This window comes from Jaculus jaculus, chromosome 7 (genome assembly GCF_020740685.1).
Source record: "Jaculus jaculus isolate mJacJac1 chromosome 7, mJacJac1.mat.Y.cur, whole genome shotgun sequence".
NCBI classification, from domain to species: Eukaryota; Metazoa; Chordata; class Mammalia; order Rodentia; family Dipodidae; genus Jaculus; species Jaculus jaculus.
Genome location: NC_059108.1, coordinates 36,716,365 through 36,860,543, shown reverse-complemented (window position 1 = coordinate 36,860,543; position 144,179 = coordinate 36,716,365). Strand labels below are relative to the sequence as shown.

The 144,179-nt window shown below is 40.8% G+C and overlaps 3 protein-coding genes and 1 non-coding gene across 9 annotated transcripts; 2 read left to right on the top strand and 2 right to left on the bottom strand.

The window, feature by feature from the left end:
- Nucleotides 1-30,568: 30,568 nt before the first annotated feature.
- On the bottom strand, nt 30,569-97,896 carry Wasf1 (WASP family member 1). 4 transcript variants are annotated; one of them, XM_045155258.1, is made up of 9 exons: nt 97,771-97,896; nt 50,181-50,341; nt 43,180-43,314; nt 39,442-39,595; nt 37,986-38,103; nt 36,256-36,428; nt 34,792-34,971; nt 32,746-33,374; nt 30,569-31,406 (listed from the first exon to the last, which is right to left on the bottom strand). In XM_045155258.1, exons 2-9 carry the CDS (start codon nt 50,311-50,313, stop codon nt 31,249-31,251), a joined length of 1,680 nt encoding a protein of 559 aa, XP_045011193.1. In that variant the 5' UTR covers nt 50,314-50,341; nt 97,771-97,896; the 3' UTR covers nt 30,569-31,248. The 4 variants fall into 4 exon arrangements, with proteins under 4 accessions (XP_045011193.1, XP_004660685.1, XP_045011196.1 ...); XM_004660628.2 differs by lacking the exon at nt 97,771-97,896 and adding an exon at nt 97,324-97,509; XM_045155261.1 differs by lacking the exon at nt 97,771-97,896 and adding an exon at nt 97,324-97,509 and having other exon boundaries at nt 36,256-36,425.
- LOC123462627 lies at nt 62,222-62,358 on the bottom strand. Its single transcript, XR_006638413.1, has one exon. It is a non-coding gene; the product is annotated as a small nucleolar RNA SNORA2/SNORA34 family (small nucleolar RNA).
- On the top strand, nt 84,204-84,581 carry LOC123462239 (translation machinery-associated protein 7-like). The gene has a single exon (XM_045155262.1). It carries the CDS (start codon nt 84,229-84,231, stop codon nt 84,421-84,423), a length of 195 nt encoding a protein of 64 aa, XP_045011197.1. The 5' UTR covers nt 84,204-84,228; the 3' UTR covers nt 84,424-84,581.
- Nucleotides 97,897-98,272: 376 nt separating the features above from the next.
- On the top strand, nt 98,273-143,653 carry Cdc40 (cell division cycle 40). Of its 3 annotated transcripts, none has more exons than XM_004660630.2 (15): nt 98,273-98,515; nt 110,086-110,172; nt 120,477-120,606; nt 123,594-123,677; nt 124,530-124,669; nt 125,935-126,031; nt 127,920-128,059; nt 128,539-128,613; nt 130,898-130,943; nt 133,362-133,463; nt 135,179-135,294; nt 135,545-135,678; nt 139,201-139,277; nt 140,838-140,982; nt 141,861-143,653. In XM_004660630.2, the coding sequence occupies exons 1-15, from the start codon at nt 98,327-98,329 to the stop codon at nt 142,036-142,038; spliced, it is 1,740 nt and encodes a 579-aa protein (XP_004660687.1). In that variant the 5' UTR covers nt 98,273-98,326; the 3' UTR covers nt 142,039-143,653. The 3 variants fall into 3 exon arrangements, with proteins under 3 accessions (XP_004660687.1, XP_045011119.1, XP_045011120.1); XM_045155184.1 differs by lacking the exon at nt 98,273-98,515 and adding an exon at nt 117,090-117,181; XM_045155185.1 differs by lacking the exon at nt 98,273-98,515 and adding an exon at nt 117,065-117,181.
- The last annotated feature ends 526 nt before the right edge of the window (nt 143,654-144,179 follow it).

Sequence of the window (144,179 nt, the reverse complement as noted above, 5' to 3'; positions counted from 1 at the left end):
TCATTAGCTACCTTTAGGTAGTCTAGGAAGTCTGTGGTCTCATGCATCCTTCCCCCATTGATGGTGGAACATTGACAAGCTCCATCTTGTGCAGGAAACAGCAGCTGCTGAGAGTTCATGAGTATAATGGCCATATCTTATCCAGCAAAGAGCATTTTGCAGCCCTCTGACCAATCTTGCAGCTCTTACATTCTTTCTCCACCCTATTCCACATATTCTCAGCGATTTTACCAGCTCTGCATCTCTGTATTAACCACTGCTTGTTGTAGTAAGAAACTTCTATGCAAAAGGCATCAAGCAGTACTAAGTTATGAGAACACATGTAGATATTCAGATGGGAGTTTGGTATGCTGTTCATTTAGCATAACCATAGTAGTATGTTCCCCACATAGGATCTATATCCCTAGCCATGGGCTTTTGGCACGAAATCTCCCTTGCTGAGGGGGCTCAAATCCAGTCAACCAGAAAGAAGTTGGTTACATCCATAACATTCATGCCACTATTGCACCAGTGGGCACACATATCTTTCCTGACAGGTGTGGAATAGGTGTAGGACTGTTGGTAGTTTTTTTCCCCCAGCATCTAGCAGAGTACCTTCTCATACAAAGAAAGCTAGCTGGCAGGGAGGAAGTTTCCAGCTCAATTCAAGCTCAGTTTCCCTATGTTCTGCAGCCAAAACATGTGGTGTCTTCAGTAACAGGGATTTGCCATCTAGTTTTAGTAGGTGTGGTGGTTTCAATGTGAATGTCTCCCATGTGTTTTTAAAAATATTTTTATTTCCAAATATATAGAGAGATAGACAGAAGAGAGAGAGGAGGGCTGGGGAGATGGCTTAGCATTTAAGGTGCATGCCTGTGAAGCCTAAAGACCCAGGTTCAATTCTCCAGGTCCCATGTAAGCCAGATGCACAAGGTGGCACATGCATCTGGAGTTCATTTTCAGTGGCTACATGCCCTGGAGTGACCATTCTCTCTCTCTTTCTCTCTCTCTTTCCTTCTCTCCTTCTCTCTCTGACTGTAATAAATAAATAAAAATAAAATTGTTTTTAAAAAAGAGAGTAAGAGAGGGCTGGAGAGATGGTTTAGCGGTTAAGCGCTTGCCTGTGAAGCCTAAGGACCCCGGTTCGAGGCTCGGTTCCCCAGGTCCCACGTTAGCCAGATGCACAAGGGGGCGCACGCGTCTGGAGTTCGTTTGCAGAGGCTGGAAGCCCTGGCACGCCCATTCCCTCTCTCTCCCTCTATCTGTCTCTCTCTGTGTCTGTCACTCTCAAATAAATAAATTAAAAAAAAAAAAAAGAGAGTAAGAGAGAGAATTGTGTGCACCAGGGCCCCCAACCACTGCAAATGAACTCCATATGTATGTGCCACTGTGCATCTGGCTTTACATGGATACTGGGCAATCGAACTTGAGTCATTTAGGCTTTGCAGGCAAACACCTTAGACACTGAGCTATCACTCCATTCATGTCTTTGATTAAGCCTCATACTCAATCCCTGCTGGTAGAGCCTATGGGAGGAACAGCCTTCTGGAAGAGGTGTGTCACTAGGGATCAATGTTGAGGTAGTTCAGCCCTGCCTACCATGTGTTAGTTAAGAACTCACTCATGCTGCTACTTCCCAGGTGATGTGGCAAGATGTGATGCCTTGTCTCTGCTCTGTCATGTTTTCCCATTCATGCTGAAAATTCCTGTTGAGACTGTAAGCCAAAATAAAAGCTTGCCTCCATCAGCTGCTTTGGATCAGGTGTTTTGTCCCAGTAAGGAGAAGATAAGGTAATTGCAACAGCAATGACAATCGCCTCTATTGTCTCAGGGCTTCTGTAGCCTCCCTGACCAACTTATTGGGAGGATCTCATTCCTGGCACTGTAATTTATGAATAATAGCCCATGACATCTGGGAGTGGACTTATCTACCCACATAGGGGACCTGCATTCATACTCTTTTTGGTTATTGACTTATTTACTTATTTGTTTGCAACAGGGTCTCATGTAGCCAGAGTGGCATCACTGTGTGTGGCCTCGAATTTCTGATCCTCCTGTCTTTACTTCCCCAGTGCTGGGATTACAGGCACATGCCACTATGCCTGGTTTTATGTGGTGCTGGGCATCAAGCCCAGGGCCTCATGCATACTAGGCAGGCACTCCACTGACTGAGCTGTATCCCAGCCCCAGGTGAACTCAGACAACATCTTCTCTCCTCTGCTTCATGCAAGCACCCACCAATGGAGAGTGGCAGCTAGGAGATACTGTGTGGGAATGCATTCATGTCACCATCTTTTAAAAAATAATGTGGCACTGGAGAGGTGGCTTAGCAGTTATGGTACTTGCCTGTGAAGCCTAAGGACCCAGGTTCGATTCCCCAGTATCTATGTGAGATAGATGCACAAGGTAGCACATGTTTCTGGAGTTTGCTTGCAGTGGCTGGAGGCCCTGGCACACCCATTCTCTCTATCTGCCTCTTCCCCTCTCTCTCTCAAATAAATAAATGAAATATTTTTAAAATAATGTATATGCCAAAGTAAGATTTTGGAGAAGTCACATGTAAATATTACCTCCATCAGCTAATGGAGATACAAAGCCCATTTGAACATATTTCCTGTGATCTCTCAGAGTTTGGTGAAAACTGGTAACTTGAGAGGCAGGTAGCATCTGAATAGAGACTGAATGAATGGGTCATTTGAAAATCATTAAAGCCACCTTGTTTGGGCTGGAGAAATGGCTGAACAGTTAGGGCTCTTGCCTGCAAAGCCTAATGACCTGGGTTGAGTTCCCCAGTATCCACATAAAGCCAGATGCACAAAGTAGTGCACGCATCTGGAGTTCATTTGCAGTAGCTGGAGGCGCTGGTGTACCCATTTTCATTCTCTCTCTGTCTCACTCCTCTCCCTGTTTGCAAATAAATCAATAAAATTGTTTTATAAAAAAACCAACCTTGTTTTATTGCACTGTGTAGCTACACAAATATTTGCTGAATATTTATGCTAGGTACTCTCTCTTGATATGAAATGCCTGCCACATAAATGTTAATTAATGTTTGTTGATATGTTGAAGAGAGTGATGTTAATCTTCAGCGTTTAAATCAGGAGGCTGAAAATGTTTAATAGGATCAGCATTTAGATAGTATAGCTGTGTTTTGGCATTTAACTAGAGTGGTTTTTTCTACAGTGCCATATCAAGAGAAATTTCTACTTAAACTTGTTTTGAACAATTACTATTATATGGAAGTCAGCAGGATTCCAGTGAAGAATCAGTGAGCTTAGTACTTTTACCTTCTACCACTTTGATAGCATTGTTTTTAGGTATTGAAAATAGAGCATTCTGAAAGAACTCCAGAGATAGCACATTTTTTTTTTCTTTTTTTGGGAGGGGGGAAAAGACAAATTATTTTCTGCTGGAAAAGAAGTGGATGTGTGGGTGAGGAGAGGAGCTGAATTGAAAACTGATGTTAGAGTTCTAATAAACCATGTTGATGAATTATACAAGCACCTAAAATATGTCCAAAACATAGCTCATGCTAGAGTAATAAACTCACACACTTAACATGTATTTTTAGTAAATGAGCTTTCCAAGAAACACCATGAAATGTTTTAGCTTTAAGCCAGCCTGTGGACAGTTCTGTTTCATATAACATTCAATGTTATCTGACTTTTTACTCTTTTACTCTATTTCTAGTAGCTAGATCTTGTATTGGACAATGGACTACATGGCATGATTTAACCAAAGATCTCACTAGTATATGTTTTACCACAGAAGGCTGAAAGGTTTTCCATGGACACAGAACATGCTCAGCTGGCCACCACAGCCTGATGCTCTCAGGACTATTTAAAAGCATAAAATAGGCTGGGTGTGGTGGCGCATGCCTTTAATCCCAGCATGTGGGAGGCAGAGGTATGTGGATCCCCATGAGTTTGAGACCAGCCTGAGACTACATAGTTAATTCCAGGTCAACATGGACTAGAGTGAGACCCTACCACAAAAAAAAAAAAAAAAAACACAAAAAAGATGTCCCACATCATAAAATCTGTCCATCACCTCCGTTCTTGCATGTGAGTCAAAAGATACGCAGGAAATGGCCCCTAATGCCAAAAATCATCTATTAGCATTGTCTTCATGTAAGTCTTCCCAATCTCTAGTGTCCTTGTTAAAGGTCCTACAGTGAAAAACTTGTCAATAGTGGTAAGCCCCAGTTCCGAGCTTGTTAGCTTGCAATGGCTAACCTCATGTGTTTTGAATACTTGGTTGGGACAATTGTGGAGCTTTGCTGGGAGAGGTGTGTCATTGGGGGCGGACCTCGAGGTTTATTAGTGCAGCCCACTGGGTGTTCACAATGAACTCAGGCTACTTCCTTGAGACATGGAAGTGCTCAGATCTGCTATGCTTTTCCCGCTGTGATAAAACTTCCTCTAGCAACTTTCCTCCCATAAGCTGCTTCTGGTCAGGTGTTTCTTCCCAGCAGTAAGAAGGCAGCTGCTATGGCATACAGAAAAATCCACTTGGAAATATGGAAGACAGGTGAGTTTTTGAAAATATTTTACTTTTATTTATTTGGAAGATAAAGAGGGAGAGAGAGAGAGAGCCACTGCAAATGACCTACAGACGTGTGAGCCCCCTTATGCAGCTGGCTAATGTGGGTCCTGGAGAATCAAACCTGGGTCCTTTGGCTTTTCAGGCAAACACCTTAACTGCTAAGTCAATCCCTCCAGCCCGGCAGGTGAGTTTTGTTGAGGAGATGGAGCAAAGCATAAGTCTCTGTTCAGAGAAGCCAGAGGTGAGTGAGAAGCAATGATGTGATTAGAATGCCAAACAGCCCAGCACAGCCCACTGAGGTAGTTGGGAAAGAGACGAGTGAGTAGCGTGAGAGGGAGAAGGCTTTGGGGCTGAGATAAGAAACGTATTCCAGAGAGAACGGGTGCTGTCAAAGATAAAATCAGGGCTGGGTAGATGGCTCAGTGGTTAAAGGTGCTTGCTTGCAAAACCTGCTGGCCTGGGTTCAATTTTCCAGTACCCACATAAAGCCAAATGCACAAAATGGCACATGTGTCTAGAGTTCATTTGCAGCGTCAAGAGGCCCCGGAATGCCTATATTCTCTGTTGGCAAATGAATAAATAAAAATATTTAAAATCAACAGTGTCTCTCTTGCTCTCCCACCTTCCCTCACCTTCTCTTTGCATATGAATCTACGCACATATACACTTGTGGTTTTTCCAACTTTCCTACCCTAGGCTGGACCTAGCTGATGATTCTAACCCAGTGTGGTCTTTTATGCTTTTAAAATTCACTCTGGGGCTGGAGAGATGGCTGAGCGGTTAAGGTGCTTGCCGGCCAAACCCAAAGACCAACGTTTGATTCCCCACGACCCACGCAAGCTGGGTGCACAAGGTGGAACATGCATCTGGAGTTTGTTTGCAATGGCTAGAGGCCCTGGTCTGCCCATTCTCTCTCTCTTTCTTTCTACATATATACGTATGTTTGTATACCTGCCTGTTTCTCTCTCCCTCTGAAATAAATTAATAGTTTTTTAAAATAATCGAACTGTCATACTGACTCTACCTTTAAATCTTGGGCCTAAAAATGAAGAGTTTAAATGTCTGAAGAATTAAAATTTCATTGTGAGTTGGGCGTGGTGGCATATGCCTTTAATCCCAACACTTGGGAGGCAGAGGTAGGAGGATTGCCATGTGTTCGAGGCCACCCTGAGACTACATAGTGAATTTCAGGTCAGCCTGGGCTAGAGCAAGACCCTACCTTGAAAAAAAATTCACTGTGAAACTGGAAGCATCAGTGGAGTCGAGAGACCTTGGAGGAGCTACACTTCTGAAGCCTTCTGGCAGCTCTGTCACTGTCTTTTTAAAAATTTTTTTTGTTTATTTTTATTTATTTATTTGAGAGCGATGGAGAGAGAAAGAGGCAGATACAGAGAAAAAATGGGCACGCCAGGGCCTCCAGCCACTGCAAATGAACTCCAGACGCATGCGTCCCCTTGTGCATCTGGCTGACGTGGGTGCTGGGGAATTGAGCCTCGAACCGGGGTCCTCAGGCTTCACAGGCAAGTGCTTAACCCCTAAGCCCCTCTGTCACTGTTTTCCTGCACACTGCGCCCACACTAGCTCCATGCACTCTGTACCACGCTGCTCACTAGCCATCCATTAGAGAGGGACTGTCTTGGGGGAGACCATGAATCTTACACGCAAGACCTTGATCACCCTTTATCTGGAAAATTTCGCAGGGTTTATGCAGTAGGTAACGTTTAGTCTGTAAACCCAGACCACAAAGGGACACTCTCTACTCTGTAAACCTAGCCATATAATTGTATAATTGTAATTAATGAAAGACGACAACCAGTATCCAAACTGAAATTCATTATCGAGTCTAAGCCTCAAGGGACTCCTGGGTACTTGGCTGGAAACTTAACATCTGCCCCTTTTCCACTCTACCTTCTGCCCTTTATTTCTCCATTAGTTCCAAATATTGGACCATTAACTTTGTTCCTTAATGTTTTATTTGAGAAGAATTTAAAACTCACTAAAAAGTTACAAGAATAATACCAAGACCACCATTTACCTCTAACCTGGATATTTCTGTTATTAACTTTTTGTCTTACACTCCATGTTATTTACTTTAGCGTGTGTGTGTGTGCGTGTGTGTGTGACTTTTAAACAAGTCATTTGAGAGTAAATGATAGACTTTCAGATCATTCATTTGTATACATAAGTTTACAATTGAGGTCCACCTTTCCCCAAATTCCATTCTGGCATGAATAATATTGTCTTGAACTTGTGTGTGCTTACAGCGCTCTTGAGGTCTTAAGAACCAGGTAGTTGAAAGAGTTTGGCAAATGACTATTTGAATCTCATGGGAGTATCATGACATTTTATATCATGGTTCCACATGAATGTAAGCCTTGAAATTATTGTCTCGAAAGCATAGATATTAGGACTACAATTAGAATGTTTATTTCATCTCTTCCCTACTGTAGAGTATAATTTAAAGTTTCATGATTTCTACTGTTATTTTGGAATAAGTTGTTTCAACCATGCTAATTGTCTCACAGACTTCGTATTTGTTGCTAGTGTATGATTTTTAGTAGAAAACTGATACAAATTACATTAGAAATTCTTTCAACTGCTAATACTCAGATATTCATTATGGTTTGCAGTAACTTGGGATAATACCAGTTAAATAAACAGAAAAACTAGTCACTTTATAACTATATAATACAGGGCTGGAGAGATGGCTTAGCAGTTAAGCGCTTGCCTGTGAGTCCTAAGGACTCCGGTTCAAGGCTCTATTCCCCAGGACCCATGTTAGCCAGATGCACGAGGGGGCACATGCATCTGGAGTTTGTTTGCAGTGGCTGGAGGCCCTGGCACACCCATTCTCTCTCTCTCTGCCTCTTTCTCTCTCTGTCTGTTGCTCTCAAATAAATAAAAATAAACAAGAAAAAATTTTAAAAATATTTAAAACAATAGTTGAAAAAAGATTTACTTTTTAACCATCTGAGATTCTATATACATGGTCTTGGTACCCCTGTGGTACCAGAAAATCAAGTCGGAAGCTATCCTCTGAATATTTTTTACAAAAAAAGTATAGAAATTCAAATACTGGTGGCAGTTTCAACTTCACCAGAGTGTGACTTTATTTTTGGCCATGGTGATTTATAATACCAAAACCTAAAGAGCTGAAATCATTGCCATTTTGCTTATGGTCAATGAGACATTAATTCCACAGTTAGTCTTAAGAAAAAGAAGAACTGGGCTGGGTGTTGTGGCACATGCCTTTAATCCCAGCATTCAGGAGGCAGAGGTAGGAGGATTGCCATGAGTTCAAGGCTACCCTGAGACAAAAAAGAAAAAGAAGAGCTGATTTGCTGATTTACTTAGAACTGAAGTTCCCTACTGTGGTTTTTGCTTAAACCAGAGAGTATCAAGTTAATTAACGTGGCATACAGATTATCTTCCTAAAAAAAAATAGAAGTAGCAACTTTTTATCATACATTTCCATTGTGGGGTGGTAATTGATAAATGATTCCACCACAACTTACCAATTTTAAGAGAATATATGAGCTACATTGTTGCAGAAAAAGCTAGAAAGCTTTTTCTTTTTTATTTGTTACGTAGGTCATAAAATTTATAAACAATATAATGAACTCCCTACATATTCTCTACTGACTTTAAGAAATAAACACTAATCAACCTACCAATCTCCTCTCCAGTTATAACTACATAAAGAATATCTCACATACCCTCTATATGCCTTAAAAGATCAATACTAACACAGTTGAAGGTATCTATCTCCTTGCCAGTAGTAAGTACTAACTTAAATTTTGTGGTTATCATTTACACACACACACACACACACACACACACACACACACACAGAAACACACATACACATTCATCTTGTATTCATTTTGTTTTAGGATTTTTGAGGTAGGTTTTCACTATGGAATTCACTATGTAGTCTCAGGCTGGCCTTGAACTCACAGCAATCCTCCTATCTCTGCCTCCCAAGTGCTTGGATTAAAGGCACACATCACCATGCCTGGCAGAGAGAGAGAATGGGCACACCAGGGCCTCCTGCCATTGTAAACGAACTCCAGATACATGTGCCACCTTGCATCTGGCTTTACGTTGGCACTGGGGAATGGAAGTAGGGTTTTTAGGCTTTGCAAGCAAGCACCTTAACTGCTGAGACATCCCTCCAGCCCTTCACTTATGTTTTTATTACATACATGTGAATATATATATATATATACACACACATATAGTTATATTTTATATTATACTTTATGTGTGTACATACATATTAAGGAAATGTGATTTGTGTGTCCCTAAGAAATTGCTTTGCATAGCTTTCAAACGTTGAACTCTTGCTATGCCATTTTTATGCAGCATGCATTTTTTTTCCACCATATGCTTGTGAATTCCCTCCTCGATGATATATGTGACTTCAGTTGCTCTGTCATCACTGCCAGAGCAGTCTCCCAGCATGGGAATAGACTGTAACTGTCTCATTTATTCTCCAGTTGGTGACATTCACTAGGTCAAACCATATGATATTTCTGCTTTCCCAGAAGGTGATTAACTCAACACATCAATGTACATTTAAACAATGTGCATCTCAGAAGGATAACCCTCCCTCCATCTTGGGAGAGTGGCCCTCCCCTGGTAAGACTTGGATGGTCAGGGACAGGAGCGAGTGTATAACACCAAGGGTGCTCTGCAGAGAGGACATGAGCCCAGAAATGTAGAGTGAGGTAATTCCACTGGGGAGGCTCAGATGCTCAGCTCAGCCTCCTAAGAACCTAAGTACCAGAGCTGCGGGGGGCAAAAGTAAATGCTTGTGTCTGCTCTGGAGAGATGGGGTGTTCTAAGTAGCAGACTGTGGGTCTCAGGCTGGGAGAGAAAGCCCTATCTGCTGGTTGATTTCCTAGCAGAGTCCAGAAGACAGCAGGCAGGTTGGTCTAAAAAGCTAGGAGAACAGTTTTGATGCCAAGGGACATGGGCTTGGGTACCAGACAGGAAAATAGCCACTTTCTCCAGAGACAAAGATACCTGTCTGAAAGGGAGAGCTGAACCTAGCTCAGTAGTTGTTGTTCTTTTTTTTTTTTGAATTAAGAATTTTTCATCTTGATCACACCCTCCAAGGTTCAGATACTATTATGGAAGATGTGGCAGAAAGAATGTAAGAGCCAACAGAAGGGGAAGAGAGCTTACAATATTTTCTTCCAGACACAATGTGACCATGGTATTCATGACCTCACAGTGGCTAATGCTACCTACAGAAGATACGCATAATAGAAGAGGAAGGGCTGGAGAGATGGCTTAGCGGTTAAGCGCTTGCCTGTGAAGCCAAAGGACCCCAGTTTGAGGCTCGGTTCCCCAGGCCCCACCTTAGCCAGATGCACAAGGGGGCGCACATGTCTGGAGTTCGTTTGCAGAGGCTGGAAGCCATGGCGCTCCCATTCTCTCTCTCCCTCTATCTGTCTTTATCTCTGTGTCTGTCACTCTCAAATTAAAAAAAAAAAAAAAATTAAAAAAAATAGAAGAGGAAAAATAACATCAAAATAGAAGGAAGAAGCCAGTGTGGTGGCACACGCCTTTAGTTGCAGCACTTGGGAGGCAGAGGTAGGAGGATCAATGTCAGTTTGAGGCTGGCCTAGGCACTACAGAGTGAGTTCCAGGTCAGCTTGTACTAGATTGAGATCCTACCTCAATAAAATAAAATAAAATAAAATAAAATAAAATAAAATAAAATAAAATAAATAAAGAAGGGCTGGAGAGATTGCCTAGCTGTTAAGGTGTTTGCCTGTGAAGCCTAAGGATCCAGGTTTGATTCCCCAGTACCCATGTAATCCAGATGCACATGATGACACATGTGTCTGGAGTTCATCTGTGGTGGTTAGAGGCCCTGGCAAGCCCATTCTCTCTCTCCCTATCTGCCTCTTTCTCACTCTCAAATAAATAAATAAAAATTTAAAACTATAAAAAAAAATTGAAGAAAGACTACCGGAGGGCCAGGCACAGTGGCATATGCCTTTAATGCAAGCACATGGGAGGCAGAGTTAGGAGGATGGCTGTGAGTTCAAGGCCAGCTTGGTGCTACAGAGTGAGTTCCAGGTCAGCCTGGGCTAGAGTGAGAACCTAACTTGAAACAACAAAGACAAAAGACTGGTTGAGGGGAAGGGGAACTTGGGGGTCCAGGGAAAGGAGGAGTGGTGGGAGGGGATTATAATCATGATATATTGTCTATATACTGACAATATGCCTATATTGTCAATAAAAAGTTTTAGGACTGGAGAGATGGTACAGCGGTTAAGGCACTTGCCTGCAAAGCCTAATGACCCAGGTTCAATTCCCCAGTACCCATGTAAAGGCAAATGCAGAAAGTGGCACATGCATCTGGAGTTTGTGTACAGCAGCTAGAGGCTCTGGTGAACCCATTCTCTCTCTCTCTCTCCTTGTGAATAAATAAAATAAAAAAGTATTTTTAAAAAAGTTTTAAAATGGAAAATTTTACTTTTTAATCATATGTAGATTTCATCTATTCCCCACGTATTTATTAACTACTTTCTTTATTTTGGTACTATGGTAACACTACGGACACCAAGCTTAACACAATATCATGCTTGTGCCCCAGATTTTACAATCTCTGCCTAGAAAATCCCAGAGAATTCATAACCTAGATTTGGATTAGATTATTAGGCAATTTCAGCTAAGTTGCTAGAAGTGTATTAATAGTTTAAACAATATTATATATTAGCATTTAGAAAATAAAAACATACTTTTATCAGTAAAAAGACTTTAAGGTATATAATAACAGCCTGAGTATAAACTGGAGATTGAGCTGGTGGTTGTTGGCTAAACGGTTATCACAAAACCATTAAAGAGATACATGCATGAGCTATCCAGAACACCAGGTCCAGTGACCAGCCACATGCTGGATCCAGCACTTAGAGTTCTAAGTAGAGAGGACCGAGGGGAACAGACGGAGGGGATGGCAGTGCGGAATGTGCTCATTCATGGATGGTAGAGTCGAGGGTACAAATCTGGTAGACATTGCAGATCTTCATAATAAGCTCTTTAGGTGGGTGCTGGCTGAGCAGCAAAATATGTAGACTGAGTCTAATACTGTTCTCTAACGGGAGTCCTTACAAACATATTCCCTAAAAAGTAGAGCTATGTATGCCCTGTGTGTATAAACTATGCACAGATAGGAATACGTGCAATTACACTTAATATCCTCACAAAGGTATTCATGAGCCTCCACCGCAAATGTAAGCAGACTTGAAGTTATAAATCTAATAAATATGTATGAAGGCCATTAATTATGAGAGAAAAGCCTCTTTCCTCACACTTGACTTCTGTGACAATTATAAAGTCCATTTGCTGAGAACATCAAAGGAGCTCAGTGGTTGTCTGATGGAGTCGAGCAGGTGCTGCATGCATCCCAGCTGACAGGACGCTTCCGAATCTCCTCAGGGTGAGGCTTGTCTGCACGGAGCCCTGGAGTGCGCTGGAGCCACACAGCAAGCCAGGGGCTCTAAAGCTGCAAAGTGTTTCCATGAGCGGCTGAGACTGTTGATGGATATATCCAGTCCTGTCAGGAGTGTGGAGGAGAGGGGCTCCATTAACAAGACAGGGGTAGATCTAGGTCTATCAGGAGTGTGGAAGAGAATCGCTCCATTAAGAAATTCCTGGTGCCAAAGTTGGTTGCATATAGCATATGGGTACTACTGAGAAAATCCAGTGATTTACCTGTTCCCGATCCTGGACACAACATCTGTAACTGACAGGAAATGATTTGTGAAATAAGACCATTTAATAAATGCTTAAAATGTCTAGAGCATCAGTATTTCAAAAATGGGATTGATGGCATATTATAAACCTAACCTAAAATTCATTTGGAAAAAATAAAGGACTACTAGCCAAGATTACTTTAAGAAGAATCAAAACCAATATGGTTTATCAGAAATCAAGATGAAAATTTATTGTTTTTAGGAAATATCCTGTTGTAGATGTAGGTTAGAATGCCACCTCCATATTTATGCAATCGAATGAGACAAAGTAGAGAGGTGGATTCCAATTCAGTGGATATAAGAAGTCAATGTAGGGGATGGAGAGATGACTTAGTGTTTAAGGTGCTGCCTGTGAAAGGACCAAAGTTTGGCTCCCCAGAACCCATGTAAGCCAGTCACACAAGGTGACACATTTGCACAAGGTCATGCATACAACTAAGGTGGTACACACATCTTTAGTTTGATTGCAGTGGCTAGAGGTTCTGGCATGCCAATTCTCTCTCTCACACACATAAAAAGAAGACAGTAAAATAGTTTTTTTATTCATAAAGAAACTTATTGGGTTTATTATTTCATACCCTAAAAGATAGTAAATTCTAGATGTTTAAAGATTCAATGCACAAAGCTAACTTCTAAAGCTTGCAGAAGAAATCAGATGAAGGCATCTCTATGACCTCAGGGTAAAAGAAAGATGTTTTTAACTAGAGATACAAAGCACAAGCCATTTAGGAAAATAACAGTAAATCTGGCTGCCTATTAAGGCTTAATGATAAGGCTTGTTCTCCTTAGACGGAGATGGCAAGCTACGGATCAGGAGGGGATATTTACAACTCATTTTATTGTGCAATATAAATCAGTAAGAAAAAGAAATATTCCTTTCAAAAATGGGCAAAAGATGTTCATAGGAAACTCTAAGTAGCCAGTACACATATAGAAAAAAATAAGAAAGATGATTTCATACACATCAGAATTGTAAGGATTATCACACAGTACCTATTATTTCTTGGAGCAATCAGGAAGGAAATTTTAAACCATCACTATTTATGTTAAAGGATCTAGTGTAAAAGACAGAGAACATGTATGAATAGAGAGGGAGTTCCATTAGAGATGAAATCTGCAAGGATGAAACAGAAATGCTAGGTCTAGCTACAAAGCTGTGGGATGCTTTTTTAAAAAGTATATATATTTTTAATTTTTAAAAATTTGTTTATTTGAGAGAAAGAGAAATAGGCAGGGTGAGGAGAAAGAGAGAGAGAGAGAGAATGGGAACACCTAGGCCTCCAGCCACTGGGAATGAACTCCAGTTGCGTGCGCCCTGGGTCCTTTGGCTTTGCAGGCAAGTTCCTTAACCACTGAGCAATCTCTCCAGACCTGTAGGATGCTTTTGACACAAGCAGATGCTACAGCCAAAGAGACAGTGAACCTCAGAGGCAAAGCGGCAGAGATTATCCCAAACTGCAACAAAGGACAAAAGGGAGTGTGTGAAGGTGACGAGGAAGGGACGAGAGCAGAGCATTTAGCAACATTAACATTGTCCAGCATACATGCAAAGAAGTCAGAGAACAGGAAGGAAGAAATATTTGATGAGATAAGAATGGTTGATAGTTTCTACAGATGGCCTTGAAGACCAGCCAGATTTGATAAGCCCTGGGCAAACAATAGGTGATTTCTCCTCACTCTAGCACAAGTGTGGGAGTTTGTTTGGATGTCCCCTATTTTCCAGGTGTTAAAATTAAACTAGTAATTGGGATCTCCAGTTGCCTGGCTGGAGGAGAGGTCATGATGGGGTGGGCGCGGGGGGGGGGGGGGGGCGGTGGTGCAAAGGGTGAATCTGGAGTCCAGCCCAAAAGTACGTGCAGAGAAATACAGAGAAGTCTGAGCTCAGGGCTCTCTGCCACTTGATGCTTTTTGGTATTTACTGGCTGCTGGTGGTTTTTCTCTGTGTCTGGATCTGTGAAAGGGAGCCAGCTTCTTCTGCCATTGATGGAACTTCCCCTGGACTTGTAAACTAAGATAAATCCTGTTTCTCCTCTAAACTGTGCCGGGTTGGATGTTCATCCCAGCAATGTAGGCAGGACTGTCTACGACAGCAAGTAAACTAAAGAGCAAGTAAAAACTCTTCCTTGTCCTAATGAGGCATAAATCATACAGACACCTCAGTATAAATAGAGCAGAACAAAGAATTCTGGCCCAGAGCCAGAAATTTTCCTACAGTAACCTTGCAAGAAAAGGCCTTTCCTATAGAAACCCTCCAAGGAAAGGCCTTACTAGGCAAGCTTCATGGAAGAGGCCTGTGAGCTGCTTCCAATCTGTTTCTCTTATTTGTAAGCACCATCTTTTGCCCGATATGTGATGAGTATCAGTCAATATAAATTGGATAATGAAAGAAATGAGCTAAAAAGGAAAATGCTGCCAGGCTTGGGCACAGGAGTGGAAACACCGTCACACACTAAAATAATCCACATATGCTTTTGCCTCTGTATTTTTAGCACCTCACAGTACTTAGCTCTGTGATTATACAACTAGCTCATGCATTATTTCACCATTTTAACAGCTCTTTACTGAAGCTTTCCTGTGAACTCTGATAGTTACTGAAGGCTGAGGTTGTAAGACTAAACAAGATACAGTTCTTAAGGTCATCACAGTCCAAAAGAAGTCAAGTGATATATTAGTATGGTTTTTACAGTGGAAATGATGTGCAGGCTATTCTTTCTAAAGAGGGAGAGACACTCAGTGTAGCTTTCTGTAATAGCAATGATTCTAGACATAAGTTGTGGAGTTAGATGGAGCTGGTCTTTTTTTTTTTGCTTTTTCGAGGTAGGGTCTCACTCTAGCTCAGGCTGACCTGGAATTCACTCTGTACTCTCAGGGTGGCCTTGAACTCTTGGCGATCCTCCTACCTCTGCCTCCCGAGTGCTGGGATTAAAGGTGCACCACCACGCCCGGCTTAGAGCTGGTCTTAAATATAGCCCTTACATGGTATAAGCTGAGACATGGACCCAGTCACAACTCTGCACTCCACTCCTTCTCTGAACAGGAGAGCATAGTTTCCTCACGTATTCTAATATCAGAAGGCTTATCTGACAGAAAGCATGTCAACTGCTCAGGAGAATGCCTGTCACAAAAATAATGGCCAGTGGTAATACTGGTAGTTGACATTTCTTTTATAGCATGTAAAATTTGAACCCTTACTTATCTAAAAAGATTTAACCATAATAATTTATTTCTCAAGGATTCTAGATAGCTTGTACTTTAAAACTTTTTTTGTTTATTTTTATTCATTTATTTGAAAGTGAAAGAGAGAGAAAGGCAGAGAGAGAGAGAGAAAGAGAGAGAGAGAGAATGGGTGTGCCAAGGCCTCTAGCAACTGCAACTAAGTCCAGATGCATGCGCCCCCTTGTGCATCTGGCTAAAGTGGCTCCTGGGGAATAGAGCCTCGAACCAGGGTTCTTAGGCTTCATATGCAAGCACTCAACCACTAAGCCATCTCTCTGATAGCTGATATTTTAATAAACAGCGCTGAGCTAAGAACCAGGGGTAGAAAGATGAGAAGACCTAGAAGACTTTTAGCAGAAATACCATTGGATATACCTGTTAAGAGAACATTTGTAATCAACATAGTGCATAGTTACTAAAAAGTTAAAGTAGCAATGAACTACATTAAAAAATGTTCCAAACACCCTCCCTTAAGCAAGTATGCTTCAAAGTGGAGGGCCACCAGGGGATTTTGGTTTATACTGGCATTCCTGCAAGTTGTACAACTCCAAATAGCATCCCATAAGCCCTGAGCACTAAACCGGGAGCATTTGACAGGTCTGTCACTTTTCTCATCCCTTAAAATAACCCAGGGATGCACTATCACCACATACGTAAAGCCTCTGTGTCTATGATTTTGAAAACTTTCCTTTGTTAGCTAAAAATACCTTGGATTGAGCCAGGTGTGGTGGTGCATGCCTTTAATCCCAGCACTTGGGAGGCAGAGGTAGGAGGATTGCCATGAGTTTGAGGCCACCCTGAGACTCCATAGTGAATTTCAGCCAGCCTGAGCTAGAGTAAGACCCTACCTCAACCCCCCCAAAGAAATACACACACACACACACACACACACACCTTGGCTTGTTCGCAGCCTTTCTGGTTGCTATTGTTTTGACTTGTCTAAATGTAGCTGCAGGGCTGGAGAGATGGCTTAGCGGTTAAGCACTTGCCTGTGAAGCCTAAGCACCCCGGTTCGGTTCCCCAGGTCCCACGTTAGCCAGATGCACAAGGGGTCGCACGCGTCTGGAGTTTGTTTGCAGAGGCTGGAAGCCCTGGTGCGCCCATTCTCTCTCTCTCTCCCTCTATCTGTCTTTCTCTCTATGTTTGTTGCTCTCAAATAAATAACTAAAAAATTTTAAAAAATGTAGCTGCAGCCAAGTTTAATCGTACACTTATAAGCTGCACTTAAAATTTGAAACTGCATCTTCGATAATTCATAGTCACGATGGAAAAAATAAGTATTAATTTTTACTTTCTATAAATAATAAAACCTGGGTCCCATTATTTTTCAAAACTAATTCATCTTTTGACAACTTTCCACATATATACAATGCATCTTGATCATATTCACTCCCCCATCAGCTCTTTCCCCTTCAACTCCTTCTTCTCAAGTAATCTCCCTTTCGACTTTCGTGTGTGTGTGTGTGTGTGTGTGTGTGTGTGTGTGTGTGTGTGTGTGTCCCACTGAGTTTAGTTAAGCTATTTGCATCGTTGATGAAGATAACTGAGCTAGCCAATCACAGTGTCTGACAATGGGGACATTGGGAGTTCAACTCTAACCTCTTGCTGAGGGCAATTAGAAAAGTTAGGAAGTACTGGAGATGCCTGCTTGAAAATAAGTTAACAAAGACTAGCAGGCCAGGAGTTGGATGTGTTGGATGACTCTGTTTCTCCTAGAGGAACTTGATTTCTGAGCAAGCTGCAGAGAAAATCCATAGCACTGTTCCCCATAGTGGAGAGGGCAGGCTCTGGAGAGGAACTGGTCTTGGGAGGGGCCAGGACAGCTTCCTTCCTTCAGGTGAGACCCTCACCACATCAGTAAGTTGGGTCAGAAGCACACGTAGGCTTTTACACAGGTGGCCATTCAGCCTTGCTGGATCCAGACTCCAGATGCTGGAATGATCAAACACAGGCTATAAATAGCTATCCTCACTGTTCAAAGTGATAAAAAAGTCTGACAGAGAACTGGAATCTTTTTAAAATTTAAATTCCCACGATGAGAAGTGCGTAACAAAACTAGGCACTCAGCGAATGTGTACAACAGCAGACTCTGCAGAGGCTCAGTGAATTATAAAAGAAGTCAGAAGAAAATATTCAACTGAAACACAGGTGGAAGGCTGGAAAATAGAAAACAATGCTTAAGAGACAAAGAGGAGACTGTGAGAAAGCCTAACATGTAGGCAACTGGAATTCCAGGAAGAAAAAAAAAATAGGGCTGAGAAATATTCTGAAATAATTACTGAGAATATTCCAAGACTAAGAGAGACATCAAGACACAGACTCAACACGCAATCAGTATTAACACATGATGTTAACACAAATTCAATAGAGTCTAAAGAGATATGAGCACAACGTTATGCCAATAAATCCAGCAGTTGAGATGACATGGACATAACCCAATAGCTACTAATAAACTTAAAACCTTTTATTATTTAAAAATCTCTCAAAGAAAACTGTTAAGCCAGATAGATTCACTAGTGAATTTTATCAAATTCTTTAAAAGGAAATAATATTAACCTTACACAAACTCAGAAAAGAGGGAAGGACATGGTTAAAAGGACAGCATGAAAATAATAGGAAAACTTGACAGATGTTAAACAAACAAAAAAAAAAAAAAAGAAAGAAAGAAAGAAAGAAATTATTTCTGCTGAAAGGCAACAAAAAAATCTTTAACAAAATATTAACAAGTCAAATGCAACATTTTATAAAAATGTTTTGTAAAAAAGGGTGATGATTGAGCTGGAGAAATGGCTTAGTGGTTAAGGCATTTGCCTGCGAAGCCTAAGGATCCAGGTTTGATTCTCCAGTACCCACATAAGCCAGATGCACAAGGTGGAACATACGTCTGGAGTATGTTTGCAGTGGCTAGAGGCCCTGACATGCCCATTCTCTCTCTTTCCTGTCACTCTCAAATAATTAAATTTTTTTTTAAAAAGGTGATGATCAGGGCTGGAGAGATGGCTTAGCGGTTAAGCGCTTGCCTGTGAAGCCTAAGGACCCCGGTTCGAGGCTCGGTTCCCCAGGTCCCACGTTAGCCAGATGCACAAGGGGGCGCACGCGTCTGGAGTTCGTTTGCAGAGGCTGGAAGCCCTGGCGTGCCCATTCTCTCTCTCTCTCTCTCTCTCTCTCTCTCTCTATCTATCTATCTATCTATCTATCTATCTTTCTCTCTGTGTCTGTTGCTCTCAAATAAATAAATAAATAATTTTTTTAAAAAGGTGATGATCAAGCAAGGGCTACCTCAAAATAAATATTTGACCTGAAATTTGAACATTAATGTAACCCATCATATTAATAAAGAGAGAAATCCTTTTATCTGGTTAACCAATATAGAAAAGGCATCTGTTAAAATTCAACTCTAAAGTCAAGATAAAAACTGTGGGCCAGGAGAGAACTTCCTCAGTGTAGTAAAGGACATCTTTGAAAACCCTACAGTTTACAGACTTACTGGCGCACTCCAGGTTCTTTCCCAGTAACGATGGGCCCAAAGCAGGGAAGTCTGTCCTTACTCACTCCTCAACACGGCACTGAAATTCTCATGTAGTGTAACACGACACTACAAAGAAAGAAAAGCTCACAGAGCAGAAAGGAATGCATATGTCAGCTCACAGATGACATGACTGAGTACATTAAAATTCCCAAGAAATTTAAAAACAATTACCAGAAGTAATTTGTGAGCTTAGAAAGCTTGCAGGACACAGTCAATTTATGAAAATCAGTTGTGATCCTGAACCCTACCAGCAAGCAGCTGGAAAGAAAATGTTAAAAAGTTTATATGCTTACTGAGTCATATAATAAGAGAAAGAATGCATACAGCATGGCCTCTGTGATGAAAACAAAATGCTACTGAGAAGTCAAGAAAACTTAAATAAGTAGAAATAAACCATGCTCGTGGAAGCCTCAAATTATTAAGCTTACAACCCTCCTCTAAGTTGAATGATAGGTTCAGTACAATTCCAGTCAAAACCATTTGATATATACATATGGCTGGAGAGATTCCTCAGCAGTGAAAGATATTGCTTGTAAAGCCTGATGACCTGGGTTTAATTCCCCAGTTCCTGTGTAAAACCAGGTGCACACAGTGACGCAAGGGTTGGGAGGCCCTGGTACTTCTCTCTCCTCTCTCAAATAAATAAATGAAACTATTTTTGTTTAAATTATACAACAGTCTCTCTTTTTCTCCCTAAGAATTGTCAAGCTTACTCTAAAATTCAGGGGGGAATACTAAAGACCTTGAAATATCTACAGCAATTTTGAAAAATTACAAATGACAGCCTGAGCCCAAGACTAACAAAAGGTATAAATAATGCACTATATGGTGATAAGATGATGCCAGAGAGCCCCAAATAGAACCACAATCATAGTCATTATACTTTTGACAAAGATCAACCTATTCTGTGGTAGGCCATGAAAATGTACCAATCCTGTCTTCTGTGGAGGAAAGCAAAGTTGACTGGTGGCTATGAGATGACAGTGGTTAGAAGTTTCTAAGATGGTCTTGATGACCTGATGATCTGAGGACCCCTGGATAGACCAGACTCATCACATGGCTGCTGCCCGTTGGGTCTATCTGGCACCTTTATGCCAAGCCCAAGCCTGACTGAGCAGAGCAGAGTTCAAGCACTAGGCAACTTTGGCTTCAGAAATCCCTGCATAGGGCTAAGAGATGGCTCAGTGGATAAATCATTTGCTATGAAAATGTGAATTCCTGAGTTTGGCTCTACTAAAAGCTGGACTCCGTGGCAGGCACCTCTAATCCAGGTGCACCTATGGTGATGAGAAGAGAAGTGGAGAGAGGCCCAAGGAGCCTGGTGAATACAGCCACGACCAGTGAGAGACCAGTGAGAGACCTGCCCCAAACAAGGTGGAAGGCCAACACCTGAAACTGTCCTCTGACCTCGACATGTGTACTGTGGCACATGCACTTACTCTCATGCGTGCATACATACATACATACATGAAGAAGAGGGAGGAGGCTTGATTGGATAATCATATGAAAATAAAACAACAAAATAAAATTTAACTCCTCACTGCACACATACAAATCAATTCCAGATGGATTACATAAATATACAAAGTAAAATGAACACTATAGAACACAGAATTGTTCTAAATTTTTAGCATAACAAAATCTTAATTAAATGGGACACAAAAAGCACTAGCTTAAAAAAAAGACTAATCAAGTGAGCTTCACTGAAATGAATAACTTCTTTTCAAAGGACACTTGATTAAAGGGAGAAGACTGTCCAAAAAAAAAAAAAAAAAACAACATACAAAGGGGGCTGGAAAGATGGTTAAAGGTGCTTGCTTGCAAAGCTTGATGGCCCGGGGTTCGATTCCCAATTACCCATGAAAAGCCAGAGGCATAAAGTGGTGAATGCATTTGGAGTTTACAATGGGAAGAGGCCCTGGTATGCTCATTCTCTTTGCTTGCAAATAAGTAAATAAATAAAAATACTCAAAAAGACATAAAAGATGCTTAAAATGTAAGCTATAATGAAGTGTAGCCACACATCCACAAGGATGCCTAAAATTTAATAACATACTTCTCAAGGGGGGGCAAGGATGTGAAGTGACAGGAATTATGACTATTGGGGGAGCATAAACTGGTACTTTTTTTGGAAAACAGTTTAACATTATCTTTTAGGACTGAAGATATGCATACCCTATGAATTAGTTCCACTTTCAGGTATACACTTAAAAGAAATGCCTATAGCACATGAACCAAAAATAACACATGAACTATTCACAGCAGTGGCAATTGTAAAAAGCCCCTGTGACGGTTTGATTCAGGTGTCCCCCATAAACTTAGGTGTTCTGAATGCTAGGTTCCCAGCTGATAGATATTTGGGAATTAATGCCTCCTGGAGGGAGTGTATTGTTGGGGGCAGGCTTAAGGGCTTTATAGCCAGTTTCCCCATGCCAGTGTTTGGCACACTCTCCTGTTCCTGTTGTTGACCTTATGTTGGCCAGGGGGTGATGTCCACCCTCTGCTCATGCCATCGTTTTCCCCTGCCATCGTGGAGCTTCCCCTCGAGCCTGTAAGCCAAATAAACCTCTTTTTCCCAGAAGCTGCTCTTGGTTGGGTGATTTCTACCAGCAATGCGACCCAGACTGCAACAGCCCCCAAATGCAAAATAATTTCCAGGAATAGAAAGAATCAATTATGACATAATTACATATGAGTTACTGTAAAACAATGAAAATTAATGAAACAGTTATAGGTAAGAACATAGTTCACAAAATTATAATAGAGATCAGAAACAAAAAGTACGTTTATATCATGAAACATAGGCTAAGTTGCATAAAGTCCTTATTTTAGGAAAATTACACAATAGTGTTCAGTGATTACTGCTTTGCCACTTTGAGTTGGAGTGAGGGAAAAAGTGGGGATTAAGAGGTGGTGTGACAGGGACTTCTGGAGCAATGGAATCTTCTACCAACCAGGGTGACTATGCTGACATGAGCTGAAAGCGTCAAGTATTTTCTTGTGCTTTTTTTTTTTTTTTTTTTTTTACAATAGAACACATTCAACAACCAAACAAAAAGGATAGGCCACTCTGATATCACCATGAACAGCTTGGTAGTGGTTGTGGACTTTTCTGATTTTGAGTTATTTTTAATAATGGCAAGCAGTTTACCTAATCACACTCTCCTACAGAGACTGTACATCTAATGTTTAGGAAAAGGCTTGCCATGGGTAAAAATTTTTACCAGTAAAGACCCATGAAAAAGAAACCAATCCAATTATTACAACTAAAAATTTGGGGCTGGAGAGATGGCTTAGTGGTTATGTGCTTACCTGTGAAGCCTAAGCGTGACCCTGGCTCGAGGCTCTATTCCCCAGGACCCACATTAGCCAGATGCACAAGGGGGCGCATGCGTCTGGAGTTCGTTTGTAGTGGCTGGAGGCCCCGGCACACCCACATCCATTCTCTCTCTGTCTGTAGTTCTCAAATAAATAAATGAAAATAGACAAAAAAAAAAAAAAATTGAGGGCTGGAGAGATGGCTTAGCGGTTAAGCGCTTGCCTGTGAAGCCTAAGGACCCCCGTTCGAGGCTTGGTTCCCCAGGTCCCACGTTAGCCAGATGCACAAGGGGGCGCACGCGTCTGCAGTTCGTTTGCAGAGGCTGGATGCCCTGGCGCGCCCATTCTCTCTCTCTCTCCCTCTATCTGTCTTCCTCTCTGTCTCTGTCACTCTCAAATAAATAAATAAAATATTAAAAAAAATAATTATTTAAAAAAAATTTGAAAAAACTAAAAAATTGGTTCAAAAAATCAAATTAATAGGACCAAGTATAAGTACTTATTAACTGAGATGAGGAATATGTCTTTGAAAGAATATGGATTCCTGCTGACAGCAAATTAGGCAGATAACTCAGATACGAAAGAAAAGACAAAAAAAAAAAAAAGAGTCAAATTCCAAATGGCCTCCCTCTACTGTGTCTTTGTTCTGCATTATGTAACCATCATGGTAGGATTCTTTTTGACAGAACATTTGTATGTGTAGACAGGAAAGATAACCACATAAAGAGTAGTTAACACATGTTAACATGGGAGCAAGACAGAAATGCTGCGGTTCCTTGGGGCGGGGGTCTGCCTCAGAAGAAAAGAAATCACAATGACAGAGAAGCTAAAGAGGTGGCATGAAGCCTTACAAAGCAAGCAGGATTTATTTGCATGAACTGATCATCCAGGAGAGACTACATATGTCCTTAATAGGAGCAGGGGACCAAAGCAATACCACAGCCAAACAGGGGAGCTTAATCATGGAATTCAGCTACCAAGGAGAATGCTCAGGTTGTTGAAAAGAAAAATCCACATTGCATTTGGAGCCACTGTAAATTCATGGTGACCTACATCTACAACTGCTTACTGTTTCTCTAGATCAACCCTACAACCTGCAAAGGTCTCACCCCGGAAATCACTATGTAACCCAGGCTGGCCTTGAACTCATGATCAGCCTGCTGGGATTATCGGCAAGTGTCACCATGCTCAAGCTCTTGACTATGCCTACGCGTGGTGACATTCCTGCAGCTTCCTAAGCCTCCCGAGCACTGCATGTCATTATCTAGAGTCTTTCCACATGACTGCTGGCATCCACATTTCCCTCCTTCCTGCAGCTGTTTCCTTCTACAAATGAAAGACGCATCTCTCCCTCCAAGCATGCTCACGATCTTCACCTTCCACCCCAAATGACACCACTCCTTCTTCCAGACCTGCTCTTCTAGTCTCCTGTATATTGAGAAGCAAGGAACCTAGATCTCATCCTAGACTCCTTCCTCTTCAGTGACCAAGTCTAGTGTATTCCCCAAATACCTTGCTATCTCCTCAGCCACCCCTGTCATGTCTCCATGCTTAGCTTACTCACCTGTCAGTAGACTTCTAATTCACTTACGTTTCTAATGCTGTTTAATGTAACTTCTCCAATTCTCTTGCCAATGGAATAAAATACAAACTCCTTTGGAACATCTTTTTTTTTAAAAAAATATATTTTATTTCTTTATTTGAGAGAGAGAGAGAGAGAGAGGGAGAGAGAGGTGTGCCAGGGCCTCCAGCCACTGCAAACGAACACCAGATGCATGCATTCCTTTGTGCATCTGGCTTACATGGGTCCTGGAGAATCAAACTGGGATCCTTTGGCTTTACAGGCAAACGGCTTACCCACTAAGCAATCTCTCCAGCTCCTGAAACATCTTTCTGAAGACCCTCCTCATGATTGATGCACTCCTGCCTACACCATGCATGTTGGGTACTAAGCACTTCTAGACTTCTTACAACCTGGGTTTCCTTTGCCTGGGAAACTCCTTGCCTCGCTTGAGTCTGTCTGGGTACAACGTAGAACTTCAACGTTCCTTCCACTGGAGGCCTTTCCTGACTGCTCCGATAAGGCTCGGTCCCTGTACTGTAAGCCTCCTCAACAAAACATCCATTGTGCTTTGTTAATTTATCTGGACCCTCAGAAAGCAGAGCTCTGTGTTTATTCACTGCCATGGTCCCATTACACAGCAATCTCAAAACTTTGCAGGCATTAAAAAAAAAAAAACAAAACTGTTGTAGAAAAAAAATGGAACTACAATGATAATATGATAGAGGCATAAAAATGAAAACCATCAATAATAGATGTGTTTCTTTACTTGGAATGGTCTAGACAAATCATGGCTCTTGGGGATGAAAATAGTCACCTTAAATAGCACTGGAAGCTGTTAAAATAGAAGACATACTGTGATTTAATAGCTTTTGTGTCTTCTACCTCGTTTCCAGGTCAGAGAAGTAGGTGGGGAAGTTTATTCCTCCTGGAGACATCTGTGTTCTGGATCAAAAGAACAGTATTAAAAAAGCTAGCCTAAAGGCAAGATAAGTAAGTAAGTAAAAAACTTATTAAAAAAAAAGTCTTTGAGTTTAACACACATGCTATCTGTAGGGTATGTATACTATCAAGCAGTCAAAATTTTAACCAAATTTTACAGAAAGGAGAGAGTGTTTACTCTAGGGGAAAAAGACTTTAATACATGCTCAGCTGTGATTTCTTTTTTTCTAAAAGGAGGGGAAAAGTCAGAGCAGCTGGCCTTACAATAATGAGAAATAGGTATTGATAACTAGCCTTAAAAAATGCTTATTCAAGACCGGTATTCATTCTTTAATCAGAGCCTGGTTGTCAGGCTTGGAAAGCGAGATTTCTGCTGCATTCTACAGCTGGGTCCTGGGAACATAAAGCAATCTGTTCTTCATACAGCAATGAATAAATGGGGGGATTTGCATCACAAAGGCCTATGCATTCCATTTGGCTTTGGTAAGACGATTTTAATTAATTACAATTATATAACCCAATTTAGAAATCCCATAATTTGATATTCTATTAGATTAGCTCAGCACAGAAAAACTATCATTGTCTTAATTTTTGCATAATGAGTATCTTTCATTAGTTTATGCGCAGTTCTTACTAATTGAATGTAACAGAAATAATGGCTTCTAAAGGTATTTCTTTTTCAAAAATTATTTATTTGCAATGACAGAGAGAAAGAGAATTGGCACATCAGGGACTCTAGCCACTGCAAATGAAATCCTGGTGTATGCACCACTTTGTGCACCTGGCTTTACGTGGGTACTGGGGAATTGAAACTGGGTCCTTAGGGTTTGCAGGCAAGTACCTTAACCACCAAGCCATCTCTCCAGCCCTCCTCCCTCACTTTTTTTTTTTTTTTTAAGTTTTTCAAGGTAGGGTCTCTCTGTAGCCAAGGCTGACCTGGAATTCACTATGTAGTCTTAGGCTGGCCTCGAACTCACAGCGATCCTCCTCCTGTGTGTGTTGGTATTAAAGGTGTGCACCACCATGCCTGGCTGAAAATTTTTTTAGAGCTGTTGTCAAGAAAACTGCAGTGGACTGAAAATGAAACAATAAATGACAATGTTATTTTACTAATGGAAAAGTTGGAGTTCTCATGAGAATTTCTCTTAAAACACAATTAACTTTGCTCATGATCTTAAAAAAAATGACTTCAGAAATATTAACAATTGGGCTGGAGAGATGGCTTAGCGGTTAAGCGCTTGCCTGTGAAGCCTAAGACCCCGGTTCGAGGCTCGGTTCCCCAGGTCCCACATTAGCCAGATGCACAAGGGGGCGCACGCGTCTGGAGTTCGTTTGCAGAGGCTGGAAGCCCTGGCGCGCCCATTCTCTCTCTCTCCCTCTATCTGTCTTTCTCTCTGTGTCTGTCGCTCTCAAACAAATAATTAATTTAAAAAAAAAAAAGAAATATTAACGATCATCATCTCTTGGCCAGAAGATTCATTCCTATGCTCGAAGTTTTTGAAAATGGGCCACTTCTGAAGCAGCTTATGGGAAGAGTTCCTGTGAGCTTCCCAGCAACTACAACACCAGAGTTGTCTTGTAAGTACTCCATTTGCTAGGCTCAGATCGGTAATAGCTGCAAAGTGAAACAGTATGGTATTCATCTGGGGGAAGCGTGTAATAGAACAATCTGAGAAATTCAAAAAGAATATAAATCCAGTGGTCAGAAAGGAGGCCATGAAATTATGAATATGAGATGATTACTTGGGTAGGGTTTAACCTAAAGGGAGACATTTCGTAATCTATACAACACAACCCAAATGAACATTATTCCTTTTACCTTTGAAGTTATTTCATCTGCCCAAATTGTTGTCAGTTATGGAAAGTCATGGTGACAACTCAAGATGCCTTACCAACCTGAAGCTTATGACTAACCCCACACTTGGGAAAAGATACAGAGAAATACCCTCCGCCACCACCCTGGCTGCAGTTCATGCCAAACGCCACTGGTGGGAGGCGTCACTTCCCTCTCCCTTGGTCTCATCATTAGTGGGAAGAAGAGGAAGGGCACGTCACCAATTCCAAAGAGGAGCTGAAGTTTCAAGCAGGTAAACACAGAAAAAAAGACTAAGACACTAAATTAAAAAAATGTTCACTGGACTCAGTAGAAATAAGACAAAAGGGTTACTTCCACACAAAGCCCATGGCCACATTCAGTCTTTGATGGCGAGTGTGCAGTCTGATGGGTAAAACAATTCAGTGCCAAGAGTCATCACCCATAGCTTTTATTCATCTTAGGGTAGTAAAATTGACTTAAAAATCTTTTTTGTTTATTTATTTGAGAGAGACAGACAGAGAGAGAGGCAGAGAGAGAGAATGGGCATGCCAGAGCCTCCAGCCACTGCAAACGACCTCCAGACGCATGCGCCCCCTTGTGCATCTGGCTAACGTGGGTCCTGAGGAATCGAGCCTTGAACCGGGTTCCTTAGGCTTCATAGGCAAGCGCTTAACCGCTAAACCATCTCTCCAGCCCTTGTTTTGTTTCTTGAGGTAGTGTCTCACTCTAGCCCAGGCTGACCTGGAATTCCCTATGTAGTCTCAGGGTGGCCTTGAACTCACAACAGCGATCCTCCTACCTCTGCCTCTCGAGTGCTGGGATTAAAGGTGTGTGCCACCATGCTTAGTTAAAATTGATTCTCAAATGATTTTTTAAAAAATGTTCTCAGCAAGCAGGGCATGTGGACCAAAAGGACATTTTGATTTTAAAGTGGATACTGCACCTGCCTCTTCAGTCTGCAGGCTTTTCTTACCTTCTAGGATGTACTGAAGATCAACTGAATTCCACCAACTATTAGGATATACACTACTGATAAACTTTCCTACTTTCATTACTATTAAGACATCTTCACCAATTTCCCTTCATATTATAATAAGGGTTCCAACACCACACAGTTATGTTTTGGTTATCTGGACAGAGATGAGTTTTATAAAAAATACTATGAGCTGGAGAGATAGCTTAGTGGTTAAGGTGCTTGCCTCCAAAGCCAGTTTCCAGGTTCCATTCCCCAGGACCCATGTAAGCCAGATGCACAAGGGGTTGCATGCATCTGGAGTTCATTTGCAGTGACTAGAGGCCCTGGTATGCCCATTCTCTCTCTCTCTACCTATCTACCTATTTCTCTCTCAAATAAATAAATAAAAATGAAATATTAAGAAAAATACATACTATGGGGCTGGAGAGATGGCTCAGCGGTTAAGGGACTTGCTTACAAAGCCTATTATGGTTTGATTTCCCAGTACCCACTAAGAGCCAGATGCACAATGTGGTAGTTGAATGTGGAGTTCATTTGCAGTGGCTTGAGGCCCTGGTGTGCTCATTTTCTCTCTACCTGCACATAAACAAAATATTAAACTACCATGTGCCAGGCATGGTGGTGCACGCCTTTAATCCTAGACTTGGGAGGCAGAGGTAGGAGGATTGCCATGAATTTGAGGCCAGCCTCAGACTACATAGTAAATTCCAGGTCAGCCTGGGCTAGAATGAGACCCTACCTTGAAAAACAAAAACAAACAAATAAACAAAGCCCATACTAACTGCAACATTTTAACCACAAGTATACTTAGGAAGATGGACTGACTTTAAACTGTGTCTTATTTTCTTGAGTTAAATTTGATACTACACTTTCATAAGGCTCTTCATAAGCACCTTGAAGAGCAATTAAGGGCTAAGGATAAATTAAGGGCTTAGTAAACAGAATCCTTACTGCACAAGAATAAGGACATGAGTTCAGATCCCCAGCACCCATGCAACATGCTGGGTATGGTGGTGCATATTATAATTTCACTGAAGAGGAGGAGGCAGAGATGAGAAATCCCTGAGGTTCACTGGTTAGCTAGTATAACTGAATTGGTAAGTGCTAGGCTCAGTAAGAGACCTTGTCTCAAAGAACAAGGTAGAGAATGATTAAGAAAGACATCTGACATCCCTCTGACCCCCACATACAGACATGTGCACCTCGGTGCACGCAAGTGTGTAAATCACACACATACCAAAAAAAAGCAAATTAAATCTTCTATTTAGTTAAGCAACTAGGCAACGTTTTTCTTACATCTGACTTGAATTGCTACAGTTGAACTTGGTCCATTATTTTTATCTTAAAAAGATGATTTGCTTAAATAACTCACAGATTATCAGGTTCTGTTTGAGCTACGAGCACTTTATCCACTGAGTCCTCTCCTCGGCCTTTATTCTCTCTCAGGTACCGGGCTCAGCTCAGTCACGTAGTAATTACCACCTCAACAGTGCTTCGTGAAATAATTGACCTCAAAACTCCTATGTCAGACAATAAGTATTTGTTATTTTTTTCTAAATTATTTGCGGGGGCGGGGGGGGTGAAAGAGTGGGCATGTGAGGGTCTCTAGCTGCTGTAAACGTTCATTTACACAAAGCACTATGAGGCAGTGATTCCTATGTGACTGAGCTGAGCCACCTGAGAGAATGAAGGCCGAGGAGAGGGCGCAGTGGATAAAGTGCTAGTAGGACAAACAGAACCTGATAATCTGTGAGTTAATTAAGCAAATCATCTTTTTAAGACAAAAATAATGGACCAAGTTCAACTGTAGCAATTCAAGTCAGATGTAAGAAGAACGTTATGCATTTGGCTTTATATGGGTATTGGAGAAATGAACCCAGGTTGTTAGGCTTTACAGACAAGCATCTTAACTGCCGAGCCATCTCTCCAGCCCCAATATTTATTCTTTTGTTCATGGCTTTATGGGTCAGTGGCCAGGCTTGCTTGTCTGTCTATAATAAGTCAACAAGTGAGCTTGGGCTTGGCCACTCTTCAAAGGCTAGCCAGGACTTCTTTTCAGGGCAGAAAGGGTTTGGGCAGGGAGGGAAGGAAGGAAGGAAGGCTGAAACCTGCAAAACCTCTTGAGGCCATATGTTAGGACATACAGATTCAAGGAGGCAAGAACACACCTTGTCTCCTGCTTGGGAAGAGCTGGAAACTGCACAAGGGCCAGAGACAGGCACAGCTGAAGACCAGTCAGCTCAGGCCACCCACCAAAACTCAGCACAGTTGTCTTGAGATTGAATATTGCCAAGAAGCCCAGGTTAGCTTGAACTCTCATCCTCTTGTCTCGGTCTCCTAAGTGCTGGGATTACATGCATGTACCATCACACCTGATGTGTAAACACCAACAGCTCACATTATCATTATCAAGTGCCAAGTGTTAAAGTGAAGATAAAGTATGCTGAAAGTGGATGGCAAGCTGAAAATTTCATTACTATTAAGACATCTTCACCAATTTCCCTTCATATTATAATAAGGGTTCCAACACCACACAGTTATGTTTTGGTTATCTGGACAGAGATGAGTTTTATAAAAAATACTATGAGCTGGAGAGATAGCTTAGTGGTTAAGGTGCTTGCCTCCAAAGCCAGTTTCCAGGTTCCATTCCCCAGGACCCATGTAAGCCAGATGCACAAGGGGTTGCATGCATCTGGAGTTCATTTGCAGTGACTAGAGGCCCTGGTATGCCCATTTAAGGTCACAGGAGTGGAGAAATATAATTCTGTAACCTTAGAAGTAAAGCCACACAAGAGACAAGATCACTGTAAGGCTTACAGGAAATTACAAGCTAAAGCTTTAAAAGGACCCACTTGCTATCTGTGAACTCAGAGACTATTTTATCAACAATTTTATTTAAAGAGCAACACCCATGAACCTTCAAAATGAACCATTTATTAAATCGGACTGTTATTCTTAAGTTGTGTAAGTTACATGTATGTTTAATCAGAGTATTTCACACGGAAAGATTTTAAACTTCTCTAGGCAAGCAAAATTGTACCACACAATATAGAAGTAGGAAAGGGGTCTGCTAAACATTCAAATAAGGCAAGTAGCTAAAACAAAATGAGAATAAAAGATGTAAGCATTCCTTTACGAGAACTCAATGCTACACGCTAAGTGGACTTCTGGGTGTTCATGGAGCCAAGGCAGCGTTTCTTCTCTCCCATCAGGAAACGGAGCAAGGCTCATTGACAGATGCAGCTGCCTTCAAGACCTCAACCTCAGGTGCTTTCGTCAAATAAAAACTCACAAAGTGCACAAGTAAGATATAGCAAAAAACTGAATCTGCTACTCTAACAACAGTTGCCCATGCTTAATACTTAGTGGTTTATTGGACCAAATTATGTCTTTTTAGGGAAAAAAATAAGATAAGCCACTGTAAAATATTTAGTTGAAATGTATGCTAATACTTTTCTTAGAATTAAAAATCATGGAGGGAGGGAAGGGTATTTTATACAAAGACAGAAAGCAACACTCGAACGAATGACGGAACTTCAAGGAGCAAGCTCCCTGGGGCGCTGCGTCCCACTGGGGCGCTGGGCGGCGGCTTCCTCACTCCAGCCAGTCCACCTCGTCGAACTCCGAGTCGTCCTCCGAGTCACTGTATTCTACGGCAATGCGGCGTGACAGGATGGTGGCCACGTCGTTTTCAATGCGTTCATGCTTAGCTTCCTGTTCACGCTGCTCTTCTACCTTGCGCAGCTGAATACCTGATGAGGTAATTCAAACCATTTTAGATCAAAATGCCAAATACTAGACTTATTCATCTTGTGGGAATAAAATTACATACATGTGAGCAATACTAATATGAAAATAAAAATGCAGCTCTGTTAAAAAATTTGGGGCTTGTTTGCAAAGCCTGATGGCCTGGGTTCAATTCCCCAGGACCTACATAAAGCCAGATGCACAAAGTAGCACATGCATCTGGAGCTCGTTTGCACTGGCAAAAGGCACTAGTGTGGCCATTTCTCTTTCCCTCTCCCTCTCTGCCTGCAAATGAATAAATAAAATAAATTCAAAAAAAGAATTTGAAGGAATCCTATTTTGAGAGTCACTGTATCTTTTGTTACATCACAGTCTATGAATCAGACAGTGAAACCTACCAGGTACCCCACTGGCCATCTGTAATCCATCAGTTTACTGCACCTCACCACTCACCACCCCTAAAAAGCTAACCAGGCAACACACTCCTAACATCTAAGGCCAAATTAACCTTGTTGAATCTATTTTTCTGTGGTTCTATCATACTTGAAGGAAAGGCACTACCCATTCTGTACTCTTGATGCCTGGCATACAGCAGCTGCTTAGGAAGTGAGCATAGAAAAGTGAATAAATATGACAAGTCTTGTTTGTTACTAAGAGAATCTCAATCCTTTACAGGCATCTGGCAAAATAAATAAATAAATAAAATAAACCCCAAATAAACAACTTTCCCACAGCTGATGTGGGGCTTACTGTGTTAGCAAGGACGACGACTTCTTGAGTACTGGGACACCTAGTATGTTTTACTTTTATTTTATACAGAGACAAAGAGAGAGGTGGATGGAGAGAATGGGTGCGCCAGGGCCTCTAGCTAGCGCCAACGAACTCCAGACACTTGTGCCTCCTTGTGCATCTGCTTTACATGGTTCTGGGGAATCGGACCTGGGTCTTTAGGCTTTGCAGGCAAGCACCTTAACCGCTAAGCCATCTCTCCATCCCTGGGACATCTAGTTTTATATAGTGCTGGGGATCAAGTTTAGGGCTTTGTGCATGCGAGGCAAGCACTGCACCAACTTAACTACATCCCCAGCCTGGATGCTTTAAATTTCTCACTTACCCAATAAACACTGTAAGAATCCCTACCAAGTATTTAAAAAGAAAATGATTGAATGTGTTGTATTTCTTCAAAAAAATGTGAAATATAAGTTTGACATAGCTTTATTTCCTAAATGCCATTTGTGTGAAAATATGACCATCTAAAATTTTACCAACGAAGAACACATTATTGCCCTAAATATTTAGAGAATTTTCATAACAACGCTTTTCATGGTCAATTGAGAAACTTGCCTTTTCGTATTGCTTCCAGCAGAACACTCCTGGCGTCACTGATGACAGGTAAGGTTGACGGGTGACGCTTTGGCTCAGAGGCAGGTAGAACTTGTGATGGAGGAGATGGAGGCATTAATGGAGCATGGGGACCTGGGGCAGTGGATGGAGTTGGATGCAGCCCTGAGGGAGGGTGAGCAAGCGCTGCCACGGTGACAGGTGATGACGGCCGGATGCCAGGTGGAGGCAGAGGCGGTGGCGGTGGGGGTGGAGGCAGCCCCTGTACTTCACCTTGTGGGAGTGGATGAACTGGCACAGTCTCGCATACTGGGGCAGCTCTAGCTACTGGTGGAGAGGGCTGTACTAGAGGAGGTGCGATTGGAGGAGGAGCTGGGTGAAGAACCCCAGGGGCGATCTGCAGCGGAGCTGGAGGAGGCGGCACTGCCGGAGCTTGCAGAGCAGTGGCTGGAGGTGGCGGTGGGGGAGGTACTGGCGGGGGAGGAGTTGAGGTCATCGAAGCTCTTAGAGAAGAAGTTGACAAGGCCGATGGAAGTGGTGGTGGGGGTGGAGGGGGAGTGGGGCTCACGAACACTGGTGTTCTGCCCGCTGCAGGGGACTGCGGGCGATTTTCTATCAGACCTGTAGCAGAGCTGAAATGACAGAGATCTTAGCAAGTCACTCAAACAGGAAAGCGAAAGAGAAAACAACTGCAGAAACCATACATGACTGTCAGTAACTACAACAAACTAGGTCTGTTAACACGCCTGTGGAAACATTAAATTGTTCAGGACTATTTCAAAAGAAAAGGGCAATAAAAGTTAGTAGTGGTGCTTTTGTCTGATAACAGGAATCCACGCCCCGTCTTCTCAGGCAGCTTTCGGACCCACCTGAGCACTGGATGTTACTTTGGTAAATAAGGCAATTCTACGCTGTGATGACAGTGTAATGAATGGCTCTGTACCAGTATCAGCAACATGTGGCTCATACGGTGCTGCGTTTATCTGGCAGCTCCCATGGCTCACACATCATCCCAGCAAGGTCAAGGAGAACTAATTAAAAACCACAGAAGGAAATATGCAGAGGTTCTTCCTGAGAGGACACCACATGAGTCAGTGACACAAGGCTGTGTTTAAAGTGAACATTATAAAGCGCCATCTCTATTTCTCTATTAGGAAAGTTCTTTACTATGTCTATGTTAAAAATTTATAAACTAGGGCTGGAGATGGCTTAGCGGTTAAGCGCTTGCCTGTGAAGCCTAAGGATCCCGGTTCGAGGCTTGGTTCCCCAGGTCCCACATTAGCCAGATGCACAAGGGGGCGCACACATCTGGAGTTCGTTTGCAGTGGCTGGAGGCCCTGGCGCGCCCATTCTCTCTCTCTCCCTCTATCTGTCTTTCTCTCTGTGTCTATCGCTCTCAAATAAATAAATAAATAATGGACAAAAAAAATATTTATAAAAAAATTTATAAACTGGGTAACTGACCACATTAGACTCAAAACAGCTTGACTGGAAGATTATTATATACAACTCTAAAGCTGTTAAAAGTATTTCCCTTACTATCAAATTAACATTTATGACCTCATCTTTGGTCCTTATTTTAATTTTTTTTTTTAGGGTAGAGTTTCACTCTTTCCCAGGATGACCTGGAATTCACTATGTAGTCTCAGGTGGCCTTGATCTCATTGTGATCCTTCTACCTCTGTCTCCCGAGTGCTGGGATTAAAGGCGTACACCACCACGCCCGGCTATAGTTTTCTTAATATACTATGTATGCTATGCTTAGTTACAAAGCTATAATAGAATGAAAAAACTCTAGTCTTTAAGTTAAAGTCTTACTAGCTAAATTTTCCCAGAATATGTCAGCTTTAATCACAAATTACTGGCCAAATGTGACCAGCTCCTTGTTTCAGTAAATAAAACTTAACTGGAACATCCACTTCATACAACAACCAAAGAACTGAGTAAGAGAAACCTTTACCCCCAAATTCAAAATACTTACTCTCTGACCCTTCAAGAAAATAAGTTACCAATTCCTGAGGTAAACATTACATGCTTGTCACAACATACCTGATACAAGTGGGTATTGGTTTTGCCTCTCCTGCTCCATGCATTGGTGGGGGTGGAGGGGGCTCATGTGGTCTGACTAAGACCCTTTCCTCAGCTCTAGTCAGAAGCTCACTCATCTGACTGAACGGCAAGGCAGACAGTGAGTAAGATCCATCCATGTGATCCACATATGTCTGAGGCCTAAAAGAAATGCATGTTATCAGTGCTATTTGTCTTGAATTATCAAATGTTAGACAGGAAATGTTTACACTTTATTCTTTAAATATATAAGTCTAGGAAAATGAGAAAAATAAATTTTTATCAAATGTTCACGATAATGTGCCTTGACTCCATTTTCTCCTCTAAAGAGTGCCCATGATAAGGCAGGACACAGACAACAGGGCTCTTGACATTGTACATTTCTTCTTTAACTCATGACTTCCAAGTACCGGGGCTGTGAGAAAGGTCTCTCTAGGGACACAGATGGCAGAGCACTCGGGAAACATGTGAGTAACATAGTCACATGTGACTTACATAAAACTTAAACAAAATTTTACTGAGCGCATGAAGGTTTAGATTTACTGATAGCCATGCATTCTGGGATCAAAGCAAGACTTAACAGGCATGTATACAGCATGTCTCAAGTTGCTGTATTTACACTAGCAAATAGGCCAGATAAATACCTAATTACTAAACTGTAGTAGAAATGCTTGTCTGCAGATTACTTTTTAAAATCTCTATTCTTTCCATTTCTTTTAGTAATACAGATAAACAGTATCTCTCAGATGTATATATCTCTTAATAGGCCAAGACATTTCAGTTATGGCCCAATATTTTACATGTATTATTCAAAGGAAAACATTAAGCTTTCTTCCATTAAAAAATCAATATGATAATATATAAATAAATTTCTTTACAGAGATATGCCAGGATATGTTGCTATGACAGCATGTTACTTAGACAGGACCTTTTGCCACTAAGAAAGAAACAGGACCTAGTCTATATTTCAGCAACAAAAGATGAGTAATTTTGGGTAAAATCCATGATATAGCTGAGGAAGAAAATGTGGCAAAGAAAGGAAATCAGGGGACACAAAAAGAACAAAATAAGAACTTCTTATTTTATATGCAATAGATCAATAAGAGTTCAAAAATATTCTAGACCCACTGCACTATGAAATTCTATCAGACTCTGTCTGAAATACTGCAAGGGAGTAAGATTTCAGATAAAAGCTAAAAGAACCCTGAAAATCATCTGTCCTAAACATCTCCTTCTACAAATGAAAACTCAGGTTAGACATGACAATGACCTGCCCGGGAAGGTCAGATTTCAGCAGGTTCAGTGTCAGGTTTTGAAATTTTTATGTTTACAACAGGGTCTTCCAGTTCAATAGCTCAGGGGCCAAAACTTTGAAGCACAGATATTACATAGAATGTCAATCATCTACTATTATGTTTTTTAATAACAAGTAAAAGGAAGAGAAACCTTGTTTCAAAATGAGAGGCTGGGCCATTCGCAACTTCAATATGCTTATGTAACAGATTAGCATCATCTTCAGCCAGCTCTGGACCTTGGGCCAACTTCTGCCATTCTCTCCGCCTGTCATGAGGTGCTCTTGGCACTTTTTCTGGTTCATGAGGACGATCTAGATTTTTCTGCTATAACAGAAGTGTTGAAACAAAGCCAAATGCTGAAGTGCTTAATTGTTTATAAAAGGTCACAATAATCAAAATAAAATTCTAATGGCAATATTGAAAAAGTCAATGTCATCATACTAAAGTTAAGTAGACATACCACGTGGACATTCAGAGTTAAGCCTGTGGCGGGTTGCTGCAATACCAGTTTCCCACCGTGCTTTTTAACCCCGATTTCAAATGGATCCACTAAGCTGTGCCTGAGTAGCATCACCTGCAATTAAGTCCTTTCGCTGAGAAACAAATGCACAGCCCTTGTTCTGACGTCTATTACTGTGAAGTTCCTATTTTTCTATCATCTTTACAAGTAAAACTCACTCAACATGGACAATTTAGCCTAGAGCACAAATGAAGCAATGAGACACACACAGACTGCCTTTGCAATGGTCACACCACAGATGTGTTTGCAACAAAGCCACTGATGCCCAACTCATGGCACACTGACAGCCTGCAAAGTAAAATGCAGAGAAAGAAAAGAACTTTTCTCCATTATCTCTAGAGTGGTTTGCGAGAGAATGACCAAGAGCAGAAGTTTCAGGAATGAGTGTAGTATCTACCTGGAACCAAAGAGAAAATTAATGGTCAATTAGCTCTCTGACACACAAGTGAAAAAAACCTGATTATCCAGTGAACCCACAATAACTGTGTTGCTCAACAAAAAATAGGTTCTTTAAACAATAGACTAAAAAGTTATTTAACTTAGGTGAGAAAGCATAGGAAGTTTAGAGGAGGGATAATATATATGAAATGGCCAACGGCATGGACGAATGAAGCCACACAGTGAACTAGGCAGGCATGTTCATTTATAGAATTCCAGTTCAAAGAATTAAGGCCCCTGTATGGAGCAAACAAAACTTGCCTTCAAGGGCAATCTGGCCTGCCAGTCACCAGCTTGCAAACTCCAGCTAGAACACAGAGGCACTGTCTAGCACCCAGGAGCGTCCTAACAAGAGGCCATTATGGAGGCTGGGGAAAGTAGAGATATGTACAGGAAAAACAGATGAATGATGAAGAGACTTTGCCTTCATAACTGCCTAAATCCAATTTTGTTTCTCCCTTCTGTATTTTCTTTTATTATTAATATGAGCTAAAGAAAGCAAGTGAAGTTTATTGCAAAGTGGAAAATGACACCACAGCAAACAGACAACAGAGACTTGGTGAGAATGCCTCTTGAAAACATCAAGGCAATCTCTGGTGCAAGAACACACTAGCTTCATTTACCGCCTTTACCAACAACTGTACAAGATCCCTTTGTTTTTCTGCGTTAGAATGCCTTTTTCTTCTCTGGTCCACTTAATTCATGTTTGCTCTTCAAGATGTATCATGCACTTTGTTTGCAAGTGTTTACGAACCTTGCCTGCTACCCCACATCTCTATGCAAGCTTGTGAGGACACTGACTACCCAGCACAGAATCTAAGCAATATGTGCCAAGGTTTAATGTGGACTAATAAAGTTCTATATATGTGCAGCAAAACACAAGCACATAAGAATAACTTCTGCTTTTGAATCTCTTGGAATACCTTCTGCTTTCTCTTTTCTTTCCTCTTATCCTCCGTATCTTGCAACATTTTTTCTTTCCATAGATCAAAGAAATACGAAGGATTGGTATAAAACTTCAGGCCTTCTTTTCCATCATCTCTAAAGTAGAACATGTCAAATAAGGTGTGTTAGTAAGACAGAGAGGCAATCAGAACAAAAAGATTCTCACTGGCATGTGTTTCTCTTCACATTAATAAAACACAGCATGCATTAAAATACTGCCTAGGCAGGTATGACATAGATCTGTGACCTCAGCTCTCAGAAGGAAGAGCAGGGCAAGAGGATCAGGAGCTTGAGGCCAGTCTGGGCTGCACAGAGATCGTGTCCCAAACAAACACACGCTGCTAAAGTGAATGCTGTAGCAATACAGAATTTCTTACAAACTATAAAGGAAGCTAAGGCATCAGTTTATACTAGTAATTTAAAGTGCAGTTGTTCAACTTTAATGTCTGACTTCTGCTGAATACCCAACTTTCTCAGTTCTTTGAGAAATTTTAGTAACTGTCAACAGTTCTGCCAAAGATGAAAGCCCAGAAAGACAGTAACATCATTTAGAATAGACCTTTGAGTTTTCTGCCAATACTCTCATTTATTTATTCTTACTAAATCCAAAAAGTACTTTTTAAAAAATTTTTTTATTTTTATTATTTATTTGAGAGTGACAGAGAGAGAAAGAGACAGAGACAGAGAGAGAATGGGTGTGCCAGGGCCATCAGCCACTGCAAATGAACTCCAGACGCATGCGTCCCCTTGTGCATCTGGCTGAAGTGGGTCCTGGGGAATTGAGCCTTGAACCGGGGTCCTTAGGCTTCTCAGGCAAGCACTTAACTGCTAAGCCATCTCTCCAGCCCCAGATACTTTTTAATAGTCAACCATAACATTTCCCCAGTGACCTGCATCCTGAACTAGTTCCCTGTAACTGTGCGAGTATTGTGTTATTTAGAATGTGTTGTGCAGCTCAAATTGCCTATTTGACAAGCCATGTGAAAAAACCCGAAGAAACATTGAATAATCCCAGATTTCATCTTAATTGATAGTAAACATTTACAAATATGACATATTCATTATTTAAAGTTATTGTATACATATCAAGAGTAGACAACATAAAAGTGATGGCATTTGTTTTTGGAATTTTGGGCTCTTTCCTTTTCATTTGATTAAAAACTAAGCAAAAAAAAGGCAGCAGCAACTCCTCGACCTTCCATATGTTAGCTGCTCTACCAGTGGGTCTTCTTAATAACCAAGTTGGCAAAACAATTCCCTTGAGTGGGTTCCATCTTTTGTATGCCAAAATTAGAAATTGTCCAGTGGAAGTTTTCTGAAGGTAGTGGGTAGGGAGGGTGCTCTGTGTTGGTTAGAACCAAATTAAATAAATATAGTAAGCACTGGAGTGTGCAGCCCGAGGTTAGCAGCAGGATTTCTTACGTCACTACTGACCTATATGGAGTGAGTATATTGAGAGGCGGAGGCTGCTCACAGACATCATACGTCTCCTGTAATGGAATAGGCAAAGTCCTGCGGTCGAAAAGCTGCTGGTCTTGAATTGTAGAACTTCGGAAAGCTTTTCTCATTGTTATATCTTGTAAAGACACTAAAATAACAATCAAGAATTTAGTCAGTTTTATTTTTCTAAGACGATTAACCATAAGACAAATTCATATTCTGTAGTTGTTTAAAAGCTAGCACAGCCAACTTATGAATGAGGAGCCATGCTAAACACTCTGCCATTACAGTTATCTCAACCATTCTCTCTACTATTATACTTATCCCCACCATTCTCTGTCTGATTGTCCCAAGTAGAAAGGTTTTGAAGCAACTTTTGATTTCTAAAGCCAGGGAGTTATAAATATATCTGAAGAAAATCTACATTTCCTATCAAATTTATCACTTTCTTTTTTTAACCTGCTTATTGTTTTTGTTTATTTGTTTTTTTGAGATAGGGTCTTGCTCTAGCCCAGGCTGACCTGGAATTCACTATGTAGTCTTAGGCTGGCCTTGAAGTCATGGCTATCTCCTATCTCTGCCTCCCAAGTGCTGGGATTAAAGGTGTGTACCACCACACCTGGCCTTTTTACCTGCTTATTCTTGACAACTATCACTGTGAAGTAAAATACATTTTACTGTAAAGAAAATTCATTTTTTAATTTGAGAGAGCATAAGTGAGAGAGAAAGGCGGAGAGAGAGAAAGAATGGGTGTGCCAGGGCCTCTAGCCATTGCAAATGAATACCAAAAGTGTGTGCCACCTTGTGCATCCGGCTTACGTGGACACTAGGGAATCAAACCTTGGCGCTTTGGCTTTGCCAGCAAGCACCTTAACCACTAATCCATCTCTCCAGCCCGAGAATTGTTTTTGAATACTGGGCGAACTTCTTAATTCCTACTTCACTTATTTTGCAACTGTTTATGAGGGTTTCTATATAACCGTACCTGCTTGGAGACTGAACCTCCCTTGTATGTTAGCACCCAAGTAATGATGGTACAGCCCTATCACATGTATGTTAGCACCCCAGTAACTGAGGTATGGCCCCATCACACGTATGTATGTTAGCTCCCTAGTAATAGTAGTATGGCCCTGACTCATGTATGGTGCTTTAGAAATAGCTTTATTTACTCGTTTTCTTTTGGATTGGCCAGCATATTAGAATAAGGAATGTATCAAAATACTTTATTCTTTAAAAAATATTTATTTGAGAGAGAGTGAGAGAGAGAATGGGTGCACTGGGGCCTCTAGCCACTGGAAACAAACTCCAGACGCATGCACCACCTTGTTCATCTGGCTTAGGTGGGTCCTGGGGAACTGAACTCTGGTCAATAGGTTTCACAGGTAAGCACCTCAACTGTTAAACCATCTCCCCAGCCCCGATAACATTTTATTCTTAATGGTTAGGTGTTTTTTCACATTAAAAAAGTAGGCAGAACCGAGCATGGCGCTCACACTTGCAAGCCCAAGGCATGGGAAGCTGAAATAGGAGGATCTGCATGGGTTCCAGGCCAGTAGGTTACAGAGAAGACCTGTCTTAAAAAAGAAATTTCTATGCCATGGTAAGATCAGTTACAAAAAAAAAAAAAAAAAATCACAATTTTCAAACTATTTTTCTCCCCATCTAGTATGTATAGCTATCATTTTTACAAGTAAAACTCACTCGACATGGACATTTGACCTACAGTACAAATGAAGCAATGAGATTGGCTCTGCAATGGTCACACCACAAATGTGTTTTCAACAAATCCACTGATGCCCGACTTGTGGCATATTTACAAACTGCAAAGTAAAATTCAGAGGAAGAAAATATCTTTTCTCGATAGAGTGGCTTGGGAGAGAATGACCAGGGCTGGTGGCTTCACTGACTCTCACTTCAATGAACCTTCATGACTATTCCACTAGGCAGGGATGACATCGCCATTTTTAAACACAAAAAGCCACGAGCAGGAAGTATCTAACAGGCCAACAGAACCAGTTTAGCAGTAGCAGAGACAGAATAAAATGCACAGGTCTGTCTCCACAGCTAATTCTTCTGCCACAGGGCATGTACGCTGTTCCTAGGCTGTCAGAAGTGGCTTGTGTTTGATAAAGAGCACAGATCCACCGTGGCTACTCCCCTCTCTGCTTAGTAACTCTTAAGATATAACCATGGGAAGGGGAGCTGGCTTAGCAGTTAAGGCACTTGCCTGTGAAGCCTAAAACCCATGTTTAACTCACCAGATCCCATGTAAGCCAGATACACAAGGTGATGCGTGCACAAGGTTGCATATGTGCATAAGGTACACATGCATCTGGAGTTCAATTACAGTGGCTGAGGCCCGGGTGCAACAATTCTTTCACTCATTTAAAACAACAACAAAAAAGGCCAGTGTGTTAAGTTTGCCTCAAAAAAAAAAAAAAAAGAGAGAGACAACCATGATAGAGACCAGCATTAAATTCCCCAAACCTTGGTAAAGGATAAAAAGAGCATGAAAGGTACCAAGCACGACGCACTTTCCTATCTTTGCCACCTTCTAACATTTGTCTTACTGCTAGACACGCCTTTGTGACAAAGCCCCTTCTAGTTCCCAACAATAATATTTGACATTATGTATACACTAAGCTCAATGTGATCATAAAAATCTGAATTAAATATAAGTTTTTATAATTTTAAATATATTTTCTAAGTGATGTTGGAAGTTTCACTGTAGCAACTACCTAAGGGCAATAAAAATATTGATGTCCCATCATAAGATATTGATATAATATTCTGTAATTCAGTTATTATATTCATAATATTATTCATTCCTAATATTATTTTGCTTGAATTCTGATTTTCAAAAAACAGAATAATTCAAAATTTGTTCTATGCAACCTCTCCAATTTTATTTTATTATTATTTATTTACTTGAGAGAGAGAGAAAGAGAGAATGGGTATACCAGGGCCTTCAGCCATTACAAATGAACTCCAGATGTATGCACCACCTTGTGCATCTGGCTTATATGGGTCTTGGGAAATTGAACCTGTGTCCTTTGGCTCTGCAGGCAAGTACCTTAACCAACAAGCCATCTCTCCATCCCCACCCCCAATTTTAAAGAAAGCACTGTTTTTAGATTCATAATCCTGAAATCTGTACACTTTCACTTCTTTACCAAATTCTGCACTTTCCCTTTCAAGCTTTATGGTGGTACTAAGATATTTACTAAAATTTAATAGGATTTTGAAACTAAATGTTAATTTTATTTCAGTTACATATGAAAACTGTCTATTTCTATAGGTGCTATCTTATGATATTTATTTTTAATTAAATATTTGAGTAATTTAAAAAGAAATTTCCATATAAATTATATATTTGAAAGCACATATGACTATAAAAGATTTTTCACCAGAAGAAATGATCACATCTCAAGAGTTTCATGAGTGAACATACTTCAGAGGGGCAGAAGAAAAGGAACTGAAAAGTCTAAAATGTCTACTTTGTGTCAAAAAATTAACAGCTAAACAGAATCCAGAAGGAAGAGACTGAAAAACCAGCAGAGTCATGCTGATGGCTTTATAGATAATACCTGATTTATTTCAGCATGTACACAAAAGGTCATGGGGAAATAGATCTGTAATAAATTCTTGTTTAATAGTATTCTTAATATATACCACTCATCTCAGCTGTCTTCCATACAGATGTGGAGAAAAATGCAATGAGAAAAAACTTACATTCTTCTTCTTTAGGATCCAGCTGGGTAACGCTAACAGACAGGCGGTCCACGCGCTCTTGCAATGAGTTAACTCTGAAGGAAAAACTATGAGCTTCATTGAACAACTCTCCAAATATATCTTCAGCATACTTGCCTAAACAGAGATGAAACATACCATGAAATGTAATGTATGAGCAACTTAACAATGAAATGCACCATCTTACTGAATTTGTCCTTTATCTGGAACTATTTAAAACTTGAACTCTAGCCAAAAGTCACCCACCTACCACAGAATGGGGGAGAAAACAGAAGCACAAGGAGGCTGGTGTTGGATCTCGCTCCACCACCACCTGCTGGCTGATTTGTGTCTACAATGGAAACACTCTACTGCTTTGTGCGTCCCTACCTACCAGATGAGGGTGAAGGAAGTACAAAAGCACAACTTTAAATCTAAAACCAGCATCCACAAATGGACTGCCTAAGAATGCAAGTTTCCCCACAGACTCAGCAAACTCCCTGTCTTAGGCACTTTCAAAACACAGAGCCTAGAAGCATATTTTGCCTTCTCTTATTGTAATTATTTTTAAAAAATCATCAGGCGGAGAGATGGCTTAGCAGTTAAGGCATTTGCCTGTGAAGCCAAATGACCCAGTGTAAGCCAGGTGCACAAGGTGGCATATGCATCTGGAATTTGTTTACAGTGTTGGAAGGCTCTAGCACGCCCATTTTTTTTCTCTCTCTCTCGCAAATAAATAAAATTTAAAAACTAAAGAAAAAAAACTATCAAAAATCTAAAAGCCTACGCTAGGTATGGTGGCACATACCTTTAATCCCAGCACTTGGGAGGCAGAGGTAGGAGGACTGCTGTGAGTTTGAGGCCACCCTGAGACTACATAGTGAATTCCACATCAGCCTGAGCCACAGTGAGGCCCTAACTCACATGACAAAAAAAAAAAAAAAAAACCACCCTAAAATCTTTAAATTTCTGTAGTTATGCATATTCCTATTACTGAAAAAAGCCAAAAAATCAGAACTTTCAAGCCATTCATGAATTTTAAACTGAGGAGGACATTTAAACAACTATGAAAAGTAAAAAGTAATTAACAAACTAAGTTCACATGTTTGTCCATTCACTGTAAGATCCTGGTATTGGTCTTTTCACCTGTCAAATGAGAATAAAAGTATCTACCTTAAAAGGAAGTGATAAGAAAAGCAGACAAAAAAAAAAAAAAAGAAAGAAAGAAAGAAAGAAAAAGAAAAGAGCAGACAGAGTATACACCTGCTACAGACAGGAGTTCTAACAGGTGGGTTCTGGTATAATACCAGGAAAGAGCCACAAAGCAGAGAGAACACCTAGCTTCGGGTGTGGGGTGATGGTCAAGGTATTTCCTGAGACAGCTGTCTTGGCGGATAAGGGAAGGAAGGACCTCAGATGGGAGAAAATGCAGGTATAAGGTTATTAATTCATTAAGGAATGTTACGGATATAAATGTTAAGGATACAGAGATGGAGGAGACCACATCACCTATAGAAGGGCTCCAGGAAGCTTTATATTTCATACAAAGAACTTTATGTAATATAGGAATTTTAACTTAGTCTGCACATGCCTGAAATTATATGCAGATTAAAAAAACTGTTTTATCATTTATTTGCAAGCAGAGAGTGGGGAGGGAGTGAAGGAAAAGAGAAAGAGTGTGAGTATGCAAACCAACTCCAGATGCACGTACCACTTTATGCATCTGGCTCTGCATGGGTAGTGGGGATTTTAATCTAGGTTGTCAGGCTTTCCAAACAAGTGCCTTTAACCACTGACCCATCTCTCCAGCCCATATATAGCATTTAAAAAAAATTTATTTAAGAGAGCGAGAAAGAAGCAGAGTGGGAGAGTGAGAAAATGGCTACTCCAGGGCTTCTAGCTATTGCAAACAAACTCCAGACACACGCACTACCCTTGAATCTGGTTTATGTGGATACTGGGGAATTGAACTTGAATCCTTTGGATTCCTAGCAAGCACCTCAACTACTAAGCCATCTTTCCAAACCCCATATGCAGATTTTTAAAATATACTTACCTTCTTCTGAATAGAGGAACTTTTCAACATATTTTAAAAATATGTTATTTGGGCTGGAGAGATGGCTTAGCAGTTAAGTGCTTGTTTGTGAAGCCTAAGGACCCCAGTTCGAGGCTCGATTCTCCAGGACCCACATTAGCCAGATGCACAAGGGAGTGCATGCATCTGGAATTCGTTTGCAGTGGCTGGAAGCCCTGGTGCGCCCATTCTCTCTCTCTCACTCTCTCTCTCTTTCTCTGTTGCTCTCAAATTAAAAAAAAATATTTAAAAATATTTTACTTATTTGCATGCAGAGACAGAGAGGAGAAGGAGAGGGAGAGGGAATATGAGTGGGTGTGTCATGGTCTCTAGCTGCTGCAAATAACTCCAGATGCATGTACCACTTTGTGCACCTGACTCTATGGAATCGAACCTGAGTTGTTAGGCTTTGCAAGCAAGTGCCTTAACAGCTGAGACATCTCTCCAGCCCCCTTCATGTGTTTTTAAAAAGAGTATATTAAATCCAGGTGTGGTGGTGCACGCCTTTAATCCAAGCACATAGAAGGACCACTGTGAGTTTGAGGCCACCCTGAGAATACATAGTGAATTCTAGGTCATCTTGGGCTAGTGCAAGACCCTCCTACCTCAAAAAAACAAAAACAAAAACAACAACAACAAAAAAGTGTATAACACCACCCAGAAGTTTAAATGCCAAACACTTTTCAGTGAGTAGCATTTCATCCATTCTGTTAGAAGCCCTTTAATGTTTCAAATCCACTTCCCTTTTCATGAGAGAGGGAGAGAGAGAGGGAGTTAAGAATGAAGTTTGCAAGGTGAAACTAATTAGGTACACTGCAATTGTCCTTACATACAGAAGTGGTATGCCGCTTCTCTCAAGAACCCACGGTTTCTCACCATCTATGCAGTTAAGTGCAAAGCCTCCTCACCAACTTCCGAGTCCTCAGTCAGGCTTCACCAGCTATCAATAAGCTCCGCTTTCATCCTCCTTACAAGGGCATTGCTTTTGCCTCTATGCACTGGCCAAGCTCATACAAGTTGAAAGGCCTCCTATCCCGTTCTTTTCTACCTTTTCAAATTCTTTTGTTTCTTTAAGGTCCAATTCAATTCATACTTCATCAGCAAGCTTTGTTTAATGATTTCACTTGTGGGCATCTCTTACTAGATCTTGTAATCTACAGTTATCTTAAGATGTTAATGTTACCTATGTAATGTTCAGAATGGTGTCTATACGCACTGCATTTGGGATTCTTCCATCAATGAGATGTTACTTGGAGATAAGAACACCCGCCTTCATCATGTAACAAAGTGCCTGTTCCTCATCCACAGTCGACTCATGGACTTTGTCTTCTTAATCCACCCAGCCATTCCTACCTCCACGTATGGACTCTGTCTTCTTAATGTAATCCACCCAGTCATTCATTCTGCTACTTTCTAGCTTTTTACGTATTGAATTCTATCATGCCTTGTCCTTGGTGAATAAGCACTGAGCTGGTGAACTCTTAAGAGCTTGTCACAGAGGCAGGTGATCAGGTAATGGTGGCACCTCTCTTTGGAGGCGCGCATACCGTTCTCACCGAGCGAGCTGGTTCTCAAGAGAGTGAGCCGTGACAGAACAGAGCCGCCCGCTCAGCCTCTTCTCACTCAGCTGGGCAGCTCTCCATCATGCTGTGACACCATCAAGAGAGCTCTCACTAGAGGCCAGCAAATTCTCACTTTAAATCTCAAAAACTGTGACCAAAATATGTACCTTCTTGCTTTGTAGGTATCTTGCTTTAGGTATTTTGTTATGGCAAAAGGAAATAGAATAATACATTATCTGCCAAATTATCCTTTTTGAGAGTCAGAAGTATCCCTTATTAGTTCATCTCAGCAGCATGAACTAACTACACTACACTCAACAAGAGAAAAACACAGGAAGAATGGCTAATGATCCCTACAGTCAGAGCCCCAATGGTTAAGACAACAATAAACTGGAAAGAAATGGATATACAGTAAACAGCTGCTGGGGAGATGGCTCAGCAGTTAAAGGCACTTGCTAAAAAGTCCGTGGTGTGCCTATTCTCACTCACACACATTCTTGTAAATAAATGTACTTAAAAAGACAAAAAAGAGCTGGGCGTGCTGGTGCACACCTTTAATCCCAGCACTTGGGAGGCAGAGGTAGGAGGATCACCATGAGTTCGAGGCCACCCTGAGACTACATAGTTAATTCCAGGTCAGCCTGAGCTAGAGCGAGACCCTACCTCAAAAAAACCAAACCCCTCCCACCAAAAAAACAAAAATGTGGGGCTGACAAGATGGCTCAGTAATTAAAGGCACTTGCTTATAAAGCCTGAAAGTCAGACAGCTTGAGTTCGATTCCCCAGTAACCACATAAAACCAGATGTACAACCGGCACATGTGTCTGGAGTTCATTTGCAGTGGCAGGAGGCCCTGGAGTGCCCATTCTCTTTCTTTCTGTCTGCACCTTTCTAACTCGTAATAAATAATATAAGTTCTGAGAGAGGATTTAACTGGCTAGTTTATAAGCTGGTTCTTTAGGATGGGGTTATCAATCTTGTATATCTAGAGGCCTTATACATTTAATTCCTGGTTTTCAACTACATCGAGTGGAAAAAATGAGAGAAGTTATTATCAGAGCAATAAACTATTGTTACACTTTGAACCCATGGGTTTTTCTTTTAAATTTAGAAATTCTACAAACTACCTAGAAAATGTCCATGTAATGTTTTTATTCCAAAAATGAAACGCCCCAAATCTAATTTTAGCTGCATTTTTACAATGTACTTCTATTATCACAATTCTATTGTCAAACATTACTCATATGCTCTCCAGCAGACTAAAGACCTTCCTTACATATTTATCTTTAGTTACATAACATAATCACATTAGTTCTGAATATTAGATAAATACTTGAAACACGATAGCTGCACTAGGTTCAAAACTTCAGTGTTTTCCAAAGTCACTGATGTCACGTGTCATGAACTCATGCATGTAGAGTAGAGATGGCACACACGTGCTACAGGGAGTTTGCTAGAACCACCACAAGAGTCCCCAGTTTGCCAACAGCCTGGTCATGCTGTTCACATGGTGTCTGAGAGTTCTAAGGTTTCCTGTGCCTGGTATTACGAGCCCACTGGACACTGGAATCCATTTGCAAGGAGCAAATGAACTCCACAGCACTTCAGTGATTGCCAATAGCTAACCTGAAGAACTTAAGTGCCACCATGTACAGAGAAAATGAAACAATTTCAAATAAATAGCCTTTTAATCCTTTTCACAACTCGCACAGACAATACAAAGATTTAGTGCTCTCACACAGCACGCTCATTACAGAGATCCTCCGCCTTACAAAGAGTGTCTGCCAGATACCAGCAGTCAGTCCCACTGGGCAACTGGAATCCTGGTCTTTTCCTGAGAGCAGCTGTGGTCAGCGCTCTCACCACCTCTCACCGTGTGGTGGCAAGTGACAGCTGTGGAGGCCGTGATCCTGCGGTGACAGGCCGGCAGCCACAGGGTGCTGTGCTGCTCAGCCAGGACGTCTGGTGGGTGGGTGTTTGGTTTCGCTTCACCTTACAGTGGGGTGACAGGGACGTGACCATCGAAAGTTGGCGAGTGGCTTTAGCTTTCTTGGTTGCTTTACGTCCAGGGGCATAGGCCCCAACTTCTCTCACCTGAAATGAATTCACAGCTCTCACCTTTGCTAAACACAACTGGCCCTTGTGGTTTGTATTCACGGGCTCTCTAACTGTGGATTCAACCAATTCTAGACCAATAATAATAATAATTGAATAAATATTGAAAAACTCCTCCTGAATCAAACACGGGAAGACTTTTTTCTTCTCATGACTCTCTAAGTAACATAGCATGTCACCCATGTATGCAGCATTTCTATTGTACTGAGTGTTCTAAGCAATCTGGACAGGACAGCAGTCCATATGCAAGTACTGTGCACTTCTCCACCCCAGGGGAGGCCCTGGAATCCGTGTCCCACACACACCAAGGGATGACTGCACCTGACTAGAAAACTATGGGGAGTCAACAGGAAGGAGAAGAACCAAGCCTGACTATTAGGAGCAGCTTTGTTGACGAATTCTACTGACGAATTGTCCTCTGGGAACATGTGTCTGCCAAAACACCTTGTTTTACATTTAAAATGTTTTATTTTGTTAAAAAGATCATCTTCAATTAAAAAGACAGACTTTGTTTTTAAGTAAAAAATTAAGAATAAGAAATAATTTAACACCCTAACAACATAACCATCTCTAACGTCCCCGTAAGGCTATGTTCCGTGCCTCCTGCCCATGTGTCTCCCCTGGCTGTCAGAGCCGAGTTCTCTTGTTCTTTTCACGTCCCAGGTGTGTCGGATTTTTGACTCGTTTTTACTATCCCTCAGACAAAACTCACCTGATTAGCCCCATCATGAGAATGATGATGCCCTTACCTTTCTCTTTAGCGCTCAGATATGTGAAAATCTTTCCATCTTGTAACAAAGCGTATTTCAAAAGAGGCACAGTAATGTCCCCAAACACAAATAATTAAAGCCTCTAAAAACAGTGACCAGAGAACGATTGAGCAAGTACGACCCTGGCTCTACCTTCCCTGCATGACTAGCTGAGTCCTTGGCTCTACCTCCTCTGGGTCAATCACATCTTACAACAATGACATCAATTCTCTTCCACTGAGTGACATTGTCTCTCTTCAGATGTATTCTTTACTCTTGTTGATAGTTATTTTTGTTCGTATTTCCTTTTCCTTGAAAATCATATATCTTGCAGGAAAAGAAAGAGATGATTAAAAAACTCAGTAATTTTACCTAAAGTGACTATACTTTTCATGGTAACTTTTGTAATATTCCTCTCAAATTAATCACAAATATAGTTCCTAAATATGCAGGAGCCTAACAATCTGGTTTTGAGTAATATTTACATTGGTAAGAAGTACTTACTTAGGCTACTAAGTTGTCTAATTATATTTGCCAAGGAAATGTTGGTCACACATTCCAGTTCATTCTTAATGCCTCGAGGCAGTGCAGTATGGCACAAGTGCCGAGGGTCGATGTTTCGCTTCACTAACGGCATCTTGAGATCAACCTGTGTACCAGTTCACCTGTGAGAAATTAAAAAGAAATCAACATGACTCAGTTCCAATCAACAGAGTTAAGACCATCACATTTTTTTTTTTTTTTTTTTTTTTTTTGGTTTTTCAAGGTAGGGTCTCACTCTGGTCCAGGCTGACCTGGAATTAACTCTGTAGTCTCAGGGTGGCCTTGAACTCATGGCGATCCTCCTACCTCTGCCTCCTGTGTGCTGGGATTAAAGGCATGAGCCACCACGCCCGGCTAAGACCATCACATTTAAGAATGGTCACACACTTGCATGAAGACAATGAAAATGAGTTATGAGACAAAAAGAATAAAGTAATTTGTTAACTATTTCATTTGCAATTATTAGCACATCAATATACATAATCTTTTCATGTATGTATATATGTGAATGTGCACATGTCTGAATGGAGGCCAGAGGACAAGCCTGGGTGTCATGCTCTGGAACACCAACCATCCACTGTTTTGGAGACAGGGCCTCTCACTGGCCTGAAGCTTACCAGTTACACTGGCCTGGCTGACTAGCGAGCTCCAGAGTGCCTCCTGTGGCTGCTTCCTCGGTGCTGGGAGTACACACATGCACTACAATATGGGCCTAGAACTTTTTGTGTGGGTTCTGGGGATTGAACTCGGATCCCTGTACTACAAGGCAAGCACTTTACCAAAGGAGCTGTCTCCTCGGCCCTGTTTTTTCTTTTTAAATATTTTACTTATTTATTTGACAGAGAAAGAAGGGGGGAGAGAGAGAATGCCAGGACCTCCAGCCACTGCAAACAAACTCTAGACCATGTGTGCTCCCTTGTGCATCTGGTTAACGTGGGTCCTGGGGAATCAAACCTGGATCCTTTGGCTTTGCAGGCAAACACCTTAACCACTAAGCCATCCCTCCAGCTCCCTGTTTTTGTAAAACTTGCTCCCCAGTGAATTCACATGTTTATTATTCTCCTAAAACTATTGTTTATGTTTACTATATATAGGGAGTTTATACTAGTTTACGGAAGATATCTTAGGAGGCCCCACAGAAGCTGGGACAGTAGCTGCAAAGTTATGTTCCATGTACAGTATGCCAGCTGTGCCCAACAGGTCAAAGATTCTAGCCAGGGGTGGTGGCACACACCTTTAGTCCCAGCACTCAGGAGGCTGAGGTAGGAGGATTGCTGTGAGTTCGAGGCCACCCTAAGATTACATAGTGAATCCCAGCTCAGCCTGGACGAGGGTGAGGGCCTACCTTGGGGAGGAAAAAAAATCAAACATTCTAAGTAGCTCAGCATCTTATCAAATCTACCAAATTTTTAATTAACAAAAAAATTCTCTTTTTTGGATTTTTTTTATGAGAGAGAAAGAGAGAGAGAATATATTGGCACACCAGGGCCTCTAGCCACTGCAATCAAACTTCAGATACATGTGTCATCTTGTGTGCATGTGTGACCTTGGGTGCTTGTGTCACCTTGTATGCTTGGCTTATGTGGGATCTGGAGAGTTAAACCTGGGTCCTTAGGCTTTGCAGGCAAGTGCCTTAATCGCTAAGCCACCTCTCCACCCCTACACTTTCCTTTTCTTTTCTGAATTACAGACTGTCCTCACTCATTTCAGCAAGTGCCCCAACACCATGGATCAATTTCACTTGCCACAGTTCTTTACCTGCAATTACACAGACCCAAGCTTCACTGCTAGCAATCTAGTCTACGATGGCTGTTGACAGGAGACATATCACTATCAGTAGCTCACCTACGTTGGTCAGTGGGTTGCCTACCCTATTATTCAACCAAATAGCAGAGCTGTGTATCCCCTGAAGTCCTCCATTTGGACCCCTTCACAATCATCCTCTTGGCTGTCTTTTCAAAGATACTTGTTATAGTTTCACAATAAGCATCCTATTTTTCTTTGTATTGTCACCACTATTGATACCAAGTTTTTTTTTAATTTAAAAAATTTGTTTATGCATTTATTTGAGAGAGATAGAAAGAGAAAGACAGGAGGAGGGAATGGGCATGGCAAGGCATCTAGCCACTGCAAACCAACTGCAGACACATGTGCCTCCTTGTGCATCTGGCTTACGTGGGCCCTGGGGCACTGAACCTGGGTCCTTTGGCTTTGTAGGCAAGTGCTTAACTGCTAAGCCTTCTCCTCAGCCCTTGATTATTTTTTAAAGTAAACAAAACCACACAAAGTAGTTTGTCCTGTTTCTTCATCCAGTACTATCCACACTGCTTTGGGCACATGTAGCTTACAAAGTTCATCTGTGTAATACTTCAGGGTGTGACTCGACCATGCGTTGTTCATCTAATGTAGCAGTTGCTTTCATGTGTGACTATTATGAGCAGCACTATCTGAGTACACATGTGTGCCTTACTGCACACATCCCTCACATGACTACACATCAGAACAGCAAGGGTCAGGAGGCACCAAGAGCAGCATCCTATCTTCACGAGGGATGACATTATCCTTTGACACCTCCTTTGAACAGACCAGTGGTTGTCACTTGATACCACCAGCTTTTACATTGTAGCTCGTCTTGGGGGGGTTGCAGTTCTCATTTTTCCAATTACTAATGAACTCGAGTACTTTTTCACATGCCTCGTAATTTTCTGGATTATTCTCTTGAAAGTGCCTGTACGGTTGGTGCTCTTGAACATTTTCTATGTCATTTGAAGTACAAGGGCTGACAGTGGGTACTTGGAACATGAACCATTTGAAGGTTATGTATGATCTGAATAGCTTGCCACTTGCTATTTTCACTCTGTATTTTCTTTGCAAACACTTAACCAACTGAGCTATGTACTAAGCCCCTCTTTTTAAAAAATAACTTTATTATTTATTTGAGAGGAAAGACGGCTGATGCAGACTATCTCTATTTTGTGTGTATGTCCAGTGCCTCTTTATATATGTGTTTGTGTGTATTGGTTTTCTAAGGTAGGGTCTCACTGTAGCTCAGGCTGACCTGGAATTCACTATGTAGACTCAGGATGGCCTTGAACTCTCAGCAATCCTCCTACCTCTGCTTATCAAGTGCTGGGATTAAAGATATGCACCACCATACCCAGCCTCTTTTAATATTGTTAAAAATATTTTATTTTTATTTATTTGAGAGAGACAGGGACAGAGAGAATATGAGGGTGCCAGGGCCTCTCGCCACTGCAAATAAACTCCAGATGCATGTTCCACCTTGTGCATCTGGCTTATGTAGGTCCTTGGGAATCGAACATGGGTCCTTTGGCTTCTTAGGCAAGCACTTTAACTGCTAAGCCATCTCTCCAGCCCCTCTTTTAATAAACCCAAGTTTCTACAGTTAATAAGGTGAACTGCATTGGTCTTGTCCTTTTAGGGTTACTATGGAAGTATATTTTTCAATTCTCTTCTATACCAAGTTAAAATTTTCTCTTAGGTTTGTTTTCTTTACACTTTTGAATTATGATTGACATGGAATTAGTTCTTGAGAATCGAGTGATAGTCTAATTTCTCACATATAATATAGGTACTATGTGTGTTTTGTGAAGTGGGTCTCTCTGGGCCACTCAGTGGATCCAGGCTGGCAATCCTGCTTCCTCTGCTTCCCTCACACGGTCTCTGAGCACATGTGTCATGAATTAAGTTTATACTCAGACAGCAACAGTTACACCATCATCTAGTTTAGGCTTATGCTATTACACTATGGTCTGTCCTAGAGCTAGCGACACGCTACAGTTATCTGTTTATAAAAGTCTATTCCACAAAGTGGACTTTTCCACCTCTCTCCAAATGCCTTGTTTATTCTTGGTATGACAGCATTTTAGAATCAGATTAAGCCATTCAACCATGAACAAATACTGGGAAAGACTAGAACTCTAGAAAATCTATAGATACAGGAGGAAAACATTTCTAAATTTCTTCTTATCCCTAAAAATAATGTACCCTCAATTATCTTAGGATTTTTAACTCTCAAAAGTGTTTCCTAGTTTTCTAAAATCTTACAAAGCTTTAGATTTGTAGGTATATGATTTTTATAATATTGGGAATGATATATTTTAATATTTTATTTTCCTTGTTGTATATACAGAGGAACCAAAGGACTCCCTAATCTGTTTTAACCATTCTGTAATTCTGGGTTTTTTAATACAGTCACATCATATGTAGTGATTATCTTCTCCTTATAATATATTTTATATATCTTAATTTCTATTTCTTGCCTTTCCACAGAACTTAAATTTCTGAGACAGGGTCTACCTATGTATCCCAGGCATACCAGGAACTTGTAATCCTCCTGCCTCAGCCTCTCACTGCTAGAATTACAGGCATGCACTCCCCTTCCCCTGCTGATCCTTTAATACAGAGGTGATGACAGCAAACATGTGTGTCTTATTCCTAAACTCAAAAACCTTTCACACTTCACAAGATCAGGGCTGTTATTTTACAACAACTTTTAAAATTTTTTGATTCTTTTATTTTGACCCTTTCATACACACATATAACGTACCTTGCTCTTCTTCCCTCCAATTATCCTCCCTTATCTACCTTCCCTCTCACGAGCATTCTTCTTTTCATTTTAATCCTCATCCTACTTTCATAGATACCTTTTTAAAAATTTTTTTTTATTTATTTGAGAGTGACAGACACAGAGAGAAAGACAGATAGAGGGAGAGAGAGAGAGAATGGGCGCGCCAGGGCCTCCAGCCTCTGCAAACAAACTCCAGACGCGTGTGCCCCCTCGTGCATCTGGCTAATGTGGGACCTGGGGAACCGAGCCTCGAACCGGGGTCCTTAGGCTTCACAGGCAAGCGCTTAACCATTAAGCCATATCTCCAGCCCCATAGATACCTTTTTAAAAAATTTTATTTATTTACTTATTTGAAAGAAAAAGAAAGGGAGAGAGAGAATGAGTGTGCCAGGGTCTCCAGCCACTGCAGATGAACTCCAGATATGTGTGCCCTGTTGTGCATCTGGCTAACGCGGGTCCTGGGGAATTGAACCTGGGTCCTTTGGCTTTGCAGGCAAATGCCTTAATCACTAAACAATCCCTCTAGCCCCACAGATACCTTTTAATAGCTGAAGAAGAAAACATTTTGGGACTGGGGAGATGGCTCCGTAGAAGAATGCTTTCTCAACAGGCACAGGGCTCTGAATCCAGATTCCCAGCACCCACCTAGAATGCCAGGCATTCAGTGTTTAGGAGGCAGAAACAGGAGGATCTCTGGGACTTCACAGCACTCTAGCCAGACTGGTGAGCTACAGGTTCAGTGACAGGTCTTGTCTCCAAAACTGGTGAAGAGCAATTAAGGAGCACACCCACCATGGACCTCTGGCCTTCACACACATACACATATATGTGCATGTGCACCCACATATACACACAGCACATAATTAACAAGAACACACATACATGTACAACACACAATGCCCCCTAAAGAAAGTACCTGTTTCTAGTTGGCTAACATTTTAAAAATCATAAATGATATTGACTGTATCAAATGTTTTCTTGCCTTTATAATGGTCACTTGAATCACATCCTATTAATGTAGTTAACAGTATTTTCCTTTGGTTGTTAGACAATTTAATGTCCTTGCAATGAACCCAACTCTGTTGCTGGGGAGATGTTGCATGGGTAGAAGTGCTTGCTGTGCAAGTGTGATGACCTGAGTTGAGATGCCCAGAACCCACAGAAAGGCAGACAGTAGTGTCTGTAATCTCGGCCTCCAACAGCGAGCTGGGAGGAGACAAGAGAATTCTGACAGCCAGCCAGCCCAGCTAGCATGGTGCACACAGCAGTGATGGCAAGGACTGATACCCCAAGTTGTCCTTGGACCTCCACTCTGCACCATGGCGCACATGCTCACACGCCTGACCCATGCATGTATCACACATACACAGAGTTAAAGTTTCCTCTGATATTGACGTAGTATACAGCAGCATTATTATGGTTTGTGTTTGTATCATATCTTTTCCCATTGTGTAAAGCATCTCCTATGGACAGGGGTTTTTGTTTCATATTTAATTATTTTATTTATACATGTGTGTATGGGTGTGCTATGGGCCCTTGCCACTACAAATGAATACCAGACACTTATACCACTGTTTGTGTCCAGCAGCTTACATTGATGGCTTGGAAACTGAACCCAGGCCCGCTGGCTTTGCAAGCAAGCCCCTTTAACCTAGGCCATGTTTTCATGTTTTAAACTCAGAAACATCTCAATTCTTTATAGATATGATGCTAGTACTCTTTAGACCCATGGTCTCTCCCTCCTATATTCCATCTTTTCTCTACTCACACTTTCCTTCAAATTCTAGCTCAAATGAACATATTCTCTCATCTTCCTGTCCTGACTAGATCTTGTCCTTCTGTTAAGTTCTGTCATAGCAGCCTACAACTTCACAAATCAACACTCATAATTATACTTCTCCATGATTGATTTATTAGCCAAAAAGCAGGTTTCATGTGACATTTAACATGGACTTGACATACTTAAATATAATTCAACTCTCTCCACATGGCAGATACAAGCAACACCTTTTGGACACTGTACTTGCAAGCTTCCAAAATGCCTTATGTCAGTGTCCAAAATTGGACTCACTTCCTACCTTCTTCAAGCAAGGCATTACCTCCAATTCTGCCTCACCACTGCAGTCCTTATCTATACCCACCGAGAGAGCAAGCCTTACCAATTCAATCGTATTAACATCCGTCATATTCTGACCTTCCTTTTTATTCTACCTGCCAATGATGTAATGCAAACCCTGGCCACCTCTCACTTGCTTGGGCTGCTCTGTTTGCTTCCAGTCTTCCAGAGTCTCCTGTCAATCCACCGATGTCATCAGTCCTCTTACCAGCCCATGACTCTAGCAGGAGTATTATCAAACAGTTTAGAGCTGGCATTGTTCTTCTCTTCCCACAACAAATCCTTCCAGTTTTATTGCTTGGATCAAGTCTAAACACTACATGCTAGATTGTTTAAGGCCAAGCCTCACCTCTCCTTCTTGACTCTTTCTGTACTATATTCCTGCCTTCTATGCAAATCCCTCTTGGACAGTCTAGCCTTTTCTCATGCAGCTCTCTAGGGTGTCTGCCCGCTTACCCTCTTAAACCTCACTCTTGGGCTGGAAGGATGGCTTAGCATTTAAGGCACTTGCCTGCAAAGCCAAAGGTCCCAGGTTTGATTTCCTAGAACCCACGTAACTCAGATGCACAAGGGGGCACATGCGTCTGGAGTTTGTTTGCAGTGGCTGGAGGTCTTGGCATGCCCATTCTCTCTCTCTACGTGCCTATTTCTCTCCTTCTCTCTCTCAAAAAAAAGTCACACTCACAAACACCCAGGAGATGTGACATAGAGCTGCTGAATTAGATCATGCCTCCCCAGCACAATGGATGGCAGTCTCTGAACCTCTCCCCTTTTTAGTTGCTTCTGTCACTAGTTTGTCACAGCAAGGAAAGAAATAACCAATAAAAACTGCTAAAGCAATTATATAAGAACATGATAAAAGTATTTAATTAGCCGGGCGTGGTTGCACACACCTTTAATCCCAGTACTCAGGAGGCAGAGGTAGGAGGATCACTGTGAGTTCGAGGCCACCCTGAGACTAACACAGTGAATTCCAGGTCAGCCTGGGCTACCTAAAACAAACAAACAAAAAAGTATTTAAGTAGCCGGGCGTGGTGGCGCACGCCTTTAATCCCAGCACTCAGGGGGCAGAGGTAGGAGGATCGCCAAGAGTTCGAGGCCACCCTGAGACTACGTAGTGAATTCCAGGTCAGCCTGAGCTAGAGTGAGACCCTACCTTAGAAAACAAACAAAACAACAACAACAAAAAAAAAAAACCCCAAAAAAGTATTTAATTATGTGATCAACAATATGTGACTTAAGTCTTAGGATTTCATGTTAGTGAAATAATCTGTGATCATTTAAAGGTATTTCTTAATTTTAAAAATGACAGTATCAAATAATAAAATTTTACATTACATCATAGAAATATAACTTTACTTTTCCTAAGAATATTTAGCATTTAGTTATTCAAAATAAAGGATATATTATGTAATTTATGGGAATATGTTAGCATAAAACAATTTTTCAAATAATAACAAGTTGTAATATTTTAAATATTCTAAGCAATCTGATATAGCAAACACTTTTAAAATTTTTCCTCTCTCAAGATTAAAATCATTTAATTATGAGTAACAGATTAAATAAATTAATAATTAAATTAAATAATTTGAGCATGGGAATGTTTAAATGGAGACATTCTTCATGGAAGTAATTTTCTTAAACTACAATGCAAACAAGATGATTTATAATTTTGATAGGCATAATTGATTAAAGTAATATAAAAATTCTGAGGAGCCTGGGAGATGGCTCAGTTATTAAAGTCTTGCTGTGCAAGTATAAGGATCCGAGTTCAGGTTCCTAGCACTGCATAAAAACTGGGCATGGTGGTATGTGGTTGAAACCCCAGTGCTGGGCAGATGGGAGACAAGAGGATCCCAAGGGCTTACTGGATAGCAAATATAGAATTGGTGAGTTCCAGAGTCAGTGACACGCCTTGTCTCAAAAATAAGGTAAACAGCAATTGAGCAAGGTCCCCAATGTTGGCCTCGGGCCTTCATATACACACCTGCACATATGTGTGCATCCCCACACATACACATGTCCATGTGCATACCACATTCACAGACATGCAAAAATGTTTTATATTTTATTTATTTGCAAAAAGAGAGAGACAGAAGGGATATGCCGGAGCCTCTAGCCACTGCAAACAAACTCCAGATGCATGCATCTTTGTGCATCTGGCCTTTAGTAGGCACTGGGGAATTGTTGTTAGGCACTGTAGGCAGGTGCCTTAACTGGTGAGTTCTCTCTCCCGGTCCAAAAGTATGTTTTGAAAGAATGCATGAGAGCTGGAGAGATGACTTAGCCGTTAAGGCACTTGCCTGCAAAGCCTAAGGACCTAGGTTCAATTCCCCAGTACCCATGTAAGCCAGATACACAAGGTGATGCATGAGTCTGGCGTTTATCTGCAGTGGATAGAGGCCCTGGCATGCCCATTCTCTTGTTCTCTGCCTCTCTTTCTCCCCTCTCTCAAATAAATACATTATTTTAATAAAAGATTTTTAAAAAAGAATGCATGTAATAATCCCACATAAATACATAAAGCTAATTTAAAGTACAATTATGTAAAACCACAGCTCTTGAATATACTGTCAATATACTAATATATCGTATTAATATATTGCTAATATAATAATGTATTAATATACTGTTTAAAAGTGTACCAATACAAGATTTTGTAAATTACTTTCTTTTTATATGTATAATGTTCATATCTCAAACTTTCATTACTGTAAATAAGAACTTAACAGTGAAGTAACAGGAGCTTCTGGAAAACCCCCTCAGGAGTATATAAGATGACTACTCCCCAGACTAGGAGCAGCACACTTTAAAATGGCTCCCTCTTCCGGAATCTTTAAAGTCATACACTGCAGATAACAAAACCTACTTAGGCAAGTCAGGTCTAAAGGACTACTAATCAAGCTGAATACCACCAGATACTTGATTGCTCTGAAGTGCTTGCCCTAAGAACAGTGCAATTTTTACCAACAAGAGAATATTTAATTCTAATTTGTACTTCCAGTGACAATCTCAAAGTACTACATTGGGCAGAGTAAGGTAGAAAGCACATGTTGTGAGAAGAACCAAAGTAAAAGCAAATGAAGTGAGCTAGACAGTCGTCCCTAACTCTGACAATGCTCACCGGCTCGGGAAGAAACCTGGATGGCAATGAAGTCATGAAAAGCAATTGACACTTGTAGATTGGAGATCAAATTCAGTATAACCAAGCTGCAATAAGATTCAACATAGTAGTTTATTATGTGATATCATGTTTCTCTCAAAGAAAATAGGTATTTCTCTTAAGCTAACACAACCACTACTGAAACTAAAAATCCATTAGACAAGCATAATATATTATGGTTATAGTTTAAGAGATATCAATTTGAAACTTGAGTTCCCTACATCACGAAATCAGGAATTAAGCCACATATGAAAAACAGAGTCAAGGGTTCCTCATACTAGAAAGGAGCCTCTGCAGCCAGGCAAGCTGGCTCACACCAAAACCCCTGCACCAGACACTGTGCCAGGGTGTCGCGGTTGGTTTCAGGCTAGCCTGGGCCGCAGAACAAGGCCCTATCTCAAAACAAAAACAAAACATCACAGTACTGCAGAACCTTTGAAGACCATGTCGACATATCAAGTGTTCGGCGGCACTGACACACCACCTTCCAGCTACTCACTCTTCATCACCCAACTCCAATGACTCAGTGCGAAAGATCAAGGTAAGCAAACCCAAGTCCTCTGTGGATTGGCTAGAACTTAGTATCCATTTGCATGAGATCTCCTTTCCTCAGGAGATACCTAAATTGAGATCAAAGGGAGTATCAATAATTAGCTAGGCTGCAGGAGCCGAGGCGTGTGTTCATGCTAACTCAGAAGGCGTGTCATAAGCAAGAAGACTCAGAGCCAGGACTAGCGTGTGGGGGAAGAACACCGCGGAGACGACAGCAGGCGGGTGGAGGTACAGACTGGGCGGCAGCAGAAGGTCGGATAAAGACAGACACTGGAAGCCTTGTTGAAGGAGCTGGGGTCCGGAGTGACTGCTGGCTGTCTCTAGGAAGACGCAGGCAGTGGGGGATGGCCAAATAAATGGAACTGGACCAGTTGGAAGACAAATAAATTAAAGAGTCCAGGTGACAGAGATGGTAGTCACTTGGACTTGGTGACAGAAGTTTGTCAATTTTGGGGATATCCTACCAGTAGAATTGATGAGATGATGAGCCAGTAAGGGTGGCATGGTAGTTTGGTTCAGGTGTCCCCCATTAACTTACGTGTTCTGAATGCTAGGTCCCCAGCTGGAGACAATTTGGGAATTGGTACCTCCTTGAGGCAGTGTACTGTTGGGGGCAGGTTTATGGGTGTTATAGCCAGCTGCCTCTTCTTGCTAGTGTCTGGCATACTCCCCTGCTGTTGTTCACCCTCTGCTCACTTCAGCATCTTCCCCTGCCATCATGGACAGCTTCCCCTCGAGTCTATGAGCCAAAATAAACGCTTCCCTCAAGCCAGGTGTGGTGGTGCATGCTTTTAATCCCAGCACTTGGGAGGCAGAGGTAGGAGGGTCACAGTGAGTTTGAGGCCACCCTGAGACTACTGAGTGAAGTCCAGATCAGCCTGGGTAGAGTGAGACTCTACCTTGCAAAAACAAAAACAAAAACAAAAACAAACAAAAAAACCAACCTTTCCTCCCATAAACTGCTCTTGGTCAGGTGTTTTCTGTCAGCCACGGGAACCTGACTGCATCAGATGCATAACCAAATTCTAAGCAAAAGAAAGTTTTTATGGTCAGCAAAAAAATAAATCAATAAATAAATTATAAATTATATATATCTGAAGCAAAGCAATCAATATATTTCCTCTAAATATAAAATCTGTGAAATCAAAAACAGATTCATGATCAACTCTAGTAATATGATGTTTAACTAAGAAACTAGGATCATGGAGAGAATAATTTAATGATGTTTGGGGCAGAAGGTAGTGGAAGAATGAGAAGTTTTAAAGTGAAAATGAATTGGGAAGGCGAGGTATTTAGTGTTTTGTTCTTATGTTCACTGTACTACTTACTCCCTGTGCACTTTCCCGTGTCATCCCCAAAGGAGAGAGCTTAGATCCACTACTTCTCTCACATCATTCCTGTTCTCTATACTCTCTAGCATCTCCCGGACTTCTAGGCAACATAGCCGGGGAACACAGTCCTAGCATCTCACTTTCCAGTGCCACCCAATCCATGTTACATGTCTAGTGATGTCCCTTATCTTCCTGCAGAGGACAAATGGGAGAAGGAAACAACTATCTGCATTATCTATTTTTTCTTCCAGATGTTTCTTTCTAATGAATTGACCATTACATTTCCAAATTTCTGAAAAGGCCAACAGACAGTAGAAAGACATTTCTTTAGGCTCCTGCTTGAAACCAACAGCTTTAGCAAACTGCCAGCCTGGATTCAGGGCCAAGACTGTGCATGTGCATTATTAACTACTTATTTATTTCTGAAATGTCTATACCTTTCTTTACACATGTATGAAGAAACAGAATAGATAGTGGTCATGTCAATAATAACACCTACACTATTCTGTGGAACTACACATCCATAATGGCACAGTTTTATAATCATTCTTTTTTAATTTACTAAAGTGCAAACCTTAAGAGTATCTCAAGGTCACCAGTGCACTGACATAGGAAATAGAAATGCTTAATGTTTACATGTCCGTAAAAATGAAGCAACAAATTAACACCTTTTTTTATTTTTTTTTTTTTTATGTAGGTCTTGCTCTAGCCCAGGCTGACCTGGAATTCACAGTGTAGTCTGAGGGAGGCCTCAAACTCATGGTGATCCTCCTACTTCTGCCTCCCAAGTAAGTGCTGGATTGAAGGTATGCACTGCCACGCCCAGCAAATTAACACCTTTTGAAGGGGAAAAATGTTTCAGACTTCTGATGTTAACTCAGATAACAACTCCATGTGCTTTTATCTGTTATACAATGATGAATCAAACTAGATACTACAAACTACAAAACCAATAGAACTTGAAATACCAACAGTAGCTATGAGGAAATTCCTGGTTTTAACTCATCACTGCTCACTGTACAAATCTTGTCCTGCCTGTTTCACCTCGTTATGTAATCACAACTTCCTTGCTCAGAATGCATCGTGCATTACCTAGTGAGTCAGGCTTACTGCGTGAAAAGACAACATTCACACAGCAACCTGGCCTCTGCACTTCTGCATTATCATCATTAGACTGGAACAATGTAAGATGTATAACTTGGTACCAATGGCTATTCGAAACCACTCACAAATAGATACTAAAACCACTGATGGGCAGAATCAGAATATGCTTTCATTACTTCTTTTAACAGCAAAATTAAAACGAAGAAATTTTCATAGAAAACTCCCAAACATCTAAAAAAAAAGTCCTTGCTGAGAATCATTCTAGTCAAACACACAGGGACTAGGAGAGAATGTGCTGAATTTACAGGGTTGGGAAAAGAACATATCTTTTAGCTTAACATATATACAATGTATACTTTATGTAAACGTTTTTAATGATGGGGTGATGGCTCAGTGGATAAAAACATTCACTGCAGAAGCCTTAGTACTAGAGTTCAGATCTGGGTTTGGATCCCCAGACCTCACATAAAAGCTGGAAGTCGTGAGGGGCTTCTGTAATCTCAGCCTCCCAATGGTGAGATGGGAGACAGGAAAGTTTCCTGGAAGCTGGTGGACTCACTAGCCTGGTGAACCAGAGACCAAGAGACTTTGCTTCAAAACAAGGTAGAAGGCTAGGATTGACCCTTGACAGTAGTCTCCTGACCTCCACACATGCACTTGGACCCACACTCCCACATGAATGTGTTTGCATACACACACATCCATACACATGCACCAAAAAATTTGTAAAAACAATTGAGGGCTAGAGAGATGTTTTAGCGGTTAAGGTACCTGCCTGGGAAGGCAAAGGGCCCAGGTCTGATTTCCCCAGAACCACATAAGCCAGATGCATAAGGTGGTGCATTAATCTGGAGTTCATTTATAGTGGTTGAAGGCCCTGGCACTTGTTCTCTCTCTCTCTCTGCCTCTTTCTAATAAATAAATATTTAAAAATAACAATTGAGACAAATTTTTTTCATTGTCCATTACTCAGGAAATAAGCAAATTTTACTCTAGAGAAGAAACACCAACCCAAACAGAAGAGCATGTGTTTTCCCCCCTAAATATTTTATCTATCTATCTATCTATTTATTTATTTGAAAGAGACAGAAAGAGAAAAAGGCAGAGAGAGAGAGAGAAAGAAAGAAAGAAAGGGTGCATCAGGGCCTCTAGCCACTGCAAATGAACTCCAGACACATCTGGCTTACGTGGGTACTGGGGAATTGAACCTGGGTCCTTAGGCTTTGCAGGCAAGTGCCTTAACTTCTAAGCCATCTCTCCAGCTCATGCTTGTGGCACAAAAGACATCACTGAATACCACAGACTAGAATGGGTCCACCCAGACTCCAGGATATGACTTCTGCCAGGACAGTGGTAATAGCATTTCCCCCTCCTCTACTCTCTGCAAGCTGGCCCTCCTCTTTCTTTTGATATATGTTCCCATATACTGACTTGTCTTTTTCCTCCGTGTATCTCTATGAAGAAAACTCAAGATCAACAGGACTAATTTTCTCAAGCAACAACCTGGTTCTTCATTTATTAGTTACCAGCTCTATCAAACAATAGCCAAGTAAAAAAAACAATGGAATCTTCTTTCAGTTTTACCACATGCAACTTGTACAAAGATATCCTTTAAAGTACTGGCACCAAACTGCTGATACATACCTTAAAAGTTTTGGAAAATTGAGAACCATCTTCCAACAATTTTCTACAAATTTATATTTTCATTCTCCTAACAAACACTAGAGAAAACACTTTATTTCCTACATTATAGTCTGTAAGACATACGATAATTTATGACCTTCAAATTTGCATGCAATAAGTAATATTGGAATAAGCTTTTATTATATAAACCTTATTCAAGTTTCTAGTTATTTTCCTTGGATATGAAAAACTCAAGGCTTGTGAAATACCTATTTACAAATCATACCTTACAGGACAATAAAATCTTCTGTCTCATTATACATGAGAGCATTTTTATTTTCTTATCTCTGAGGCCCAGGACATTAACTTCATTGTGCCTCAATTTCCCTATATATTTTTCAAGCTTTTAAATACATTTTATTTAGGCTGGAGAGATGGCTCAGCAGTTAAAGCCCTTGCCTGCAAGGCCTAAGGACCCAGGTTTGAATTCCCAGAGCCCATGTAAGCCAGATACACAAGGTGGTGCATATGTCTGGGACGCTCATTCCTTCTATCTGCCTCTATCTTTCTTAAATAAAGAAATAAATATTAAAAATATTTTATTTATTAATTTGGAGAGAGAGAGAGAATGAATGAGAGCACCCGGGCCTCTTGCCACTAGCTGCCAAGTATTAGGTAGTTAAGAAGGTTTCTGAACTTAATGAATGTGGGATGTATGGGTACAGATAGCACTCCCACACAAGAGTGTATGGATAAAATTAATGTGAGGCCAAGTTTTAGGTTAGGCAACAAGATGGATGGTACCAGTTACCAATATAGTAGGAAAGTTTGCCAGTCACATAGGCAGGAGCTCTCCAGAGTATAGTAGACTTGGGAAAGCTGGAGAAATGGGTCAGGCAGGGAGTATTCAAAGACGGATTTGTGAGTAGAGAAGATAAAAAAACAAAGAAGGCCTGTCCTTCTGCCAACTGACTGAGATAAACTGTGAGAGGAGGCATGGAGTGGAATTATTTCTAGGTCTTCTGATACTTTTGAGTTTGCTATGGTCCAAAGACACATGCTATGGCATGCAGAAATAAATATAATTTCCCACTTCACTGATTACAAATACCACAGCTGGTCACTGGCACCAAGGGACAGAGTGCTGCACCACATTGCCTTCAGTTCTCTTAGTTCTCACTTCTGGAGTTGCTAATTACTTGCAATACAAGCTCATTTAAATATGGTTTTATAATGTCTTAGTTTTGCTCACTGGCAGTTATAAAGAAGTTTATTTGCTATTTTCCTGCCTACTCACAGCATTAAAAGATTTCCATACCACTGACCATCCTAATGTTTGTCTCTTATTATTCCAAATTGGGTGTTTCAACACGTACTTTCTCTTCCTGGAAAATTTCAGTCTCAAGTAAAAGTGCGGCCAGCATTAACCTTCACTGCTAATAGCTTCATTTCAGAAAAGCCTATCTTTTTAAGACTGGAAGAAATACGACACACTAAATAATTCATCTCCCATTTCTAAAGGTGATTAAATTCATCTAAAAAGCAACTTTTCATAAGCTGGGCAGCAGAGCTGAGGCCAGGCTTGAGGTCTCCTGAGTTTGCACCGACTGCTCGCTCTGTTTGTGATCTAGCACAGCTTGCCAATCCAGTGTAGTCCTGACAAACCAGCTCCTAAGTGTCACAACACCTCAAAGATTCAGAAGCTACCCGTGTCTCCCATCCGCCAGATGACTGCTCCCAACAGGCTTCCACAGGCTGCGCGCTTGGCTAACATAGACGGTGAAGGAAATGACCTTCACCACCAGAAGCTACAAAGCTATGATCACCGAAGCAGAGACAGACCAAACTTCAAGAACACTGGAAACTAAGTAGGTATGCAAAGAAAAGGAAATCAAAACAAGTGGAAGAGACTAAAAAAAAAACAAAACAAAAACCTGACATAGACTGGTTCTATCCACAACATGAACCATTAGCCACATGTGGCTAAATTGAAATTTAAAATAACTTAAAATCTCAATCACACTGCAGGTACTCAGCAGCCACATGAGCTGGCGGTGTGCCACACCAGACCGTGTAGGTACCAGAATCCAATCACTGCTGCAGAAAGTTCTACCAGACAACAGTGATATCATGATGGATAAAGTGGCAGGGAGTGAAGATTTTTTAAATCAAAAAATAAGAGTAAGAAAAAGACTTAGATAAAGCAAAAAATGCAGTCAAATTGAAGGCTGAAAACTCTGGTATGCAATGAAGAACGTGTAAGTCTTCTGAAAGAGTACAAGACAACAAACAGCTGATCTTTGTGTGTGTACATGTGTTGTGTACATGTGTATATATGTGGCTAGTATGTGGGTACCAGAGTTCAGCACTGGGTGTCTTTCTCAACCATTCTCTATTTGGCTTTCTGAGACAGGGCTTCTGATTGGACTAGACTATAGAAAAGCTGGTCAACAAGGCCAGGGGCAGCTCCGGTATCTACCCCAGTGTGCATCACCATGCCTGAGTCCTGGAGATCCAAGCTCAGGTTCTCATGCTTGTCTGGCAAGCACTTTACCCAGTGAACCACCTCTCCAGCTCCACCACTTGAACTTAGATCTGAGGGGACATTTCAGAGTACATGCAGAATGGCAGGAGTAACTCTCCGCATCCTGCAGTCGATACGCACATACACATGTCCAGCGTTAGTAAAAACTGCCAGTTTTCCAAATGCTTGAACCAAGGTCTACCTCACCAACACTTTAATGAGAATCCCAGCTACCTGACACCCCTGCTAACACTTCATGTTGACTGTGCACTGTCGTCTGATCATCTAGGCAAGGCCAACTACATTGTATTATAGACTCTGTCTAGTCTATCAAAAACTTCAATTTCTGAAATTACAATTAACAATTAAATGTATCATTCTTGATTTAGAGGGGTTTTCCGTTGAGCTTTTGGAGAAAGTACAGAAGTAAACTTCCACAAACTGGTTGAACAACAGACTGTCAAGTAGAGCCTTCCCATCCACTTCTCCAACACAGTTTTCAATGCTGCTGTGCTGCTGTTTTCTATGCATCAAATACAGTTCAGAAACTGATGTGAGTGAAAACGCCGAGATGAATGCTGCCTGCTCTAAAGCACTTAACAATGCTGCGCAGAGACCCAGACTTCAAAAGGGCTTTTACTGCTGAAGAAGAGTGTAAGACAAGTAATTTACCATTTCTGTAGAAAAGACTACTAAAGGGCTGGAGAACTGGCTCACTGGTTAAAGGTGCTTGCTTGCAAAGCCTGACAGCTCATGTTCAAATTCCCAGCACTCATGTAAAAGCCAGATATACAAAATGGTGCATACACCTGGAGTTTGCAGTGGCAGGAGGCCCTAGTGCCACCAATACTTTCTCTCTCTCTCTGACACACACAAATGCATTCATTCTCTCTCCCTTCTCATACACACACACACACACACACACACACACACACCACACATACATACACGTATATGATAGAGCTTGATGCAAAATGGTACATTATAAAAAAACTGCATTATAAGAAATTCATACATAAATAAAATGATCTACAAAATTTCCTTACATTTTTAATATAGAACCAAAGAGGATAGAAATGGAGGTGCTTTTTAAAGTTATCCATTAGTTATTATTTTATTATCCAAATAATATGATCAATACAATTAACTCCATTTCTACTTCAACTATATAAATTATCATCACATCTATTCAAGGCATGTAATTCACTGTAAAAAGAAGTAAATATTCTAAAATATTAAATACATTGGAAGTGGTGTTTGGAAGATTTTGGAGTTTTCAGCCATGGTTTTTATCCTAACCTTACAATATGGGGGAGGGGCACACAAAGTGTTTGGATAAAAACTAAAATGCAAAAGCTAAAGGGATCCACACACACCCTGGATCTATGCAAACTTGTCTTCAGCGAAAGCTGGGCATATGTAAAACATTCTGCTAGGAACGTACAAATGTCAAGGGATAAAAGAACATGCCGTGCTACAATGATAAATGGGACAGCTGCCCTTCGGACTCTGCTGCTGCCATGGTGCCTGTGACAGGGCTGGTGGCAAAGGGGCAAATCAGAGCAGCAGGTTCTGAAGGTCACCTGACTGCGCCCATCCTGCAGAAGACAGAATAGTGGTGCTGCCAAATCTTGAGTGAGCAGTTCCTCCAGGAGAGAACCAGAGTGGAGAGAAAGCCTGGAACCTCAGCGCAGGGGCTGCAACCATGAGAGGAGCCAGAGAAAGATCACATTTGCTTCCCAGACCTTTTACAAAAGGTACGTGAAACATCTCACCAAAAATACTGTGGACAGACAACCTTCGTGACTGGCTCTCTACAGATGCCAATAGCAAGGAGTCATGAATTGTGTCACTTCCAGACTAACCAGGAGGAAGAGGAGAAGATGATTAAAACATTGGTCTTTAATGTTTGTATGAATTCATCAGTAAAACTTAGATTACTCTAACTAGGTTAATTTAAGTGTGACCTGGCCGGGAGAGGTACGCACATCTTTCATCCTAGCACTGAGGAGTCAGAGGTAGGAGGATTACTGTAAGTTTGAAGCCAATCTGGAACTACTGAGTGAATTCCAGGTCAGCCTGGGCCACAGCGAGACTATCTCATTTTCATTTTAACAAAACAAGCCAACAACAAAAGTCTGACCTGATGCTCATACCCAAAGACTATAAATTTCCAGGTTTATTTAATCACTAATTTCAACTATCGTAGAATCATAACTGATACAACTGATAAATGCTATGGCTCTTATGAATTAAACTGTCTTTAGACATTATTGCTTAGATTCACTATGTCATATAGGATAACAACGAATACATAAGTATGCTTTTATATATGCTACAAAGTCAAAAATGAAAGAAGATAAAAGCTTAAAAGATACATTTTGGTTAAATTATTTTGCTGTTACTGTTCCTGACTTGAAATGAGATTGAAAGAATTCTCTCAAGTTAATTTTGGCCAGGAAATTAAAACGATGAAGAGACATTTAAGCATTTTCTATCACTTGCCTTTAGGTGCAATCTCAAATATTAAGGAAAATAAAATTTAGAATGTGAGAAGAGAAACACACGAATTTCACTGACACCAAGACAAAACAAGGGAATAATTTTTTCAGGTTGATTATTCCATTAACTCAACCGACTTCTTAAAACAACAGAACTCGTGCTGAAGTTAACAATAAAAATCTGAACCATTATTCTACTTAGAAGAGATGAGTATTGCCTTCCCCATGCGGTTCAGGTCAACTCATCCCCTCACTGTCATCACCGTGAAGAGTTCAAGCCTCAATATATCCAGCTAATGAGTTACCCTTACTTCCTCTGAATTAACTCTCCTGTCCTCGCTGCCATTATTACTGACCACAAACCATGTATGGACTAAGATATGGTTCAGGGAGTGAAGTGCTTGCATCACAGACATGAAGATGAAGACCAGAGTTCAGAACCCAAGTACAATGCCAGGTGTGGTTTCACATGCTTGTAACCCAGGGGCTCACTAGCTAGCTAGTCTGAGTCAATGAGCAAACCTGCTTCAAAGAATTAGGCAAACAATGACTGAGAAAGCCCACGATAGTAGACCTCTGGCTTCCTCACACACAAACATGCATGCACACCTGCCTTATTACCTTTCTCAAATTATTTCTTTTGAACTATTTCAACTTCCCATCTTTATTTATTCAATTATATGATAACCTCATAATATTTATAGATCTGGTATACCTCAGTGTTTTTGTGTATACCCCATAGCAACTAAAAGTATTTTACACTCTTGCTATTCAGAACTTTTGAATAAGAACAAGAAATTATACATTACCTTAAAACCTGGGGGGAATATTTGTCAAAGAAAACAGATACTGAGAAAACAGCATTCCTAAAGAAATGATGATGTAGAAGTTAGAAGCTAGAGTCAACCCTGAATCAGGTGGGAGAAAAACAGAGATAGGAAATGAGAATGAATGAATACATCTGTTAAGTTGAAAAAAGCAGAGTTCTAGAGCAAGTTCTGTGTAATCCTGTCACATCTGGCAAGGATGCATAATACAGGTGAGGGCCACCAATGAAGGGGTGGCCATGAGCTGCTGTCCGGCCCGAGTAAAGGACTGCCGTCAGTGACTCCTCGGGATTCCTGCCACATCTTCACTTCCATCTCTTGGCACTTGAGAGGGGTCTGCAAATATCACTTCCCACTGACACCAGAAGGTACCTGGCAGAGCCTAATATTGGGCTATGGCTTGCAAAATGAATAAGCAGTATTGCTTGTGAGACCACAGACATGTTGGAAGCATCTATTTTAGTAGATACCTTTAAAATAACTGCAGCACACTTTTTCTAAGCGCTGTGACCAGTGTGTGGTATCTAAGCAAAAAAAAACCCTCTATCCATGTTCCTGTGATCAACCCAAATACAACTTCCTGGGTCTTCTAAAAAGAAAAACAGATGTGAAAGCATTAGGGGGAGTAACTATGAACAGGAAGGGAATGAGTGGAGAGAGGTAGATGAAAGAGGCCCACAGTGGGGTGAGCATGACCAAAGAATATTATGTACCTGTATCAAAATGTCATAACGAGGGCTGGAGAGATGGCTTAGCGGTTAAGCACTTGCCTGTGAAGCCTAAGGACCCTGGTTCGAGGCTCGATTCCCCAGGACCCACGTTAGCCAGATGCACAAGGGGGCACATGCATCTGGAGTTCGTTTGCCATGGATGGAAGCCCTGGTGCGCCCATTCTCTCTGTCTCTACCTGCCTCTTCCTCTCCCTCTCTCTGTTTGTCACTCTCAAATAAATAAATAAATTTTAAAAATGTTGTAATGAAACTCTATATATAATATATACTAATAAAAAGAAAAAACTATAAAATTATAGAAAAAGGACAGCCACACTGAGCTTTAAATCATAAGCAATTTGGAGACAGTTACTATTTTTGTTTTTAAAATACATGCAAATAATGGATGCTTCACTTTTGATATCTTATCAGAACTGATACTCAATTTTGATTACTCAAAATTATGCTGTATGTTAGGATGGAAATATAATATCTCAAATGTAGTTAAAACAACTTAAAAATAAAATAACCATGACTTCAGAAAAATTTCAACTCCTATTTTGTATTAAAATGGTAATCTATAAATTCAAGAATACCATTTTGACAGTTTTAACTCGTTAGAATGTCAAGCTTAATTTTACATGGCTGTCATATATAAAAGATGATATTTATAGCCGGGTGTGGTGGCACACACCTTTAATCCAGCACCCAGGAAGCAGAGGTAGGAGGATTGCTGTGACTTCGAGGCCACCCTGAGACTACATAGTGAATTTCAGGTCAGCCTGGGCTAGACTAAGACCCTACCTTGAATAAGAAATTATAATATTTACAAAATAGCAAAATAGCCCAATTAGGTATCTAATAAAAACCAAGAGCCTTGGGGCTGGAGAGATGGCTTAGCAGTTAAGGCGCTTGCCTGCAAAGCCAAAGGACCGTCATTTGATTCCCCACAACCCACATAAGCCAGATGCACAAGGTGGCACATGTATCTGGAGTTCGTTTGCAGGCTGGAAGCCCTGGCATGCCCTTTCTTTTTCTTTCTCTATTGCTCTCTCAAATAAATAAATTAAATTAAAAAACATTAAACACATAATAAGGAGGTCTGAGTATATGAATGAGGCTACTGCTACCTATAGCAGAAATGGAAAAAAAATCGCTGTTTTAAAATCTGTAAAAACCACCAACTTACACTAACCATTCCTTATATACTTAAGATATTTTTTAGATGAAAGATGTTTTCAAGATATTCTTAGGATGTGGCAATAAGTCAGGCAGTACAGAGATTGCCTTGCAAGCATGAGGACCTAAGGTCCAATCCCCAGAACCAATGCAAAACTGCCCAGTATAGTATGGCAACTCAAGCTTGTAATCCTAGTGCTGGGAAAGCAGAGGCAGGAGGATCCTTGGGGACCACTAGCCAGTCGATCCAGCCTATTTAGTGAGCTCCAAGCCCATGAAAATCAAAAAAAAAAAAAAAAAAAAAAAAAAGCAGATGCCATTCCTGGCCTCCATATACCACACACCACACACACACATAATCACATACTCACAGATACATGTACCTACACTCACATACACATGCATCTATGTACATGCATACAACAAAAATATAGCTCTTTATTAAAATATAACTTCCCAAGTAGAAATTAGAAGTACTTTTATGTTGAAATCTATTCTTTAAAGCTGCTCTGAGCTAGAATGCTTTACTGCTTGAATTTTATCTTACAGATTTAAAAGATCTTCAGCTATAATTTCTATTTTATTCCAACGGCTATCATCTTGAACTCTCCAAGTTGACTGATAAATGAAAACAAATATAATTTAATTAGAACAATGAAATATGAGGCCTGAGGAGTAATTTCAGCTCAACCATTACTTTTGGTTGGAAGATCAATATAATAAAGCCCTAAGTAATTACCTTCTACCAATTATGAATTTGAAATCATCTAGAGAAGACAAATGCAATAATATAACTAAAATGTGTTGTATTTTTTTTTATCATCTAATTCCATATCACTTATTAACACCTTATTTAGGAAAAAAAAAATGTTCTGAGAGGAAAGTTGTTTCAGTTAACTAGCAAGCAAACACGCCCAGAAACTCCAACCTAGGACTAGGAGAACTTCCTACCTCCTGTCCTTATGCTGATTACGAGGATGCCCCTCATACTCGTGGAAGCCTCTTACCACAGCAGAGGCCCATCCCTTCATCAAGGGTACTTCATCTGATAATCAGATTCGGCTTTTCTTAGCCACAGAGTTTTATATACTCAAGATACACGAAACCTCATTTATCTCCCTGTGGGTTTTTTCTCCCCCTAAAGAAAAAATTGGAAGTATATTGTTGTCTTTTCTACCTTCATTAGTCTTACTTACATTTTTGCTAAGAAAAACTTTTAAAAAGCTGAGTAAGGCCATGCACATCTGTTAGCCCAGTCCATAGCAGGAGGGGAGACTAGAGAATTGCTGGGGTTTGTTAATGGGTCGAGGGAAAGACTCCCTTTCAAGAAAAGAAATACAGATGGCTGGAGAGATGGCTTAGCAGTTAAGCGCTTGCCTGTGAAGCCTAAGGACCCTGGTTGAAGGCTCAAATTCCCCAGGACCCATGTTAGCCAGATACACAAGGGGTGCACACATCTGGAGTTCATTTGCAGCAGTTGGAGGCATTGGTGTGTCCATTCTCCATCTCTATCTGCCTCATTCTCTCTCTGTCACTGCCAAATAAATAAATAAAAATTGAACAACAGAAAAGAAAAGAAATACACACATGCATTAGAAGAGGACACTTGACCTCCTCTGGCTCCACATGCAGGCACTTGAGGCGTATAAATCTCCCATCTCCCCACACATGTACATACATATACATCACACACACACACCATACATATAATCTACACACACACGCCCATACACATACACACAACAAGGGGAATTTGTTATCACCCATGAAGCTATCAATGTTTCAAGCTTATTATTAAGCAATTTTGAAATGTACCTATTGGAAAAGGAAAAACTATCTGTTCGCGGATGACTTGATCATCTGTATAGGGAATACAAAAGAATCAACAAGAAACCTCCTAGAACTAAGCAACAAGGCCAGGTTGCAGGAAACAAGGTTAATGTACAAAGTCATCTACTCTCCTTCACCCACAATGAACAAGTAAAAGTGGTTTAAATTTGCTTTATATTGTATTATCAAAGCTGAAATGCTCTGGCATAAATCTAATTATATGTACATACACATGAAACTATAGATAAAAAAATTGAAGGACAACAAAGTACTACAGGCTGTGTGTCTTTTAATCACTGAAATTCCTCCCAGGTCTGAATGCTAGAAGCCCAATGCCAGGATGCCACAATGTTCAGTTTCTACGTAAGGCCCTATTCCAGGTTACAGACTCACTTCTTATATCCTCACACAAGACAAAAATTGAGCCATTTCCCTTAAGTCTCTTTTGTAAAAGCACTCATGATCGATTCTATGCATCTCTCAAAGGCCCTGTCTCCAAATACCATCACATTGTGGGTTAAATAGTGTATGAATTGGGGAGGGGAACACACAAACATTCAGCCCATGTAGACAGGAAAACTCAACACTGTCAAGATGCTGGATCTTCTACAAATTCAACAAAATCAATCAAGTTATTTTGTGAATATCAACAAAATGATTCTCAAGTTTCCATGAAGTAAAGAGGCAACACAAAAGAGAAGGAGAACAAAGGCACAGAACTGTTGCCACCCAACGTTGAGGCTTAGTACAAAGCTGCAGAAAGTACAGAGTAAGAATAACTGACAGAAACCTGAAAATTAGTTATAAAGCAATACAATGGGAAGAAGACAGTCTTTACATCACACAATGGTAGAAGAACTGGACATCCACATGAAAAGAAATGAGAAACAGACTTTATATCTTTCACAATAATTAGTTCAAGACTGCTTATTAATCTAAATGTTAAATGAAAAACTAAAAAAATGTTAGAATGTAAACAAAAGAGAAAAAATGCCGGACACGGTGGTGGTCACCTTTAATATCAGTACTCGGGAGGCTAAGGTAGGAGGATCACTGTGAATTTGAGGCCAGCTTTAGAATACATAGCGAATTCCAGGTCAGCCTGGGCTAGAGTGAGACCCTACCTCAAAAAAAATAAAAATAAAAATAAAAAGGACACACACAGAGAAAGAGAGAGAGAGAGAGAGAGAGAGAGAGAGAGAGAATAAAGAGGTGCTTGGGTTTGGTGATAACTTTTTAGGTATAATACCAAAGATAATCTGTGAAGAAATTGGTAAATTTGACTTTTTACAATTTTTCAAAACTTTGTGAAGTTTTAATCTTGTAGAGACACTGTCAACAAGTTAAGGAAAAAAAGGCGTTGCCTGGGAGAAAAAAATATTTGCAAAAGACTATAAATTTGCATTGCTAAATTTACCTGGCAACTTAAAAACTAGGCTTTTGCTCCTACCTTTGAACTTACACATCAGCATCTGCATGTGACACAACTTCCTGGAAGTCAGGATGCACAGTGAGCTATAGAGAGGTGGGAGCCGGAAGCTGTAAAATCATATGGATCTAACAAAATATTCTTATAGGACTAGAGAAGGGGTGCGGGTACAGAATAAAATTTAAAAGATTGGGGAGAATAATTTTTGAAAAGAGAGGAAAGAGTAGAGACAATGAGAGAAGGGTGGCTACCAGGTGGCTAGATGGAAGCATTTATGAGAAAATCAGTAATATTCAAGTCCAGATGTAATAAACCACTTATCTTATGCTCCATAGGGAATAAAGAACTAGGAAAGCAGATGAATCCTTATGAAAAGAAATAGTTTGATGGACTAAGAACCCAATGAAAGAGATGATTAGGAAGAGGGTTTACTAGTGATGTCCTACGAATCAATTCTCCTATGTTCTTATTTTAACCAAACTATTTCGGATCTTTTACCCTGAATAGATTTAGTACCATAATATTTTTAAAAGATTGAGGGCATTCCTCAAGCTACATTTACCCCCCAGAAATATATATTTTATTTTAAAAATCAAGATTACCAGTGAGAACAGCTACCTCATTTTATGAAAAGCAGACCCCCCCCAAACTGGCCACAGACACTATGTGAGAGAAAACCTATTTGATATCACATATACTACTCAAACAATAAACCAGGAGGCTGGAGAGATCTCTCCATCAGTTAGATACTTGCCTTACAAGCATGAGGACCAGAGTTCAAGCCCCGGAACCCATGTGAAAAAAAGAAACAAGCCAGGTGTGGTGGCATGCATTCATCAGCCTAGCAACGGGGAAGACAGCTGGAGACCGGCAGCTCACGGATTAGTCAGTCTCCGTCTACTGGGGCATTCCAGGCCAATGAGAGACTATCTCAAAAAAGGTGTATGACACTTGAAGAATGACAAGGGGTTGTCCTCTGACCTCCACACATATGTGCATCTATCAGCATGTGTGTGCACATACACTCTCCCACACACATTAATCAAAAAATAGGTTAGCCTTGTGTATACCCTTGCAGTAAATAAAAACCTTAACTTACTTTGTTGTTGCTATTTGTACTTAACTGTAAAAGGTAAAAGGCGCTTCCAATCTTGGTTCTGCCACTTACCAACCTGCAAGGTATTCTTAAACTTCATGTTCTGAAGCAAATCCTACCTGTTCCACCTGGTCATTCATGAGGATTAAGAGATAAAGTGGCTAACAAAAAGCCTGACACAGGGCTGGAGAGATGGCTTAGCGGTTAAGCGCTTGCCTGTGAAGCCTAAGGACCCCGGTTCGAGGCTTGGTTACCCAGGTCCCACGTTAGCCAGATGCACAAGGGGGCGCACGCATCTGGAGTTCGTTTGCAGAGGCTGGAAGCCCTGGCGCGCCCATTCTCTCTCTCTCCCTCTATCTGTCTTTCTCTCTGTGTCTGTCGCTCTCAAATAAATAAATAAATAAATAAAATTTAAAAAAAAAAAGCCTGACACATAGCACATAACACTCAAAGATGTGCATGTGTGTGTGTGTGTAAAAAATTGAAAGAACGTCTTAAAGCAAAATCTTCCATGGATAAAGGGTTTTACTAATCACTCTGAAATCCTTTCATTTTAAAGGACAATATTTGAACCAGTTGTGATGGTATGTGCCTGCAATCCCAGCACTCAGAAGGCTGAGGCAGGAACATTGTAAGTTCAAGGCCAGTGTGGGCTACAAATCAAGACCCTGTCTCTAACTTAAAAAGTAAAAAAAGAATTGAAACACAGTCTACATCTCTACCACCTTCCTTCCCTTTTATGAGCTATTACTTTGCATAACTACATTATCCATCACACATATATAAATATATACTAGTAAAAAGTTCTTTGTCAAATTTTCAGATTTATCATTCTGGTCTTTAATATAATCAATAACTAAATCTGAATGTTTTTAAGACTCAGTAGTACAGAAGCAATTTTGGCATTAATATGCAAATTTACCCCAATCATTTACACACACACACACACACACACACACACACACACACAGAGATATTCCTAATGGCCCTAAAGTATAGTGATCTAAATTTTCTCAGAGGCGATGAAATCAGGAGGTAGTAATATATCTTCACTTCTTTTTCTACCAAAGGATGAAGCCTAGATAAAAAGAAATGCATGAGGGCTGGAAAGATGGCTTAGCGGTTAAGCGCTTGCCTGTGAAGCCTAAGGACCCCGGTTCAAGGCTCGGTTCCCCAGGTCCCACGTTAGCCAGATGCACAAGGGGGCGCACGCATCTGGAGTTCGTTTGCAGAGGCTGGAAGCCCTGGCGCGCCCATTCTCTCTCTCTCCCTCTATCTGTCTTTCTCTCTATGTCTGTCGCTCTCAAATAAATAAATAAATAAAATGAACAAAAAAAAATATTAAAAAAAAAAAGAAATGCATGAGGCTGGGAAGATGGATCAGCAGTTAAAGGTGCTCGCTTGCAAAGTCTGCCATCCTGGGAGTTTCTTAAATTGTGGAGTGGACCACAGAAGTGTTAGGGTGCCTAAAAGGATCAGGACAGAGACACTTCCTTAAACTATGAAATAACACACAGAAACATTAGGGTGTGACTCTTCTAATATAGTATTTTACAAGTACTAGAATGTGAAGGTTCTTGGGAGTCACTTTGACCTATCCATGTGGTAGAAAGAACAATGTTCAACTTATCAGACTAGGCCTTTCAGCTCCCACGACTGCTCTTAGAACTCATCCTGTCTGCTCCAGTGAGACATGGCTCACCTAACAGAACCAACTGCTAGACACACAAGAGGGTCCTTGTAGATTGTATAGCCTTTGTGACAATAACAGATGACTCCCTACAGTCATGTGACCTTAACAATATTAGTATATGAACTGCTTAGACGATTACAGCCCAAATTACTGACCAACAGAGTCATAAACAAAATGGCCATTTTAATCCACTATGGTTTGAAGTGGCTTCTTACCATAAGACAGGTATCAGATAGAAGTCTTTAAATGAAATTACTTGGGCACAGGGCAAAACAAACAAGTTGTCCTTTCGTCCTTCAACTGAATTAAACCTACTCATCTGATCACAACCACTGGATTAATGCTACAACCACACAGAACAACATGCAGTCAGGGACTGTAATTCACAGCGTGATGTGGTGTGAGATTTGACCCCAAGGGACAACCTCATTGGAAGACTCCAGCTCTAGCAAATGGATGAATGCAAAACAAATGAACATGGGCCACTACCGCTGCTATTGTGTCCTGCACAGCTGATGTGAATGCTAACACTGGGATTACTGGGGAGGGGATTCCATACGGCTCAGCCTCCTCTTCTGCCTGTCTCTTAGAATGAACCTCTACTGCCTACGAGATCCTGCACATTTCTTCTCAGCTCGAAAGAATTTTATACCATCTTTATTTTCTCTACCTAGCACGGCAGGTTTTTAAACCTTAGAAAATATTTCTAAGTAATTTCATCTGAGACAACATGGGTTAGTGGACAGAACACAAGACTCGGAGCCTGGGAGACTTGAGTTCAACCATAGTATCGGTGTGCCCTTGAGTTGTTTTAAGGGTTAGAAACCAGACAAATAATATACACAAATGATTTTCCAAAGAATATGGCAAAACCAGGCAGTGGCATACCCCTGTAATTCTTGGCACTTGGAAGGTGGAGGCAGAAGGGTCAGGAGTTCTAGATCATTCATCTTCAGCTACACAGTAAGTTCAAGACCAGCCCAGGCCAGATTAGACCATGCTTCAGAAACACAAGAATGTGCCACAGTATTCTAAAGATGATATTCTGTTGTTTAATAGGATTTATTAAAGACACTGACTTCTCTTAGTTGTTGGGTGTTATGTAACAAACCATTCCAAAATTCATGGTTTACAATGACAATTGATTCTAGGGGTCAGCAATTTAGGCGCGGCTCAGTGTTTATGGACAGCTGCTGCCAGGAGATGGGGGATCAACTGCTCTCAGCCAGAAAGACTGTCTGCTGTACAAGAGCTCTCATGCTCTATGCGGCTGAGACTTAGCACAGGGAAGCATGCCATGCACCGGGTCTAGGCCCAGAACTCAGGAAATGGGACTTGTACTGAGTTTATCAAAGTACACAACAAGAAAGATCAAGACCTAAATGGAGGAGAAACAGAATCAAGGAGCTGCTTACTGTAGTCATGTTTGCAATCTACTTTCGACCTGTACATTGGTTACTGGGCTTACAAATGTTAGGAAAATAAAACTCTATTTGACAGCCAGGTTGATAAATAATATATACATGCAGATGTGTGTTTTTATGTATGCAATCACTGAAAAGTCTTGAGGAAAACAAACTATTCCTACCTTACATGTGGGGAAGCTGACGTTTAAGGGTAGTTCAAAATACTGTTACTTATACAGAGTAGATTCAAAATTGGAAGTTTGGCTTTCTAGGTCTTAGCTTGATGTACCTGTTTTATTTTTCTATGATATTAATCCTATTATCTGTAAATGTACCACAAGATCCTGTTGGTTATAGAACTTAACTTTGCAATCAAACTCTAGATTTCATAAAGTAGCCTCTCAATAATGTTAATCTGGGATATAAATTTAAATTAAATTTGCTTTGTTACTTTGTACAGGCTGCTTGTGGTCTGATCATACTATTTCTCCTGTTTAAACTCTTCATGGAAACTTCTGGTTGTATTGAAACATACAAATGCAATCTTTGCATTCATTACTATCCCAATACTACCATACAGCTTGCTCTGTCAAAGTGGTCAACAAACAGCTGATAATTAATGTTTGCTTTTCATACATCATTATATTCGTTTATTCTCTAAGTAAATAGCAGATTATAAAAGAAGATAAAACTAAATGTACCACACAAATTAAAAGGAAAAAAAGACTCCCAGGTCATACCCAAACTACGAAAATATTTATTACCTAGAAATACCTGTGACTATCACCTGGGAAAAAACCTAGCTTATATGCATCTTAAATACCTGGGAGTAGCAGTGTGCTCTTCAAAAAGAAAGGTGACATCACTGCCGGTGTAACTCACACCACGCTTACAAAAAAAAAAAAAAAAAAAACACCTTTTACTACTTGTATGATATGCAGAAGTAACATTTTATACATTTTCAAAACATAGAATAGTGTAATGTCAAAGATACAATTATACCCTATACTTAGCATAAAATCAATAATTGTGTTGAAACAAAATGTTTAATAATGGTTGTTTCAAGGTAGTGAAAAGAAGACATTTCTAAGTCAGTTACTTTAAAAAAAAATCTTCATGGTATGAAATAAGGATAATGAACTAAAATTAAAATTAGCTTAGATTCTAAAAATTAATCCAATAGTAGTCAGCATGAAATGAGTTATTTTCCTTACTTTATTCAGAAACATCTTTTAATCTTGTGGAATACTTATTGCTGCTGGCTATACAATCAATATGGTTCTCGATGACAATTTGGAAAATACACATTTACAAGTATGAAAGTAAAAAATCATTCCTGTTCCCAGCAACCAGAAATACTAATATATATTTAATCTATAAGTACCTACTTTTAGACTATAGTATTCATTATCCATTACTTAGGTATGTTCTTTGTTTATCCTTCTTGATACTCTTTTTTTAAAACAAACCTTTCTGGGCTGGAGAGATGGCTTAGCGGTTAAGTGCTTGCCTGTGAAGCCTAAGGACCCCGGTTCAAGGCTCGGTTCCCCAGGTCCCACGTTAGCCAGATGCACAAGGGGGCGCATGTGTCTGGAGTTCGTTTGCAGAGGCTGGAAGCTCTGGCGCGCCCATTCTCTCTCCCCCTCTATCTGTCTTTTTCTCTGTGTCTGTCGCTCTCAAATAAATAAATAAAAAATGAACAAAAAATATTAAAAAAAAAATAAAACAAACATTTCCAATTTTTTATTGTTTAAATATTTTCTTTATTTATTTGAGAGAGAAAGAGACAAAGAGAGAGAGTATGGTCAGGTCAGGGCCTCTAGCCACTGCAGACGAATTCCAGATTCATGTGCTAACTTGTGCCTCTGGCTTACGTGTGTCCAGGGTAATCAAACCAGGGTTCTTTGACTTTACAGGCAAGCATCTTAACTGCTAAGCCATCTCTCCATCCCTCCTTCTTGAATTTTGGAGATATGACCTCAAGCAACCTAGCCTGGTCTGGAACTACTGACATTGATTAGGTTGGTCTTGATCTTCTGTTCCTCCTATCTGCATTCCTGAGTGCTAGGATTACAGCAAGTGCCAACATGTCTGGCTACATACACTTTTACAAACCTATTCTGCATCTACTACCCAAGTCTGGATCATGTTCATGCTGTTCACCTTGCAGAAAAAAAGAGTCCAACCTCAACCTACTGCCATTAGATTCTGGGCTGCTCAGCTGCTGCTTCATGGCGAGCCTCGCACACAAGGTGCTACATACATGAAAGTCCTTTCCGAAACCTTGCGCTGGCATGGTGTTTACTCAGGGAACATGAAAGCAGGAGTCCAAAAAATGATTTGTACAGGAACGCTAATAGCAACTGCAACTGTAAAAGCTATAACTGAAAGCACTCTGAAGACCAATCTACAAATGCAGGGGTAACAGTGTTATCCATGGAAATAACAGTTACACAATTAAATTGTGTTCAGTAATAAAAGGAACTCACGATGGATTATGGTAAGTGAAAGAAAATAAACAAAACTATGTATGCTATATATTCCACTCACAGAAAGCATTTAAAAATGCAAAGCAGGCTGGAGAGATGGTCATCAGTTAAGGTGCTTGCCTGCAAAGCCTAGCAGTCCAGGTTACATTCGCCAGGACCCACGTAAAGCCAACACACAGGTGGTGCATGCACCTGGAGTTCGTTTGCAGTGGCTTGAGACCCTGGCATGCCCATACGCTCTCCCTCTCTCTGCTTGCAAATAAGTAAAACAAATTAATTAATTTATTTATTTTTTCGAGGTAGGGTCTCATTCTAGCTCAGGCTGACCTGGAATTGACTACTCTCAGGGTGGCCTCGAAATCACAGTGGTCCTCCTACCTCTGCCTCCTGAGTGCTGGGATTAAAGGTCTGCCCCACCAGCCTGGCTCAGTGAAAGAAATTTGAAATGCAAATGAACCTTTAGTGATAGAAGGCAGAAAGATAGCTGCTTCAAGAAGGAGTTGGGGTTGGGGATGGAATAAAGAGAGAAAGAACACAGGATTATAGGAAGTGGGAAACATCTGAAAGTTTCTTATCTTGAAAATCAAGATGGTCTCCTGAATGAAGTCATGTCAAAATTCACTCAATTGTACAGTTTATTATAGCACCTATAAACAAAAAATAAATGACTTAAATACTATCAGACATCAATGCTAAGATGAACAGGTATGACCTGAACTAGATAGTAGGTGAGACCCTATTTCTGAAAACAGTGCACACTGGGGTTACAGAACACTGAGAAATCAAGCTGGAAGCCTCTTCCCTGCCAGCTAGTTTCACAGCGCTGGAAGGTAAAATGCAGGCTGCTGACAGAGAAAAGTCATTAGTAGTCTAACCCACCAACAGTTCTGTGTGCTACAATACCTACTTGCCAGGCAAGATGTGCCCACTAGTAAAATAGTGGTATGACTACTATGGATTTGAAGTTCACTCCATGGAAGGGAATTCCTACTTGGCTATAAACCTGGTCAAAAAACCCACTGCTGAGGACGTCGCAGGCTCAGGGGGGGAAGTCATTACTACTGTTTTGCTAAATGGACACATTACGGCCATCAAACTATTTATGGTTATACCCATAGGTTAGTGCTGCGTTCAGCCCTGGTGAAAAAACCTTCTCCATGTAACACGTAGCAGTCAAGGCAGAGACTCAGAACTGATCAGTGTTGAGGCTGCCTGCTGAGTGTTCAGCTCCAGGTGGGAGAGCTCTACCACCCCTCCAAGGCACAGGGAATAGTGCAGAGTAAGGGGCAGACGAGTACACATGGCAGAGGATGGGGAGGAGTGTTGTGAGACACTGTTGTCTGGACATGACATGGCTGTTGGGCTAACAGTAGCTATGGCAACCTGCACAAGGTTGGGCCTGTCAAAACCCCATCACAGATAAAGGAGGATCTCATGAGGCCGCACCCATCTCTATGGAGCTCAATGGCAGTTAGTGGCTGCTGGGGGAGTCATGCAGTGTCTTCGGTGGTGTGGCCACTGGTAAGTCGCCCATGCTCCAATCGATAGCCCCGCCCATGCTCTTGTAAGCAACCCTAACTGAACTCAGTGGTCACCAAAACATGAAGGTAGAAGGGACATCTGTTAGGGAGGATGGGTTTAGTGGGAATGGAAGGGTTTAAAAGAGGATAATGGAGAGTTGAGGTGGTAAGTAGAATCAAAATACATTATACATGTGTATAAAATTGTCAAAATATAATTTAAAAATTAAAATAAAATTTGAAAATGTGTAAGCAGGGACAGTGCATAGTTTGGTGTTTTAAAAAATCTTCTTGGGAGCGGACTGGGGAAGGGGCGGCTGGCGCCATGTCGGGCCACGAAGGTGGTAAGAAAAAGCCCCTGAAACAGCCCAAGAAGCAGACCAAGGAGATGGATGAGGAGGATAAGGCTTTCAAGCAGAAACAGAAGGAGGAACAGAAGAAACTCGAGGTGCTGAAAGCGAAGGCCGCGGGGAAGGGACCCCTGGCCACAGGTGGAATTAAGAAATCTGGCAAAAAGTAAGCTGTTCCATAGTCCTGAGAAGATGGTACCCCTCGTTCATTCCTATTTAAACATCTGGATTTCCTGTCATTGTTAACATCTTTTGCCACCTGTAACTAGAATGAAGTGTTGTCTTGGGGTCTGGTGTACATTACAATAAACTTTTGTAAAAAAAAAAATAAATAAAAATAAAAAAAATAAAAAATCTTCTTGGAAGTACACAACCAGAAATTCTGGGACACAAATGGACTGAAGTAAGTTCAGACAAGCTCTGGCAGGCCAGAAAGCATTGCTGTCTATCTTTTGTTAACATATTACAATTCTATTCCTGACTTGAAAAGGTATGCAGTCACCAAGTGCAAAACTGGTGTGTAACTACATCAATGCCTAAAACACCATCACCAAAGATAATCTACAACTATAAATCAGTGGGTAAGTTGCTCATTGTCAAAGTAAGAATGTCTTCTCACACCCCATTTCACACAGCAGCAAAAGCTCAGGGCCGGTTGCCAGTGACGCAGTATGGACTGATGCTCGTCTTTCCTCTGCACCGTTTCCCCTTCGCTGAATCTCTGCCACCAGCAACTTCACTCATCTTAAAAGAAGGAAGCAAGCTGGGCATGGTGGTGCAGGCCTTTAATGCCAGCACTCAGGAGGCAGGAGTAGGCGGACTGCTGTGAGTTCAAAGCCAGCCTGGGACTACAGAGTGAGTTTCAGGTCAGCCTGGGCTATAGTGAGACCCTACCTTGAAAAAAACAAACAATAATAATAAAAAAGAAACAATAAAAAATTTTCATGGTCTCATGTCCAGACACCCTTTCCCAATTTCTCTGTTCATCTTTATGGCAAAGTTCCTGGAGCAAGCCATCTGATTTCTCTCCTCCCATTCCCAGTACTATACCAAATTGTACCAGGTTACCTGCTATAATTAATCCTCAATTTCTTCTCATTCAACAAATGAATAGCTATTTTGTACTTAAAAATTTTTATTTTATTGTGTGTGTGTGTGTGTGTGTGTGTGTGTGTGTGTGTGTGTGTGCGCGCTGTTCAGCGTTAATGTGCGAGTGTAGGTGCACACGTGTGGAGGTCAGAGGACAACGCTGAGGCCAGTCCTCCCTCGCCTTGCCCACCTCATCTGAGGCAGGAGTTCTCTCTCTGGATTCTCCATCTGCTATTCTTTGCTGAGCTCCCCACATTCGGCCTTCAGTGTTGCTGCATGCTAGGCTTCTGGCTCTAGGTGAGAGCTGGGATTGAACTTGGGAACTGCGGCTTGAGCAGTGACAGCTTTATGCACTGAGCTATCTGTTTAAGCCCTGAATTTGGCTTAGTTTTCTTCAGCTAAGATAGGCTTCTATCTAACTTAAGAACCTATATACTCCACTGTCATATCCCCACATTGTCAAAATTATATGTAATTCTAATATGTGGTGAGGCAGCTGCAAATGAGAAAAACATTTAGCTATAAGCAAAAAATTAAAACATGTAACTTAATTTTCAATAAATATTACCTTTCATTAAAGCTCAATGTGACTAGTACAGAGAATCACTTAAAAATTTTAAATAACAAATGTTTATTCTAGCAATTAGCTACTTTAGAAGCATTTAGATACCAGGTTGAATATTTCACAAAAAAAAAATTATACCTTGTCTATGGTCCTAGTCTATGGGCTCAAATATTACTGAAAGCTCCTACATTGATATACTTATTTCAAAAGTTCTTATGTAATAATTTTCTCTTACCACCAAAGATTTCATAAAGATAGTAAGAGAAATACTATTTCAACCAGCAGCTCATGGTATTAGCATGACCCCTCTCAGGCTTTTCATTGTTGTTGCTGTTATTGTGAGATCTTCTCACATTATAGCCCAGGCTGGCCTGAAACTCACAATATAATCCAAGTCTGGCCTTGAACATGTGTCAAGTGTCCCTGTACATACATAAAACTGCTAGACAGCTCTACCTCTGAGATAGCCATCTTAGAAATGTCACTTTTTGAATTAAATATTCCATCCTAACTCTTCATCTTCTTATTATCTATCATTCTTATTATTAACGCTGCACAGCACACACACACACACACATTCTTATTATCTTATCATTCTCTGTTTTCCAAGCCAACAGCATGTACTAGACTTTCAGAATTCTTTCCAGAGAAGATCTAGACTTGTGGCCTTGGACCCTGGTCCCAAGATAGCGTTGAGACCAAAATGCAACCCAGTTTCAATATTTTCAATATCCTCCTTCACTTCTCTTTATCTCTTCCACTTTCTAAACACAAGGAAGCAATAGTGTTGTCATATTCCAGATCTTCACTCTCTCTCTTCATACATCCATCTATTCCCGAATCTTGTACGCTATATCATTTGTATAAACAAACAGTTCCATGTGATATCTCACTAGGCCAAATTAAACATATCCAAAATCAAGTTCATCATCCATGAGCCCCACTCTCCTCAGGAAGGAAACTTGATGGTGCTGAGAGGATGGGTCAGTGGGTAAGAGCCTGCCATGCACGCATAAGGGACTGAGTTTAATTCCTCAGCACTCACATAAACATCTGGGCGGATGTCTATAACCTAGTCTGGTGGGGACGAATGGAAAATGGCTGAAGCTTACTGATGGAAAAAAGAACAGTAAAAAATGGCAGCTATACATTAAGTGAAAGATCCAGTATCAAGGAAAACAGATGGATGAGTGAAAGGCACACACACACACACACACACACACACACACACACAATACCAAAATAAATAAAAAGGAAACAACTTATCTGTTGAATTTCACTATTTCTAGTAATAGTACCACATGACATAGGATTCACATTGTCTTTAAACTAAAGCAAACCTCTAAACTAAAGCAAAGCATTAGCTTCTCAAGGAATGGGTTAAATTTTGCTTGTGTGCACACCACTATTTCAGGGGGGCAATCACTTCTAGTTGTATATAGCCATGACATTAAGTCCCACCCAGAACATCTTCCCTACAGTCATGGCAACAAAAAACAAAGAGGTGTTAGCCTGTGTGTGCAGGGATGTGATAGCCTTATGTGGCTCAGATAGAACAATGAGGCTGTAAACATCATCTTGTGGAAGGGGGCCAGAGTGTTAGACAGGAGACCCTCACCTGAGATTCTGGTTACCACTTCCTCCCATCTCAACTGTGGTCTGGGGTGCTAAGGCATATAGGAAGAGGAGGCTGACTGGGGTTTGGGGCTCCTCAGTGGTTCAGTGTTCATGAGTTGTCATCCACACTATGCTAGAGATGCTGGACATCCTCTGGTCTCAGTGTCTAATCTGCGTGAAGAGGTGTTTCTCAAATGCTCCTGGGAGAAGGTGTGGATCAAAGTCTCATCAAAAGGACACCATACCACCACCCTCATTCAGTTACCTCAATGTTTAAAAGCACATGACCACGACCCTGGAACCATGTCCCATCTCCCATCTCCACCACTGCCAAGGAATAAGTACATGAACATAATTCTATTTGACCTCTATATCAAGAGGAACCTCGAGTCACAAGCAGGCACAAGGCAGTTACATTTTGGCTAGTTATAAAAATCCTATTATGGTTTACATTTAAAACTCAGTTCTGGGCTAGAGGGATGGCTTAGTGGTTAAAGTGTTTGCCTGCAAAGCCAAAGGACCCAGGTTTGATTCCCCAAGACCCATATAAGCCAGATGCACAAAGGGGCACAAGTGTCTGGAGTTCGTTTGCAGTGGCTTGAAGGCCTGATGCACCCATTCTCTCTCTCTCCCCCCTCTTTCTCTGTCAAATAAATAAAGAAAGAAATAAGTAAAAATAAAATATTTTTTAAAACTTAGTTCTTTTTTTGCTAGACTGCAATATTTTACTTACTGATATTAATATTTGACTTTCATATAATAACCTAGGTCACTAGTGTAGTTTTTAAAATGTTTATTATTGTTGTTAACAAGTTGTTTCATATGGCTACATCATGTGTTGGTACCCTATTTTCTCTTGTCCCTGACCCCATTCCGCTGGGAACGCTCCTCAGTAGAGTTGCAGGTATTCCCCATGGGGTTGTTGTAGCTTAGGCCTGTGGGAGCAGTGGTCAGCTACTTTTGGGGGGAGGGATGAAACTTAGCTCTTGCTTCAAAGGAGCGACACTTCCTCACAAGACTGCTGGTTTTATCACTACATAAGACCCTTAGCACACAGAGGCAGTCAAAGCTTTTCTAAGACTAAGGAGACCAACTGACAAACGCCTAAAGCTCAGAGAACACAAGCAGGGAAGAACCAGCAAGCCTGCAGCTTAGGCAGAGGGTCCTCAAACCGCAGGATGACGGAGACAGGCTAGAGGTGAACACACCACCAAGGCACCCGCCTCCTATACACAAGGCCTGGGAGTCCGTCCTCAACACCTTAATTAATCACTTAATTGAATTTAAAAGACAACAAATCTTGAAAGAAGCCACAGAGAAACCATTTTACCTACCGATGAACAAGAATAACAATTACATTGGAATTCTCTCACACTGGCCATGAAAACAAGAGTTCAAAGTATTTAAAGCCTCCCAACCTAAAATTCGGTATTCAGTTACTCTTCAATAGTAAGACTTACACACACACACACACACACACACACACACACACACACACACACAGAATCTGTCACCAGTGACAATGCTTTTTATGAAAGGACAAAACAAGCTCCTCACAGGAAAGGCAAATAAGCATGTGCAGAGTGCAGGCCAGACGACATAAAGATATGAAGGTGTAAGAGAAGGAGGAAGTGAAGGAAGGTGAGAGAAAATAGTCATAGTCACTCCCACCTAACTAAAACCATACAAAAGGGTAGTGTGTGAGACAGGTGAGTGAGTGACACAGGTAAAGTATGTAACACAGGTGAGTGAGTGATAGGTAAGTGTGTGACACAGGCGAATGTGTGACACAGATGAGGGCAATGAATGGCAGCAATGTTACAAAGGATGGAAGAGGAACTGGGTGCATGCATCTGGAGTTTGTTTACAGAGGCAAGAAGCCCTGGTATGCTCATTATCTCTATCTCTTTCTGTATGCAAATAAATAAAAAAAAATTTAAAAACAGCATTTACAAATGGAGTGCCCAGGACTGCAAGTCTCTCCACAGACTCAGCAAATACCCTGTCTCAGGCACAATCAAAACACAGACCCAGGAAACATATTTTGCTTTCTTTTATTGCCATTTCTTTTTTAAAAAAAAAAAACATCAAAAATCTAAAATCCAGCCGGGCGTGGTGGCACACGCCTTTAATCCCAGCACTCGGGAGGCAGAGGTAGGAGGATCGCTATGAGTTCAAGGCCACCCTGAGATGACAGAGTTAATTCCAGGTCAGCCTGGACCAGAGTGAGACCCTACCCCGAAAAAACAAAAAAACAAAAAAAAAAAATCTAAAATCCTTGAATTTCTATATTTATTCAAATCCCTATTACTAAGAAAGGCCAAAAATCAGAACTTTCATGTCATTCATGAAGTTTAAACTAAGGAAGATATTTAAACAACTATGAAAAGTAAAGAGTAATTTAATAAACTATATTCACATTTTTGTTCCATTCACTGTAAGATCCTGGTAATGGTCTCTTCAACTGTCAAGCAAGAATAAAAGTATCTATCTCAAAAGGAAGTGATAAGAAAGTCAGTAAAGTACACCTGCTACAGACAGGAGTTCTAACAGGTGGGTTCTGGTATAATACCAGGAAAGAGCCACAAAGCAGAGAGAACACCTAGCTTCGGGTGTGGGGTGATGGTCAAGGTATTTCCTGAGACAGTTGTTTTGGCAGATAAGGGAAGGAAGGATCTCAGATGGGAGAAAATTCAGGTATAAGGTTATTAATTCATTGATTACGGAATGTTACGGATATAAATGCTAAGGATACAGAGATGGAGGAGACCACATCACCCATAAAAGGGCTCCATTTAATATAGGAAGCTTTATATTTCATACAAAGAACTTTATGTAATACAGGAACTTTAACTTAGTCTGCACATGCCTGAAATTATATGTAGATTTTAAAAAAGCTATTCATTATTTATTTGCAAGCAGAGAGAGAGGGGGAAGGGACGGGGTAAAAAATGAACAGATGCATGCACCACTTCATGCATCTGGCTTTGCATGGGTTTGGGGGATCTGAACCTGGGCTGTCAGGCTTTGCAAGCAAGTGCCGTTAGCCACTCAGCCATTTTTCCAGCCCATATACAGATTTTTAAGGTACACTTACCTGCTTCTGAATAGAGGAGCTTTTCAATAATTTTTAAGAGTATATGAAAGCTCATGGTGGTACACACCTTTAATCCCAGCACTTGGGAGGCAGGGGTAACAGGATTGCTGTGAGTTTGAGGCCAGTCTGAGACTACATAGTGAATTCCAGGTCAGCATGGAACAGAGCAAGACCCTAGCTTGCAAAACCAAACAAAATTTTTTTTCCGCTTGTTTTCTCTTGTTGCTTAATTTTTCCATGATTCTATGCCATAACTTCTAGTACATGCATATTCTAAAAATTTATTTTAAAAGGAACAGATATAACAGATATTTCTATTAAAAAGGCAGAAAATAAAACATGCCTGTAGCCAAATATGAAAAAAACAAGAGACTTCATAAATAATTTTTGGAAAAGGAGCCAAACAACTTAATCTATGCCTTGATGCATAAGCAGCTTTTGCTTCTTTGAGAATGGCTCAATCAACACACAAACATTAACAATGCCCTAACAGTTACTCAGGAAGAAAGAGTGGCAAGCAGCTGGGTACCACTAACATACGCCAAACGCTTTCCTGCCATCATCATCCAAGAGAGACCAACACACCCAAAATCCACCTCCTTAAATTCCTTTGGGATCATTACCGTTAAGAAGTGATACCATGGTGGAAAAGGCAGCTTTGAAATTACACATCTCTGCATTCAAATCCAGGAAAGGCTGAGTGACATGGTTTAATGCAAGTGTCTAGCACTGGGCAGATAAAACTATAGAAATATACAGAACTGTGACTGCTCTCCCTGGCCCCACCAAACTTGATTAGTCTTTATAAAAGACAGAAGTGATACAATGACTAAGCCGATGGAAACCCTTCATGGGCTTCCTCAGACTCAGAACCCTTTGGAAGCAGGCCCCATGTAGATGGCTCCTGTTTACCCACACAAGCTGCCATCAAGTCAGCAATGCCTCTTGCCAAGTGCTATCCACTCTGGCCTTCTCTCACTCTTTAACCCAGTCTCAAAATGGTTTCACGGGATCTTTGCAGCCTCTTCCTTTTCCACCTACCTGGCTTTCCCTAAGCTTGCCTCTAAGAAGCCTTTCCTGACACCCAAGGTAAATTAGATTCCCACTTTTCCTTCACAGTACCCACTTATTAATGTATCGATTTAATGTCTGTCTCTCCACTATAGTGAAGACTCCAAGTGGTTGAAAACTATCCTTTTAGCACCTAGTTGTCCCATAATCATTATATGTAGAGTGAATAGCTGGTTCAGCAGCAGGTTAGTAATCACCACTGGATCAACAATTGCAAATGAGGAATAGAGAGCAGAAAGGCACACTTGCTGTTACCAAGTTGTTAGGACTGTTCCAACAGTTACTTACTGGAGAAAAGAAAACGTCATTCCCAGAGCTTGGACTTCTGTTGGGCAAAACAAACTTGTCCAATTCAGCCAACCAGCTTTTTCTGCAAATCCAAGTAAGACTATGGTTCCAATTAAATTAGATAAATGTAACAGAACCTATAAAGTGACTTGCATATATGGCAAGCATGTAATTTTACTTTCCTCTTTGGAGACCATGTTACACATTATCTTTGTATATCATTAATCTCCAAATAAGTTAATTAAAAATCTACAAAAGACTCCACTATAAATGACAGCAGAGCTGTGTTTCATGACCCCTTTTCTCACAGCACTCTGGTTTTCTACTCCCCTAAGAGAATGACTTGCCTGCTGTTCTGTAGTAATTGCATCCACTTTAGCTTAAGCTAGAAAAGAGGCACTGGGAACACAAAAATGAAGCAATGTGTAATACACCCTCCATCCAAACAACGGACATGCCCTTGTCCTTGGAGCAGCCATAGACTCATCTTTCAACCTGCCTCCTAGCCTACCTACCACACCCCAATTAAAACACCGCACCATGCCATCGTAATTCCACTTCTAAATTGTGTTGTTTAGTATTGTTTTTAAACTTTAACGAAGTTTAAAAAATCATAATAATGACAAAAGAACTAAAGTGTCTTGCTTCCAAAAAGAGTCTTGTAAGAAAATGATTTGAGCTGTTCTTTTCAAAACAGACCCAGAAAGGAGAACTTCCCTGACAGGAAGCATTCAGGCAGTATTACTGAAACCGGACAGTGGGGCTGTGAAACGGTTCTCAGGTAAGAGTGCTTGCTGCACAGCACGTGTCAGCATTCGGATCCGAGTTCGGTTCTCCCAGGTGTGTCGGCCCAGTCCTGCGGAGCCGCAGGGCAGAAAGACCTTCTCAAGTAAGCAGTTGGAAGGACAACAGAGGAGGACACACCCACTGCTCTCCTCTGGCCTCCACGTGTGTGGGCATGGGATACATGTAGCCATAAACACACATCCGCTCATACACTAAACACACCATACCAGGCATCCTGCACAAAGACAAGGAAAAACAAAAACAAAAACAAAAGAAAAAAATGGAAAAGCCCAAGGAGGAGGAAGAGCTCCCCAGATTTTCCAAGTGCCTTGGGAATTTACTGTAGCAGTAACGCTCTATAGTTCCTTCCAATTTCTTGCAAGAAGCCCTGACTTCTTGCCCCATGTGAGGTAAGGCTAAGCAACTCAGGAAACTGAGGGCTGTCCTGAGGACCATCTTTTCTGTTTCATGAGTAAAAGAAAGCAACTCCTAATGCAGCCATGGTTAACAAGATGAAAAAGTTGCCATACCATATTATGAGAGCTTTTTGGTAACATTATGAGTATTTAATGAAGTATTTATATTAGTTTAATTTTATTATTTTCCAGCCTTTCACAGTTACTAACAAAATCCTATTACACCCATTTTCCGGGTTGAACAGGCTTTGCATAGGCTATTTGTTAAGTCTAAGCACTAAGCATACTGCGGCTGAGAAAGCTAAGTTCCAAGTCTACCCTGTTCACTGTCATCTTCTCTGGACCAACACCCTCATTCTCACCATGACGGGTTAGATCTCAAACTGTGAGCGAAACAAAACCACATACACAAAACAAAACCTTTCCTCCTATGAGCTACTTCTGTCAGGTAATTTTACAATAGCAATGAGAAAAATAATTAATACAAAGTCATACATTTAGACCATTTTATAAGTTTTAAAATATAAGAAACCCAATCTAAGGTAGGACTGAGTCACAAAGAGGCTAACGGTATAGTTCAGCAGTGAGTGCCTGGCATGCATGAGGTCCTGGGTCTTATGGGGGGAGAAGTCAAAATTATAAGCTAAATGCAATAAATAAAAATACAAGAAATACAAGATTCTTAATTTTATACAAAGTTCTACTTTGGAGCATGTATTTTTAAAACCTGGTTGGTAGAAAAGCACAAAATTTCATTTCCATCCATCTTTTTATTAGGATTTCATTGGAAAACTTCAGTCAAAAATAAAGTATTGCCACTCATTTAGTTTATAACAATTATCAATATATTTGTATTAAGTGAGCTATAAGAAGTCATCAATATCATTTCATTTAGGTTGCCTATATATAGTTTTCAGTCTTGGTGCTAGTTTGGTAATGTGTTGATAAAAGGAAATTACAAAGAACCCGGTGTGGTGGTTTGAATAGAATAGATGGCCCCCAATATATTCAGTTGCTTATTTGTTTGTAGTCTGCAGCCATCTGGCTGGAGGCAATGTCACTGGGTGGATCTTAAGGTGTGGTGGTGGCTTTCAGATTTCAATCTAAAGATATGCAAAGTGTGCCTAGCTGGAGTTCCTGAAGTGTGCAGTGCTATGTGGCTTTTGGCTTTTGATTTTTAGGTTTGTGCTTTTCTCTCTCTCTCTGCTTAGTCCTGTGAAGGCAGGCCAGTTTCTTCTACTCTTATGGACCATCCCCTGGATCTTTAAGCTTAAATAAATATCCCTTCCCCCATAACTGTGTCTGGTCTGAAAGTTCATCTCAGTGAACCTGAAGCTGTCTGCTACACCCAGGAATATGTCTTTTGCTTTTTCCCAAAACTTTTATTAATGAAAATGTTTGCTAAATCAACCTTTCAAACTTTTCATTCAGTATGTTAATTCAGAGCGTAAAATCCTTACTCATCTTTAAGAAAATGAATCCCTTGCCATTTGCTGACAGTGTACCTTTGGATTTAAACAATAAACTGCAGGTTAGTTACTGTCCTCAAAGAGTGTAAGATTTAACTGCATTTACCTAAGTGATATTAACAGCTTAACTGTAATTCAACACAGGAAAAAAAAATGTATACAAATGACTTCTCTAAAAAGGTCCTGGACAAAAGCAAATGTAAAGATACTTTTTATCTATATGAATTTCTCCCACAAACAAACCAAAGGTATTGTTCTGGTACTGTTAATATAGCCTTTCAATAGTTTTTGCTATGAAAATTAGTGAGTTAAACCCCTCAATAAAGAAATCAAATATATTCTTTAGTGTTAGAATGAAAATTGGAAAAGATATCTTAAATTACTCTTGGAATTCAGCAAAATATATGTCGTATGCAATACCAATGCAGTGGCTCTCAACACGGGACATAAACCTGAGTAATAAAGTAGCTCTACATTATAGCATATACAAACTTAATTCTTTTTAATTTAAAAATCTACAAACATTTTATGAATATTTTACTTTGCACAAACTCAATTCTCTCCTTGTTCATTAACAAGTCACACCATTCTTTGTATCAGAATCAATTATATCTATTTGTGTGTAGGCATCAAGTGTAATTAAAGACCCTTGAGAAATAAGAAATTCTTCAATTTAAAGCCCTCTCTCCAAAGCAAAAATCCATGTAAATCAGTCATTCTAATATGCCAAGAAAAATCCTAAAGATATTTTTTTATCATTGTATTGAATACTGAAATATTTTCATGATTCATCAACTCAATATTTAAATTTCCTTTATAATAAGAACAATAAAAATGCTTTGCTGAATTAATGCATACTACCTTGTGAGCAAATGAGTATTATCTCTATTTACATAAAAGGACATCAAGGCACAGAGACATCTATTTTGTAAATTGCAAGGTCATTTCTTAGCCAAGCAACTGATTCTACACCATCAACTTAAACGTGGGCCACCACTTCCAAGTGCCATCAAACCATCACTGCCCCTTCCGACGGCCACTGCAAGGCTTGTGTGCTCCCTGTTTTTATCACAGAGGTTCATGCAACAAGCTAAAACACGGGCGGATAGAAAAAAGGGTTACTGAACAAACACACACACACAAAACATTTTTGGCAAGGAATCATTTATTTTAAAATAAGGACATCTAAATTGTTTTTTAACATAATAAATAACTAGTAGTTTTTTACGCTTTCAAAAACATATTTCATCCTTCAGGCAGATCGTGCAAAACTGGAGCCCATTCATCCTTGGAGATAAATTAGACAAATACGGGGGAAAAAAAATCTATAACAAACAAATATATTGCAGAAAGAGCTGAATAAGAGTAACCTTCAAATAAGCTAGGAAATAGGTAAGAATGTCCCTTCTTAAGTATTAAATCTTTCATTCAACTGAGGACAACTATGATCAGTAAATATCCTGCGACTGAAAAATACCAAACTGCTTATTCAAAACTTCAGAAATTTCATGGCAAGTACTTTATTCAAATATCCCAAATAAATAAAAATACTTTCTAACAGAAACTTAGCTCACAGGGAATAATTTGTTCCTGAGAATCCCAACTGAGAATGCATTCATTAATTATGGTATAGTGCTATCAATATGCTATCAATAATCAGAAAGACGAAAGTTTACCAGAATTGAATTTACATTCGACGGAGTTGACTAACCAATACAATTGCATCAACAACTGAACAGAAATAAGATTTAGCTAGTACGTGAATATCAGAACATCGAGGAAAATTAAAATAGAATCCAAGGCACGCCTTGCATAGAAAGGGATAGGCGGGTGAGATTCACAATGCGTGGTATTAAAAGTACCTATGCTAGCTGGGGATTAATGTGGTCAGCTACACGGCAGGTCGTGAATGCTCAGATCGGATGAAGCTTTCATCATTATTCTAGCTCATCATCTGCAAGTGCGAGCGAAGGTGTCAGAGAACCGAAGCTAGGGGGCACGCTGTAGCCAGGGGAAAGGGAAACCGGGAAAGGTGCAATGGATGCTGCATAGTTGAATAATTATCTGGGTGGCACAATGGGCGAGTCCTCCGACATGAGAGCGGAGCGAGCGTCTCCCTAACTCTGCCCGTGAGCCGGCATCGGGAGCGACAGCACCCACCGCCTCACCTCCTAGGGAAAGGAATAGAAGGATGCCCGGCGCTCGCCGCGCGGTGGTCTGAGGACAAGCCCCGCGGCGCAGACCCGCAGAAGCGGGAGCTGCCTGTGCGGAGCGCCGGGCACGTAGACGGCGGGGGGCTCCGCGGCCGAAGCCCCCTCACCAGCGCCAGGAGGGAGGCTCGGGGTTGGCGGGGCCCAGAACCGGCACCGCAGGTGATGACCCAGGGCAGCCTCCCCTCCCCTCCCGGGGCCGGTCCCTGCAGCCGAGACCCGAGCTCGTCCGCTACCTTCTCCCAGCCCAGTCCGGGCGGCCGGTGGGCGGCGGGATCCGGGCAAGCCCGGGATGGGGATGGGGGGGCATGAGGATGAGGATGGGGGTGGGGGCGGCCCCGGGGGAGACGCGCCCATCCCTCCCCGCATCACCGGAGCGCCGCCCGCGCATCCCGGCTCCAGCGGGCGAGCCAGAGTTCCTTCCTTCTCCCGGGGGGTGAATCCCGAGAGACTCGTGCTCACCGTGAAATGGTGGGGGGCTCTCGACTCAACCCTTCTTCATTCTTCGGCGGCGGCCGCCGGTCCCGCTCCGCCTCCGGGACTCTTAACCCAGAGCGTCGAGGCTCCCGGGGGTTAGCACCCGCTCCGGGCCGTCCGGAATGCCGCCGAGCGCTCGTCGCCCGAGCGAGCGAACAACACCGCGAGCCGAGCCGAGCCGAGCCGAGCCGCCGCGGCCCTCCGCCCGCCCCCTCCCCGCGCGACGCTCCGCTCCACAACCGGGCGCGGGGATACGCGCCGGCAGCATGGGGGGTGGAGACCCGCCGCGCTCCCTCCGCCAGACCTCACATCCTTTCCTCCCCAACCACCTGGTCCCGGCCGGGCTGACGCCTTGGAACTGCAGCTCGCCTTCGGCTCCCTCAGGCCCCGGGTACCCGCCGAGGTGAGACACCCAAGCCTCCGCCCACTCACCCATCAGCGGGCGTGAAGAGCGCGGGTCCCCCTGTCCCGAGGCTCGGTTGGTATTACCCAATCCTCCGTTTGGGGGAGGGGGACCCCGGAGAACGGTCCTCGGCTTGGGAATGAGGGAAAAGATGAGAGCCAATTGAATGAACCATCCTTGAGAGGGGGCGGAGTCGAAGAGAAACCTGCCTGTACTACCCCGCGCCCCCTTACGCTAAAACTACATTTCCCATCGTGCCGTGCTCGCGCCCGCGCCGCGCTGCACGCCGGGATTGCCTCCATGCCCGAAAGGTATTTCAGAACTCGTCGTCTTTAATTACCTAGGTCCTAAAAGTGATAAGCTGTTATATAATTCCCTGTGTTTCCCTAGAAATAAAAATAATTACAAAACCAAAGTCCAGTTAAGTTTAATAAAAATTCATGTATTTTTTTTTCATTATGTTGTAAATGGTATTTTTATCCGAGGAAGTGAATATTGTGTTCCGTGGCAATCTGTTAGGACCTGGAAGCCGCTGCTGCTTCTTCCGCCCTGGCCCGGCCTCGGCCGAGAGGATCTGTTGCCGTCATGTCGGCTGCGATTGCAGCTCTAGCTGCTTCCTATGGTTCGGGTTCGGGGTCTGAGTCGGACTCGGACAGTGAGGGCAGCCGGTGTCGGCTGCCGGCCGCCGACTCCCTCATGCACTTGACCAAGTCGCCTTCTGCCAAGCCCTCCCTGGCAGTGGCGGTGGACGCGGCTCCTGAAGTGGCAGTTAAGGTAAGTGTTTTGGGCACTGATGGGTTGCAGAAATTGGCTTCATCTCTAAAGTCACAAGTGGCCTGTTAGGGCCTGGGTTACCTCAGTGCTGAGAAATAAGTTGTTTGTGCTTAAATGCCTTCTTCCCCGCGTGCATCTTCCTCCGGGAAGCCCACACTTGGAAGGATGGGTCAGCCTTCCGCTACTCCTTGTCCTCCATCGGAAAGAAAGTTGCCGAAGATAGGTAAAATTTAAGTTTATGGACCAGGACGTGGGTCCTCTGAGAGCAGTGTTATATCAGAGCATAATTAACTCTAGATCAGGACTTGCGAAACTAGAGCCTGTCCCCGCCACTTGAAGTGAGCAGTGGTCAGGCACCGTTTTGTTTTTGAGAAACTATTTTCTAATTCTTGGCTCCACAACTAGTGTGAACTTGAGCAATTTACACTAACGCCTCCGTGTCCTCTCCCGTACAATACTTTTTAAAACACCTATGTACATGACAGGGTCATTGTAAAGATCAAGTGAAATTACACAGTAAAGATTATAGCACAGAGCCCATAACTTTGTGAAGGGGCAGTAAATGTTATTGTGATCAATACAATGTAAACAGGACTTTTCATTTAAGAAACAGCATTCCAGGTCCCAATGAAGGATGGTGACAGAGGGAGAAATCAGATTATGCAGTTCATGTAACACAGAGATTTCTTGTGTGTGTATTATGTGCCAGGAACTGTTGTGAAGGGCTGACTCCACAGAGACCAACAAGCCAAAACATCTTTGCTGTCATGATACATAATAGAATCCGAGTGGAAGCTGCAGCCAATTAAATATGAACAAACAGAATAGCTACAGATTGTATTGCATTCTGGGAGGGAAAAATAAGAGTTTCACAGTAGAGAATGAAGGAGAAGTATGATTTTGATGGGTTGGTCAGTTGAAAGAATGAGAGACCAGCAGACTGAAGCAATAGTTTCCAGGGGGTGACTGACAAACTTGAGAAGGCTGAGAGCTGAGCGTGTTTGAGGACTGGAAGGCTGATATGTCTTGAGCCCAGTAAGAGCATCCACCAATTGGTAACAGAGCCCCATATGGGAAGCTCAAGGAGGAAACAGTGTACAAAATTTTTTTTTGTAAGATGTCTCCAGGTCTACTTTCTCTCTTAAATCTTTTATAGGTTACTAGTGAGCCCATTTATTAATTCTGCTTTTAAAGAGGTGTGGGTGTGTGCATGTTCATGTGTGTGTGTACCCATGTTCATGTATGAATGTGGGCATGTGCTTACCACGGCACACACATGGAGGAGGTAAAAAGGTAAAAGGACAGCTTTCTGGTTAGTCCTCAGCTATATACCTCATCTGAAGTAGGGTTTCTTGCTCCAGATTCTCATTCTTGTTCTGCTATTTTGGTTGTTGTTGTTGTTCAGCTTGTTTTGAGCTTCTGGGAAATTTTCCTGTCTCTGCCTCCAACTTGCCATCAGCATCAAATAGATTAGCTCAGATCTCTAACACATGTAAACTCCCAGACATTGGGGGTGCTTGCCTATAATTCTGGTGCTGGGGAGCCAGAGATGGAATCCCTGAAGTTCACTGGCTGGCTAAGCTAGCTGAATTGGTGAGATGTGGGTTCAAGGAGAGACCCTGTCTCAAAGAATAAGGTGGCAAGTTATTGAGGAAAACATTTGATGCTGACCTCTGGCCTCCATGTGCATGTACACCTGCCCACATACATGCACCCACATGCGTATACATTCCAAAAAAAAAAAAAAAAAGCCAGAGAAGAGTTTACTTCCATTCTTTCCATTTTGATTCATAGTCTCACAACCTACCCATGAGTCTACTGCAAGAACAGAAGAGCCATCCTTTTCCTTTATCCTGAGCCCCTGAAGCTAATTAGTTGTTTGGTTGGTCCTAGCATTTCTGCTTCATTAGTATTTTGCTCATCCATCCCTTCCTCCCTATTGTCATTAGCATGGCCTTGATAGCTTCCTTCTTTCTCCCAGGAACTTTTCTTGTCTTTCTCTCTCAGTGCTTGATTTTGAGTAATGAGGTCTTGCTGCAGTTTAACTCACTGATCTTTATCTGATTTCTCTTTCCTCTTCTTTTCCCAGTGATTAGTTCAAGTTCTTATCATATTTTGATGACAAGTATAACCTTCTAATTGGTCTGTCTGCTCCATTCCTTTTCTTTTTCTTTCTTTCTTTCCTTCTTTCTTTTTTTTTTTTTTTTTTTTTTTTTTTTGAGGTAAGGTCTCACTCTAGCTCAGGCTCACCTGGAACTCTGTAGCTCCTACTGGCCTTGTACTCTGAGCAATCCTCCTACCTTTGCTTCTCAAGTGCTGAGATTAAAGGCATACACCATCATGCCTAGCCGTCTATCCTTTTTTTAAAAAAAGGTATTTTATTTATTTATTTGAGAGGGAGAGAAAAGCAGATAGAAGGAGAAAATGGGCATGCCTCTAGCCACTGCAAAGGAACTCCAGACGAATGGGCCACCTTATGCATCTAGTTTTACATGGGTTAAGGGAATCAACCTGAGTCTTTCGGCTCTGCATGCAAGTGCTTTAACTGCTAAGCCATATCTCCAACCCTTCCCTTTTAAAGTTATTTATTTACATATACATGTATATGGGCACGTCAGAGCCTCTTGCCACTGCAAATAAACGGCAGTCTCTTAAAATAAAACAACTTACTTTATTTATTTGAAAGACGGAGGCGGGGGCGGGAGGGTCAGAGGCAGATAGAGAGAGAATGGGCACTCCAGGGCCTCTAGCCACTGCAAATAAACTCCAGATGCATGCACCACTTTGTGCATCTGGCTTACGTGGGTACTTCAGAATTGAACGTGGGTCCTTAGGCTTCACAGACAAGTGCCTTAACTGGTAAGCCATCTCTCCAGCCCATACTTTTTTTTAATGTCCTTGTTTCATACCCCATTCCTACCCTTCATGGCATACCTAGAACGTTCTTTCTAAATCCCACTCTCAGGTCTATAGGCACCATATTGCCTATTTGATGATTTCTGAATCCTTTATGCAGCATGTGAAGCCTATCTTCTCATACTAAACTCCATATAAGACCATAAGTTTAGTTTTCTTCTCTCAAGATTTTGTATGCTCTAATTTCTCTGCCTGGAAATCCCTTGCCTTTGTGCCACACCCCAAACTGGGGTCCCTTATTCTCAGTGCACGCTTACTCCTGAATCTACGTATGCCCCCTTTTCATATCTCAGTGGTATCAGTATTAGTTACTCTTCTTATTGCTGTGACCAAATACCCAAGAGGATGCTACCTAAAGAGGGATTTATTTCGGTTTGCAGTTTCAGGGAATACAAGTCCATCACGGCAAGGAGGGCACGAGAAAAGGAGCATGAGGTAGCTGTCACATCCACAAAAAGGAGGAAACACTGGCAATTGACTAGCTTTCTTCTTTTTATTCAGTGCAGGACCCCAGCATGAGATGGTGCCACCCACACTTAGCATGGGTCCTCCCACCTCAAGTTACTTAATCTAAAATCTCCCTCACAGACAAATCCAGAGATTTACCTCCTAGGTGATTCCAGAGCCCATCAAGTTGACACCAGAAGTAACACAGTGTCACTTGGGTTAGAAGAAGACCTGGACTGGAACCCTAGTGAGCTGGGCTCTATCATGAGAGAGAAGCAGTGTGCCCATTGTTAATTTAGTTTTAAATTTTTTATTATTTATTTGCAAGCAGAGAGAGAAAAAATGGGCATATCAGGGCCTCTTGCTACTACAAATGAACTCTGGGTGCATGCGTCACTTTGTGCATCTAGCTTTACATGGGTACTGGGGATTCAAACTCTTAACAGTCAGGCTTTGCAACCAAGTGCCTTTAACCACTTTCTAGTCCCTTCCCTCATTGCTGATTTGAGAATCACATTCACTTACATGAAGGGGAGAAGAAAAGTTCATATATTTTTTATGTAATTATTGCAAATGATTGAAAAAAATCATCAAGGAAGGAAATAGGAAACATACAAACACACTCACCTGCATTTGACTAACTTATTGCAACTGAGAGCAAGTCTTTTGATCAGAAATAAATGTTTTATATTAAAAATTTTCCTGAACACTAATGAGATTTGATATCTTTTTCATATTGTCATAGATAACTTGTGATTTTTCTCTTTAAAGTGACTAATGGGTTGACCTTTTTCCTCAGGAGTTGTAGTAGATATTTCTAAATTCTAGATGACATCCTTTCTCATTTGTGTGTGCTGCAAAAACTCTAGTTCATGACTTTTCACTGTCATCTTAACTGTACTTTTAATTAAATATTGTTTATTTCATTCAGTCTTTGTGAATTGTGATTCTTTCATAATGATAAAAAGTCCAGCTCACAAAGAGGCTTATAACAATGTAAGCTCAAAATGCTTAACCAAAAATTGACAGAATTGCAAGGGGAAATTGACTAATACACAATCACAGTGAGAGGTTTCGATAAACCTTAATAATTGACACAGCAAGCAAAAAATAACAGGATACAGGAAGTTTGAACAAGATTAATAAGCTATATGTAAGACATACAACAAGGTTTTATTTTTGTGGCTGTTGTGAATGAAACTGTTTTCCTGATTTCTTTCTCAGTATGTTTGTCAGTGATATAGAAAAAGCCTACAGGTTTTTGTGTGTTAATTGTATATCCTGTGATGTTGCTAAAAGTGTTTTATCAGCTCTGGTAGTTTTCTGACAGAATCTTTGGGCTCTCTTAAGTACAGAATCACATCACCGGTGAATAAGGATAGTTTGACTTCTTCCTTTCCAGTTTGTATCCTTTTAATTTCTTTCTCTTGTCAAATACTGTCTGTTAAATGACAGTAGAGAGTAGGCACCCTTGTCTTGTTCCACATCTTAATGGAAATGCTTGTGGGTTTTTTTGCACTTGGTCTAATACTGGTTTGAAGTTTGTTATATATTCCCTTTATCATGTTGAGAAGTGATCACTTCATCCTTCGTCTAAGATTTTTATCATGAAAGGGATATATTTTGTTGAAGGCCTTTTCTGCATCTATTGAGATGATCATGTGATGTCTGTTCTTTAATCCATTTATGTGATATATTACATCTCTTGATTTCCATATGTTGAACCATCCCTGCATCCCTGGAATTAAAACCTTTTTTTATGACGACATATATATATATATATATATATATATATATATGTATATGTATATGTATATGTATATGTATATGTATATGTATATGTATATATATAGTTATCTATTTATTTGCAAAGAAAGAGTAAGAGAATGGATGCACCAGGGTCTCTAGACTCTACAAATGAACTCTTCATTTATGTGCCACTCCATGCATCTGGCTTTTTGTGGATACCGGGAAATCAAATTCAGGTAATTAGGCGTCACAGGCAAGAACCTTAGCCACTGAGCCATCTCTTCAGCCACTTGTGATATTTTAATATGGATTATATTTAATATGTTCCTGAATTTGATTCACCAGCATTTTTATTTTTTTAATATTTTATTTGTTTCTTTGACAGAGAAAGAGAGAGAGAGAATGGGCTTGCCAGGACTTCTTGCCGCTGTAAACGAACTCCAGATGCTTACACCCCCTTGTGCATCTAGCTAATGTGGGTCCTGGGGAATCAAACCTGGGTCCTTTGGCTTTGCAGGCAAATGCCTTAACCATAAAGCCATCCCTCCAGCCTGCACCAGCATTTTTTAAAGGTTATTTTTTAGTTTTATTTATTTATTTATTAGAGAGAGAGAGAGAATTAGGTAGAGAGAGAATGGGCATGCCAGGGCCTCTAGCCACTGCAAACGAACTCCAAATGTGTGCACCCACTTGAGCATCTGGCTTATGCGGGTCTTGGGCAATCAAACCTGGGTTCTTTGGCTTTGCAGTGCTTTAACTGCTAAGCCATCTCTGCAGCTCTCACCCACATTTTCTTCTTCTATGTTCATCAAGAATATTGGTCTATAGTTTTGTGTGTGTGTGTGTCTCTGTTTAGTTTTGCTATTAGTATAATGCTAGCATCTTAGAAGGAGTTAGGGAGCATTGCTCCTTTTCATGTTTATGAAGTAGTTTGAGCTGTCGTGGTTACAAATCTTCTGTAAAGGTCTAGATAAGATGGCAGGTCTCATGGACTGCACCAGGTGATGTGGGCAGAGTTTCTAAAGGAATCTGGTTGCTATAACTTAAATGCGCCTGTCCCAGTCAAGATGTGGGACCTGTACACTGTTGTGTGGTGAGGGGCTGCAGGCTGGGGGAGGTGATACGGTTTCTAAAGGGATCTGGCTGCCAAAGTTTATGTGCATACATCCCAGATAAGATGGCAGGCCCCATCTGTTCTAGTGGTTCGATGAAAGGCCCCCAGTAGGATCGTATGCTTTGAATACTTGGTCCACAGCATCTTTGGGAAAGGTGTTGAATTTTTGGAAGGTGGAGTCTTGGAGGACGTGTGTTGCTGCATGTACCCAGACTACTTCCTGCTGCTATGGAGATGTGATGCCTAACCACCCTGTTTGCTCTTGTCGTGCTTTCTCTCCCCTCCCCCTCAATGATGAGCCCCCTCCAAACTGTGAGCCGGAATAGACCCTTTCCTCCATAATGTGCTTCTGGGAATTGCTACAGGTATCTTCGTCATGTACTCAGCGCCTTATCTACCGAGGCAGGGCTCTCGCTTGAACCCAGAGCCTGCCCATTCAATTGGTCAAGCTAACCAATTTGCCCAAGGGGGTCTCCTCTCACCACCTCTAGCCACCATGCCCCCCCAGAATTTACATAGGTTCCAGGGATCTGAGTCCGTCCCGCACTTGTGTAGCATTGCTTTACCCATTGAACCATTTCCCCAGCCCCCAGCCTGGTACTATTTTACCTGTATTGTTGACCACATGTAATTTTGTCTTTTTTTTTTCTTGGCCCTTTTTTTTTTTAAATTTTTATTAGCATTTTCCATGATTATAAAAAAATCCCGTGTTAATTCCCCCCCCACTTTCTCCTTTGAAATTCCATTCTCTATCATATTACCTCCCCATAACAATCATTGTACTTACATATATTCAATATCAACCTATTAAATACCCTCCTCCCTTCCTTTCTCTTCCCTTTATGTCTCCTTTTTAACTTACTGGTGGCCCTTTTTTTTTTTTTTTTTAACAATTTAAAAATATAAATACTGGGCTGGAGAGATGGCTTAGTGGTGAAGGTGCCTGTCTGTGAAGCCTAGGGACCCAGGTTTGATTCACCAGGACCCATGTAAGCTAGATGCACATGGTGGCACATAGTTGTAGAATTCATTGGCAGTGGCTAGAGGCCATGGTATTCCCATTTTCTCTCTCTCAAATAAATAAATAGTGTGTGTGTGTGTGTGTGTGTGTGTGTGTGTGTGTGTATATACACGTACACATATACACATACATACATACACACACACACACACACACACACACACACACACACACCATTTCTGGGTTGTTATTACAAAAAAAGTCTGTGATGTATATTTGACCCATAGAGAACACAAGCCCTGATACTAGGTCACAAAATAAATCTCAATACCTTAGGCGAAATATAACAATATTATCTGACCACAGTGCTTCTATACTGAGAAGCAGGCACAAAACAATAGCATTCCCATATTTGAAAATTGTGAAATCTCTTTGCTAAGTAGCCCATGAGTTAAAGGAAAGAATCCTAACAAAATACTTTCTGTTTGTTGGTGTTTAGGTTTGTTTTTGTTTGTTTGTTAGGAGACAGGGTCTCACGAATCCCAGGCTGACATTGAACTCATTCTGTAGTGGAGGGTGATGACCTTGAACTTCTGATCCTCCTGCATGCAGTGCTGGGATTACAGGCATGTATACCACTCCCAGTGTATGCGGTGCTGGGATTGAACCCAGAGCTTTGTGTATGTTAGATAAACTCTCTATCAACTGCGGCCCCAGCTCATACCAAAATATTTTGGACTGAACAATAATGAAAATAATACCCAGTAGACACAATAAAAGAAAGGCAGAATGAAAGGAGGCACATGTTCTTTACCATGTTTTGTAATCATTCTATTCTTTCCCTAATATCATTTATAAATCAGTCAGATTCCATTAAGTGGTAAACAGAGAAATTATGGCCTGTTTAAATAAGCCATTACTTTCTCCTTCCAGACAACTCCAAAAACCATTTTAATTTTATTCACCCACCTGTCTTACCTGTTGCTCAGGTGTACATACACATACCTGCTTCAAGATGATAATTCTCGCATCTTAAATACAAAAGGTCACGTGTTTTCTGGCTGTAGTATTCTCTTTCATTAACCTTTTAATGAAGTGGTTGATTCTACTTTTAGTTTGACTTTCAGTGATTGTGGGTTTGTTCTTTTTTTAATTTTTATTTATTTGAGAGTGACAGACAGACAGGCAGGCAGAGAGAGAGAGAGAATGGGCACGCCAGAGCCTCCAGCCACTGCAAACGAACTCCAGATGCGTGTGCCCCCTTGTGCATCTGGCTAACGTGGGACCTGGGGAACCGAGCCTCGAACCGGGGTCCTTAGGCTTCCCAGGTAAGTGCTTAACCACTAAGCCATCTCTCCAGCCCCATTGTTGTTGTTTTTGAGGTAGGGTCTTGCTCTAGCTCAGGTCACTATGTAGTCTCAGGGTTGCCTCGAACTCACAGAGATTCTACTACCTTTGCCTCCTGAGTGCTGGGATTAAAGGTACGTGCCATTTACGCCCAGCTTCAGTGTGTGTTTTGTTCACTGTTATTATTTAACCCTTTTTCATGGGTTTAATTTATTTAGCTGACAATTTTCTGTCAGTAATTTAAGATACTCTGTTTTATGACTTTCAGTGTTTCTGATGACAAAGCAACTACCTGTGTAGCTGGTTTTCTTTGAAAGTGGTTTTCTTGTGTCTTTTGACAGCATATAGACACCCTTGTTTATCTGAGGCATAGGTCCCCCCTCTCTTCCTTCCTCCCTTCCTCCTTTCCTTTACTAAATCTATACTTTTGTGGTCTTCAGCATCTGACAACATTCTTTATTTTTATTATAGGATAAACATGTGAGCTTCTCTTTATGTGTTCTGCTCCTAATTATCTCTTTTTAAATTTTGTTTATTTTTATTTGAGAGTGACAGACGGAGAGAGAAAGGCACAGAGACAGAGAGACAGAATGGGTGCGCCAGGGCCTCCAGCTACTGCAAACGAACTCCAGATGCGTGTGCCCCCTTGTGCATCTGGCTAACGTGGGTTCTGGGGAATGGAGCCTCGAACTGGGGTCCTTCGGCTTCACAGGCAAGCGCTTAACTGCTAAGCCATCTCTCCAGCCCCTAATTATCTCTTAATAGCAGTTGATTGCTTTGGAGTGTGGCTCTTGTGTGAGAAGTTCTCAGCTACCTTCTCTTTACATATTACTCTAGTCCCTTCTCTAATGCTGGTACTTCAACAAAAGTACCTGTGTTCTCTGATGTACAGTAGTGATTATTTCCCGGTGAAAATTTTAGTTCAGGAGTTGGGGGAACTCCACCTCTCTGCTTGGCTTGCCTTCCTCTCTTCAGTTCAGGTCACAAGGATATACACGAGTCCTGCTTCCTCCTCACCCAGCCTGGAAGGGGAAGAGCATAAGACTGTTTCTTGGTTTGGATGGCTTTTCTGCCTGTTTCTGCTTTATAGTTGGGAGTAACTTCTCTCTTTGGTTACATGCATGCTTTTCCTCTGATTTCTGAATCTGCCATGTGTGAATTGGTTCTTCCCAAGTTTCCCTACACAAGTTCCTGGGTTCTGCTTTTCTTGTGCCAGCAGCTTTACTCTGATTTCTGTTTAAATGCCTCAGTTTCTCTCAAGTCCACATGTTTACAGCTTTAATCTCTCTTTAAAACCCTCAGTTTCTTTCAAGTCCATGTGCTTGCAGCTGTACTCCATTCCCCCCCCCAAACCCCTCAATTTCTCTTAAACAATTCAGTGCTTGCACATGAGAGCATGTTTCCTAAATGCCACAATGTGTGATTTCCCTCAATAAACTTAATAATTCATAATTTGAAAGATTATTTTGGGGGCTGGAAAGATGGCTCAGTGGTTAAGGCACTTGCCTGCAAAGCCTGATGACCTGGGTTAGATTCCCTAGTACCTATGTAAAGCCAGATGCACAAAGTGGCTCATGCATCCGGAGTTTGCAGTGGCTAGAGGCCCTGGCATACCCGTTCTCTCTCTCTGCCAGTGGGGTGGCGCACACCTTTAGTCCCAGCACTCGGGAGGCTGAGGTAGGAGGATCACTGAGTTCAAGGCCAGTCTGAGACTACATATGAATTCCAGGTCAGCCTGGGGCTAGAGCAAGACCCTACCTTGAAAACATAAGCAAAATTTATTTTAAGACAATATAATCAGATTTTACACATTAGAATTCACCACTTTAGAAATGTGCTAAACCAGGGCTGGAGAGATGGCTTAGCTGTTAAGGTGCTTGCCTGCAAAGCCTAAGAATCCCAGTTCAGTTCCCCAGTACCCACGTAAGCCAGATGCACAAGAGAGCTCATGCATCTGGAGTTCATTTGCAGTGGCTAGAGGCCTTGGTGCACTCATTCTCCCTCTCTCTGTCCCCCCTCAAATAAATAAATATTTTTTAAAAAAACGAGAAGTTGTGCCTCTTGAATTTGGAACTAGATCACTTCTTCTTATCAATAAAAAAGAGTTAGGATCTCTTAATTTAAGTGTTTGAGTAGTAGTATCTTACTCAGAAATGTTCAATTGATTAATCAGTATTTTGAAAAGAAAGAAATAACTTTTACTTTGAGGCAAGCCCAACAGACTGGACTTTAAAAAAAAAAAGATTTTAGCCGGGCATGGTGGCACACGCCTTTAATCCCAGCACTCGGGAGGCAGAGGTAGGAGGATCGCTGTGAGTTCAAGGCCACCCTGAGACTACAGAACTAATTCCAGGTCAGCCTGGACCAGAGTTGAGACCCTACCTCGAAAAACCAAAAAATAAAAAATAAATAAAAATAAAAAAATAAAAGATTTTATTTTATTTATTTATTTATTTACTAGAGACAGAAAGAGGGGGAGAAAGAGAAAATTGGCATGCCAGGGCCTCTAGCCACTGCAAACGAATTCCAGATGCATGTGCCACCATGTACGTGCTTACGTGGAACTGGAGAATTGAACCTGGGTCCTTTTGATTTTCAAGCAAACGGCTTAACTGCTAAGCCATCTCTCCAGCCCAAGGACTTGTTTTTAATGTGTGTGTAAGAGAAAATTTGTGCACTAGGGTCTCAAGCCACTATAATCGAACTTCAGATGTGCATGCCACCTTGTGCACCTGTGTGACCTGTGTGCTTACAGCGCTATGCATCTGGTTTATGTGGGACTGGGAGAGTGGAGCATGGATCCTTCAGCTTCGCAGGCAAGTATTTTAACTGCTAAGCCATCTCTCCAGCACAAAAATGACATCTTTAGACTGAAAATTACATATATATGTTATTTTCATTAATCCTTCATAATTGCGATTTTAAATGATATACTAACGTAATAAAAATTGATGTTGAGAAAGGCTGGCGTGACTTTGATGTAGCTCTTAAATAATTACTTATCAAATTTTTAACATTAATATGACTTCCTTTTAGGAAGATTTGGAGACTGGTGTTCATCTTGACCCCGCTGTCAAGGAAGTCCAGTATAACCCTACCTATGAGACCATGTTTGCTCCTGAGGTAAGAAAACATATCTCATATCCCTTTTGCTAAGTATTCAAATTATACATAGGTAAACAATTGTTGAAGTTTTCTTACTGAAGTTTATTTATAGGTTTTTTTTTTTTAAAGAAAATATATTCTTAGAATCTCTAAAAACCTAAATAATAAGCTTTGGTAAAGATTCTTTTTGAAAGTCTATTAGCTGTTTGTCTTCCTGCATACAAACATCTGGTAATATGGATCTGTCTTTTCAGAAATAAAATTAAAAATATCTAGTTTGTTACTATTAACTGGACATCTTCCTCTCGGCATCAATAAAAGAATGTAATTAACTACAAAGAAACATTGGTGTATTAGCATTAGTACATAGTGTATAATGAACCGTTTCATTACAAATGCCCCTAAAGTGCTATATTTATACACTGTTGGAAAATTGTCACAGTATTTGATGCTGTGAGTGAAGCCAAACTACCAGACTGCCTTTTTCTTTTGTTTTCTTGTTAATAAGTCACAATAGAAGCAGTGGGGGAAGAAAATGGAGGAGAGAAAGACAGAAACCAAGTCTCTTGTCCATTATTAAATCTGAATATTACCCATAAATTAAAGTTTATTTAATAGCTGACATTCATGAAATGTAAATAGAAAAGGAGGCTTGATTGACAATAAGAGAAGTAGAAAATAATCCTAAGACCAAAAAAAATTTTAATAGAATCTTTTAAAAGTATTTTTTAAAATTTTTTTGTTTATTTATGTATTTGAGAGCGACAGACAGAGATAGAGAGAGAGAATGGGCACGCCAGGGCCTCCAGCCACTGCAAACAAACTCCAGATGCATGCGCCCCCTTGTGCATCTGGCTAACATGGGTCCTGGGGAGTCAAACCTCGAACCGGGGTCCTTAGGCTTCACAGGCAAGTGCTTAACCGCTAAGCCATCTCTCCAGCCCTTTTAAAAGTATTTTAAGGGAGGAAGTGAGGAGCTATATAGCTAATTGCATCTTGGTGGAAGCTGAGGATTTATTTTACTAGCATTTATTTTGTAGCATTATGGCCCTTGTCCTTTTTTGGACATTTCATAGTTCCAAAGCTATGTTGTACTTGCGTCATAAATTTCCATAGTCACTTGAAAGATGGCCATTGAAAAATGCAGCACAAAGCTATCTATGCTTGTGTTTAGACAGTGTTCAGCTGTTCTCTGGATGTGAAGTAAGTCTGTTTTAAATTTAATTTCATTATTTCGTAAGTCCATCCACCCTCTTGGACTGTATAAGCTGTATCATTCTCTTGGCACCATTTTGGTTGGCCCATTGAGGTGAGGTTGGCTGTTACATGTGTGCTTTATGATTTCTCAAATGAAAAGTACTTCAGTAAAATAGAGCCATCTGCATTTACAAAATGAGAAAATGTGAAAGGAGTGTGGTATATAATATTCTGATGTTAGCTTTTTCTATGAAACCTACTTTTCTGAAATTTTAAATTCTTTTGTGTAATTGAAACATTGTGTCTAATTATAAATTTCAAACCTTCTAAGAAAAATATTACAGATCAGAGTGAGGAGATGTCTCAGTGGGATAAAGCACTTGCCACTGAGTACCTGAGTTCAGGACCTCTGGTGCCATGTAAAAACCCAGAGGCCATGGTGGACTTCTGTAATCCCAGCACACTGATGGTGAGATGGGAAGGGGAGACAGGAGAATTTTCTGGAAGCTCATAGGCTAGCTAGCCTGGTACATACTTGGTAAAAAAATGGACAAGAGAGACCTAGTCTCAAAAAAACAAGGTGGAAAGCAAGGCTCAACACCCCAAAGTTGTTGGTCTCCACATACAAACCATGCACCCACATGTACCCATACACAAAATGCATACTAAAAATAATTGTTTTAAAGAAAAATAGTAAAGATCCTTTTAATTCATGTTGTGGTGATATTGGCCGGTTAGTGAGCCTCTTGTTATCCTATGATTTTATGTTCTTTTTTTCTCATGTTAAGGATTTGCAACTTAAATATATAAACTAGTTTTTGTTGGGAATGCTACCGTACTTGTTAACAGTTCAGGAAGGTTGTAAGGCTGGTCATGGTGGTGCATACCTTTAATCCCAGCACTCAGGAGGCAGAGGTAGGGGGATTGTCATGAGTTTGAGGCCAGCCTTGGGACTACACAGTGAATTCCAGGTCAGCCTGGGCCAGAGTAAGAGCCTACCTCACAAAACAACAAAACAAAACAAACAAACAAAGAAAAAAAAAAGAGAGAAAGAAAAGAAGTACTATTTGGAAGGAAAGTTAGAATTTTTTAGTTACCAAGTGAGTCTGTCATCTGCGGTGTAACAAATTAGGAATTTGTGCTTTGTGCCTGGACTCAGAATTACTGACTGGGTCTGGAAAGGTGTCCCCAGGAACTTTGCAAGATTAAATTCAAGTTCCTATATTTTGAGGATCTAACTGTTAGAAATAAGATATAAATAAGCCTCATATTTGCTAAGTATGTTTTTTTATTAAAGATGGAGGCCAGTGCCTGGCATGGTGGCACACGCAGTTAATCCCAGCACTGGGGAGGCAGGGGTAGGAGAATCGCCATGAGTTCGAGGCTACCCTGAGACTACATAGTTAATCCCAGGTCAGCCTGGGCCAGAGTGAAACCCTACCTCGAAAAAACAAAAATAAAACTAAAAAGATGGAGGCCAGACTTACTTCCTTTCCTACTTCTAGAGTACTATTTATAAATTCAATAAGAGTTTATAAATATTCTGAAGAAAATTGATCCATGAAGAAGTATTTGAAATGGACAGTACGGTCTAGGCTAAGAACATGAAACGTGGAGATAGACTACCTATTAACTCTCCTGTGGCCGTGATCTCCTTATAGTAGTAAAAATGAAGATAGTTTCCATTTAGCTATGAGGATACAGGAGACAGTGTATGCTGTAGTTAGGAAACTGACACAGAGTAGGCATTAACAAGTAGTAGTTTCTTCTGTGGTTTAGTGATGTTGGCACTGATGGCTACATACTCTTCTGAGGAAGTTTTGCAGAAGATAACAACACCTGGAGCCAAATCATAGCCTGTGGAAATGACAGGGGAGATGAAACTAGAGTCGTGCAGGGCTCTGAGTCAAGGGAAGGGTTTCGTCTAGATTTAATAGATGATGGATTCCTGAGGTTCTTCAATGAGGCAAGGCTGTCAAAATGGAATATTTAGGCAGGTTTCTTTGGCATGGTTTTGAATGATAACAGAGAACAGAGAGAGATTAATGAGTGAACTGAAACTACCATTTATTTATTTATTCCTGCTTGTCAAGTCACAGTACTGAGGGGTACATAGACCTTATCACAACTATAGCAGAGAAACCAAGTCTCAGATTACACTGCCATCCAGTAACATTTTGTGGGATTCAAGTCCAGAGCACTCTAAATTCTCAACACCTGGAAGACCAGTCTGAAAGCCATTGTGTCACTCTCGTGGTGCACCCCCAAGCCTTTACTTGGCTAATTCTGGGGGTTAACCAGATTGCGTGTTCTGTAAAATCTACTCCTGCCTTCCAACCAATGACTTTTCCTCATTGATCCAACTGTGATCTGAAGACATAATCCATTGTTTCAGTCTACCAGTTTTCTTCATTTTATTCAATTCTTTGGGAACTGTTTAGAGAGAAAATTTTTTAAAATATTTTATTTATTTATTTTGAGAGAAAGGCAGAGAGAGAATGAATAGGCACTCCACTGTCTCTAGCCACTGCCAACAAACTCTAAACAAATGCACTTGCTTGTGCATCTGGCTTATATGGGTACTGAGGAATCGAACCTGGGTCCTTAGGCTGCACCAGCAAGCACCTTTACTGCTAAGCCATCTCTCCAGCCCTAGAGAAATTATTCAGTAGTTTTTTTGAGTTCATATTAAACCCACAGGTCTCAGGAAGAATTCTAGATTCCTTAAAGGAATTGTACTTTTAGGGAAAAATTATATACATATATAGAGGGGGGGGGGATACTACTCACTGTTAAAACTCTGACTACAATGGCTGCTATAAATATTAATGCTTTAGAAATCACAAATCTTATTACTCCATAAGGAAACTGAGGCCCAGGGTTATTAGAACCAGCACAAATGAAATTTTCTTATGCAAGTAATAATAGTCAGACTTTGTTTATGTCTTACATGATTACAGTATTCTGCCAACAAAATTGAATTGTGATCTTTTCCTAATTTGTAGAAAATATTTTAGCTAATGGATTTTTGGAAAACATTTAAAAATTTCAAATATTCATGACTATCATAAATATTAATGAAAAATTTAATAGCAGTCTAACTATAGTATTAGCTTAGTAATTTAGGTTTTTTCTTTATATGTGAACTTATATCGTTGTGATTTCATGTAATCCATTTTTGCCAGCACAGATTTTCCTAATACATATACTGCAGTGATACACTGCTAAAGGCACCCGACTTTTCAGTGTCCTGCCTCTGACAGGCCTTAGAAAGCCGCTGTTTTGTAATCCTAGATTTCTGAGTCATCTGTCAGCATGTTTACAAATTAAAATGTTTTTCTTCCAACTGTCTAACTTCACACAGTTGAAAAATGTCAAGATGAGGTCTCTATTATTCTGAACTCACAATGCATTCCTCAAATGTATTCTTCCATCTAACTGAGGTGTATCACCCATTCACCCACAGAGTCCCTGCCATTCTTGGTAGCCACCGTCCTACCTCTACTGCTGTGCTCAGCTGTTTCCTGCCCACATACAAGGGAGAGCGCACAGTATCGTTCTCTGTGTTCCAGGCATATTTCATTCATCATAACGTCCTCCAGGTTCATCTGTGTTATCACAAGTGATAGTTCTTTCTTTGTGACGATCGAATTGTTTTCCATTACACACATACATTGAATATTTTTAAATTTGTTCATTTATTTATTTGCAAGTAGAGAGTGAGCGAGATAGAAGAGAGACAGACAGACAGACAGAGAATAGGCATGCCAGGGCCTGTAGCCACTGCAAACAAACTCCAGGCACATGCCCTTTGTGCATCATACATGGGTCCTGGGGAATTGAACCTGGGTCCTTTGGCTTCACAGGCAAGGGCTTTAACTATTAAGCCATATCTCTCCAGCCCTATACACTGAATTTTTATCTTGTTCTTTTTTCTTCTTCTTCTTCTTCTTCTTCTTTTTGTTCTTTAATTTATTTGTACTGTGAGGTAGGGTGTTACTAGATAGCAGTTGCTGGCCTGGATCTTACTATTGGATCAGGCTGGCATCAAATTTGATGCCTTCTCTCCTCTGCCCCCAGAGGGCTGGGATTATAGGTGTGTGTACCCACCCAGCTTACTACATTTTCTTTATTCATTCACTAGTTGATTGGCACTTAAGGTTGATTCTATAGTTTGGCTGTTGTTGATAATCTTGCAGTGAACCTGAGGGTGTAGTTCCCGTTGAGACTAGTTTGCATTCTTTCAAATATATATCCAACAGTAAAATTGCCAGATCAGATAGCAATTCTATTTTCATTTTTTGAGGACCCTCCTTCCATAGTGGGTTGCACAGGGTTTATACTAATTTGCATTCCCATCAACAATGTACATGATTCCTTTTCTCCTTCCTTGCCAACACTTGCTATCTTTTGTTGTTGTTTTTTTGATAAATAGCCATTTTTTTTGTTTTGTTTTTTGTTTTTCGAGGTAGGGTCTCACTCTAGCTCAGGCTGACCTGGAATTCACTATGTAACCTCAGGGTGGCCTCGAACTAGTGGTGATCCTCCTCCCTCTGCCTCCCGAGTGCTGGGATTAAAGATGCGTGCCACCACTCCTGGCACAATAAATGGCCATTTTAACAGATGTGTAATATCTCATTTTGATTTTAATTTGCATTTCTTTGATTAATGATATTGAATATTTCTTCTTCTACCTATTGGCCATATCCTCTTCTGAGAAATTTCTTAGTCTTTTGCCTGTTTTTAATCAGCTGCTTGTTTTTCCTGCTATTAATTCATTTGAGTTTCTTAGGTATCTGGAACATTAACTTGTTGTCAGATGTACAGGTTGCAAAGTTTCTGCCTTACATGTGTGTATAGAGAGATTACAAGTGACTGTAGTATACTTCAATACAATTTTTAGTTTAAAGCACAAGTACTCACACTTAATTACTTGACTATATCATATATTTACATGTATGGGGGTATGTTATATGTTTATCTACAAATCCTGTATATTCAGTGATATTATAAATTGTTGTCAAGCACTGGAACATATATTAACTCCTAAATTTATTATATCATTTAGCTTTTTTAATATTTTACTTATTTATTTATTTGATAGTGACACACAAAGAGAGAGAGTCAGAGAGAGAGAGAATGGGCGCATCTGGGCCTCTAGCCATTGCAAACAAACTCCAGATGCATGCACCACCTTGTGCATCTGGCTTACGTGGGTACTGGGGAATTGAGCCTCGAACTAGGGTTCTTAGGCTTCACAGGCAAGCACATAACCACTAAGCCATCTCTCCAGCCCTTAGTTAGCTTTTTAATCACTGTAACCAAAATGTCTAACATAAACAACTTAAGAAGCAAAGGTTGATTAAGCTCATGGCTTCCATGATTGCTGCGCCCTGTACATGTGGGTGGAATATCATGGGAGTGGCAGTGGGAACATGTTATAGAGAAGTTAAGGGCAGGAAACAGGGAGAGAACTGAGGGGTCCAGGGACAAAAAATACCCTGGATGCCATATTCCTTCCCAGGTTCCACCTTATAAGTTTTCCTTCCCAGTGGCACCACGTGGTGGGCACCAAGCCCCCAAGTCGTGGGCCTTTTAGGGGACTATTTCATCTCAAATCATAACACTTAGCTACCAGAATGTGAAAGAAATATTTGAAAGTCATTTTTGTATATTTTATGTGCTTTGTTTTGCTTTATACTGACTGTCCCAGAATTAAGAGAATTGCGTATCCACAGAGACCCAGGAACATAACAGGCATGAAATAATGACAGAGGGAGGCAGAAAATGCCAAGACTCTATAGAATTCTTCTCGTCCTACAAGATCGTAGTAAGTCTCTGGAAATTATAATCTTTTTAAAAATTTTATTTATGTTCTTGCAAGCAGAGAGAGAGAGAGAATGAATGAATGAATGGACACATCAGGGCCTCTGGCCACTGTAGACCAACTCCAGACACATGCACGCACCACTTTGTGCATCTGACTTTACATGGGTGTTGGAGAATCAAAACCAGGCCATCAGGCTTTGCAAGCAAGTCTCTTTAACCAGTGAGTAATGGTGCCCAGCCCATAATATCCTTTGTTAAATGAATAATTGCTGTAAGCACCATGACTTATAATTTGTTAAATGTGATAGGAGTAATAATAAGAGTGATGGCCATCTTTGTCCCTTTAGATTACCCTCCCCTCCCACCCCCAGAAGTACCCAGTGCTGCTTCACAGGTGGCATCCAGCTGCAACAGGTGCTGCATGTTAGAGACTTGTAATCATGCCACTTATAGCAGATAACGTTGGCTGCAGCTTCCAGTGTTCATTGGGTTTTGTTCCCTATTGTTCCACCCATCAGCAGACAGAGGACTCATGGGAATGATAATAAAAATTTTATGTAAATCAAGTATTTTAAACAAACATGGAAGCTGTCAATCTATGTTGATTTTACAATAAAACTTTCCTCTACAGCAAAGAATATGTAAGGCAAACAATCTGACATCATTTAAATTCAGATTTTCATACCTACTGTCACGATCTATAGAAGACAAAGTACTGATTAATGGCAGATCAATCATTTATGTTTGTGGCTTTGGAAATGTATCACAGAAAACATGGTTTCTAATGATAGTGACCTAAGATGTTCTAATGCCAAAATATTCAGTCAAAAACTGTGGGTAGGGTTGGAGAGATGGCTCAGTGGTTAAGGCGTTTGCCTGTAGAGCCTAACAACCTGAGTTCAATTCCCCAGTACCCATGTAAAGCCAGATGAAGTGGCACATTCATCTGGGGTTTGTTTGTAGTGGCTGGAGGCCCTGGCATGCCTATTCTCTCTCTCTCTGTTTGTCTCTCTTCTTTCTTTCTCTCTCTGCTAGTAATAAAGAAATTAAAAAAAAAATTTAAGGCCAGGCATGGGGGCACACACCATACCAGCATTCAGGAGGCTGAGGTACTAGGATCACGGATTTCTAGGCCAGTCTGAGACTACACAGTGAATTCCAGAACAGCCTGTGCTAGAATTAGAACCTCCCTCAAGAAACAAAAAACAAAAACAAACAAACAAAAAAAAATTAAAGAAACAAAGAAGGAAGAGAGGGAGGGAGGGAAACAGGGGTAAGAACAGTGGGTGTTCCAGAGTTCAAATAAACATTCTTTTGTCCTGGGTATGGTGGTACCTACCTGTAATCCCCGCCCTAGAGAGGTGGAGGCAGGAGTATTCCTAGTGAAAGGCCATCTTGGGTGATATAGAGAGTTCCAGGCCAGACCTAGGCTAGATTGTGAAACTCTGAAACAATGTTTAGTTCATTCTTGCCTAAGTAGATTGTTCATTTTAACCTTCATTTAAAAAAAAAAAAGCGGAGCTGGAGAGATGGCTTAGTGGTTAAGGCGCTTGCCTGTGAAGCCTAAGAACTCATGTTCAAATTTCCAGGTCCCACGTAGCCAACACAGTGATGCAAGTGCACAATGTCGCATAGGCACACAAGGGGCGCACGCACCTACAGTTCGTTTGCAGCAGGCTGAAGGTCCTGGCAAGCCCATTTTCTCTCTCTCCTTCCTCTCTCTCAAAAAAAAAAAAAAAAAAAAGCAAAAACAGGAAGTTGAAGTTGAAGCGAGAAGATTGCCGGGAGCCTAGGGTAGCCTAGGCTCCAGAGTGAGACCCTGTCTCACAAACCTAAATAAATACAAAAAAGGAAAGAGTAGGGTCTTTCCAGGGCCTTTTATAATAACATTAAACTAATAGTAATTGGCACTATATATTGTGTTTCTTTTTTTTTTTTTTTAATTTTTATTTATTTATTTGAGAGCGACAGACACAGAGAGAAGGACAGAGAGAGGGAGAGAGAGAGAATGGGCGCGCCAGGGCTTCCAGCCTCTGCAAACGAACTCCAGACGCGTGCGCCCCCTTGTGCATCTGGCTAACGTGGGACCTGGGGAACCGAGCCTCGGACCGGGGCCCTTAGGCTTCACAGGCAAGCGCTTAACCGCTAAGCCATCTCTCCAGCCCTATATTGTGTTTCTTTTTAACCCAGTATTTTACAAGTTAGAATCTATGATTTTGCATTTAAGAAATTATTTGAGGAAATAAAGATGCTTAACTTGGCTCTGTTCTAGCCTTGATCTTTCAAATTAATAAGACTTTAGCCCCAAAATTTTATTGTATTTTTGAGACTTTTTTTTATTTATGCACTGAGAATATCTCCTAACTTTCCAGTATTTTTGTATGAAGTACATAATGTTTGGAAATTTATTCTGGAGATTCGAAGCATCATGAATAAGTTAGTAGTGTCACTATTTTGTGTAAGACATTCAAAGTATAACTTCTTAAGAGTAGAGAAGTTTTGTAATGTCTTTTTCAAACATTGAATGTTGCTTGTTTCTTATCCTGTGCCCCCACTGGGATTCTGATTAATCTTTCTTTTCTTAATGATATCTGTATTTTCTGTTTGGGGCATTTGTTTGTTGGGGGGGGGGAGTTGTTGTGTTTCGGTTTTTGAGGCAAGGTTTTACTCCAGCCTAGGCTGACATAGAAGTCACTCTTGCCCAGACTGGCCTCAAACTCTACAGTGATCCTCCTACCTAAACTCCCGAATGTTGGGATTATAGGTGTACACTACCATACCCGGCTTGATATCTTTATTTTCTGTGGTAAGTATAGAGGATTCTGCATCTCTGCCCTTCAAGAACTCATAACAGTAGAGGGGGAAAAATGGGCTGCTTTTAAGAAACAACAATATTATGGTTCTGTTACTGATAAAAGGTTGTCAGAAACCTCACAAGTCATAGTTTAGAAAAATCTACAGTAGTTCTCAGTTACCCAGAACAATACTGTCAGGTAGGGCCCCACATGATCACAACGCAGTAGCTAGTGTTTTTGAGTGGCTACTAAGCTCTGAAATAAATAACCACATGTAACTTAGCTGAGCTACACTCCTCTGTCTCAGGGGCTGACAAGCAGCGTTAATCAACCATTGCCTAATTGCACTACACCACGTGGGGCTGGCATGTTCCCAAATAGCTTAATCAGCCCCTGATGATATAGAATTGAAAATACATTGTGCAGTAATTTCAATAATTCTAGCCTTCATCAGCTCAAAACTTATGTTTTCTTTTTTTCTTTCTTCCTTTAACATTGCAGTTTGGACCAGAAAATCCCTTTCGAACCCAGCAGATGGCTGCTCCTAGAAATATGCTTTCTGGATATGCAGAACCAGCTCATATCAATGATTTCATGTTTGAACAGCAAAGAAGAACCTTTGCCACATACGGTAAGAGTATGAGGTGTATGTGTAATACCTCAGGCTGCTTCATCTTTATTACTCCAGATTCATCAGTGATAGGATTTTTGAAGTTAATGTGCATGGGAAGTGGTTGTGAAAATGATGATCACATATTAGATCAGGTTTTACCATGGCAAGGTGTCCCCAAAGACACAGTTAAGACTTCATGCTGCTAAACCACCCAAAAGATTTCATGAGCACTTCCAGTCAAATGTGCTCTGTTCCCATGGCTTGGAACTCTCTGTAAGTCTAAAGTAATGGGCACACATAAAACTCACCTCTGTGGTATCAAATATTTGTATATTCTTGCCAATACCTTTGTGGTATCAGATATTTATATTTTCTGGCCAATACTAAGACTCAGAGTTTACTTGTTTTCTTAGACTTAGAATGGTTTAAGCAACAGTTTTGATAGCTTAAGTCTCCTTAAAACAAGCAATTTTAAGAAGCCAAGCCAAAAGTTTGCATTGATACCTACTTGTCAAGTTACTTCATAACAGGATTAAACATTTACAAGCTATTCATTTGCTTTAGTCTTGGGTTCAGAAATGGACTTCGTTAAAATATAAAAGCCAGTGAGTTTGCCTCTCCCAGAAGGAGGTAGGGGCAAGGATAGAGAGACTAAAGGTAAAAATGAATGTGGACTATAGTATAGGAAAATGGGAGAATCATGGTATGTCTCCCTTAGAAAAAAGCTTAGTACTGAGAGCAATGTGTTTATGCTTATTGATAAGCGAGCCAGCCTAAGCTTAACATCCTGTTTTCTTTATGCTTATATTTCTTCAGTTAGTTTGAGTCTTACAGTTTTCTCATAGAACGTTCTTATCTGACTTTAGGTAGTAATTCCTCAGCCATATTCCTGTCCACTTGATTTTTCACTCTTGTGCTGGGATGTAAGGCTTTCTGTTACGGCCCCTCACTTTACAAAAGACCATGGAAGGAATCTTCCCTTTGACTTGTATTAATGTTATCTATATGTGAAACAACTAAGGAGATTGCTATAAGTTTCGTTTTGCCTAATAACACATTCTAAGTAAGGGATACTACTGCTGGGATATAGAACAAACATTGATCTGACTTCCTATTTTTAAATGTGACATTGTCATCATCTCCGTGCATGATTTCTGGTTGATTTATATAATACAGTTTATTAAAAGAACCAGCCTACAGAGTTATTATTACTGAAATTAGTCTCATTTACTGTATTACTTTATTTTCTTACTGTATAGTTTGGCTATTAGCTCCTATTTATGGTATTTCTTCTGGTGATATGTGTGAATTCTTTTTCTCCTGTTTTCTCCTAAGTTCCTGGCCTGTTCAATAGCTGGTCTTACAGGGGTTTTCCTCAGTGAGGTCTCCTCCCAGTGTTTTACTTTCACCCAGAATTTTCTCTACAGCAGTCTTTGAAATTGGAAATTAAAATTTTTGAATAGGGCCAAAGAGATGCTTTAGCAGTTAAAGCGCTTGCCTGCAAAGCCTAAGTACTCAGGTTTGATTCCCCAATACCCACGTAAGCCAGATGCACAAGGTAGTACATGTGTCTGAAGTTTGTTTGCAGTGGCTGGGGGCCCTGGCATACCCATTTTCCCCAAATAAGTAAATAAATAAAATATTTTAAAAAAATTTTCAACCATATCTTTATTAGCATGCATTTTTAACTTCAATGTTGTAAACAATTAGCACTCTTTACAAAGCAGCCGATTGTTATACTTTATGTCAGAAATTCTTGAATCATTAAATTCTAAGTTGGTTCCAGTTTTCAGTATTAAAAATGCAATGTTTGTATTATACTGCAATAAAATGCCTTTTAAAGTATAGTGGTGAATTCTTGTGTATAAAACTTGGTAATTCTTTTTTATTATTTTCTTAAATGAATTCCATGAATAGGTCAAAAATGTGTTATAAAGCTTTTGTTATATGTTATCAAGTTGCTTTCCAAATTTATTCTCTAAATTTATTCCTCCATGTAAATGATAGGAAATGTTGTGTATGAAAACTCTCTTTTTTACCCAGTAATCATATGATTGTTTTTCCTTTATTTAGTAATCAAAATGCTACCTTTGATTTTTCAGGACTAATGCAGTTGAATGTTTTTCTGTATATTTGTAAGCAATCTTTTGCAAAGTTTTATAGCAGTTAAGGCACTTTCTTGCAAAGCCTAAGGACCCAGGTTTCATTCCCCAGCACCCACATGAAGCCAAATGCACAAAGTGGTACATGTATCTAGAGTTTGTTTGCAGTGGCTCAAGGCCCTGGAGCATTCATATTCTCTCACTAAGTAAATAAATAAACAAATGAGATAAAAATGTGAGTAATTTTTACCAACCTTTATTATATTAGCACACCTACATTAGAAAAAACTAATGTGAGTTAGCTTAGGCAGACTTTTTTTTTCCTAAGTTCATCTAGACCACCGAAGACCACAGCTATTGTAGCTACACGCTCTGTAACTGGTTGGAGTGGATTTAGATGCCAGGGAATAGCATTACTTTTCTTACCTTTGCAATGCAGAGAATGGTTTTTGAAGTAGTATTTTAAGATAAAGGAAAGACTGTCATTACCACTAATAGCACTTTCAAAATAATAGCTGTATCTTATTTAACATGCTTTTCATCCAATTTCCTTCTAAATTTAATAATTAATGATATCATAAACAATAGTATGCAATACCAGAAGGAAAAAAGTAGCTTCTAATCATCTGAACATGTAGTGCATGTGTTTATAAGCTTATAGAGGGATGCACTGTCCATTTGTTAGATTCATCCTGTGAATGAAATCTAATTTTGTTGAAATCATTCATAGTCTAGCCTGAGATCTAGAATAATTGTAAATAGAAATGGAACACAGGAAGGAAGGGATATCCTTAATGAAATGATTTTGAGTATCTGGAGAAGAAAATGTGAAATGGGTCATTGTGTGCAGTAACAAAATGAATTGTAAGAAGTGGAATCAGTCTCTTATACATTTCCTTTCAGGTTATGCCTTGGACCCTTCACTAGACAATCATCAAGTGTCTGCTAAGTATATTGGTTCCGTGGAAGAAGCTGAAAAAAATCAAGGTAATGTATGTGAAATACACTTAGTGTGTTGCAATAGGAAGACACAAGCATTTTATTTAGTGCTTCTTTTTTGAGTTGCAACAACAGAGTGCTACAGGCTGGAGCACTGCAGCTAGACTGGCTGGCATTTCAAGCTTGATGTTTGCTATTTACTAAGGAAGATCATATTATTTATCACTTTGAGTGCTTGGCACCATGCCAACCCATAGAAGTCATTTAGTTATAAGTATAGGTAATTTTGCCAGTTGGCTTGTCAACACTAATGTCAAACTACGTTTTAACAGAGAAAAACATTAATTTTGTGCTTCTAAAGATCATCTTCAAAGAGTTGCTTTAAAAGCTGACTTTGAATATGTATTTTACAATACGTGTCCTCATATTCATTTGATACTTGTAAGACAAAGCATCCTAGGATCATTGTTGACTTGCCATGAAGCTCATGAGAACGCTAGAATCAGATTTGTAAAATGCCTTGAGAAAGAAGTGTGCTAGTTGCACAGGGACAGCCCACAACTCCCAAGCTGCCTTCTGTGTAGGAGCTAATTACGGTTAAATAGAATTTTAGCCTGTTTTGTTACACCCCACAGCCCAGTGGAAACTGACTTGAATTACCACAAGTGGACTTTCTCCCTTTCAGTTTCTCCTCTTCACCTGTGTGTAAAATGAGACCCATAGTTAATTGTAACCATGCCACCCATAAGCCTGTCTTGTTTTAATGTGATGATTGTAAACAGTATGTCCCATCTATTAATCAGTCTCAAAAACATCATCCTTCATTTCTTTTTAAAATTAGATATATGCTTATATCTCTGAAGAAAACATACATGCATACATTCTCTGTTGTTAATGTAGGCTTAACTGTATTTGAAACTGGTCAGAAGAAAACAGAAAAGAGGAAGAAATTCAAAGAAAACGATGCATCTAATATTGACGGCTTCTTGGGACCATGGGCAAAATATGTGGATGAAAAAGATGTGGCCAAACCTTCAGAAGTAAGCTTGCCCGCGTGCTCCTGTCGCCTCAGGCACGGGCCGTGTCTGTGCCGCGTGCCTGTGTTAACTCATTTGAGAGAACTGATAACTCAGCGTATTTCTCAGCCTTAGCTGAGAAATTTTAGACAAATGTCTGGGCTTTTCTTTGCAATTTTTGTACATGCCATTTTTCTGCTTTATTTTTATCTCTACATTTTTACTGAAATAGAATATTGAATCATTCCTAATAAAAACATTGCTTTAATAATGCTGTTAAGCTGTCCTAACAGCAGTTCTTCTGTGCCTGTCACGTAGTTCACACAGAACCATCCTCTCGACTGTTCTGTGCCTGACGGTCAGATAGTTCACACAGAACCGGCCTTTCTGTTATGCTGGAATCGATGGCGGGTTTTACTTATTAATTTATTTTAAACCCTTAATTTTTGTTTGTTTGTTTGTTTTGTTCTTCAAGGTAGGGCCTCACTCTAGCCCAGGCTGACCTGGAATTCTCTATGTAGTCTCAGGCTGGCCTCAAACTCACAGCGATCCTCCTACCTTGACCTCCTGCGTGCTGAGATTAAAGACCTGTGCCACCATGCTCCACTTACCTATTTTTAATAATGAAGTTTAAAAAATGAAACTACAGACGTCTACCCCTTCCCTCCCCACCTCTGTCATCCCACTGTCACTGAGCCAGGCAGTGTTGTGGGCCCGGGGACGTAGCATGGATAAGATCAGGAAAATCCTGCCCTCCTGAAGCTTATAGTATAGCTGTTTGTCATAGCCACATGACTTAGTCATGTACATATGCTGCTGTTTCTTTATTTTACATATGGATGTACTGCCTCCTAATCTTCCTCCTGAAATTCTCTCTAAAAAGGTTGGTTAAAAATGTCCTCATGATGATGTAAAAACTGTTTACAGATGAACCACATTGTATACCAAAACAGTCTCCCTTCTAGTCCCAGATTTTAACTGCCTTGTCTTCTCACTTGCATAATTAGCATAACATGTTTCCAGAAGTAGGAACTGTACATAAAGTCAGTTTTAAAGTACTGCCTAGTGCCTGTGACATGTTTAATGTCATCTTGTAATCTGTGTGAGAGGTCATCATTCTCTGGCAATGAAAGAATTGAGGTTTTCCTATGAGGCATATTTATGGAGCTTAGGATAAAAAAATATATAACCAAACAAATCCCCAAATTCAAAAATATACATATAAGCCCCGTTAGACATGATAAGGTTCTCAGACATTCATTTTAAACTTTATGTCATCATTTCCTTAGGAAGAACAAAAAGAATTAGATGAAATCACAGCAAAAAGGCAGAAAAAGGGCAAACAGGAAGAAGAGAAGCCTGGAGAAGAAAAGACTATCCTGCACGGTAATATAAACTTTCAAGTTTCCTCTGACTTTTCTCATATAGTATCAATTGCCTGATGTTACCTGTTAAAAACCGTTATTATACTAAGACTAATTATTTACAACTGGGTATGGTGGCTCATGCCATTTAACCCAGCTGCCAGAAGGCTGAGGTAGGAGGATTGCCATGAGTTCATGGCCAGCCTGGGCTACCAAGTAAGTTCCAAATCAGCTTGGCTAGAATAAGACCCTAACTTAAAAAAAAAAAAAAAAGACTAATTATTTGAATAGTCTGCATCCCGCAGATAGATGCAGGAACCACAAGCATAGCATGATCGATGGGAGCCACAGATGATTTTTGTTCAAGTGTTGGTGGATTTTTAAAAAGTCAATAAAGAAGAAACCTAAGTCATCTGTAATCTTAGCCAAAACGCCAAGAAGCAATTCCTAAAATACAGTCACCTCTGTTGTGCCTCGGTCATTGAACTTCATTTCTTTCCCAAGCTGATGTTCCCATATCATCACAGTTTACAGCTGTTACTACATTTAACTTCAAATGAATAAGCTTTATAGATTGGAGATTAAGCTCATACTTAAGTTGACTTCAAATGTTCTAGAACATACCCGTCTGTCAAGACTTAGTTGCAGTTAGGAAATTCTGCAGTGATCATGTGAGGCTGGAAAGCACAGCCTCAGTCCTGCGAGTGTTGCTCACGCATCAGGTATTTAGAGGTGAGGAGGCCATGCTGGACTTTGGTCTCACAAACTCCAGTTCTATGTCCAAGGAGTGTGTGGTGCTGTGGTAAAACCATAAGCTTTAACAGCCAGCCTTTATGGAGCGCCCAGTCTGTGCAGGCATGCTGCTAAACTACACAGGGATATAGGACTGGCAGAGTAGCTGAATCATCTGTCAGGCCTTCTTGAGTTTTTCTACTCACCTTGACCCCTTTTGACCGCGAGATTTTTATATGACCCTAGGTATACAAGTGTATAAAATAAATATAGCAAATCAAACATTAATGATAAAAAACTTCTTTGGCTTACATATAATTTTACCATTTATTAAAGAGTAAAGCAAATTTGCATACTAATGAGATGTTTATTTTTACATAATAATTAAGTCTTAGATGAATATTTGGTACCGCAGGAGAGAGAACAGTTCACCGTTTTTCAGAGTTGATCAATGTTTTGATTTTGTAATTGTCCCCGCTGAGAATATCACTTTACATGAATATGTAGTACCAAATGGCAAAAAGATGTTTCAGGCCATTTCAGAAACTGTTAGAAGTTTTGTCCTAATCCAAGCCAAAATCCATTTAGCAGGTTTATTTATTTATTAGCCAGCTTGTTTTGCAACCCCCACATTCACTCTCACAGCCCCCATTTACAAAGCTGTCACGGGAGTCATCCATGTGACTGTGGCAGTGAGTGGCACTTCTAGTGAACGCAGCAAAGCCAAGGGAAAGGAACCAAGGAGCATAAAAGTGAGGTCTACGGAAAACCCGCTGATACTCTTTGGTTTGTGTTCACTTCCTTTTTATCCTGTTTGGCCGCTGATTCTTCTCCAGTGACCCACACAACCTAAGTATCACCTTTTCTCCCTCACTGCAGCTGACTGCTCTTCATCAGTGTGTCTCGCTGAAATGTGTGAGTGAGTGGTGGAAGTGTGGATCCCAGGAAGGCTCTAATACTGTCTGGGCATTCAGGAACACAAAAATACTCTCTCTCCTATCTCAGGCTAATTTCAGCTAACTGGTGATAACATTAACATTCCACATCACCAGGATGTTATTACCCAAGTCTTTCTGTGAAGCATAGCCCTGTGGATGACATAAGCGCCACCGTTAGAAGAATCTCGGTTTCTGACTGTGGCTTCTGTTTGCTCATTGCTTTCTTTCATCTGGTTTCAGTTAAAGAAATGTATGACTATCAAGGCAGGTCCTACCTTCACATACCTCAGGATGTTGGTGTTAATCTAAGGTCATCTGTGCCACCTGAAAAGTGTTACCTTCCCAAAAAGCAAATCCATGTGTGGTCTGGACACACGAAGGTAAGCAAGTTGCTATTCCCATTTGCTGTAATGTTTTGGTAGTAAAGCTACAGACGATTAATACTCAGTAGATGTTGGGAAGTCAAGCCAGAATAGGGAAGTCAGGTTGGAAATAAATGTGAGTTGGGCTTTGGAAACAGTCACCTGCATCAGTCATAGTGACTTACATCTTCAAGGCCATCTGGATTGGCTATGCCATAAGTATCCATGGTTCAGCGTCTTAAATTTGTTTTTTACATTTTTAAAAATCTTAAGTGTTAATAAGTCCAGTTCTTAGAACTGCTGATGCCTGTTCTAGGGCATGCTATTTGGAATGAAGAAAGGACAAATTCAGTTGCTGAAAATACACTGTCCCCATACTCTGGTTTCTCTTGAGAGTGTATAAATCTTTCGCCTTTTAAAATATACTGTCCTTGCTTACATTCAGTTCTAGTCGGTGTTTAAAAGATGCTTATGTGACTGCTGCTATCGTTTCACAGGGCGTCAGCGCAGTCAGATTGTTCCCTCTCTCTGGACACTTACTGCTCTCGTGTTCCATGGACTGTAAAATTAAGGTGAGTTTTCAGTAGCAGAATGCTGGAAAGCCAGTGTTTGGTTAAGTGTATTTGATTAATTATAAATAAATTTGGGGAAGTTAGGCAATTAGAGGCTAATTATTTCCTGTTAAGCCCTGTGAATACAGCTATTTATAACCTTCTTCCAGACTAGTAGAATCCAACGTGGCTCTGTGGTCCAATTGGCTAGACAGTTCTTAAAGCTTAGACAACCACTTCGCGTGTAATCTAGTCACTTTGGCATTAGACACATGAATATTTAATCACTAATAATGCATTTTTAATTGAGGTTTTGGATATGTAGTCTATTGAGAAAGAGAAGACACGCAATGGAAACCCCTATGTTCAGAGTAGGCAGTATACTTCCCTCTTTTCTTCTGAACATGATGGTTGCCAAGTGACAGAGATGCTCCCAGCATCTCCCCACTTTCTGTCTTCTTGGGACGTTCTACCTCTGCCTTTTGCTCTGCTAAACAGTGTGTGGTGGAAAAATCTCAGTTGTCAATCATGTTAACTTGATTATAAAGAAAACATTTTTCAAAACCAATCTTAAATTTGAAAGAACAGTCCTTATCTTTTCCTGTGTGTCTTTTCTGTGTCCAGATCATTAGGATGGTTCAATAAATCCCAATCCCCTTGGGGCTTGGAAAGATGGATCATCAAAGTCTTGATCCTTTGTAAATAATTGATGAGCATGTAAAATGCAATATGTAAAAGTAGCTGCTCTTAATATCAGCATCTTTGTAGGCCTTTGTCTTTAATAGAGACAGTTTGTCTTTATGAAATGGAAACCCTTATTTTCTTAGACCTTCACTTTATACAAGCTATGTTATTTGAGATTTTGATCTTCTCTTCGACCAAGTAAAGGAGCATAGAGTTCAGTATAGGTCAAGTCTCTAAGCACTTATTAGGTCGCCATTACGTGCAGGGCCGATTAGATAAACAAGTTGGGAAAGCACTGACCCTGCCTGTGGGGTGATCACTTCATTGTGGCGTAAGGGATAGTGGTCCTGGCAGGCACAGTGCAGACATCCTGGGCTCAGAGAGGAGCATACCTGAGCAGGAAAGCTGAGGTGGAGGGGGTCGCCTGAGTGCGCTCAGGAAGAGTGACTAGAACGAGTCTGCGTGGGCTGTGCTGAAACCAGCAGCCGTTCTGTGGGTGCCAGAGTGGAAGAGCAAAGAGTCCTCGCTGGCATGCTGCAGAACCCTGAGACTCTGTAGCTGGCATTGGGTGGCCAGGAAATGATTTCTATTCAGAGCAGTAGCAACATTGTCAAGGATTGGATTAGAAACAGACAAGAATAGAGCTTGTTTGAAGCTTTTGTATTCACCTGCGTAGATATGATGAGAATGAACTGGTTAAAATACTTGTAACTTAGAAAAGTATTTTTTAGGGCTGGTGAGATGGCTTAGTGGTTAAGACACTTACCTGCAAAATCTAAGGACCAAGGTTTGATTCCCCAGTATCCACATAAGCCAGATGTACATGGTGGCCCAGGTGTCTGGAGTTCATTTGCACTGGCTGGAGGCCCTGGCACTTCTATTCTCTCTATCTGCCTCTCTCTCTCCAATAAATAAATAGATAAATAAAATATTTTAAAAAGAAAAGTAGGGGCCAGTCGTGGTGGCACACACCCTTAATCCCATCACCTGGGAGGCAAAGGTAGGAAGATTGCCATGAGTTCGAGGCCACCTGAGACTACAGAGTGAATTCCAGGTCAGCTAAGGCTAGAGCAAGATTCTACCTTGACAAACCAAAAAAACAAAACCAAAAAAAAAAAAAAATGTTTTAAAAAGACTTCCAGTATCAAAAGTTATATGGCAGTTTTAATAACATTTAATTCTTTTATTAGTAGTATTTTATTATTTTATTAGTAGAAGCTGCTCATTGCAAAAAATATATAAAGTATGGAAAAGAAAAATAAGAAAATTAAACTACATGTATAAATTCTATCTATAGTTAAATTCTCTTGATATTTTGATATTAGAAAACCTCTTTAGAAATAAAGATAGTATGTGTATATCCTGGGTGTTCCGAAAAATATAACCCAAACTGGCAACACTAAACAATATTAATAATTAATCTCCTGTTGTCCAAAAAGATCCGTGCATGCACACAGTGGAATATGACTTGTTACTGACAGAAGACTGTTGTTAACATGTCTATCTCCAGGGATGGGGGTGTTGCTTTGTAGAACACATTCCTAACGTGCATCAGGTCCTGGGTTCAATTCCTAGTATCAGAAAGAAAAATTAATATTTCCATGTGTTTCTTTTTCGCCAGCTATGGGAAGTTTATGGAGACCGGCGCTGTCTGCGAACATTTATTGGTAATGCTTTTCTCCCTGGCTATAAATCTGTTTGCAAAGGCTTTGCAAGTATGATAATGTCATCAGCAGTAATTTTACTACCCTGAAGTAAAGAGGTATGACTAGACTCCAGCAGAGACTAGAAGAAGGACAAAGTCTCCTAGCTAGACCAGGAGAAGCAGCAAGTGAGCGCAGAAGCAGCGACAGGAGAAAGCGTGCTGTCGCATGTAGAAGCCAGCGCATGTAGAAGCCAGCGGGGAGAAAAGTCGTGCTAGGGGAGCCCCCCAGAGAGAGCCATTTGTGCCGCTAACAGAGGGACTGCGTCCTAACGGCAGGAGGGGGCCTTGAGCAGCTCTTGCTGGCAAGTAGTGTGATTGGAGTTTACAAAGATCACGTGGCAATGTGGAGGATACTTTGAGAGGGCAAGCTGGAAGGAAAAACGATGAATGCCACAGCCGTTACCTCGGTCTGGACTGGTCATGGTGGGATTTTGAACCAAAGCCTCAGAGAAGAAGGGAGTTAACTGAGTTTAAAAACGTGGGATTTGGTAATGGGTTGGAATGATGAGAGGCAGGACTGTCCAAGATGACTTTCAGGTGGCTGGGTGAGTGGTGGTGCCATTCACTAAGGGGGGGACATGGGAAGATGGAGCGATGTCAGACTTGTTGAATGTAAGTGGCCTGGGGCCTGCCGAGGTGGAAATGTCCAGCGAGCTGAGGCCATGTGAAGCAGGAGAACACTGAGGCTGAGGAGACGCCTTGAAGAAGCGGGGCAGGCGGGCGCGGACAGGCGGTGTGGCAAGTAGCCCTCCTGGCCGAGATGCCCTGTCTTTGTCGCTGTGGGGTGCTCTTTCCAGATTTGACTGTGCCGCAGTGACGCACCGTGCATCGTAGTGGTTCTGCTTCTAGATGAACATAGGGCTCTCTCTCCTGTACCTTGCTAATGAGCCTCTGTGCAAATGAATGCCGTTCAAGATGCCGCACGGCCTGTCAGACTTACAAAAAGCTGACAATTATGTCCAAGGGACATAATCAGTTACGGTGGGTTAGAGCTCTGCCTGCATCCCCTGGACTAGACCACTGTTCAGTGGAAGACAGGTTTCTCCCTGGGAAGATGACAGCAGCTCTGCGGGGAAAAGCATGCCTAGTTGCCATGACCGTGCCGTGGGAGCTCCGTGGCGGGGTGGCTCAGCAGAGCAGCGCGAGGCTGGCGTGGGCCTTCCCCCTGGCGCGTGACTGTGCGCGTCTTGGTGTGGTAGAACGGGCGAGAGATAAGTCTAGTTGGCCACGCAACATCCTGAATAGTGTACATTTGCACAGAGACCCTAAAACCTTAGCGGGGTGCAGGAGAAAGACCCCAACGTTAATCTATCAAAACAGAACCACTACGATGCACAGCGCTTCACTGTGGCACAGTCAAATCTGGAAAGAGCACCCCAAAGTGACAAAGACAGTGAACCTTCTACTTTCGCTTAGCTTCATTATATTTGACCCCAAAACTTTCAAAAGATGAATGCATCTGGCAGATTGATTTTCAAGTAAAGCATAATCAATGCCATAAAATTAATTAGGGTTCAATGCCACCTGAGGACAAATGCAACTAATATTATAGTTTCCAAAGCAGTTTAGTCACCAAGGTTCCGAACCAACTGCTGTGAAATTTAAGTACTGTGATCACAGAAGTATATAATTATTGAACAAAGGCTACAGTTTTCTGGGCTGCAGATTTAGGTCACGTTGTTTTACTTCTGACCTGGTGAGCAGCCTGACACAGAACTCCAGAATAGCGACCAGACTTCTGTCTCATTGCATCCTGGGCTGGTTAGCCTTCAGATTCTGCACTGTATGCTAAGACATACCATGGCAACTTTTTCTATTTTTTTTTGAATTTTTCTTCTTTTTTTTTAATTATTGACAACTTCCATAATTATAGACAATAAACCGTGACGATTCCCTCCCCCCCCACTTTCCCCTGTAAAATTCCACTCTCCATCACATCCCTTCCCCCTCTTAATCAGTCTCTCTGTTATTTTGATGTCATCTTCTTTTCCTCCTATAGTGAGGGACCTGTGTGTAGTGTCAGGCACTGCGAGGTCATGGATATGCAGGCCATTTTGTGACTGGAAGAGTGCATTGTAAGGAGCCCCACTCTTTCTTTGGCTCTTACATTCTTCCCAGCCATGGCAACTTTCAAAGGCCCTTTCTCTTGTTTTTGACCAACATATTGTGTATCAGAATCGCCTGCAGAGCTTCTTGTAGGAAGCAAAGCAGCCACACTCCACAGCCCACACACAACAGATGGTTGGTAAATCAGGAGGTGGGCTTCCGAGCATCTTGACTCAGCGTTTCTTGCAGCTACTGTTTAGTGCTGCTTCTCTTGGTGGTGTTTATGCAGATACAGTGCTAAATCTCATGACCATGTCTGTGGGTTCTGCCCTAGGTCACAGCAAAGCTGTCAGAGACATCTGCTTCAATACAGCGGGGACACAGTTCCTCAGTGCAGCCTATGACCGATATCTTAAACTCTGGGACACTGAGACAGGTAAGAGCACACTGACTGCATGTGCCTTCCTCTTCTGAGTTAGCTCTTCCCTGTGAAATAGTAAGAGTGGTCCTCTGTGGCGCAGTGTCCTCCTCTAACTGCTGCTTTTCACATCATTGACAATTGCTGGTGTCATAGAGTATGTTTGTAGAGTTGAAACTTAATGGTCTAAGCTGCTTTTTCACTGCGAAGCATTATTCCCTCCCCATGTGATTTACAAACAAGTTAAAAATATTCCATAGACCATCTGATTGCTCTCTTTGTTCCCCACATCACCCAGTGCAGTACAGCACAGTACCCATCATAAAAGCACACAGTACATGTCTGATGAGCACAGTTGCTCAAATTGATATGTACGTCTAAACTTCCACAAGCCAGTCAGTTTCACATATGCATAGCCATGTTGATTGCTTCAGTTCTTTGTGGCTAATATGATTCTATCTTATTAGAAAGCCATCTCTTAGAACCAGCTGTGAAGGTACATGCCTAGGATGCCAGGACTGAGAAGGCTGAGGCAGGGGGACCACAAGTTCAAGGCCAGCCTGGGCTATAGAGTGAGACCTTATCTTTCTTAACTGAGTTTTAAGAATCATGATAATAACTCATGTTTACTAAGCATTAAATTATGCTCAACATTTACAGTGTAGAATGTTATTGGATGTTAACATATCCCTATAAGTAATATATCACTATTACATTATAGGCAAAGAAAATGAATCATATAGTTTCTCAGCATCACAGAGCTTGAGTTGACCGAGTGGTACAGACCAGGGTGTCTCTGATGCTAACCCCCACATTCCTTGCTTTGCTAGTCATGAGTCTCAATTGTGGCTGCATGCTATGAGCATTTGGAGAGCTTCCAATGACTGGTGCCAGGGCCCTACCCACACATCCTTCATGGTCAGTCCTGGCTGGGGACTAGATGATTCTACTGTAACCAAGGCTGCAACAACCATTCTGCAGTTCTTTTAAGATGAAGATGCCAAGATCTATATACAGTGTATAAAGTGCTTAAATGTCAGTGGTTTTTTTATAGTAAACCTACCTATGAATTTAAGTACCACCAAGATGAAGGTATAGAACATCTCCAGGACACAGCCCAAGTTCTTGTGTTCTTTCCTAGTAACTACTGTGGTCATGGGGCCTCTTGCCTGTTCTTAAATGTTTTACAGATAGGATTGGACCATATCTTCTAGTTTGTTTGTGCCTCAACATGACATGAAATTCACTCATATTTTATATCAGTAATTTTTTACTGCTCAAAATATTCTGCTGGGGGCTGGAGAGATGGCTTAGTGGTTAAGGCACTTGCCTGTGAAGCCTAAGAACCCAGGTTCAATTCCCCAGAACCCACATAAGCCAGATGCACATGGTGTTACATGCATCTGGAGTTCATTTGCAGTGCCTCAAGGCCTGGCACACCCATTCATATTCTCTCCCTCTCCCCGCTTATAAATAAAATAAAATAAATATTCTACTGTGTGAGTGAGATTAGAATTTCTCTCCCCAACAGTCGGTGGTACGTCTTGTGGAATGAACTTTTTTGAATCATTAAGACTGTATGAAAAGGAACCATGTAGTTTATAGTACAATAAGGAGCAAACAAGCTGCCCTGCCTCAAAATTTATTAAACAGTGCCCACTAGATCTCCATGCCTCTGTCATCCTTTAATAGCCACATTTGTTTTCTTATTTAACTTGATACTTTGGTTTTAGGGCAGTGTATATCACGATTTACAAACCGAAAAGTACCTTACTGTGTCAAATTCAATCCTGACGAAGATAAACAGAATCTCTTTGTGGCTGGAATGTCTGATAAGAAGATCGTTCAAGTAAGTCTCTCTGCAGTGCTTCCATTAAGATTCCTGAGCTTTATGTTGTGGTAGAGGCAAGACTATGGAATATTAACTTAGTAAATGTTTGCCTCTAGGGCCCCCTGAGTGATAGTGGTTCCTAGTAGAAAACAGTTCATAAAAACATGCCAGAGATCATTACTCTTTGCTTAAGGAAAGTATAACTCCATTGATTTTCATAAAATTTGCTCACTTTCTATCTTTACCTTTCTTCTTGTTTACTATACAGTGGGACATTCGAAGTGGGGAAATTGTACAGGAATATGACCGGCATTTGGGTGCGGTCAATACCATTGTCTTTGTTGATGAGAACAGAAGATTTGTGAGCACATCTGATGACAAGAGCCTAAGAGTTTGGGAATGGTACGTGTACATCACTTGAACACCTGACTGGCATAAAACAAGCACTTTAAAAATGTGCCACCAAAGACAAAGCCTGGTAATGTTCTGTGGTCCTGGCTTGCAGGTCAAACTGCCTACGATTGGGAACTAAACATACCTCCCTTCACAGTCTTTGGATAATGTGTGTGTGGTATGAGTGCATGTCTGTGTGATTAGAACTTGAGTGTGGTATGCATGAATGCATCCATGTGTGATTAGAACATGTGTGGGGTGTGATTGCATGTATGTGTGATTAGAGCATGTGTGTGGTATGTGAATGCATGTAGGTGTGATTTGAATGTGTATGGTGTGAATGCATGTATGTGTAACTAGAACATGTTTATTGTATGTGAACACATGATTAGAACATGTGTGTGGTGTGTGAATGCATGTATGTGTGATTAGAACACATGTGTGTGGTGTGTATGCATGTGATTAGAACATGTGTGTGTGGTGTGTGTGAACGCATGTATGTGTGATTATAACGTGTGTGTGGTGAGTGAACACATGTATGTGTGATTAGAACACGTGTGTGGTGTGTGAACATGTGTGATCAGAACTCGTGTGTGTGGTGTGTGAACGTATGTATTTGTGGTTAGAATGTGTGTGTGGTTGTGAATGCATGTATATGTGATTAGAACATGTGTGTATGGTTGTGAATGCATGCACGTGTGATTAGAACATGTGTGTGTGGTGTATGAATGTATGCATATGTGATTAGAACACGTGTGTGGTGTGCAAATGCATGTATGTGTGATTAGAATGTGTGCATGGTGTGTGAAAGCATGTATGTGTGATTAGAACATGTGTGTGATGTGTGAATGTGTGATTAGAACATGTGTATGTGGTGTGTGAATACATGAATGTGTGATTAGAACATTTGTATGGTGGGTGAGTGTGATTATTACTAGTGGTCCCTGCCTGGGTATTTCCAGGTTCTTGGCACCATGTTCAAAGAACTGGAAAATATTCACACAAAAAAGTAAAGCATCAAGAAACTTGATTAAGAGCAAAGTGAACATGCAAATGTGACTGCACTGCCCAGAGGGGCAGTGGACCCCCTGAATGATAATGAACTCGAGGACCCAGGGTCATTGCCTGGCCATCTTTTTCAAAGAGTCCATGAGAAGGTGGGGCTGGTTGCTAAGGGGTGTAGTTAGGGTGGTTCTCTATTTTGATTGGCAAACTTGAGTTACAGCCCTTTCCTCTGCTGTGCTTGTCTCTTCCCATGGTGCATCTGATTTTAATGATATGTATACCCAGTTATACATCACAATAATGATAAATAGGGGATTCTCCATAAAGGTTCACGCAGAGGACAGTTGGCCTTAATGCTCACTCACCCAAAAATCTTTCCAGGCTGAATGGTCCCATCTCTCAATCTTGGATATATCCTGGAACATAGTTGAATAGAAACTGACCACAAAAAGGATGCTCCTAAATGTTTCTAGGGAGGACAGAGTCATTCCATTTTTTGAAGTGGAGTGTATGTGTAGCTCAATGCAGGAGGTTAACTGTTTGAAATAAGTTTATTTCGAAACTAAAGATTATTTGAAATGAGTGCTAAACTTACTATGTTGAAGTGTACTATCTTAATTAGAAAAGTGGAGCCGAGCGTGGTGGCGCACGCCTTTAATCCCAGCACTCGGGAGGCAGAGGTAGGAGGATTGCCATGAGTTCAAGGTCACCCTGAAATGACAGAGTTAATTCCAGGTCAGCCTGGACCAGAGTAAGACCCTACCTCGAAAAACCAAAAAAAAAAGAAAAATGGTATATATATTAAATTTAACTGTGCCTAAAAGGCAGTTTGCTAGAAATAATGAAGACCACAGGGCAGTTCAAACTTACTTCTTGTTGTAGAGTTGATTGTACCTTGAAATAAAGTTCCATTGGAATGTTTCATGTTTACCAAAACATGTGAACCTGAAATACAGCTGGTTGAATTTAGAAAGTATTCTTGTTTCCACCCATGGTATAAAATTGTTATCCACTAATGATAAATATGAGGAGACATATGAATCTCTTCAGTGGAGGCTCCTCCGTAGACTAGGGTCAGTTCCGGCCACTGCCCAGGGGGATAAAGGCAGCTCAGAGATTGGCAAGCTGACCTGTGGTGTTGTTCCCCAATTGTCCTGAAGTCTTCCTTCTAATCATATGTTCCTTTTAGATGGCTGGATAAGTGAACAAGGAAATTCTGTGTGAAGCAAATCAACATTATTTTCTAATTAACCAAAGAAAGCATGAGAACTTGTACCCTATCTTGAACTTGAAATTGCTGCTTATCCTGTTATTCATAAGATTATGTTCTCTGTGTTACTTCATAAAAATCAGTTCTAAGCCAGGCATGGTGGCTTTTGCCTTTAATTCCAGCACTTGGGAGGCAGAGGTAGGAGGATTACCATGAGTTCAAGGCCACCAGCCTGGGCTAGAGTGAGACCCTACTTCAAAAAAAAAAAAAAAATCATTTCTAGCCCCAAAAGAAACAACAAATTTCCAAACTGCCTTCAGAATTACTAGATATTTTTTATTACAGAAAATTATAAAAATGAAAAGGTACTTAGATATGTTTGGTTCTACATTTAAGTGATTACTTTTGCATTTTAAAAGGCTTTTTGTCACTCACATATTTTTGTGGGGTTTTTGCTTTGTATTTTAATGCTTTTTCTCTTATACTATACGCTTTTGAAATGCTTCACACATAAACTGAAAATACGCTTGGTACCAAGCACTTAATCTCCTTAGCCTGAGTCATTTCTAGACAGATTAAACTGCTCAAAGATTCCCCAGGCTGTGACTGTCATAAACTCACATTGCTAAGGGCTTTTTGCCTCTCCTACTTGTTTTCAGGGTAATAATGAGTTAAAGTTGCTGGCAGATAAAACAATGTACCCTACTTGCTTGCTCAGACATCTTGTTTCTGCTTACTATGTTACCTTTTAAGATGATTTCATTATTAAAGAATCTTTAGTAGCAAACTTTTAAATAAATGACAAAATTTAATAGAAAATAAAACCACTATCATAATTTTCAAGGAAAGTCAATACCTTAAAAGCAATACCATATCATTTTGTGATTTTTTTTTCTTCATCCAAGAAGTTGAATGAAAAAAAAATTAGTAAATAGGGCTAGAGAGATGGTGCATTGGTTAAGGTGCTTGCCTGCAAAGCCTAAGGACCCAGGTTCGATTTCCCAGGACCCACAAAAAGCCAGATTCACAAAGTGGCACATTCATCTGGAGTTCATTTGCAGCAGCTAGAGGCCCTGCTGAGCCCATGGATTTTCTTCCTTCTTTCCTTCCTCCCTTCCTATCTTTCTCTCCCTCTCCCCTCTCCCTCCTCTCTCTCTCTCTCTCTCTCTCTCTCTGCTTGAAAATAAATAAATAACTAATATTTTAAAATTAATTTTAAGAATTCGTTCTTATTTGAGTACTCTTCTTTTGCTTTGAAGATCTTCTAACTGTGCTTTTGTAAATGACTTGTTCATTATGCTCTTTCCAATTTTTAGGGATATCCCTGTGGATTTCAAGTACATAGCAGAACCCAGCATGCACTCAATGCCCGCAGTGACTTTGTCTCCAAACGGTGAGTTGGTACATAGTGTGTTCTTAAATGAGCTTCCAAAACGGGATGCCTTCTAGGCCCCTAAACTTGGCCATTCTCTTTTAGGGGAAGTCTGTCATGTTGCCATACTTGTCTAAGGAATCTTCAATGTTAGAAATAATTGCTAGTTTTCATATGTGAGTCACCTCACCCACTCTTGTTTGGAGAAAATGAAAGAATCAATGATTTATAGCTACCAGGTAGCATATAAGGATTCCTGACAGCTAGCTTTTTTGTTTCTTAGTTTTTCGTACTTCACCCTTCAATACAGTTAGGTTCAGTGAGTCATCTAGCAAGCACATCTCTTTGAGTGGGGTATGGTCTTATCTCCACAATGAAAACACCTTAGCTATTTACATGTAAAAGATCAAAAAAGTAAAATCTAGAAATCTAGGAATATTGCCGAGTTCATAGAGTGCCTGCCTAGCGTGCAAGAAGCCCTGGGTTCTAGCTCCAGCACTAAACTGGGCCTGGTGATGTGTACTTGTGGTCCTAGTCCTTGGGGAGGCAGAGACAAGAGGATCAGAAGTTCAGGGTCATCAGCTACATAGTAAGTTCAAGGCCAGCCTGGGATACATGTGACTCTGTCTCTATCTCACCTTAATAATCATATGTGATATACTGGGTCACCATTTATCTATACTTAGGTTTTTAAAGCATCTGTTATAAAAAATTGTGCCTTTATTTAACAAGGCCATTTACCCACTTAGGTGATGTTAGAACTGTTTCTTTAGTAATGGTTACAAGTATGAAAGATGCAAGTTTATGAGTATATAAGATGCAGTTTTATAGTCTGGTACTTTAATGATTCTGGGCAGAAAAAAAAAGCATATGCCTTTTAATAAACAATTACTTGGGCTGGAGAGATGGCTTAGTGGTTAAGCATTTGCCTGAGAAGCCTAAGGATCCAGGTTCGATTCCCCAGATCCCACGTAAGCCAGATGCACAAGGTGGTGCATGCATCTGGAATTTGTTTACAGTGGCTAGAGGCCCTGGCATGACCATTCTTTCTCTCTCTCTCTCTCTCTCTCTCTCTCTCTCTCTTTCTGTCTCTGTCTCTGAAAAATAAATAAATAATAAAAAAAGAAACAATTACTAAAATTTTGTTATATCTCTTTTGGATGCAGTTTTATTTGCTAATCCTAAATTGTATCACCAGAGCCAATATTTATTTCATAGTTACCAGATACATTTCTTTCTTCCCATAGTTCTGTTGTCTGTACTTATTACAGATTAATTCCACAATGTATTTTAACTTAGTTCTTTTAACACTAAGTTTGGAATTTTTATCTTACCTTATTTTCAGAAAATCAAAAGTTTTATATGAGTATTTAATAACAGCAGGATTTCAAGAGAAGAATGTATTACTTTAGATAAAAATACCTCTTGCTAGTGATTTATTTATACCTTACAGATGGCATGGAAACTGTATTATAAAGTAAGGAGGCACAAAAGAAAAATGACAGTACATTTATAAATGTTTGAAACATTTTTTAATTTTACAGTCTTTCTCTAAAATATTTCATGTATTAAATTTTTCAGGGAAATGGCTAGCGTGCCAGTCAATGGACAATCAAATCTTGATTTTCGGAGCACAGAACAGATTCAGATTAAATAAGAAGAAAATTTTCAAGGGCCATATGGTAGCAGGCTATGCTTGTCAGGTGGACTTTTCCCCAGACATGAGGTACGTTTAACTCTTCTCATATTCAAACATCATGATGTGGTATAAACTAGTGTTCAAATAGCAGTACTTCACAAATCACTTTGACATATATAATTGTATGAAAACTATGTAATTTGTCAAAGTGACAAACATGACAGACATAAAGCATGAACGAGTTAGGAAAATTGCATTTTGCTTTTCTTTAGGTTGGTACTTCGACATATTTCCTGTTAATTAGGCTTGTGCTCTGTCCTCACTCACAACTCCCTGTCTGTACGCCCTGTGTCTTGCTCTGTCTGGATTGGAGCAAGGCTGGAGTGCTGCATTGCTGCCACTGGATGCCCACCAGGAGAATCAGTTCTGAGTCGCAGGGTTGGCGGTTGCAACTGTACTGCAGCTCGCCTGTGCCAAAAGCTGCAACCTGGCTTTGAATATTCTAGGTCACACTGAATTAGTGAAGCCTACAGTCTTGCGAAGCGAAAGACTGCATTCATTTCTCACTCACAGTGAAAATATATTGGTAGCAGGACTTTAGAAATCCCTGTAGCTTTGTGAGTTTAGCGTGATAATTAGACTTCTGCTGTTGATTCTGTCCGAAGGTATAAAGCTCACTGCTGTGCAGTGTCTGGTGCGTTCCCCGGCTGCACAGGAAACTGGTTCCTCTGTGTACTTGAGACTGACCGTGATCCCTCATTCATTATCACTCGAGCACTCCCAGCCCCTTCACAGGGGAGGCTTTCTAGAGAAGTTCACGCCATGGCTATTTCATGCTGGTACTCTGAGAACTGTATGTTTGCATTTTTACCTCACAGTGAAAGGGAAGATCTGCCTCTGTTCTTTATTCTTCTTGCCAATCTGAGGTATGTGGCTAATGTGAGCTTATTCTCCTTCTGCTACAGCTATGTGATTTCAGGAGATGGCAACGGAAAATTGAACATCTGGGACTGGAAGACCACGAAGCTGTACAGTCGGTTTAAAGCACATGATAAAGTGTGCATAGGCGCAGTGTGGCACCCACACGAGACATCCAAGGTCATCACGTGCGGTTGGGATGGCCTCATTAAACTATGGGATTAGTCTTCCAGCTATCGAGGGTCATTCTTGATCCCACGTCTTATTTAACTATTTAATTATTAAACATGTTGGATGACAGTTTGATTTATAGGTAATGTTTTCCTTATGGCCTTACAAAGTTGACCTATTTTCAAGAAAAGCTTTGTAAATCTGCCTCATGTAACCCTATTGGCTTTGGGATCCCAGAGAAAGTAATGAAATTGAATGACTCAGAAAGGCGCCATACACTTACCAGTCCGAGTGCAAGGGCGGTAAAAGAACAGAGGTGACAGAGTAAAATACATACCGAGAGAAGGGCGAATCCCCCCGCGGTACTGTTCCCATCGCTGCCCAGGCCGTGTTCCAGTCGTTACAGTGTGTGTAGTCGCTGGCCTCGGGAGTTCCACTATTGTTTATGGCATGAAAGCACTATAAGGTATAAACCTTGCTGACTGCAGCATTCCTATAATTCTTCCAACATTGTAAAATTAAAACTCAGTCCAGCGTTCTCTCCGTGACATTCTTCCTAATCAGTGTAGACAGCGAAGTTCATTATTTCTGAAGGTGGACTTCACGAGAGCAAGCCAAGGCTTTGAATTTTATTTGTATTCACTGTCAGGCCCTGGCAACACTCAGAAATCAGGGTCTCGAGGTCAGTGCTTCACCGATGTTACTCAGAAATCCTTATAGACAGCTGGTATGAAGACATAGTCCAAAATGCCATCTTGTAATTTCTTTGATGTTACATATTTCGCCTTAAAAATTATTCCTATTTTATGCTTGTGAATGCAACAGAATTTTGGCATATCAGAAAAAAATATATACTTATTTTAAATCTTTGGAATAAAAAAACGGCATCCCAGGAAGATCTCTAGACTTCCTTAGTTTGAGAAGCAGTGACCATGGTTTTAAAAAAATAATAATTTTGAAACTTTAGATTATGACTTGAAGTCAGCCTGCTGAGTATAGTGGCTCATGGCACTTTAGTCTGACAAGCTGTTTTTCCTACTTTGCTTAAGTTTCTATTAGATGTTTGATTGTGGTGTGAGATATTTCAGTACCTTGCTGGAAAAGATCGTCTTGACAGCTGCTCAGAGTGCCTTCTTGCAGCACAAAATCATGTGTGGACAACCTGTGATCATGACTCTTGTCCCATGCGCCCTCGGGGAGCTTCCCTTTCTGAAACTTACATTTAAAAAAGCCTGGAAAACATAACTGTGCCCTATAGCCACATGTAAATAAATTCCCAATGGGAAAAAAGGGGTAAAAGTGAGGATGAATTTTTTTTTTTACACACAGGCACTAAAAGAAATACAGACACACTGCCTAGCAACAGCCATTTGTTTCCACATCTGCCAGGAAGGGTGGCATGTGAGAGGAACTTCTTCAGATGAGGCCTTTCTTTAGTCCCAGTCACTGGTTTTAACAAATGTGAATGACTGAAATACAATGGGACAGGATGAAACATACATTGAAACTGTTGTTCAGCACCACTATTGTATATGTTACAAATCATAATGTCTAAATCTGGATTTATTGTATTGTGTTTTTGACTGTTTCTACACTAAGTAACTGTATATAAAAGTTTTCTCGTTTTTGAAAAGATCCTATTTTTGAATAAAGCATTCTTTTGTAGAAAGTGTTGAAATGTTCATTGTTTGTTTCCTTTTAAGTCGTAAATCTTGAAATACCACATCAGACCATTCACTTCCAGAAAGAAATGGTGCCTGGGAGATGGATGTAGCATAGTGAGTATATTAATATGTTCTAATAAAATGATAACAAAGGCAGTTCTCTTGGCATTTTAGAATACACAGCAAGTGAAGTTCTTTCCCAGCACAAAAAGGATCTCAAAATCATATTGTGGGGCTGAAGAAATGGCTTAGTGGTTAAGATGCTTGCCTCCAAAAACCGAAGAGCCCATGTTTGACTCCTCAGGTCCAATGTTAGCCAGATGCACAAGGTGATGCATGTACAAGGTGGTGCACATGTCTGGAGTTCAACTACAGTGGTTAGAAGCTCTGACGAACCATTCTGTCCTCATTTAAAAAAAAAAAAAAAAAACTGTTGGGTTTGCCTCAAAAAATTATTGTGACTGGATGTAAGTGGTATCATGGCCTCATCTTCCTTGCTACAACTTTTCATCACACCCAGGACAGATCTTC

Coding starts and splice junctions, on each gene's coding strand:
- LOC123462239 (XM_045155262.1), top strand. CDS start 84,229: ATGTCGGGCCACGAAGGTGGTAAGAAAAAGCCCCTGAAACAGCCCAAG.
- Cdc40 (XM_004660630.2), top strand. CDS start 98,327: ATGTCGGCTGCGATTGCAGCTCTAGCTGCTTCCTATGGTTCGGGTTCG. Junction 135,295..135,544: donor CTGATAAGAAGATCGTTCAA/GTAAGTCTCTCT, acceptor TTTACTATACAG/TGGGACATTCGAAGTGGGGA. Junction 140,983..141,860: donor GACTTTTCCCCAGACATGAG/GTACGTTTAACT, acceptor CTTCTGCTACAG/CTATGTGATTTCAGGAGATG.
- Wasf1 (XM_045155258.1), bottom strand. CDS start 50,313: ATGCCGTTAGTGAAGCGAAACATCGACCCTCGGCACTTGTGCCATACT. Junction 43,315..50,180: donor TAGACAACTTAGTAGCCTAA/GTAAGTACTTCT, acceptor ATCTCTGTTTAG/GCAAGTATGCTGAAGATATA. Junction 36,429..37,985: donor AAGAAAAGAGAAAGCAGAAG/GTATTCCAAGAG, acceptor CTTCTGTTATAG/CAGAAAAATCTAGATCGTCC.